The following is a 144,179-nucleotide window of genomic DNA, read 5'->3' on the forward strand; positions in this document are numbered from 1 at the left end:
GCACAGCCTCCTAACCTCCCTCCAGCACAAGGCCTGCATAACCACTCCACGTGTTCCTAACTGAGCATCCTTACACCTGATGGGAAGTGCTTGGAAATCTACCAAGCTCATAGCTGGTAAACACTGCAGGAGCAGGAGCTGCTGGAGTAGGCAGGCTCCAGCACAATGAAAACTTGAAGGGGGGGAGAGATGTAAATAGTGAGGCACATTCATCACACGCCAAACATTCCTATGCAAGCCCTACCCCCACAGGCACCCGCTCCATTGGTCTTCCCTCCACAGCTGCTCACGAACTGCTGTGCTCTGGTGGGTGGGACTCCCCACCAGTGGGATGCAGCACCTTGCACAGGACCAGGACTCCTCCCTCTATTCCTGCTTAAATTTTTACCTCCAAGGATAGCAAAGCCAAGTTATTAGGGGCACAGTAAGATAGTACTGGATGGGAGCAATGAGGTCAAGCTTCTCAGTGGGCATGTTTTTGCAGGGACAGAGATGTGGCTGCTTTCACCATGCTCATGACAGGCAACTGGACAAGGAGAACAGGAAAAGGGAGGGAAATGTAAAGCTTGGACGCAATTACTAATCCTCAATAGCAATGATACAGAAACAGGCAGTGTCTTGCCAAGATGAGGCACATCTGCAGAGGCGTTTGCAGCACACACACCTTCTTGGTGTGCCCCAAGTCTTGGGGCAATACCCCATTTTGCATGCTCCCCTGAAGGAGGGAAGCAAGGCCTCCTGCTTGCACCCACAGTGGAGCTCCATGTTCAGCTGAAGGAACTGGCCTCCAGAAATCCTGAACCAACCAGTTCTGCTAATCCTGTTTTTATACTCCTGACCAGTTTTAACCACTTAAACTTCAACTGAACCCCTCCTGTCTTTCTGCACAAATCACAAAACAGAGATTAAAACCCAGGAATGGAACAAGTTTTGCCAGGCTGGTGTAATCTGTAAGTAGTTTCAGTCAGGGTTACTGATCTTGTAGGAGAAGCCTGCTTTATCCTTAGTCTGAGTCCCACAACAAGACCCAGTTCACAAGTCTTGCTCAAACAGAGGTGATGGTTCTGATGGCAAAATTAAATGTCAAAGCCCTAGGGGCTTTTTAATATGGGAAATCAAATTTCAGAGCCTGCACTTAAATGGGACATTACTTCAACAAGTTACAGAGCAAAAGTCCTTGGTCCATTATTTGTGGTTTTACAAAAAGAGAGGTGCACAAGACTTGGGGAGAGGGGGTGGCTTTGTCAAGGTTCCCTGCCTAGTGGAATGCTAGGAAGAAATTAACAGTTTTCCTGAGTGCCAGCCCTCTGCACTGACATAGTTCCACAAAAGCAAAAGGGTCACTTGAGGACCCAGCAGCTAAAATACTGTGAATTTGCAATCAAGAATTGAAAGAAAAACAACCAGGTTGATCCCACTTGTGGGGACTTCATTGTTTTTCAAGCTCTTGTTCTTTGTTTCCATCTGAATCAGAATAAACTCACTTCTGCCCACGTCTGAAAGAAACAATGTGGCTGATTAAAACTCTTTCAAAGCCACATTACTGGCCAAACCCTTTACTCAGTGTGCTAGTTCAGTAAATAAAGGATAACTAAGAATAACTAAAGGTTAACACAGTGGTTAAGAGAACTCACTGCTGGCTGATACCAGCTAGAATCCTCTTAGGTAGGAACACATACTATATTCGTGTGGCATCTTTGGAGGTAGTAGAAATTGATCCTATAGCTGACCTTCTTTTCAATTGGTTTGAGGACTGCACTACTGAGATGTTGCTGGAAAGGGACTTGAATTGTGTTTTAACTTGGTCAGGATGACATAGAGCTGGTTTACTTTTCTTATGAACTCTCCCTTGTATTCCTGGTTTGGAGACTGGAGATAAATTAGGAGATTTTGTGCTTCCACACTGGGTTCTCTGTTCCTTAGAGCCCTGTTTACAAAAAGTACTTACCTGCATCTTGAAGCTTTCAGTAACTGAAATTTTGAATCCAGAAGGATCTCATTTAACTTAACCTCATCTTTTTACATAGTTTTACATTGTAACCTCTACATCTTCTGGTTGCTTTGTAAATTACTAATGAAATATAGAGCAGGATTTTCTGGGATTGCTCAAGCAAGGGAGTAAATCACCTCCCAGAGGAACCTATCACTGTCCACTGAACAGATAAAGAGCCCTAAAGATTTGCCTAGACTAGATATCTCACTTATCTGGAGTGGATGAGAGTAATCCTAAAGCTAAGGGAGAGATGCACATAAACTGAGGACTGATTCAGAGAGAAAATATTGATAAAGCATTAAAACATTAACAAAACTACAAGAGAACTATGTGTACCAGCTCCTGATGTTATTGCTAAAAGTTATAGCTGTAGCTGACTCTTACAGAGACAAGGTCATCTCCACTCCACCCTGCCTAACAAGCTCACTTGTGGAATACTTCACTGGTTCCTTTATTCCACACCTACACAAAGGGAGAGGTAAAGTGAGCAGGTTAAAAGCCAGAGCCACTGTGGTACATGGACAGCCAGCCCCTCCCTTCTTTAACACTGGTTTTCAAAATCTGGGCCCCGTGCTACTGAGACTCCTCCCAGCCAGACTGAGTCATCGTCAGCCAGCATTAAGGAAAGGATAAAATTAGCTTGGCTATTGGAAATGTTTGGTTAATAAATAAAACAGTAGGACACTTTTGCTTAACAGTGGATGCAACCATAGACAGAGGTATGTCCTGGCTGCTTGCCTGGATGTAAATAGTGCATGGCTAAAATTATTTGCTTTGTCCAAGCTCAAAAAAAATCCCTTCAGTAGAAACAAGAGAGCTTCCATGGAGCTGAGCATGCATCCAAGACTGTGAGTCCAGGAAGCATTAGCTGTGTGTGTCTTGGGGCGCCACTCCTTCCTGCAGCACCCTCCCTTCCCCAAGTCCCTGAGTGCCTTTTGGCTGACATCACGTCTCATGCTGGAAAAGCACTGGGATGTCAGCGGAGAGCCGCGCGTGTGGGGAAGCAGACAGAGAAGAAACAATTGACAGAAGATGTATTCAAAACCCTGTGTGCTGGACCTGCAGCACTGGTCTGGCTCGTTTAATGGCTGGCTGAGGAACCACAGTCTGCGGTGTCTGATGCAGGTCATCACTGCCTCGGGGAGGATCCAGGTCAGCTCTTCATCCTGTGTCTTTTCTTCCAGGGAATTCCCACTCATTCCTGGGATTTTCCTTCTGTGGTGAATAGGTCACAGTCCGTCTCTGCAGCTGCTAAATGCACCCATGACTGGAGTACTGAAGGCACAAAAATCCCAGCAGCCCAGGGAATGGAATGGAGCGCAGAAGCAGACAGTTGGAGAGATGGTGCAGTGGGAGGCGTCAGGGCAGAGGTTACAGGCTGGAATGACTTTGTGTGCAAAGAGAAGCAGCAGTAAATGTCCCTTACTGTCCATGGCAGGCAGCAGGGAAGGTGTGGCGAAGAGCAAAAGAACACAAGATGGCCTCATCGGGAAGCAGCCCCTGCTGACTCACTGGCTGAGTCACAGCCTTGCCCAGCTTCTATTCTTTTTCCAATCAAGGAAACAGCAACTTCCCACGAACTTCTTTTAAGGCTGGTTTGGATGCTGAGCATTCCTGCACCAAGTTTCCACTCTTGACAATCCCCTGTGCCCTTCTATATCTGTTTCCCAGCAGGAGGCACAATCCTTCAAAGCACACAGTGTCCTGAGGAAGGAAACAGTGCTGTGGTGCTGTGGCCACTCCAAAGCAGAAAGAGGATTTACAATTTACTGCTGATTGGCCATGCAAGCTGTGCCTCAGATAGCCAAAAACAGGCTCTCACAAGAAAAGGGGAGGCAAGGGGAAAATTCAAGCTGGGAGATTTCCATTCCAGCACTGAACCTCTGCCCTGCTGGGGAAAATGCTCACCTTCAGAGCACTGCTTTGAAAGAGGAGATTGCACATTGTCCTGCTGTATTTTAAGGGTGGGAAGAAGACAGCCTACAGTGGGAGAGATGAAAACTCAGGAATTACATTTGCTTCAACTAAATGCCTTTCTGGATTGAGAAAAAAAAATCAGTGAAAATGAGTAAGTAAGAGAAATGCTAGAGATGGAAGAAAGAGGAACCAAAACCCAAAGAATATACATTGAAATATTTCAAGAACAGAAAAATTACACAGGAAACAGGAAAAAAATCCCTACACTGGCAAGGCTAAAAGGGAGGTTTTAAAGTCCATTAGGAACATAAACAATCTTCATAACACTACAGGCCAAGGAGTAGATGAGAAAAACATTAACAAAGCTCCAAACAGGCAAGGTTTTTAGAAATGTTTTTGTTCTCTTTCAGGACACAATGTCTTTTGCAGTCTTGCCATGATCTCAGAGAAGGACCAGCACTTTGGTGAGACCTACATCCTAAAGCACTGGGATAAGCAAAGAATGTTGGTCTCCTGGTGTGATCCACAAGCAAATACAAAATGGCACTGAGAATGTGTATAGGTACCATAAAGGATTGGGACACTAAGAGGCTGTGCCAGTGACACCAGCAAAGGCTTTATTTTTAATACTGATGCCTGTAACACAACCAAAGACATTTATTTGTAGCCGCTCAAAGACTACAAAGAATGTTCTAATCCAGAAAATGTCAACTCTGAGAAGGATTAAAAAGTCACCATGGACACATATCTGGATTCAAGCCCCCAGTGCAGTGGTGTGGGTAAAAAGGCCAGCGTGATCCTCAGATAAACAACAACATAGAAAGCTGTGGTAGGAAAGTGATTATATCTCTCTAGTTCACATCAATGGAGCTGATGCTGAAACTGTTTTTATATTTTTGTTGTTGATAGATTGGATAGAGAGCAAGGAAAAGCCCTCAATCAATCAGTGTGTGGAAGAAAACTATCCCAAGATTAGAAGAGCCTGCTTACTTTATCCAAAGGCAGCAGAAAAACTAGATTACAAAGTATAAATACTTAGTGAGAGCACAGGCTTTTAAAATTACCACACAAAGGTACAAAAGGCACCTGTGGTTGGAAACAAAGACAACTGAAATTAAAAATAAGGTGCAGTTTTAAACTGTGAGGATAATTAATCACTGGAGGAAATGATCAAGGGAAGTGGTGACTTCTGCTTTTCATGTTTTCCATGCAGCACACAATACCTTTCTAAGGGTTGGCACAGCCAAATTGCTCAGCAAAGATTTGAGCAGCCATGGGAAGGGGGAAGATCTGGGGTTTGTTATTGTCTATTTGTTTACACTGTCTGATGGCATTTCAATGCGGAATCCAGGAACACAGGAATTCACACCTGCCACCTTTACCACTGAACTTGAGTGGTGTCCCCTTCTACATCCCTGCACTTTGGCAGATCTTTAATCCCTTCCCTTATGCTTGGCTGGTCAAAACCATACGGAGAATGTCCCTAAATGCCAAAGCCTGCCTGGTGGGGCAATAATTCTCCATGTGTGGGGTGAGTCCTGCTTGGGAAAGAGCTCTGTGATGTAACCCAGAGGGACTGAGAAGCTGATGGTGACACTGATGAGTGTGGACATGCTCTGAGAATAATTACTGGATGAAGGCTCTCTGAGCACTTGAGCTGGAGAATAAGCCAGCTATTATTGTTAGGCCCTGGAGACAATATGGTGCTAAACTTCTTACTCCTGAACTAAATCCAAACAAGTTCAAGATTGGGAAAAACTCTGTATGATTTGAGATCTTTAAACCCAAAAGTTGTGGACCTGTGAAGGTTAGTTGCTTCTGCAACAAAATTGAGTTTGTATTTTTAGGAGTCTGGGCTCAGGCACCTCCACTTCACCAATATCCTTCTTTAGTGTTCAAGTCTTCTAGGGAAAACAAGCCCTTGACCACAAAACACACCTTCACACTGGTACACACAATCTGGGGGAAGGGAAGCTCCCTGGGGAACAATTTTGGCCAAAGACACAAAGCCATCCCTTTATTATTTGAAGAATCTTCCAATGTGTTCAGAGCAGGGACTGTGCTAGTTTTTAACACACAACTGAATGCTCCCCTTTTCCTCTAACCCAAGATCAGGAGACGTCCCTTCATTTCTGGAGGTCTTTAATCAAGACTTGATACCTTCTGCCAGATGGATAGTACAACTGAACAGTAGGCACTGCCTTCAGGACACGTTACTGAGCAAAATATGACATTTTGCTGCACCTCGACAGTCAAATTAGCATAACAGTCAGTGCCTCTTGATTTAAAATCCACAGATTTGTAATCTAGGAGTAACACCCACCACCACAGAATGATGCACTCAGTTCAGGCTGCTGTGATCTGTAGCCCAACAACACCAATTTCCCCAAGCCAGACTTCTCTGCAAGGTTTGATCTTGAGTTTAAACTGCCTGTAGCGGAAAAAAATCATAAACCCATTTCACAGGGTGCTGATAGAACCTTGCAGATGAGAAAATGCAGTGCTGGATACTTGGTTACTGACAGGCATAGCTCTTAGGACCTGACACAGTAATTACCATCACTGTCTAGTCAACTTCAGAGTGAAGCTTAACTTGCTTAAAATATTTGGTTTCTTTCTAGACTAAAGGCCCAGTTCTTCCAAGTGCTTTCTCTGATGGCTCCTTGAGGCAAGGGTGCAATTGCAACCTTTTTTGCTGTAGCTCCCTGGACAGCAATATCTGTGGGACCTCTTGTGGGCTCTCTTCTAAACTGCATTTGGGTGTCGAGCACTTCGGAAAATGTTTCTGTGCTCATTTGTAGGTACATCAGAGAGCCTTTTCCTTCACATGCCTCAGTGTGGCTTCGCAGAAGCTTGACAATAAAATGCATCTAAAAGGAGCAATAAACACAAGGAAGGAGCTGCATTTTAAGAGGGGGAATTTAATTCCTTAGTGATCGTCGTTTGTGCTTTGGCTTCTTTGCACAGACAGCAATGATTATAGAATCACAGTTTGGGCTGGAAGGGACCTTAAAGAGCATCTAGTTCTAAGCCCCCTGTCATGAGCAGGGACATCTTCCACTAGATCGAGCTGCTCAGAGCCCCGGCCAGCCTGGCTCCGGACACTTCCAGGGATGGAGCATCCTCGGCTTCTCTGTGCTCCCTGTTCCAGCGCCTCAACACCGTCACGGTAAAAGATGTCTTCCTTACAGCCAATCTAAATCCATCGTGTAAACATCTACACCATGTAAAGGACTTCTTTGCAAGGAGGGCAGGGACAAGTCAGACTTGACTTGCTACCTCATAGTCAGACTTAGGCTGATGTTCCTAATACACCGCACCGAATAAAGAGAATGCCTAAGGTACTCCCTTTTCCTCCGCCTGCCATTGTTTCTATCCTCCCCTGTTATCTCTCCAAGGATCCCAACCCTCTCTCCTTCCCCGCTTTCCCGGAGCCTCAAAGCGCAGCCGCCATTGCTACCGAGGCAGCCGCCATTGCTACCGAGGCAGCCGCGCCCCAGCGCACTTCCGTCCCGGCACCATCATGGCGGACACGCTCGCGCCCGTCTCTATGGTCAGCGCTCCCGTGTCTATGGCCCGCCGCGGGGCATTGTGGGTGCCTGGCGGAGTTATGGTGGCGGTGTAGGGTTCGGCGGCGCGGGGTGGAGGAGGCTGTGCTGTGAGTGTCCGGGAGAGCGGCAGGGAGGCTGCGGGAGGGTTCTGAAGGTGGACAGGCGGCTCTGGTGCAGGGGGTGGCGGGGGGAGGCGGGCTCGGCGAGGGGCCGGGCTGTGGCTGGGCCTGACGCTGCGGTTTGGATCCCCCCAGTCAGGGCGCAGCCAAGGCCAAGGCAGTCCAGCTGCGGGCCGAGCTCGGCCGTTCCTCTTGGCCGATAACTCCTGCTAGTGCTAAAGAGGCTTCTTCAGGTATTTCTGAAATCTGGGAGGTTTAAGGTTGAGTCTGGGTCCTTGAAGGCCAAGCTGAATCCAGACTGACTTAGTTCTGTGAGGAGCAGCTGGGGTTGTTTAGTCTGGAGAAGAAGAGGCTCAGGGGAACCTTATCGCTGTCTACAAGCACTTGAAAGGAGGTTGGGGCCGGCTGGTTGGCCTCTTTTCCCAGCACAAGAGGAAGTGACCTGAAGTTGTGCCATTGAGGGTTTAGGTTGGGCATTAGGAGGAATTTCTACACCGAAGGGGTGATTGGACATTGGAATGAGCTGCCCAAGGATAGTGGAGCCATTATCCCTCGAGGTGTTTAAGGGAAGACTGGATTTTGGCACTTAGTGCCCTGGTCTAGTTGACAGGGTTTTATTTGGTCACAGGTTGGACTCAACAATGTCGGAGGTCTTTTCCAACCTGGTTAATTCTGTAACCTAAGAGAAGCAGGGATGCTTTCCAGATGCTTCCTGAAACTACTGCACCCATCTTTTTCTTCACCTGATTTCATGGATCCCTCTGTTACATATAATTAGCCCAGATAAGTTACAGGAACAAGTGACTTTCTTGGATCATGGGTCTGGCATAATGTGTGCCAAGAGATCTAAAATGTCTCACTGAGCTTCAGCTGACTGGTACAGCATCACTGAAAAGTGTCAGCCGTCCTTCATTAACGAGCCAAGGCTACTTACCATCTCACTTCTTTTTAAAGGTGTTTCCCTCTGTTAATTTGGTTTTTTGAGTAGTAGTTCAGTGGCAGTAACTGCTCTGCCTGATGGGATGTTACTTTGAGCCACACATTATATTATCATTTTGATGCCAAAGCTGGGTGTTTTGTGCTCTCATTCAAAGTGACAGACTGACAAAATAAACTTGGTTTGGGCTTGCAGGGTCTCCAGGTCCTGTCAGGCAGTGCTGAGCAGGTGTGTGCTCCCAGGGTGGCTGAGGCTGCTTGGAGCCTGTTTCACTCTTAGGCACAGAAGAATTGTTAGCAGAAATTTGGGCATCTGCCAATTTGGTTTTTAGGACATGCTGGGCTCCTGCAGTTTCTAGGGGAGAGCTGGTGACAACTTCTCAAAAAAGCTTTATCCAAGCTTTTTTCCTTGCACTTTGTTTAAGCTGCCCGGCGTCCATCGGTGGTTATTGATCAGCCAGTCCCAGGCACGCCGTGGTCTCTGTGAGCCAGCGTTTCTCCAGGTGGCACCAGCAATGGTCCGGGGAGCAATGAAGGGCTCATCCCAGCAGGCAGTCGTTTTTGACTGCAGTTTTCCAGGAGGGGAAAGAGTTTAGTTACAAGACTGTACTGCTTGCTTTCAGGATGGGAGATCAGTTCCTGGCTGGTGTTATTTACTTCATAAAAGCAGCTTCATATTTAACTTAGAGTCCCTGTATCATTTTCCAGGCACATTGGAAGACACTGTTGGGAAACCTGAACAGATTCTGTCAATAAAATGCTACTCCAATTTTGAGGATCATGAGCTGAGTGACAGCTGGTATACCAGTGTACCACTGGGTCACTGCTTCTACAGTTCCAGGAGCAAAGTAGCTCCCAGTGAGTGTCTTACACTGTGAAATGTAGTAACAACTTGTTTCATCCCTTGATTCTGTAGGAGTGAAGATGACGACAGCAGCCAGGCCGACGTTTGAACCTGCAAGAGGAGGAAGAGGAAAAGGTGAAGGAGACTTAAGCCAGCTATCCAAACAATATTCTAGCAGAGATCTTCCTTCTCATACTAAAATCAAATACAGGTTAGTGTCCTTTTTTTGAGTGTCAGGGCAAAGCTGGCTGGGAATGACAGTTTTGTTATGAGTGGTATGCTAAAATTTTCTCAATATGTATTGATGTGCTTGACACTGAGCAAGCTCCAGAGATTGTGCAGGAGTGCTGAACAAGTGGGCTAAAAGTGAAAGTCTCAAAAGCAGAGCTAGGAGTTCAAATGCATTGCAGGTGATTTGGGGAGGTTTAATTTTAGTGATAATTTGTTGCTTTTTATGTACATGAATTACCAGAAAATGAACATTGGAGATGAACTTCTTGGGCAGTGAAGTGGAAAGTAAGTTGAGCCACAGGGAGTACTGTCACTTGCAGAGCAGGTTGGGATGAGAGAAGTGAAGTTGAGCACATCTTAAAGCTGGAAAACCACATCATGTATTTTGCCCCACTGTGTAAGGGCATTGAGAGGAGGCAGGGGAGCCATGGAATAGCGCTCAGCTAGTGGGATGTGTTGGAAGAGCTGATGTTAAGCTGCAGGTGGTTTACTCAGGTCCTGGGAAAAGAAATTTCTTTAGCAAGTGAGAAAGATAATGTGATCTTAGGAGTATTTTCCTATGTTTGAAATGCACAATAAATTTTTCTCTTTTTGAAAGAGTAAATAAAATCTGAAGTTAATATGGTAGAATTTAAATTCAATGTGTCAATCTAAAAATGCTCATTTTATCTAACTGATGTTACTCTTGTCAGTGAAATCACTGTTAAGGTTTTACTTTTGCACTTTTCTGTGTAGGTATTTACCCTGCCACTTCTTCACTCCTGCCCCTTTGGTTTTCAAGAGTATGGATTCATAAGGGAGCTGAGTGTTTTGGAGAATACCAAAGCAAACAACACAAAAAAATGCTGCCAAATGTGTTAGGCTGTTAGGGGGAAAATTTCTGGTGGTTTGTTTCGTAAAAAATGTGGGGTTTGGAAGACCAGTTTGTTGCTTTGGAAGAAGTCTGTGGGGACAGGAACATACAATATATGTTTTAAATCCCTCCTTTTGTGTGAGAGGGAGAGATGGAGGAAGAATCAAGTGTCTTCTGTTTTTCCTCCCAAATACCTAATAAAAAGTTCTTTGTTAAATTGCCAGGACTGCATCACTGCAGGAAAAGTCCAGTGTTTCAATCCCACTCATGTTTGTTTGCATGGCACAGGGTTTGGGGAGATTTTGCAGCTCTAACAAAGATTCCAAATTCAGTTTTTTAATTAAAAATGCAAATTAAATGCTTCATCATAAAGACGGGCTGTACACACAATGTGTTTATAATGGCTCACGTCTGGGTTTCTTCCAGGCACTCTTACTTCCAGCACTGGGTTCACAGAGAGGTGCTTGTTTTTATTCACTTGTTCTTTAAAAGATACCCACAAAAATTTCAGCAGCCTCTAGGTGGAATTTCATCTGGCTCAGACATACGTAGTTCATTGCTTTTTGCCAGTGTGTTGTTACATAAAAGAGGGGTGACATGTATTTACAAGGTGTTTTGCCTGTTCTCCCAACCTTTTTATTATTGGTCATGGTCTGTGCTCATGGAGAAGAAAAGGTTCATGGAAAAGATGTTCTAGTCTTGGTCTTATCTGTAAGCCTTAGAGATTGGGTTTGCAGCAGCAACTTTGGGTGGTAAAACAATGAAAAGAAGTGACCATGATGTTTGTGCATGTCTACTCGGACACTGGGCTTGGACTGCTGGAGAATAGAATATTTCAACTTAGTGAAGTACAGACAGGTGTCACCCTCCTGTTTTATAGGAATTTAAGTAGGGTCTTTCATTTATTCAGGAGCCACCAGAAGGAGCAGGGGTGGGTGGCATGGCAGGTCTGTGTGTGCAGTGCATACGTACACAGGAGGGCTCTGCTGAGGAGAGAATAAACATATGTTTGCATGGAACCCAGTTCTTGTTCCCTGTCCTTACCTGTTCAGCCCAGGATTTACTGGCCTTCATGAAAAAAATCTCCCCAGCTGCAGAGTGTCAAACTTCAGGCTTTCTCCTGTTTGTTGTTTCAGACAGACCACTCAGGATGCTCCCGAAGAGGTGCGCAACCGTGATTTCAGACGGGAGCTGGAGGAGAGAGAACGAGTTGCTGCCAGAGAAAAGAACAGAGACAGACCAACCAGAGGTAACAACCAAGAAACAAAAATCTTAACTCCTTTATGAAACATTACTCTTGCATGAAATTTGGTGTTGTAAGAAGTTTGCAGTTGCAGACAGCATGTCATGAGAGTAGAATTTAAGGTATTGGCCTGATAGTTCAGAGCTGTTGACCTGCAAGGGAATGTCCACTGGCTTTCACGCTGGCTTCGTGCTAGCAGAAATCTAGGCCAGCTAGTAGAAAAGCATGGCCAGCTGATACAGTATAATTGTAATGAATTGGCACAAGTGTGTGCAGCTAATAAAGGGCTTTATTTTGTACTTGGATGAGCAAGACAGGAAGGAGAAAGAGTAATGACTCATCTTCTGCTGTTACAGCAGTGTAACAGTGTAACAATAAATCTGTTTGAAAGTATGCTATTCTTTTCAGATATGGTGAAGTAATAACAAAATCAAAGAGCCTTTGGAGAAATACTCATTTTTAGTATTTAAGTACAACTTCTTGTACTCCAGGTCTAGATGTGAAGCTATTGCATGGCTTTCAAATTCACAGAATAAAGTAGATGTAGTTTGACCAAACTAGCAAACAGTAATGCTTTGGGATCATCCGAAATGGGAACCCTCCGGTTGGATACATGTAATAAGACTATTTCTCCATCTCTGTTTTTTATGGGTTTTTTTCTGATTGAAATAATAATGACTTCAAAAAGCTTCTGGATGCCAAACTGTTAAGTTTGGGATGTTATTGCTGCTCTTGAGGCTTCCTAGGGGGAGGAATTAACATGGACATTAAGACTGAGAAGCGAGGGGAAAGTAAGCATAAGCTTTTTTCTGTAACTCTAATGCAAGACAAATTGTGAAGATTTTTGCTTTCTGACAGTAGATGCTGTTAAATGAAGAGACTTAGACACTTTTTGTTTTTACCCTTACACCACAGAACATACAACATCATCTTCTGTGTCTAAGAAGCCTCGGCTAGATCAGATTCCTGCGGCAAATCTTGATGCAGATGATCCTCTTACTGATGTATGTATCTTCTTTTCTGTCTTCTTTCCTTTTGTTACCCTGCCTTAAGGATTTGCTGTTAATGCTATATGTACTTCTACGTTGCCTAAAGATCTCAGATAGGTTCCAATGTGTTTTCCTTTTACAACTTCTGTACTGTGGTGAAAGTCCAGAGTTGTTCAGAGGATGCTGGTCCATGCTGTAATGGTATTCTTGGAAAGCACAGAAAATCTAGGAAACTGAAAATACCACTTACAGTATGGGGAATTACCACCGGCTTAGTAAGAATTCCCCAAGGGTAGAACTGTTGAGATACTTGCAGATGATTGTCTGCATGAGCCACTAATGCTTGCCTTTGACTATGCTTCTTATTGCTGATATCTAGAAGTTAAGTCAAAGGCTTGACAATAAGCTCTGGGTTTATTAATCCTGTGGTATTTGGTCCCAGCAGTACTGGACAGGTTAATCAGGCACACAGAATGACTTCTATCACAATGATTGGAGAGTGACTGGGGATACCCACTCTCTAGAGTCTGTCAGTTACATAGCATTTTTAATTGCAGTTATCCCAAAAGCATAAATGTATTTTTCTCTTGACTTTACTATAAAAGAGCAAAAACCCTGTTTGTATTGTATTTGGTGCTACCCAAGTACTTCAGAAATCAGTCAGCAGTACTTCAGAAATCAGCCATCCGATTGTAGCCGTAGTTGGGCAGCCCAGGGCCGTTTTTTATTAAATTGAATGAACAAGCTGATTCTTGCCTTCCATTTGTTACTATTAGGAAGATGATGAAGATGAGGACTTGGAAGACAGTGATGATGATGACACTGCAGCTCTTCTGGCTGAACTGGAAAAAATCAAGAAAGAACGAGCTGAAGAACAAGCTCGAAAGGTAAAATCTCACACATTAAAAAGCACCTGTTTTTTTGTGAACTGATGTCTATTAAATCTGGTGTGCCTTAAGTGCTTGGGATGAGTGAGAACTGGTAAGCAAAGTGCTTGAACTCTTGTGTTGAAACCTCCTCTCAGATAAGATGTATTTGTTCTTCTGTCTAATAATTGTTAAGAAATTTTTTCTATATTAGACATACTGAATGTTTTACTCACTGAAACATTTTTTTTCTATTTTCCTACACTTTGTATGGGCAGTGAGTCAAGATAATCTTGATTTCATGTGTAAATCCTCTGCACTCAGCTGTCATACCAAAGGATATAGTGGCGTTAGTGAGCTGCATGCAATCTGATGTAATTTAGTTTACTAACTAGCTTTTATGAAACAAGAAATACTATTTTTATTTATGAAATAAAGATGTGTGCTTTTTGGTGCTGTTTCTTATGGCTGCAGGTTTTATACAGTAGTTGTCCTTTTACAGCTTTGGTGCTGCAAGGAGCACCAATTTGAACTGTAAGAGCAGAACTATTTTCATGTGATTATACACAGGCAAATTCATTTGAAAGTTGTCTCTGCAAAACCAAATAACAATACAGCAGTCTTTTCAGAACTGGGAAACTCAATTCACATGTAGCTTTCATACCTCTCTGTCATCTCTCTCTTCAGACAGAAACACCATGTTCTGTCCTTGAAAGGGGAGGAAAGTCCCTGTAGTTACAGAGGTTTTCCTGTGAGTGGGATTAAATCCTGTGCTGGTGGTGCTATTACATCCTTGGTGTAAGAGGGATTGTTGGGATGGAGTGCATTATCAAAATTCCTAACTATTGATTGGACTTCTGGGTACTGGGAGTTTGGACTAGTTTCTGGGTGTGGTTTGTGTTGTCAAACTCACCAGGTTTTAGGTTTGTATTGAGTACTGGTTCTGGTGTTGAGTACTGGTTCTAACGCTGTATTGCAACAGAGTTTGGAGTCCAGGGTATTTCATCTGCACTGCTGAAACACTCTCCTCTGGTGGTGCAACAGAAGTAGTGGATATGTGCAACATTCTTTCATCTGCTTTTACTTAATGCTTTCTCTTTTTGAGTAGGGAATAAATAATTTTAGTGCTTTTGTGAAACTTTGGTTCCTTCACCTGCAGTAGTTTTGTATGTTTTTATTAGTATACTCTCCATTAGTGTAAAACAAAATAAAAACCCCAAACCATAAAAAAGTCTGTCAGAAAACCAAGCCACCTGTCACCTGTGTATAAACTTATCTGAAGTATTTTTTTAGAACATGCTAAATAAACACATTAGACACTGATCCAGAGGCTAATCAAAGGCTATTCTGACAACATAATGTTTTAGTGCCTCTGAACTACTTGTACAGAAAGGTTTTTCTGTAGCTTAACAAACACATTCCTAGTTTAGTGTTTTTCATGAATGCTTAGCTGGCAGTGAACAGGGCAGGGCTTCCAGCAGACGCTAGGAACAGCTAGGAGAGGATAATGTTTTAACTGCTGTTGGCAGTGTCGTAGTTGCGAGCCTGTTCTTGCCTAGCAATATAAAAATTTACCTTTAGAATCAACAAGGCCTGTAAAACCAGTGAGCTCTACAGTTTTGCACTTAAATAGTATGCAAGGCTGAAAGCTGTACCATGCTGCTTCACTGCAGAAATTGTGCTGTACAAGACTGTTGCTACTTGATTGCCCTTCTGGCCTGTGAGAGGTCTTCTGCATTAAAGGATGTCTGAAAGCATCTCCTGTGTCTTTGTCTAGGCATTTAGAGCACATCATGAAGCAATGAAATTGTCTTTTGTGGTAACAACGTGGTGAAAATTACTTAAAAACACTGTCAGCAATTCGACCATGTATTCCTATGTGAAATGTACTAAACTACAAATTAAGTGTAGCCATGTGCAGGAAGGATTTTGACTTTAGCTGTCCTTGCACGATGCTTAAAATGAAAGCTCAGGTCTGTGTGGATTTTCCACTTTACTTGATAGTTGTAAGTTATGCATCAAGATTCAACAGTATAACTTGTCACATTTCTGTGTAGAAAACTTGCATTAGGAAAATAATAGTTAGTAAATTGCAGCTCAGATAGCCAAGTGCTTGCTTTTATTAAGTGTGGAAAGTAGGAACATCATAATCTCTGTGAAGTTCTAATTTGTCACTAGAGGGTGCTAAAAGCCACAAAATATTTGGGATAGCACTTGTTTTATTTTGCTGTCTCTTACAGGTACAATATGTTATCCTCATGGATGTTCTCCTTACCCAGCAGCAGGGCTTGTAATGTCCAGTGCTGCATGCATACTGAATAAAATTGTGTTGTTTATTTACAACAGTGCCACTATTGCAAGCTCAGAGTCTAGGCCTACAGTTTTCATCCTTTCTCTGGTTAGTGGCAGGTAGGCTCTCTTTAAAATTGGCATCTTCAATAAATAGAGGGTGCTCTACAGGTGCCTGGAATTTTGTTTTCTTGTGTTTTTTGGGGGAGTAGGAAACTAAGTCTATTTCGATGGAAAAAGTAAAAGCCAGAGTGAGGCACAGCCTTGGAAATAGTCTTTAGGAGTAAGGGTCATATTTGGAAAGAAGTCTCCTGTTTATTTGCTTTAGTGTGCAATCTGTTCAGATTATGCCTTATTTTCCATGGCTTTGGAATAAGGTGTTACTGGCTAAGCATTTTAGAGTTCTTTTATATAAATTCCTTTTCCCTTCAGATGCATGGAATTTCATGTTACTATGTATTGCAAGCCATAATTTAGGCCTAATTTTGTAAGTAACCTTGTAAGTAACCTGGTTACTTGTAAGTAATCAGATGACTTCAGGATAGCATCTCATGTAAAGTCTTAACTGTGCAGTTGCTGTTAATCCAAATCCATGTACAGCTTTACCTGCTGAAATGCTGCTGTCCACAGCGTGGGTGAGCCAGTGGCCAGGCAAAGAGAAACTGTGAATACCTGTTCTCTCTTCACACTGATCATCATTCTCTAACCCCATTGTTCACAGACAGGTTACTGTGTCTCTTCTTGTCATCTTCTTGCAACATCCCAGGGTCTTAACAAGATTAAGTGGGTAAACTACTGTAATATATCCCAAATCTGTGCCATGTGTAGATTTTTCCCTGGTACTTTAGTTGTTTTGATTTATTAAAATACTAGTCCAATTACTTCTGAGACTTCATTTAGAGTAAACTGTATTTTTGTTAATAGTATTCACTCATCACTTCAGTGTCCATTATTTAAGCTGTCATTAAAGGAGAACAGCTTCTTTCCAAATGCATCTATGCTGAAACACAAGCAATTAAAAACAAAATATGAGAATCTGCTTTTTAGGGGGTGTCCTGTTCTCTGTTAACATCCCTTATGGGCAACACCAATTTCTATAAAAATCCTCTAAATCTAATTTTGAAAATATTAATATTAAGAGGTTCTAATAGTTTGTCAGCCCAATAAACAGTTCCTCACAAAGCTTGTTAACTTCTCAAAATGCTTAGTTCCCTAGGTTATGTAGAATCATTAAATAAATACTATGAATGTTTTAAAAAATTGTTGCAGCATGGGAGTCCTCCTGATGTTTCCTCTACAATTGTAATCTCAGATTGTTTCTAGTAGACACTAAGCTGACCAGGAAATTCTAGTTTTGAAAGTTCTTTCTGTGGAATTGTTCTAGGTCTGTACAAACACTAAATCAGTGTTTGTGTTAACCATCCACAGATAGGTTTCAGTAAACATTTCAGTATTCTAAATTAAGCTTTACAGTGCTCTTGTTTTTCAGTTTCAAGTGCTTCCTTAGAAAGTAAGTTGAAATAATTAAAAAGAAAGTTCAAACCAGTGAGCAGCTGAATGTATGTGTGCAGTTCTGGCAAACCTGTTTTAATATCCAGTCATTCTTTGCTTAACTGAGAGCGGAAAAAAATTTCAGTTTGTTTTCTTGACAGTTTTATTTCACCGAGTTTCTCTATAACTGAATATATTACTTTACCAGTGGTCAGAATAAGTCTTAGCTCTGGCCCCTGTTTTAGCCATGTCACAGGCTTTCAAATAAAACTTCAGAAAATGAGTCTTGATAGCTATTAACCTTTTCACTTAAATCTCAAGGGTCTGACTAAACTAGAAGATTAAATCAGTGATTAAGAAAATTTCAATAAAGAGGCAAAAGCACATGGCAGAGTATGTTTCTTCATTCAATGTTTGAGGCATGCCAGGAGCACTTAAACCTTGACAAGAACTAGTGATAGCATCCCTTTCCTTGTGGACAAAATCACAACAAAGCTGTGTGTGGACACTGCCATTGTGATTACTTGGTGCTCTTTGTTTTTGAAGTTTGAATTAATTATTTGAATCTCTGTGTTGCACAGAGTTAGTAACTTGCACTGGGTCGGATAACTGGGGTGTGTCTGTGCATTCTTGAATTTCATTCCCTGCTGCTAAAGGCAGTGCTACCATAGTTTGTCGTTCAAAAATTAACATTTAAATCAGGTTGTGCAATTTATATATTTTTAAACTTTTTTTCGGCCTTTGATGAAATGTGAGTATTTCAGGTTTTCTTTCAGCTGCTCAACATCTATAAAAACTGAGTAGGATAACTAACTTTAATACAATGGAGTCATTTGGGGAATTTCAGCACTTTCTGTAAAAGTAATCTTGCTCAGTGCTAAGGGTAGGAACTATGCTCAAAATAAACATGGTAACGATGTTTTTCTTTCCTTTGCAGTCAGATATGCCAAGGAAAGAATTTCCCAAGATTGCCTCTACCACTTATTTTATCTGCCACTTCCCAGTCCCCTGCAACTGTAGTTGACTTAAGTCAATGCAGGTTTTTTGCTAGCAATAATCAGCTGTAGGCAGAATGCAGATGAGCCTGAAAAGCCAAGTTGTTGGGGCCAATGTACAAGTTGTGTCTCGTAGCCTGCACGATGGTGCAGTGGAGGTGCAGTCAGCAGAGCCTGGATTGTGGTTGGTCTCCTGTGTCACAATTTAGTGTGAGCACTAATTTAGTGTGAGCGCTAAAAGCTGTCTTGGCTCCCTGTTGTATCCTGTAGGTCTCTGCCAAGATGTGAGCTCAGGTGCCTGTGGGACCATGTCCAGCTGTTGGTGTCTTAACCCAGAGCTAAATCCCTCTTCTAGTCTTACACTAGTGCTTGTAGTATAACACTTCTTAAAAGTGTTATTTCAGCTTTGATTTTTTTTTTTTCTGTCACCACATTTTGTCACTTAATGCTTTTCTTTGTTATCAAAAATCAAACTATATCAGGCTGATTGAGGCTGAAGGATATTATGTGTGTATGGCAAAGCAGATAAAAGGGTGATGTGTAACATGCCTTTTAGAAATCTTAGTATAGAAAATTAGAATGTACATCTGTGTGTAGGAAGTACATGGGAGTACTGTATGCCTATTTTTTATGATTCTTAATATTGGCTTTGTCTTTCTCTAGTGATTCCAAATATTTGCCATTCAAATGACTGAGTGCTTTTTGCTTCTCTTCATGCATGATGGAGAGTGCTGGAATCAGCATTGTAGGAATTGATGAGATTAAATCTGAAATGGGGAAAGGGAGGGAAGAGGAACTGCAGTTCCTCCTGAAGATGTGCTGGCTGACTCCAGTCAATTTTTGACCACTAAAAAAATCATGTGTCAAGTGCATTGTAGTTCTCTGTATGTCAGTGGTATGTGGATGCATTTTCATGCATTCTAAAAACCTAAACAAAAATAGTAATGTCTGATAAGGTAATGCATGATGTACAGGTTCAGTGACTTTGGATCACAGCTGAAGTTAATGTCTTAAAGGACGAGACTGTGCCATGCTCTACCTGCCACCTTCAGAAGAGTTCACCCAGCCTCCAGCTCTAAAATGAGAAACTGCTGCATCTGTTTGCATATAGAAGCTTGGAACAAGTTCTCTCCACAGAACCATTTTTCAATAGAGGAATATTAATTTCTTACAATGGTCTTGGTAGTGCTACCTTCTCTTGATTAGGAATTTTTGGTTTCTAGCCTTTTCATTTGCTCTCGCTGTTTTTCCCTAGCCTTTTGTGTTTTCAAAGCCTCACTTCTAATGGAGCATTGGAGATTAAAGTTAGTGGTGCAGAGCCCACCTAGTTTCGGACAACACAGAGAAAACTTCACATGCTTGCATCCAGTTGCAAATTTGCTAATGGTCATAAGCAGTATCTGATCACCTCCTGGGAGCTACCTGAAGATCTGTACTGGGTTTTTGCTTGTTCCAGTATCCAAGATTTTGCTTGGTTTCAAAGCAGTGCTTTGCATGCATGTGCTGTACAACAGTCTGATGGACTTCTGGTGGGAGCACATGGCAACAGACTGCAGTAAATGGGATTTCATGGCTCTTGGCTGTTCATGTTATGTGGGAGGAAGATGGCAAATCAAAGGTTGGCATTGTGTGCATAAGCAGCTGCATGCATTACTTGTCTCTGATCCACAGAGAAAAGTATAATTCGAGTTTATATTTGCAGTATGGGAGGAAATTGCTGTTCCATATCAAATCTTTTTGTTCTCCATGTTTCCATACTTACTGGGGTGATAATAACAGAAGTTGGACTGCAAATGTTAGATTTAGAGCTGTTTGAAAATTCAAAACCTCAGTTGATTTGTCTTAATAACTTCTAATTGTTGTGCTTTGTGTTAAAGCTCCAAGGATACAGTAGCAGAAAAGAGCAAGTTTTTCTGAGGCATATATTTTAATGAGGGCATTACAGGGCTTGTCCTGAAGCTGCACTTTGTTTTTGAGCAATGTGCCCTTCTGGGGAGCTTTTCCCATCCCACTGGCAATTAATTGCAGCTGGATCCATGTTTTATTTGTGAGAAGCAGTGTAATGGTAGGTGTTTTTTCATAACTAAAACTTCAGTAGATTTTGAAAAGTAAAATCTTTACCAGTGATCCTGCATCATCTGCTATTCGTGTGTACATTAAATCCGTGTTCTTTCTTAAGAAAGCAGAGGTATATTAAAAGAAAATTTCATAGAATCACAGGATGGTTTGGGTTGGAAGGGACCTTAAAGGTCATCTACTTCCAACCCCCTTGCTGTGGGCATGGACACCTTCTACTAGACCAGGTTGCTCAGAGCTCTGTCCAGCCTGGCCCTAAACACTTCCAGAGATAGGGGACCCATCCAAAATTTCACGTATCTGATCAATTTAATGGAAAAATATAGTACATTTTAGGTAATAATAAATAACTTAGTATTGATTAAATGTTTGATGCTAGGGACCTCTGGCTAGCATCAGCATCAGGTTTAGCATTTAAACCTTGGAAACTCCAGCAGCAAGGAACCTGCTTCCTCTCTTGAGATCCTGTAGAAGTTCTCAGCAATAATTTTCTGCAGTTTTTTGGGGTTTTTTTCCCCCAGCTTGGGGAAAAACCCTGACCTCATGATCTCTTTGTTTTTAGTTTATATAATTTTTAAAAGCCATGGTTTGATTCTCCTGCAATGCTAATGAAGCTTCAGTTCATTTTTTAAGCAGTGTCTTTACCCCATACTTCAGAGTAGGAAACCTACTTAGTCATCCTGATTTAAAGAATTACTTTCTTTCCCTGCTAGTTCTTTCATCAAAGAACACTCCCTGCAATATTTGTGGAAGCTTGTGGAAAAATATATAAAATTAATACTAAACATTAATTTTGAAGTCTGTAAACATTTAAGTCACTTTTATTAGATGTGCTAATAGAGCTTGAAAGTGTGGGCAATGAAATTACTTTGTGTTATTTGCAGTGCATTGCTTCGCTTAAGCTTGAGTTATATGCATTTGACAGTACAAGGACAAGAAAATTTGCCTGCTCCTTAATATTGAAACTCTTAAATAGTCTTATGACATCCTCTGTTCATTTCACTGTGGGGTTCTCAATATTCTTTTTAATTGGTCCCCAGGGAAGTTGTAGTTATAAAATCCAAACAGCTGCTGAAAGTAGAGAATTTTCAACATGCTGCATGGTTTCTTCTACCTAGTGAATATTATATGATGTACTGTCTTTTCTCATGAGGATAAAGGAAACCTTTTAATGTGTATACAGTTTTTAATATAATAAATATATATATCGTAAAGCTAGAATTCACCTGAATATTTGATGGCGCATCAGAGCTAAGTAGAGCTGATATGAGTGTTGCTAGTCTGACAGTTTATTAGCAAAGTTAAGCTCTGTAAAGTGTCTCTGCTTCTATCCTTATTCTCCTCATATGCAAGTGCCAAACACTCTGAAAAATCTGGGCTAAGAATTAAAGCTCCACCTGTGTGAGTGTTCAAAGCTGAATAATGTGTATCTCTCTACCAAAGCTAAATAAGGTGTATCTCTCTACCAAAGCTAGATAATGTGTATCTCTACCAACTAGAGGAGAAAAGTGGCCTAGAAAAATAATGTATCCATTTCTGGTTCTCAGGAACAAGAGCAAAAGGCTGAAGAAGAAAGAATTCGGATGGAGAACATCCTGAGTGGTAACCCACTGCTGAACCTCACTGGGCCAGCACAGCCTCAGGCAAACTTCAAAGTTAAAAGGAGGTACTGTGCAGTCTGTTCAGTGACACCCATCCCCTTGCTTACTCTCGCTGTTCAGAGTCAGAAAATGTTATCACTGTAGCTGGTTTCTGTTTCCTTCCTCTGATCTTGTCACAAGTGTATAGGAGATAGCTTGGGGTAGAAAAATAGATCATCTTTTCTGAAAGACTAAAATCTAATCCTAATGACTACTTCTTCTGTAAGAAGGTCAAACTCCATTTATGTGTTTTTGTATATTACACCTAATTTTCATATGAGCTTACTGAAATTAAAAACTTCTGTTTTCAGGTGGGATGACGATGTTGTCTTCAAGAACTGTGCCAAGGGGATAGATGAAACAAAAAAGGACAAAAGATTCGTCAATGATACTCTGCGATCAGAGTTTCACAAAAAGTTCATGGAAAAATATATCAAGTAGTGCAGTTTTTTGTGCGGTAGTGCAGAAGGACTTGGTAGGTTGTGGCCATTCCCTCCCTTTCCCTCAGAATTTAAGGCTGAACGTTTGGTCATGGATTCTCAAATGCTTTTCCGAGATCAGCAACAGCTTCATAATTAATAAGTGCTATGTATCTGGAGTTTTTATTCTTGCATATTGTTTTCCTTTACAGTTTTAATTAAACCAGTTTGTGTCTCATGAATGTTTTTTCTTCTTTGTGTGTGTTTACTTTTACTGTCCACCTGTAAATGGTAAAAGAGAGAAGCTGATTTGCAGTAAATACTGCTGATCGTCTATATTGCTTTCCAAAATGCCCCGTGTATTTGTAGTGATGATGGTTTGTAACTTACACAACTTAGATAAATGTCAGTATTAATCAAAAGTGAGGAAGAGGTAAGTATGGCAAGCAGTGTGACCTGAAAACAACTGTACTTTCTGTAGCAAACTGGACTTCCTCTTAGAAGGTAGCTAGAAATTAGTTAATCTTTGGTTTTAGTTTGTTTTTTTCAGTCTGTGTGTGTGCCCTTTAATGGTAATAATAGAATTGTCAGAAACTTGCAAGTGTTTTTATCAAACAAGTGATACCAAGATACCATAGTACACTTTGTTCACTCCTCTAATGTCCATGTTAACACTTAGGATGGTATAAAATATGAATGACTGCAAAAAAAGCTAAAATGTGTAGGCTTTATTTTTTTCTGTTCTCCTGTCATCTTAGTTGCATTTGAAATGTTGGCCAAGTGATGCACTGGCTAGGAACATAGCATTTTCAAAATGGAGTAGTTACCTCCCTGCCCAGGAGGTGACAGTGGCAGAACTCAGATGTATTTATGTAAAATTCTTGCCCTTTTCCTTGTGTATGTTGTGCTCAATTGAGTTTGTTCTCAGAGATGCTGTTTCTTAGTATGATTTTCAAGTTCTTAATTTGAAAACTTACCTGATTTTCTTAAGAGAGTAAATGTAGATCACATTGTTTCAGATTTTTGTTTGACTGATATCCTGTAAAAGCTTTCCTTAGCTTTAGCTGTATTTGCCACCCTTTCACTAAGCTATGCATAGCATACTAATGCCAGCAGCTCATACCCACCTTTACTTGGAAATGAGATTTTCAGCATGCTTGGGGTCATGTGAGCTACTGGAGGAATACATGTTTGTGTTATTTCTGCTGCCTGACTCATGATAGAAATGATTCTTGGGAAGCAGAAAAATGGGTGTAGTTTGTAAGTCTCTTAAAATAAAGCAACTAAAATCTTGGTATATAGGCAACATGTTTAGAAGGTGGGAAGAAAAAGAGTTAAGGGCTGTACTTGTCAGGGCCTGGCAGTGGAGAATCCAGCTGCTGCTTCAGGTCCAACCTAGCAGCACAGTTGTCATGGCAACAACAAAAAATACATTGGTCTCGCAGTATTGCGAGATCTAATTGCCGTGCCAAAGTGAGTGAGCGTAGAGTCTTACTGGATGGGGAAACAGACGGAATGCCAGTTCAGTGCCCATGGAAAACCACACCTGCAAAGTGGCCATCATTTGTGTTCCTGAAGTAATGTAATTTTTCTTGGAAAAAATAGAGAAGTCAGGTGGCTGGGGTTGAATGCGGTCTTCCACAGGCATGCAGGCAGCTGTTCTGCACACCTGCAGGAGCATCTCTTTCTTAAATTGAGGCATAATGCAAAGCTGTGCTGGGTCATTTCTCCCAGTAGCTCCCTCCCTCGCAGGTTCTGGAGAAAGATCTGTAGGGACTGTAGAGCTCCAGGCTGCAGCTTCATTTGAAGTTTTTTGTTGGCATTGTTTCTCAACTCCACCACAGAATTTGCAAGTCCTATCTCTGATGTTCTCCCTCAAAGCTTTTGTATTTTAGCCTCCTGGAGTGATAGCCGACCTGCAGTCTGAAGACTCAGCAATACATCAACACAATATGCTAATTAAGGAATCTCAAATCGTACCTTTTGGTGGTTTTGTATCATTAATTACTGAACTTCCTTTACTAGTACTGGAAAATCTGAAGTGCTCTGTGATTTTTTTTTGTCAGAAAAGTGCTTTCATTATTGATGCTGTATTGATGTTTAATTTTCTGCTGTGCTCTTTGCATGCATCTAGGAGAAATAAGGAGGTAGTTTGTTTTGTAAAACTGCAGTGTGGCTGTGAGTTCTTAAAAAAAATCAGATTGACATTCTACACCTCTGCTCTCAGCAGAGTTTTTTTTTCCAGGAACCCCTGTTCAGTATGACAAATAGCTTTCAACAAGGACAGTGGACCTGGCAAAGGCAACTTTTTCCAGGAGGTGAAGTAGAAGAAAGTTAATGTTCAGTATTTCAAGGGAGGCATTATTTTGCAGTTCCTGGCAATCAGGATTGTTCAATCCTGTGTTTTGTAAGCAACACCTGAACTTACTGTAACTGGTAGACAAAGCCTATCTGCTTTATAAACAGTTTCCCTATTGTTTATGGCTACCTTTGGAGTAGCACTGCAACTGAAAACTAGAATCTATTTTCCATGGGGGCTAACAGTTAAACTTCTAAGGTTTTTTTTACAAAGCCTTGTCTTTCAAAATTTTCTTGGAGTATGTTTTATAATTCTGAAGGGATTAATAGTATGTGGAATAAAGCCTAATGATAGTCCTGCAGCTGGAAATAATTGTGCTGTGTTTATACAGGGTTCTAAAACATCTATTTGTCTTCCTCGAGTAGATGGCTAAATATTACGGGCTTCCTACTGCAACCATCAGGATTGCCATCTGCATTTTTCAGGATTTGTCATTGTTTTAGGTAAGCATCCTGTGAATGCCTGGAAGGAGTTCTTTTTTTAAAAAACCCAACCAAACCTTTTTTTGTGAGTTCCAGTTTCTCTGTTCACTTGTATTTTGTTTGAAATAAAATCCTGGGGCAGGGGTGATCTGGTACTTGCTCTGTTTACCTTGGAGTGTCTCATGGGCAGCCCAGCTGGTGCTGCTGTGGTGACAGCCCAGTGTCTTTTTTCAGCCAGGCAGGTATCAATTCCCACTGAGGTGGGAATTTCTCTCTGCAACTACAAATACCTGAAAGTCTTACATGCTGGAGGAGAGATCTGAACACAAGGTCAAAGCATCAAATTCATGGGGGATGTTGCCCTCAAGTGTTTCACTTCAAAGAAATCTAGGATTCAATTCTTGAAGGGATGTGCTGATGCTCAGAAAGTGCTTCAGACTCAAGTGTTTATTCATATCTGCAGCCAGGGCTAGTTGGAGTGTGAAGCTTTTTTTGTTTTTTTAAGGAAAGTCAGAACCACATGTAGGCACTTCTCTGCTTTTCTTTCTTTCTCATGGCATAGTGCTCTGCGATACAGATTCAGGAGGAGGGAAAGGAAATACCCACAGAAATGTTTTCATCCATGGAATCCTCATTCCATCTCCTGTCACCTTCTAGAAGGGGGTTTAATTTGTTATTCAAAAACAAAACTCCCTGTCTAATTTTGTCATGCCTATTTGGAAAAAAATTTTGGGATGCTTCTTCCAAGGAAACAAAGTCTTCTTGTGAGTTTTGTTGTGAGTTCAGCTGTATCTTCCTTACCAAGGCAGATTGACACATCATATCTAGCAATAGAAGCAAGTACAGCCTTGCTACCACGCTGTATGTCCCAAGATACAGTGCAAGCAGAGCATAAATGGGCACATCTGGAAAATTCATGTTTCCCAAGAAAGGCCTCTCTGAGCTTCTTTTTGAATTGTGGATAAGCAGAAAGAAGAGTAATGTTTCCATACATGGCCCAGTCTGTCATTTGAAGTTAATTAAAAATAAAAAACTAAAACCACATTGAATTCTTATGTTGTTCAATCACAGATAGATATTATCATTGTGCTGCTTTCCTCCTTGGACTGAGGTCAGACAGGTTGGCTTTTCTGTATCTCAGACTTGACTTTGTTTTCTTGATATATCATGGGATGTAAGTAAGAATGACCATAATATTGTGTCTGGTGGGGAAGAAGGATTTAAAATTAAATAGGGACTATGCCTAGTTTTTGAATTGCTTTAGCTCAGAATATACCAAAGGGTTGTGTCGTAGGTTTTTCTTTCCCCTTTGTAGCAGCTGACCAGTAGCTCAGAACCAGAACCTTCATGTCACTGATTTTACCAAAACTTGTCATTTCAATTGGAGAACTTTCATTAAAAAACAAAACCAGACAAATCAAAAAACAAGCACAAAATTGCTTGGAATTCTAGTGTGCCTAGTGCAGCTCTAATGAGAAGGGTCATGTATATCTAAACAAATTATTTCTCCTAATCCAAATCCCAGTTTACCACCAAGCCTAAGAAATACATTCTGAAGTAGAGGGAAGAAGCACTGTACAGGAGGTGAAAGAATGGGACAGAGAAATCTGATTGCTCTCTGTCGAAATCAGTATCATCTGCATAGGAAAAGATTATTTCTACATTGCATACTAGAGTATCATTTGAAAGATCACAATGGGCATCTGTTATGATAAGTTTTATGGAAATGGAGGCCGTAAAGCAGGCTGTATTCTGAAGAGCTTAAATGCTCAGCACTCAGGGTGAAGGGCAGAATGAAAGCAGGGTTTTCAGTCCCACAAAAAGCTGTATTTGGATGCTGAGTATTGATCTCTTCTCCCCTTGGTATCTGCATTACTTACAAATCTGCCTCTCCAGCCAGTTCTTGTCTCAGAAATACTCCTGTTCAGAAATTGGGCAATTTCTGATTTTTCTGAGTTGTTTCTAGTGAATGGGATTTCAAGCAGTTGGGCTTTCTCCAGTGAAAAATGGTTATTTTTTTCTGCACTGGGAGAACAAGCTGTGAAGTTGAGTTGGATGAGGGTGAAGGATACATCTGCCAGTTAGTCTGCTTACTTTCAGGTGGGGTCCCTTGTGGCTGGTCTCTTTTTTTGGGGCTGCCCAGTTGAAGTTGGTGGCACATGGGTTTTTGGGCTTGGTGGTGAAACCAGGAGCAACAGAGGTTGTCAACACCAAACACAGAGTGGAAGAAGTTGGAGTCCTGCTGGGTTTCTTTCTTCTGGTGATGAGAACTGTCACTTGCACCTCTGAAAGGACTGTGTTCCCAATTACTCCTCCTAGCAATAGATGGACTCATCACATTTCTCACTGCAACGCTTGTTTTGAGTAGTGAAGCATTATGATTTATTTTAGAAGGTAAGACTTCATTGGAACTTCTTTGCAGTTTGAAACTTTGAGGGCTGGATTAATTTCATTTGGAGCATAGGTAAGGTGATGGTAACAACAATAAATCATGTTTTCTGAGAACTATAGAAATTATTCATAGATGTTTAAATTTCCAGCTGTTTTATGCCTACCTCATATTTTAATTTATGCTTGCTTTCCAAACTCCAGGTTTTAAAAATATGTATTCTCTCTTTCAGTGCATCCTCTTTTCAAGTGAAAGAAGAAATAATTTTAGAAAATTCTGGAGCCAAATAATTGAAAAATAAATAAAAAGCAAATAAAAGTCCTTCTTTATGTAATATCCCTTTCTACCATTTGTTCCAATAAAGAATAAAAGCCAGATGGTGTTATGTGGGCATTAGAGCAGGGAGTGTAACCAGGGCTCTGGAGTCTCTTTGCAGCCAAGATGGTGGCCTGGATTTTATTTCCCTTGATGGATTTGTGTTCCAGAACTTGTTATATTCATGGAGTTGGGCATGAAGCAAAGGGATGAAGCAATGATTTTAGCCCTGCTCTGAGATGTGAGGGAGGCAGGGTTTTGGCTCTGCTGCAGCTTTTGTGAATTTACGGGAGTGGCTCAGGCATGTAAACTCTTGCAGTCCCAACCCTGGATCTGAGGAGGGAACAGGGTGCTGGCATCCCAGCTCTGTTCCTGATGGAAGGGGGTGTAGTTTACCCTTGCAGTGCTGCACTACTTGGAGCAAGACAAGGACCCACCTTAGAGCCATAGGTGGTGACAAGAGAGATGCAGAAGCTCTGAGTTAATATTGCTCGAGGCAGGGGATAGAAGGAGGAGTGCTCAGCATTGCTCACTTGGGGAAGCTCGCACTTGCCAGGTCAGACTCCTGCAGGAGGATGGAGCGTGGGACATGCCTTTGGCTCCTGAGGTGTCTCTTTGCTCAGCCGTAGCTGCAGAGCATGAGAGCATGTCTGGATCCAGAGGGAGGATATCTCTGGCATGAAGATTTCATTAAAATTCCACATTTTCAAAGTCAATAGTTTTAATCAATTAGCAGTGAAATGTATCAGAAATATTTTTAATTTTACTCTTCTTTTTAATAGAAACCTACTAGCAATTGCTGATTGCAAATAGGAGCATGCATGGATAAAGTTTCTCCGTTCCTTACTCCTTAGCCTTGCTGGCTCCTCTTCAGCAGTTGTTGGTTTGGAGTGGGTTTGTTACTTAATTTCATCCCTTTTTTTCCCCCCAGTAATTACTCTTTGCCAAGAGTATCAAATCTGAGAACTGGAGTGAGTGTGTTGCAAGAAAATGGAGAGATGCCACAAAGTGCCTTGGTACAAGGGAATGTGAGGAGGGATTTCACAGAACACCTGGAGGGTGTTTGGACTGCACTCAGCTGGAGGGAAACACAGTGCAGAACTGGCAGATGCAGAAAAAAGATAATAAAATGGTGAAATTAAGTAAAGGGAATAGATCTCGAGATCTATAGGGAATAGATCGGCAGGAGTGTGATGGATAAGCAGGAAAGATGAGCAGAGTAACAAGGACAGAAAGGAGCTCTTCCCACTCCTGCAATGTGCTTTGGGCAAAGAGGTGATAACTCATTAAGTGGGACCAGGTGGACTCTTTGTGTGCTCTCCAGAGCTCAGCAGCTCTTGTTTCAGCTGCCCCCAAGAATGAGTTCCAGACTCAGCACAGATAGTTGCTCTTTTGACAGCCACTTCAGGTTTTCCAAAGGACTTGGTGTCTGCGGGAAAATGCTGAACAATGTCTGAGATTGTGGTCAGTTAGGAGCCATCTGAAAGGGAGCTGGAAGATTTTAAACTCTAATTTGTGACCTAGAATGCTCAAAAAACCAGTGCTATGGCTCTGGTTTTATCCCGGTGTTATACTGCTGCTGTGGTGGAGTTAGTCTTGGTCCTTGCTGTCCTTGCTGAGAGAAAGATCAAGATGTTTCTAAATACCTGGAAGTCTTTTTTTTTTTTTTTTTTTTTTTTTTTGTGAAATACAGTTAAAGCAAAGAGTTTTTTTAAATATCCTGGACATCTTAGAGTCAGCTATGTATTTTCCTGCCAAGTGCAGGGAGGCAGTGCATGAGCTGCCCCTGGCAGCTGCAGGAACAGCGAATAACTGAGTGTTGGAGAATACCAGCTCCAAATCTGAGGTGGCAAGCTGGGCATAGGAGGGATGCTGTGATGCTGAATGGCATCATTATGGACTAGCACAGAAGCTGCTCTTCCCAAGAAAAGAGATTTGTCAGGAAGCTGAAAACTCCCTGCAAGTTTTCTTGGCCAATGCAGCAGACACTGGGGACAGTGGAGTGGGAGCATGAAGGACGCAGTGGGACAAGCACTGGGTCTTCAGCAAAAGCAACTTCTGGAAAGGGGGGAGTGAGTCCAGGGCCTGGTCCTTTTGGGATTTTTTCATCCAACATTCAGTAGGCCAATATTTCTGCCCTCTAACATCCCACGCTGCCCAACAAACAATGCACAGTGATGTGTGTCCCTGCCAATTCTCCCTTTCTACGGTGCTCTGCTAAGGGAAAACTTTGATACATCCAGCAAAATAGTCCACATAAATTACTTCGGTGATGGATGCAGACTCCGTGGTACTTTCCTGATGGTCCCCCACAAGGGACACATGGAGCTGCTGGGGTGAGGAGGAGATGGCCAAAGGGATTCCCAGCTGCTGGCCAGTGCCCAGGCAGTCCTGGGCTGCAGCACCATTCCGTGCCTGTTCTGCCGGGATCAGGAGTGACTAGCCATGGGTCATGGTTTTTGCATATGATAATACCGCAGGGCTGCTGGGGCCTCTGGGACCCAGGGCATGCCCCACCAACAAATGCCTAGCACAGTGCAGCTCTGGAGCTGCTCCTGAAGGGGGCCTCGATGTGGCATTCCTCTCTCCAGGGAGCTGAGAGACAGCTCCTGCGTTCAGAAAAGTCTCTTCTACTTAGAACTTCAAGCATGTTTTTCACATGGGAGAAATCTTGCTGCTGGTGAAAGATCCAATGAGAAAGCTGACATGTGTGGGGTGAAGGCTGCCGAGTGCTGGGAAATATTTGCTCTAAAGGGGTGTCTGAAATTCCTCTCTAAAGCTGAAATGAACCTGGTCTGTGGTAGCTGTTTGGGGTCCAAACAGTTCAACTGGATGATGCACAGAGAACTTTCACACCCAGGGGCTATGTAATAAACTAGTTTTCAAATGCAGGCCCAGTTCCCTTGATCACTCAATCCCTTTTTCTTGTGCAAGCTCAAAGCCTTGTGCTGAGATTGAGCTTCTTTACCTGGAAAGGTCTGCATTTGAACAGGCCTGGCCACAGCCAGGAGTCACTGGGGGATAACAGAAATATTTCCCTTAGCATGAAAGTCTAGCTCACTCTAGAATCAAATTCTTTGTACTCAAACTTTCTTCTGCCACTAGAGGTGACCAGATTTCTTTTTCTCCTTCTTGTTCTCCTTCCTCTTCTCTTCTTAATTTTATTGTTCCCTGTAATGAACAAAATTTTTTATTGTGCTTATTCCTATTCCTGTTTATCTCATTTTCTTTTTCTGATTAGTATTCTTATTTTTTATTTATGGCCTTATAGGATGGTTTGGATTGCAATGGATTTTTGAAGGCCTTCTTGTCCAACCCCCATGCAATGACAGCAGACATCTTCAAGTAGATCAGATCCCTCCTAGTCTGGCTTAGTCTTATTCTGCTTGCTCTCTCTCTTCACCTACTACTGCTGCTACTATAATTACTGTAACTATAATACTGCTGGTATTAGCATCATCATCCCATGCTGGACTCACCCTACAGACCAAAACCCCCATCCCAGAGCCTTCCCAGTTTCAGCACCAGGTAAGAGCAGCAGGATGAGCCAGCAGAGGGAGTGGTTCCCACGCAGACACCTTGTGCCAGCTGGCTGTGCCCAGGAGCTGGCCCATGGCTGCTGGAGATTGGCACAGGAGTGGTGGATGGGGACAGGGATGTGCAGGCTGGTGCTGCAGTCCTGTTCGGGGTCGGGTGAGGCTTCAGAGCCCTGCAGGCAGAAGAGCCAGCACACACAGCCATCTGGGTAACACGATAAGGCACTCATGGCATCTGAAAAGAAAGGCTCAGCCATCTAAAAAAAGCCCTGGGGTGGGGATAAGGCATTATTTAACACCTTAACTGAAAGGGCTCTGACCTGTGCACCAGATTCAGGCTTGAGGAATGTGTACAATGGTTTCATTTTAAAAGCAGAGGTGCATAGAGCTGGCATGCAGATAATAATAATCGCCAGCAAATATCCTTATTTACTGCTTGAGTATGATTTGGGGCTACCACACACAGCCCCACTGTGCAAGGCACTGTACAAGCACCTCGATGAGGGTAGCTCATACCTCTTAAGCTGCTCACTCTTAAAACTGAACAGTAAAACTGGTGGCACATGAGAACCCAACAGCCTGGGCTTTCACTGCCTGCTTCTGGCAGGGTTGAGCTGGAAAAAGGTGCTGGAGGCAGCAGTGAGAGGCTGCAGGAGAGCAGGGTAGGATGTGCACTGAGACGATGAAAGCCAGAGCTACAAGAGGGATGCTACAAGAAAAAGCCAGAGAGGGAGTTTTTACAAGGACATGTAGTGATGGGACAAGGGGTAACAGTTTTAAAGAAGAAGAGTTTAGATTGGAGATAAGGAAGAAATTCTGCACTGTGAGGGTGGTGAGACAGTGGCACAGGCTGCCCAGAGAAGTTGCAGATGCCCTGTTCCTGGAAACCTTCAAGACCAGGTTGGATGGGGCTTTGAGCAACTTAGTCTCACAGAAGGTGTCACTGCCCAGGGCAGGGGTCTTGGAACTACATGTGGTCTTTAAGGCTCCTTCTATGAATTCAGATGGGATTGACACCAAGCAGCAATTTTTTTGCACACCAAATTGCACTGCAGTTTTAATAGCAAGCCTACCAGAAAGGTTCATCTTAAAAATGCTCCAAGCAAGAAGATCTCCACCTCCCCACACCTTACAACACTCTTCTCCCTCCTGGAGCTTCCTCCCAGCAGGATTTTTCCTACCTGGGCTGATCAAGGCCCAAACCAGGGACCAGCAGAGGGATGTCGGCTGCCATCACCGTCCCTTCTTCTCATTCTGAGCCCAGCTGTCCTGGAGGAAGCTTCACATGCCTGGAGGGTCACTGGCTGTCTACCCTGCTTCTGTAGGGGACTGAGGGTGCTCCCAGGGCACCCAGGCACCAGGGGAGCCATGAACAAGGAGTCAAAGAGTCCACCAAGCAGCTGGAGAGGCCACCACAATGGTCAGGGCAGGTAGTATGGCCTACTGCTATCGTCCAACTTTCAGCTTGCCAAAAGCTCCATTGCTGCCTCTTTACGTGGCACCAGGAAAAAAAAGTTCCCTTTCAGCACCAAACTTTGCTGCAGGTTTTCAGCCTTTCACAGGACGGGGGCCAACACAGACCTGGTTCTCATCTCTTAGTTGCTGCCCTGCTTTGTGTCAGACCACAGGGCACTGGCACAGGACTGAGTTCTGGACTGCAGCAGGGCCATGCAGGGTTACTCTGGAAAATATGCACACTGATATTTTGTTCATCTAAAGCTGAAGTGCTCAGTATGAAAGAAAATAGCTTGTGGTCTTCATACCTCGAGTCAATGAATTCCTGGGCCTTTTATAGCTCAGGAATGCTGGGCACTCGTGTTTGGTTTTACAAGGCTTCGAAGCCGCAGCTTAAGGTCTGGATGAACATTAATCACAGCGGCACAATGACAGCTGCTGGTGTTTTTACCCCTCTCTCAGGTGGACTGCACTGTGGACATTGTGCCCTGTATTCCCCACTTGCTGTGGTTTGCAAAGCGGGGGTCACTACCTTCAGGCTGACTTAGCTGACCCAGAGTGCTCGAGGAACACAGCGGGGTGCTCAAGACCAGCCCGGTTCGTTGGATTGCATCCAGACCCCAGACTGGGGATCCTGATGACAAGCAGGATCCTGGCAGCATCCTTCCTGCAAGAGTGAGATCTGAACTTTTCGTGTTTCACTGCAATGTACTTTAAGTCCAGACCCAGAGGGTATTTAAAGATGTCTGAAATCACAGCTTTTCCTCAAGAATGCACCTCACTGCTGTTTGTATGTTCGCCCCTCTCAAACTTTGGGAGAAGAAAAGCCCTGAAAATGATAACAAACCAGCACAGAAGAGATGACACAGCTGCACGGTGCACTGAATCCAAGTGACTCCTGAAAAGGTCTTGTTATTTTGGATGGGACTAGATTTTTGAATGCTTCTAAATGGCAGTCTTGCTAATATTTTTAGCTCTTCTGAGCTCTTTCTTTACATGATGCAGGTCTGTTACTTACTTTTGGAATAATGGACTTTAATGTTTAAACAAACTGACTCTGGAAGTTTGCTTCTTTGCATATTTATTCCTGACATTAATATGCAAAATATATTTCACCTGCAGACAATGTTACTGTGACATTTTGTTTTTTGGCCAGAGTGTCTGTGGTGAAGACCCAACCCAAAAGTGGAATAAGCCCCCTCCTTGTTACACCTGAACACAGCTGGCCATGAGGCGTTTCCCTTCCTAATATTGGTTTGGCCTCTGTTAGTTTCCTTTTCTTCCATGGCCTTGAAAAACAAGATGTATGCCAAATTTTACTGTCAAATCTTGACTTGAAGGAAGTAAAAAAGCCACAGTCTCCGCAATCACCAAACTTTTGTTCTTGGCACAAAAAATACTGCCAGCTGCCATATCTTGAAGATGGAGTGATCAAATGGGTCAGGCCGACCTGTGCTTGCATGAGGAACATGCAATGCTGGGATCTGGGTCAAGCAAACTTCTCCTCACTCTCCTGCAACCCCCTGGATCTTTGCTGACACACTCCTGCTCAGGACAGATTAGTTCTTTTTGTATGTGCAAGGATCTGGGGAGAGAAGGTTGGGACAGGCAGAGAATTCATAGGAGAGAGAGGCCCTTAGTGGCATTCATGCCTTTCATGCCTGCAGCTCCCTGGGACCTGATTCAGGAATTTTTTAACAGACACTTTCAAGAGCATGTGAGAGCCTGCTGAGCAAACCTTCCTAACTCAGAGCTAGGCTCTTGGCTCACTTTTGCTCCCTTCCCCCCATTTATTTCAGTTGCATAAACAAACATAGGAACAATATTTCCACCAAGCTGGAGCATTCCCCTTGCCAGCACTACGGCATGAAATGGGATCTGATCTTTATTCCTTACTGAGCACAGTATATAATTCAAGAACATCTAGATATAAAAGATATTTAGGTACCTCACTCACACTGATCCAACATCTGTCAAATAAAGAAGCCCCAGACCCACAAGAAAAAAAAAACAAAACAGTGGGAGTTCTATGCTTAGCAGGAATATAGGGCTAAAAAATATTCGTATCTTCACCAAAGTATCTCATTAAGTTTCCCCTCTCATTTCCTTCCAGTGAAGACAATCTCACTAAAATCATATCTCTTCTTGATCATCTCTAAAATCATGCTCTTCTTGCTTGGGCAAGTGCCCAGTTTGACCCTCTGCCTTGAGGAGGATTTCATCCCACATACACTTACTGGTGTCACCTGCTGTGGGGCCTTTCATTAACACCTGTGAAAAATGGAGAAGATGCAAACTTAAAAGTCCCTGAGGTATCCCCTCTTAGTCATAGCACATTGTTTGCAAAAGCCTAAAGATTTTTTTCAAGTCCTTTCTTCCAGAGGACTGAATGTATTCACACTGGAAAAGTGAGAAAATAAACATGTTTATACATTTATTATCTACAATAGTAAGGCACAAATTTAAACAGCAAAGAATAAGAAGTCTTTGGCTGACCAACAATATCAACATTTGCTGGGGGTGACACATAACATCCTTCATTTCCCCCCCTATGTACAAATAACCCTCCAGCTGTAAAACACTGTACACAAACGTCTCTATACAACCAACAACAATAAAAAATGACAGTATTTTACAACTAGTTACCACTGACATCACCTGGAATGGCTACAGCACAGTTTCCCAAAAACACAAAACAGTTCAAAGAGCTGGGAAAGCCAGCACAAACGGAGCAGGGCCGCTCTGCTCAGCGGGGCTGACATATGGCAGTAGTACTCCATCCAAGTCCCGCTAGTGCTTGGGCTGGAAGGAGACACACCACTCCTCCAGACCTTCCCTCCAGGAAAACTAACATCTCTTGAGTTCAGCACAATTGGTGAGAATTTGGTTTATTTGAGCTGTTGCCTACGAGAGTTACCCACACACTGTCTCTAACAATTTCTGATATGTGACCATGAATCTGGGGCAGCATCAAGTGTAAAGCCAGCTTTGGATAGCAGAAACTGGGGAGACTGTGATCTCCCCAAGGAGGAGTGCTGTGCTCTAGCTGACTTTGAGAAATCGAGCTGAACCACTACCAAACATAAGTGAGAGCTGATCCATGCTGATCCAGCACTGTTTCTCCTGGATGCCTCACTGTCTGCCTGCACACAACTTACTGAAGAGTTTCAGCAAAAGAAATATTACAGCTGGTAACAAAATGCTTAGCAACTTCCAAGCACCCGGGCATCCTTATTTCTTGGATAAAAAGTAATGCAATTAAAAATTCAGCAACATTTTACTTATATTCCCTTGATTTGTCTTTTTCCTGCCCCATTCCTACCACAGACGCTTGAGGAAGGGCAACAAAAGTGGGTCAGTGGTGATATCACACGCGGTCCCGGCTTTTATGCAAACAATTACAACATTTAAATTAACTTTAAAGAAAAAAAGTTATCTTACATGGCATATATTAAGCTGCATAACGTTTCTAAGGGTTTTACACCTTTGGTTTCACAATGCAAAGCTGCTAATACTTGAAACACACAGTTTGCTTCCTGCACAACCTACCTACCACTACTTTGTTTAACAAGTGCGAAACTCAGAAAGAGGGTGACAAGAACATACATCTAATTCTAGGTACACGCAAAAATAAGTGCATAGCTTTAACATAGCAATTTTGTTCTTTTTAAAAATAAAAGGTATCAGCCAGGCAGTAATGAGCACAAGGCTCTGGCCTGTGAAGGCTTTGAGTTCACAAGGACTTCAGTTTTTGGCAAAAGCAGAGTTTAAAATGCCTGGTGTTCTCAACAGTCAAGGGCTCTGATTTGTCACCTGTGGGAAGGGGTGACCTCGAGCCAGCCCTGAGTGCACGATTACTTCTAGCACCCATCACTTTTCCACTCTGGGCAGCTTCACATTAGATCCCATCGCTCCTTTTCCCAAAGCCAAGCTCTCCTTAAAGCGCACCACAAGGCTCAGGAACTGCAAAGCCAATACAGAAATGCCTGACAGAGGAAAATTTCCCCATCAGCATGTGCAGTGCACGAAGCCACAAGTAACATAGCGGGTGAGCTGGCTGCCTCTTACTGAATTCAGGGACAAAGCTGAAAATAAGAAATGTTCCACTCTGGGTAAAATAAGGTAAAGAAACCGCAGCTCAGCACAGAAAACACACGATGCTCACGTACTGCTCTGCAGTTAAACCCTTACCTGCCTGCTCCTGCACTCCTTAATGTCTTGCCCCACATCAGCTTGAACAGCAGGTTTGTATGCTCAAAGAAGCTAGGATTTGGCTGTAAGAATTGAAAGTAAGGAAAGATCTTGTTCTTACCACAAATACACTGATTCTTCAAATATGAACCAGTGCCCAGAAAGAGGTATCTTCTGATCTCACATACGAACCCAGCTTAACTCCTCTAAAAACAAACCCATGCAGCTCCCCTCTGAAGGAACTCTATAATGCACAGCCCTTTAGGGATCCTCCCCCAACTTTCCCTCCTGAAACTCTCCCGTGGTTACAACAGGGTTAGCTTCAGCAGGGTCCCCCCTCCCGCTTCTACATGCATCCACCAGGAGAATTCCAGCCAACAACTGCTCCTATCAAAAAAAGAAGTCTCAGCAAGCTCTGAGGTTGCAAGACATGACTATTTGTACTGTAAATTCAGCTCCAAGAGAAACACTTGTCCAGCCAGGAAAGAGGCACCTGACCTGCCTGCCCAGGAAAGCCACACCAATGCTACTTCAAACAAATACTTACAAGAACCTGCCGTGTACATCTACAGACCAATTATTCACAAAAATTAAGAAGTGAAATTTTTGAGACTGAAACCTTTGAGAAATGCATTGATACTGAGGAAGATGCAAGTTTTTCCTGGATTATTCAGAAACTTTCTCTGGCCTCCAAAGAGACAGGATTTCACTCCCTGTCCTGGTTGCAGAGGCAGGAAAACAGAGCAGCAGCGTGCAACCAGTCTGTAACTTCACTACTTTCTCTTTATGCCAGAAAACAGAGTTTCCTTTTTCCTCAACACTCCCCTTCTCATACCACTTTCCATTTTCAATGACCCTTTCTATTCAGAAAATATCAGAAGTTCATTTCATCACTCCTCTTCAGTGCTCTTGACTTCTCGCCTAGTGAAAAGTCTCAACGTATCAGACTCTAGCTTCAATTTTAGAATAAACTTTGTCTTTTTTCAAACTCTCAGAGTTAGTTTTCAAGGTTGGCACACCGAGGACCATCTTGGGCCTGGCTGTACACACACAAAACCCCAGAGATGCTGTCCTCTGCTCAGATGAGGACTTCCATCATGTCTGTATCTGGAAACTCAGGCTTGTGGAGCAGACTGCTCACTCTGCCTTTGCTGTCAGGAAGCTTCCCGTGGCTGGAGTTCTCTGCAATGGAAAGAAGGGAAAGTTAGTCTTCAGTCCAAGTTGTTCAAAGCAAATACCATCCCATTCCTTGAAGGTGGGGCATGTATTACCTGTACATCCTACATACTGAAAGCCATATTTGTTCAGGACACTAAGAATGTGTGATGCTGAATTCCCCGCACAATGACAGCAGGTGTGTCAGTGTGCACAGACCCCGAGATGGTATTTAAGAGATACATACAAAACAGCCTCTTTAGCTAAAACCACAGAACAGTCTGGGTTGGAAGGAATGCTAAAGACCATCTAGTTCTGTGATAGTCAGCCCTTTTAATGATACATAGCATGTTTTTAGAGGGAAAACTTGCTTTTGAGAGGAGATGAATGTGTCAGAGACAGGCTTTTTCAAAATAATGCGCATAAAATAAGTGTCTCCTTTGCTAGGGCTGCAAACCAGCAGTTTCCACCTTTCAAAAATAACTAAAATTGTACTTCTTCATCCCTCCTAAAAAAAAGATCTCCACTTTCTCCTTACTATTCCCCCCAGCTTTCCTTTAAATTTTTTCCTTTAAAAATTAGGGAGAAAATGGTGTTTTAACCAACCATGGTTTCAGTTGAAAAAAAAGAGAAGAGTTTGAGTATGTGAGCAGGTGTGGAGTGTTTTCAAGGTGTGAAATGCTACAATTTTATACATAGCAGCATAAATATCTAGCCTGCCACAAACGAATGGAGCTTCACAGAAGCTGCCAAGCACAAAGCTCTGCAAAGCCACTCTGGGCAGCCTTAGAAAGTTCTCTCTCTACAATTTTAGTTTCCCTGGAGAAACCTCCACCATACCTTACAAACTGTGCCAGCATCACATACCCACACCTTGCCCCCATGAATACTGATGTGTCTCTGGGGATTGCTGATAGCCCCGGGGGTGCTGACATTTTGCACTGATGTGGATCTGGCAGAGCTCACCCAGTTTCTCGCTGGCCACTCGCGTCCCCAGGGGCCGTGGGGCTGGGCTGTGTGATGGGGTGGTAGCCAGGCGTCCCCGGCCGGGGAAGGAGGCGGTGGCGGGCCAGAAGAGCTCAGCGCTTTTGTCCGTCTGCGTGCTGCTGTCTTTGCTGCCCGTCTTTGCGTGGGAGGCTGCCGGCACTGGGACGGGCATGCAAGACAAGGAGGGCAGAGGCGGAGGCAGAGAGGGGCCTGATGGGTGGTCATGGTGCTCCTTTCCCAAGAGCAGCCCTGCAAACACATAGAGGTCAGTCATATCCCGGCTCAAATGCATGTGCTGTCCCCTGTCCCACCCTGGAGCTACAAGATGCTGGGTATGGCTCCAGTCATTTAGCTTGGCTTAGCTTTTCCCCTTGATGCTGCTTTTGCTGGCATACATATGGTACCTTCCTACAAAACAGCTTTTTGAAAACAGCTCCTCCTCCCTGCCTCCCCTTCTGCACACCCATCCCAGTGGCACTTACTCCCGACACTGCCTTGCACACCTCCACCCTCCATTCTATGTGGTCCCAAACAACAGGCAGTCCTGTACTGATTTTCCCATTTATCTGCCACATCACATCATGCTGTGCTAGCCAAAGAGATGCTCACCCTCTTGATTAACTTTATTCAGGCTTTATTTCTAGCCCAAATTTGTTATTTACTACCACAAAGTTGCAAACATTATGAGCTTGTATGTGGGAGGTCTTCCCTCAACTATGGCTTTATATAATCAGTTCAGAATGATTTAATATGATCAAAAATGTAATTAAGATACAATGCGAGGTTAAAGCACAAGGACACATATTCTGTCCATGGAAATTGCTCTGGAAATGAGCTGTCAGGGCAATGTGTGCCAAGGCACTTTGGCTAAGCTCAAGCACAAGGATTAGCATGAAGTTATGGATGAACCAAATCTTAAGCAAAAGCAGAACTCACCTATGCTTCCCTTCCAGAGCTTTTCTTCCTTCCTCTCCTCAGCTATCTGGTTGCTGGTGAGCGAGGTCTGGCGCGAATGCGCGCCTGCAGCAGCAGCGATGGAGGGCACGGACCGCGCCGGTCGCAGGCTGGCGCTGTCAGCTTTGCCAGGGTCCTTCCGTGACCGCTGCTGAAGGACCTTGATCATGGCATCCTTCTCAATTATTTTGGCATGGAGATTCTTTATTCTGCCAAAATATGAATGCTCTGCTTACAGGAATGGAAAAAACATTTGTATGGGCAGGTCTCCACACCTGGAGGCAGCAGGGAGGTCCCCAGGCAGATGCCCTGCTGCTCTGTCCTCCCTGCTTTTGGATACTTGGGCAAGCTCCCGGCAGTTGCTCCAAGGATAACCATGCACTTCAAAACAGACAGCATTTCTAGCTATTAAGCCAAAACTTTTCTGCAAGGTTAACTGAACCCATCTATGCTATGGTTTTACTAACCCAGTAGGAACAGTGGGCAGTATCCTGACCAGGCTGCACATTGCTACCTTTACAATACAAACACAAGGGCAATTTTCACACTGGTAATACATTGGGGCCAAATGTGGAAACTATGCTTTGGCAGACTGAGTTAACCCCAGGATTCAGGTCTGTTGTCAGCTTGAGTAAAGACCTGCTGCAGTGAGTTCCTTTTGGTTTCTCTAAGAGATGGTCTGGGCTCTTCCTTCTCCCTCACTGCTGCAAAAACAATCAGCACATGGTGTTCAGAGCTGACCAAAGCTTGCTACTTCTCTCATACAGACCCTGAAGACTCTCAAATCACTAAAAAAAATGGGATTATCTGAACTCTTCTCCAGGAATAATTAACACCAAATCATACTGAACAACTGCAAAACTATGTTTTTCAAAAATTTGTACACTTTCACAGTCAAATGACTAGCCTGACTGTGCTGTACAATATATAACACAATGCAGGGCATTTTGTGAAGCAGTGAAAGCATTAGTTTTCATCATCACATGTTTAATGAGCAATTTAAACACAAGATGCTGATCTATATTTATGAAGGCAGTGGCAAAACTCCACTACTTCCTTGGAAGCAGGATTAGCTTGCATCTGTGAGTGAAAAACAAAACCCAAACCCAGTAAAAACAATCACTGGTATTTTCCGCAAGCAACAAATACACCTTTTTTATAAAAGTGTCTGCAAATTTGTGTCCTTGCATGCCAGACTACTTTTAATAGTAGAACAGCCTCTGCTTTGTAAAAACGTTGGGTTTGCCACAGAAGGCTTAACAGGAAGGTAGGGAGGAGGTTATGACAACAACTCTTTAATCCCTGTTTGAATGCTGAAGAGCAAAAATAAGTCAAAATGAAGCCAAGCCCATCCTTTCCAGTCATGTAGGAAGGAACAGAAGGGCATCCTGGTTTATCTGAGCCCAGCCCCAGCACCACAACAAGCAGGAATGGCAAGGCACATCCTTACGTGTACTCCATGTCCTGGCAGCGGCGATTGGCTTGCACGATCTCCTCCTCCTCCTGCCAGCCCCGCACCTCCAGCGCCATCTCGCCGTAGCTGCCATTGTGCGAGTGGCTCGGGGCCGAGGCGTCCCTGGCAAAGAGGTTCACCACGGTCAGACAGGCTCCTGAGACTGTGCGGGTGGCTTTTGCAAGTGAGACTGAAACTTGCAAAGAAAACCCCAAACCCATGTTCAAAGAGCAAGCCAGCGATGGCTGTCTGTCAAGCAGATGGCCACCTGGCATTGGGGCATCCTGTTGCAGACTACTCTTGGCTTGGCCTGGGTCATTAATGGTATTCATTTAAGTGGGTTAAAGGAACAGAGGGCATGCTGGAATCATGGGTGACCCACACAGGGATAACAGCCACCCAGAAGGAGAGGGTCAGACAGCAGAGGAACCCACTCACCAGATCCCAAGTCAACAAGACTACATCATGAACCAGTAACAAAGCTCTACACTTTGGAAGTTGAAAAAAAATCACAGTAATTGCTGCCTAGACTGGAGTGTGAAAGGAAAGTCCATCCTGAGTCACACATCTAAACACATTTCAAAGGGAAAACCCACTTTAGGATGTTTTCTGGGGATTTGGTTCCTAAGAAACTGGGTTGAGAAGTTAACTATCTCATCCTCCTGATCACTGGAAAGTGTCACTGCCTTTTGTGCTTTTGGCCACCACACTTTGATACAGACAAACTGGGGACAGATAGTCCAGACATGCGCAATGTGAAAGGGTTGACACTTGGACATGTCAGGAATGGCTGAGGGGAGGAAGCTAGTTCAGACCAGGGACAATACAACAGGGAATATCTGTCTTCCAATATTTACAAGGCTGTTTAAACATCAGTGGTGGTCAGTTGTTCATCCTGTATGCCTGAGAAGGACAAGAATCAATGCAGATAATTGGCAGTGAAGAAGTTTAGCTTAGCTATCAGGAAAAACATTTTAGTTTGAAGATTAATGAAGTGGTGAAAAGGGTTATTTAGGCAATAAAATTACCCTTACTACAGGTTTTTAAAACTAGGTTAAACAACCTTGTTGCAGGCCACGGGATGGGTGCAGCCATATACCATGTCCCTGCTCACTCCGCCAGGGTACTGGGAGGAGCTGCCTTACCTGTGCTGTGTAATTTGGCACCTTGAGACTGCCAGAGGACACTGCTTCAATCTGATGCCTAGATTTGATAAACTTCTGGGCCTGGTCAGAAGGATAAATCCTGTCTCAATCAACTATTCTGTTTCACTGGCGTGACACCTAGGAGAAGTGCATTAACCCTGGCAGTGTGACTGTGCAGGGCAAGGCAAGTAACACCCAGCCTTAACAGAACACCCATTCTGTACTGTTTTGCCATGCTTTCCATGGTGAACAGAGCTGCCTGCTTGCAGCAAGGCCATCTTACCTCTCCGTTGCAGCTGTGGCTGCAGCATTCATGGCAAAGTGCCGGATTGTACTCTCCTCCAGATACTTCTGCTCCCACTTGGTCATGTCAGCTTCCAAGGCCAGGATCCTCTCCTCCTTCTCCCGCACCAGCTCCATGAGGGCTGGGGCATTATGCTCCGGAAGGCTGCTTGCCTGGTAGCTGCCCTGCCTCTGCCAGTGGAAACAGTGACAGATATTCATGCCCTGCAGAGCATGGCATGCTGACCCTTTTTTCCTCAGTTTTCTGGCACATACAAAGACATCTCCATGTCTTTTGACAGAAGCAGGTGGAAATCCCAGGCTAAACCCCTTAGCTTGCAGAACAGGCACGTTGACCATATATGCAACCCTAGCACATGCTTCCCCAGACCATGCTGACAGAAGCAGGGATTTGGCTGCTACCCTGAATGTGCAGAGATTTCCTGGGATACCCCAAGCCAAGGGAAAAAGTAGGAAAAAAAAATTGGTAGGAAAAGAAGCAATGAAGCTTTAAAAGATATTCTTCTTGCTGGGACTTCATGCCCATGGCAGTGCTAAGTATGGACAGGCTTATTACCAGAGGGTTTATATATTAAAGCTGAAAAAATGCACCTTGTGACCCAGTTACATGTACCCTGTTTAAAGCAGCAGCTGGGAAAATATCCCAGCCAAGCATTTAAGCTTGTCCCTTCTGGCACATTAGTTCTCTTGTGCCCTCAGGGGATGATTTCCATGGTGCAACAGCTAACTTTCTAACTAGAGGGGCAGAAGATTCCCAGGCACCTGTGGCGTGGCTTCCATGGGATGCTGACGAGCAGCAATGGGTGAATAACTCTTTCCATCTATGCTGCAAGAAAAGTGCTTGTCCAGGCCAGATTTATTCCACCCAGTTACAGCATATAATTAAGTCACCTAAGCAGCATGGGTAGCTACCCTGAGCTCCTCTCACTGCTGATAGAGTGGAGGCAGAGGGAGATCCAGTCCTTGACTCAGCAGAAGGATGAGTGCACAATGTGCACGAAGCTCTGGGAGAACTCAGTAGAAATAAATTTATTTTTAAATAAACAATGCAAGAGATTTGTTATACTCCATGGTGAACAGTATTGTGCTGAAGAGGAAATCATGTCTCAGGAGCACTGGGGTCTCATTCATGCTGCATCTTGAAGTTCACTGGCAAAGCTGTACCATTGAAACTAGAGATACCAGGGAAGGGCTGCAGCCTTTGCCTCTGGTGCAGTAACAAGATGTTTGGAAGATGCTTTTTGGAAATGCAGTATGGAGCAGCCCTTGGAAACAATGGCTGTGACTCTTCTTCTGCAAAAAGTATTGTCAAACCTCTGTCAGGAACACAGTATTTTGGAAGTGTGGTCCTGATCTACAACTGGTATCTTGGGACATCACAGGAGCTGGTAATCTTCTGAGTCAAAACATCTGCCAGCCCTGCACACTGAGCATGCAGTGCTGACTGAAAGAGTTTGTTTATTGGTCCCAATTCGTGAGTCAGTGATAAGGAAGATTTGCCATTTTGGACTCAGCTACCAACAAGCCAGGGACAGAAGAGATTCTGGCTCACTGTCTCTGTGTGCTAGGTCCCTTCCGCTCACTCTGGTAAAAATGAGAAAAGAAAATCACCTTTTTTTCTCTGCAATGAGAAAATGTTTCAGTAGCTATAACTTTGATTACTCAAAGAAGACAGCTCTGAAGCAAAAAGCTGGGATATTTTGATGTAAAAAGATTCTCTGCAACATTGTGGCTCATAAACAAACAGTATAAATAAGAATAGTAAAAATACCCCAAAGTTCTCTCCCAAAGCTTATAGGCGAGACAAGAAGCTAAGAGTATCTTTCCTCTTAAAACTGGCTAGATGGAATGGGTGCAGGCATTTGAAAATTATGTCAACCCAACAGCAATTGCTAATTACGGTACCAAAAATTTTTTAAAAATAAACAATCTGTAAATTACAGAAAATTTTTTTGCCAAAATGAACAGACATAGCCTGAACTTGCAAGACAAGGATTTGAGCAACAGTCCATCTCTGTTACTTAATATATCAATTTGTCTCTGTACCCCAGCCTTAGTTCTAGATTTACATTCACTTGAATTTTAATTGGATTTTTCTCAGATGTTCTTTTCTCAAATGGCATTAGCATGTTATATTCTATGCAATTCCTTTGTTAAACTGGAAGGGAGCTGGCTAAGGGGGAACTGAGAATACTTGAACACCAAGCCTGTGGTGGACTGGGCAAGAAAGACTTAGAACACTTCTATGGAAGCAAGAAAGAGTAGAGATGAATGAGAAGGGTCTGCAGGGAGCAAGAGCAGAGTGATACTTTGGGCAGGGTGCTGGGGGACCTGCCCTGCCCTGGGGCTGCCAGAAGGAAGGGGATGCTCTCAGGTCTGGCCGCCTCATGACTCTGCAAACCCTGACACTGACCCTGACCGTGGAGCTATTTCCCAATGGCATCCTGCCAGGAGGATCAGCCCCTCTGCTTTCTGGCAGCACAAGCTCTGTGTAACAGCTGCTCTGGTGTCCACTAATGGCTTATAAATAAGGAAAGGTTATAGTAGCAGATGCGTGCGATGACAGATACGGGTGAGCGCCTCAAGAGTTCCAAGAGCATCATGCTTTGCTTATGTTGCTGCTTTTTCCCCAAGCTGTAGTTTGATACATTTAGCATATCTGCTCACTCTCCTCCAGGGTCAATAGCCATGTATTTGGCATTTGGTGCAGGCTGCAGCCTGGAAATTCTCCCTGCAACATCCTCTTTTTTTTTTTTTTTTTTCCTTTTCAAGGTGACTGGACTTTGTGACTTAGGGATGAAGGTGTTATAACACAGGAGTAACTGTGCATAAAATACAAGCATAGCAATACCCCTCTAAGGACATAAGGCTGCCAAAAAACAAGGGGACACATACAGAAATTCAAAGCTATACTCCTAGCCCATTCTGGACTGGAGTGATATATAAATAATTTATTGTCTGAAGATGATATCACTTGGCTCCAGATCTGTCATGGGTTGAAGATTCTGTGAACCACATACATCAAGCTTTGCATAGAACAAATATGGGCCTAGATCTTGCTCCTACCAGATCCCACATCATCCCACTTGGCGTTTTCAATGAAACGTCAGCTAGAATTTTTGGGGTGAATCTCACATGTACCACACCTTTCCTCTCCTCCTGTTGTGTGGAGCTGGTTTTTGCACAATTTGTCATTGCTAGAGAGAGAAACATGGAAGGCCATTTTCCCCTGCTGCCCTTGGGCAAGGAAGCCAGGACATCTCATCCCAGCAGCAGGCAGGACTCAACTGTATCCAGAGCCCCACAGCAGAACGGCCCCATCCTCTGCTGAAGATCAGGAATAAGAATCAGAGAGTGATTTGGGTTGCAAGGGACCTTCAAAGATCATCTAAATCCAACCCTCCTGTCATGGGCAAGGAAAACTTCATGAGTTCAAAGCCCCATCCAACATTATCGTGAACACTTCCAGTGATCAGTGACCCTATCCAAAGGAATGGTTTAGGAGGAAATCCCAACAACCCAAATCCAAAGACAAGGTGTCACCTGGCAGGGCTGCAAGTGACCATCTCTGTTCAAATCAACACCAAAGGCCCCGTGCTGGGGTCCTGCCCATATCACCCTGTCCTCACCTGCTGCATCCTCAGTGAGTCCAGCTCTCGCTCCAGGCGCGTGCGCAGCCGCCGCTCCATCTGCTCCCTCTTCTCACAGGCCGCCTGCAGCTGTGTCAGCGCCTGCTGCAGCTTTTCCACCTTCTCCACGTAGGCCTGCTTCCTGCGCAGCTGTGGGGCACAGGGGTCAGCAGTCTGGAGGGCACTGTACCCCACCCTGGGTCACTGGGACCCCGTGCACTTGCAGGCACACACTGAGCTTTAGCACGGCTTTGGTCATTTGCTTCCAAGAGTTTCTCTAGGGAAAGGATGGTGTCTCTTTGATGGGCAGGGAATGTGCACAGCAGGCATTGCTGGGGCACAGTTCAGCTACCCTTTTTGGAAGGAATGCTGCCCCAGATCTTCTACCCACTGGGGATCTGCTAATCATGAACCCTCCAGGCCCTTTCTAAGCAAGAGCTGTCATGTTGGTGGACCCTCTTTGGGCAAACACACAGGACAGACCCAGTTAAGAGGAATCCCCGTGGGTTTTATTGACTGCTGACACTTGGCATACTGCCTGCACCCAGAGAGGGCGGTTCTTTCTTCACTCCTGCATATTTGCTTAACACAGGTGGAACAAGTGGAGTGCCAGCAGCCAGAAGCACTCCCACCTACTCTATCATGCTCACAGGCTTGTCCATGGTGATCTGTAGATGGGATGGCCTGGCAGCTAAAGCCAGGCACTCTTTACATCTATAATACAATTACTGAAGGGCTAAACACGACACAAGGATTTTGCAATGCAGGGTTTTACAGCCAGAGATTGCTCAAGCAGTATACCCCAAAAGGGGTACGAATTCCTCTTCTGTCACCCTAAATCCATCCATGTCACAGGTGAAGTGAAATACAGGCTTGCTCACAACAAAAGCATAGCTTGGTCTAAACAAACCTCCCTAAGCCCTGGCACCAACAACTGGCAGAGTGACCTCCTTAGCCCTGCTGCAATCTAGGGGAATGCTTACAGCTCCCTGGGCTTTCCCTGAAAATTAATGAGATTATAAACCCCACTAGTCTCTGGCAGCAGCATGAAGACTGCATTCCTTAGGAGCTCACAACTTGGCAAGACCCACACAGCAGAGGCTTCTTGCTGAAAGTGCTGTTTTGGCAGAAGGAAGGTGTTTGTGTCACCTCCAGCCACACCAGCATGGATAGAGAGGGTTAGGGAGCTCCCCCAGGGTCTCTTTGGCAGCAGATCTCATCTGATCTCATCTGCTCTCCCAAATGTTGCAGGGTCCATCTGTATCACAGCAGCCACAACTTGGCTTTGAAGCAGCCCTCTAGGCCCGAGGGTTCACACTCACACACCTCTGCTCTTGTGGGAGAGGCGATGCTCACATGCTCACCACCGCCTTCAAAAACAATTTTGCAGGAGATACGCAACAAGACAGTTCTCATATTCACAAGTTTATAGGGAGGCTCTCAAGCCAATTCTGACTTTTCTAGTCTGCATGCAGATTCATAAACAAAAACCAAAAATCACCAATGCATTTAAAACACAAAGTATAAAATGTTGTAATTCAAATTAATTTGGGCTGCCAGTGAAGCATGGATCTTAAGGGAAGGATGGCTAAAATCAGAGACGTGATGCTAAGCTCCAACACCTCACAGACACACAGACTCCAAAAAACCCCGAAACTGGAGAAGCACCAATCCATCCTCCTGCTGCATGGTAGGAACAACTGTACATAAAACCTGGCACATATCTCTATAAGCTGTTTACAAAATCACCCAGGGGTAGGAATTACAAGACCTATCCCTGTAAACTACTTCACAGCTTATTTTCCTTTACTGCCAGAAAACTTTTACCCTAATGCCTAATCTGGCTTTCTCTTATGCAATTTAAGCAAATTACTTCTTGCTCTGTTTCCAAACTGTGATCTACTAGAGCAAGAAGCATTTAATTAAACAATTCACTTCTTCACTAGATCAGCAAACTTGCCTGAATGCTGCCCTTGTCCTGGGGATTAGGAAAATAAAGATGAAGAAGAGCTAAGGCTAAAAGGGGATCATCCAAGCAAATAAATCTGAGTAAAGATGAGTGGGTCTTGGAAAAATATATGGTCTAGAAATGTAACTCCAGTTTGAACAATTGAATTCTACAGATATGAGATTTGAATGAAAGACTGTAAGAGATGGAGAATCCACTATCACTCTAAGTAGATTGTTTCAGTGTTAATTAACACTGAAACTCTTTAATCTCTGGACTCTTTATTTTCAGCCTGATTTGCTCAGCTTCAGCCTCCAAACACTGCATCTCATAATTTCCTCTTATGTTAAATAGCAATGTTCATCTCTCTACAGCAATCCTTTCTTCATCCATCCCTGAATGGATGAAGGGAGAACAGTGGATATTGCCTACTTTGACTGTGACAGGGCTCACAATACTGTCTCTCACAACACCCTCATGGGTAAACTCAGGAACCATGGATGAGTGGACAGTGAGGAGGATTAAGAATTGGCTGAACAGCAGATCCCAGGTGGCACAGGGTCTGGTTGGAGGATTGTTACTGGTGGTGTCCCCCAAGGCTCAATATTGGGCTCAGCTTTATAAATCTATGAACCAATGACTTGAGTGAAGGTGCAGATGGTTCCTCAGTAAGATCCCTGCAGACACAAAGCTGGGAGGAGTTGCTGATACCCCAGAGGGCTGTGCAGCCCTCCATAAGGACCTCAACAGGCTGGAGAGATGGGCACAGAGGAACCTTCTGAAATTTAACAGGGAAAAATGCAGAGCCCTACACCTGGGGAGAAATAAGACCATACTCCAGTACAGGATGGGGGCTGACCTGCTGGAAACCAGCTCTGCAGAGAAGGAAGAAGCTCTGAGGGTTCTTTACTATGTGGGTGACCAAGCACTGGAACAGATTGACCAGAGAGGTTATGGAGCCTCCCTCACTGCAGATCATCAAGAACCATCTGGACACAATCCTGTGCCATGTGCTCTAGGATGACACTGCTTGAGCAGGGAGGTTGGAGCAGAAGACCCACTGTTGTCCCTTCCAGTCATAACCATTCAGTGATTCATGTGCACAGACAGAAGCTCAGACAACTTTTCACTGTAATTCTTCCCAAAAAAGAACAGCTTCTGGACCCCAAATAAATTGTACAGCTGCTTTCTGAGCCCTCTCCAATTATTCAGTTTTCTATTCAAAGCATGGAACAGACACATGATTCCAGCAGCAGTCTGCTAAATGACATGTGGTAATAATACCACCTACACATTTTGAATTAAATCCTTCTACTAGCAGGCACTCAGGATAATGCAGATTTATATAGAACACTATCTTATGTTAATTCAACTTAGTAGCTACTGCTTAATTCTCAAGGCTTGATTTAAAATGCTGTTAAATACATGCTGGTGGTAGAAGAAATGTGGGCAGATTTACAAAGCAGTGTATGAGCTAGAGCTCTGTTAACAATAATAACAGTCATTTTGATTTGACTGAATTTGTGTTTTCCTCAATATATTCTGAACTATAGTAAAAATCCCTGGCTTAAAATGAAGGTTTAACACTGCAGCTTATCTTCTCCATGTGTCTAATTAAGATCCAGAAACACTGGAGACTGTTGAAAAGGTGCTCTGGCTCAGCCATGAAACAGGACAAAAGGGAAAGTGAGTGCTGGATCTTGGGTGCGTGCTGGCAGCCCCAGATTAACTGCACTTCACCCAAGCTGCCTGGCACTGCCTTGAACAATTAAAACACAGCAGCTGGGCTAAAATCCATTTGAACTGCCCCTAGAATGAAAAAAGAAGTTAAAAGGTACCAGATCAACATGGGTTTGTCAGGCTGAGGACTCCGATATACTGTGGCAAATACCAAGGCATCACTTTCATATGTCACCTCTGAGACCTGCCATGCCCAAGGCAGGAGATTACCACCTCTGTAACACCTATAGTGCTCCAGGCAGGAATTTACCACCTCCGTTACTCCTGCCATGCCCTAAGCAGGTTAGGAGCTCCCTAGAGGGGAACATCTAACCTCTGCTTAGCTCCACCAGTCCACAATCTAGGATCCAGCAGAAGCACATTTCTGTTGCATGACTAGACTAAAACCTGAATACTGCCAAGCTCTTAGAGCCCTAAGGCTGCAAAGATATTTACTACAACACAGCAGGCACAAGGTAGGTTCTTGAACCACCTGCCTGGAGATCACTGTATAAATGCTTCTGCCTTCACTAGTCTCTACTCAGCAAGTCAATATTACCTGCCAGTACCACACTGACAGCCTGTGGACCAGACACAAGCTAAACACTATTTCTTCCCATCCCCTGCATGATGCCATGAGTGTAGAAGCAGGCATTGCCACCTAAACCATTCCTTTATTCAGCCCTTTGTAATGAAATGCAAATAGAAAACCTCAGGTTCCCTTTCAGCCAAAGAGTGTCAAGTGAATTATGTACAGATTAAAGATATGCTGGCTCCTGCAGCTACCCCAAAGGGACTGCCCTGAACACACCCAGATGGTGAGCAGGCTTTAGTCTAACTAATAAAGGAGCAGTTAAACTGAATGTGATCCTCTTCTTGCTGCTGAGTGCATCCATCCAAGGAAATGGAGTTCTTAAAATGTTTCCAAACAGAGAGTCAGAATGGGCCATTGGTCAGGTACAAACCAGCAATGTCTTCAGCACTCGCATACAGCACTTTAAATCTTCCAGACTCTTAAGTAACCATTGGTTAGCCTAACAGGGAGTCTACATTGTCATTTTACTGTCAATAAAAAACATTCAAAAATCACAGAGGTCAATTCTCCCTTCATCTTTCCAAGACAATGAATGACACTTAAGTTAATTGCAAGTATTTGGGAAAGGCTTTCTCTGCTCCCCACAAGACCCCTTGCATCCCTGCTGCCCTGGCCAGCCCTGGGGAAGGTACAGGTGGAAAATGAAGCTCTGAAGGGAAACAAAGCTGCCCAAGATCCTGCCAACAGTCTGTGCCAGAGCCTGAACCTCTACCCAGTCTGCTAGGGCAGAGGTTCATCAACAGCCTTTCTGTCACCAATGACCTGGCCACTTAGGTAGTAAAGGTCACGTTCCTTTTACATCCCATAAAACTTGCTTCCTCTGTTGGTCCCAAGAACAGAGATTTTAGGGATCTGAAAAGGCCTGTTTTGACAGTTTTACCCGATCTGCTAGCATGCATAGACTTTCAAATAGTTACTAGATCCACACCTCCTCATTTGAATGTCCTTAAGGAATACAATACATTGAGACTTTCTTCACCAGTAATGGAGAACTGATAATATCACTCTTAGATATAGGTAAAACTGAACATTATTTCCATTATGAATTTGTCTAGTTTCAGCTTCCAACTACTAGGTATTGCTCTGTCAGTTTAAAGAATGCCCTGTGCATGGGATTTCGCTTCCTATCTGAATACCTATTTTCATTATCAGGCTTATTGGGATTTTTGCATTTCTTGGGTCTCACAGCATCATAGGCTCTCTTTAGCTCTCAAATAAAACCTGCAGCTCTAAATCCTGGTCAGTCAGTCTGCTTCCAGCCAGATTGGCCAGACATTTTAAGACGTGAAGTCACCAAGTCCTGTACTGCTGTGTACATCTCAAAAGCTTCCTGGTATTCTTGGTGAGAAATGGGATGCACTAGCACCACGTGTCTCTATCACAGTCCCAGGCCAGCGAGTAGTCAGTTTTTTATTCAACTTTTCTGCTAAATCCGATCATTACCTCAGCCACCAGCTAGTAGAATTTAATTGTGTTTCTGGTTACATGTTGAAGGCTTTGCTCTAGACACATCTATGGTCTCCTTTGCTTGCTTGTTTGGCTCAGCATTGTGTAACTACACATTTTCTCTATAAAAGGGCAAGTGCAAGGGAAACAGGAAGACCTAGCTCACTGTGTGTAGAAGAGAATCAGGACTTGGATGGAGAAAGGTCTGACCATGAGCCATGTCCATCCTCAGAGCACAGAAATACTGTCCATGCCTCACCTCCTCTTCCAGCTTGATAACCTTGGCTTGTGCATTGTTTAGGGCCTGGTCAAGGATTTCAATGTGCCTCCGCTGGTCCTCATTGGCTGAACGCACAGCTGCCAGCTCCATCTCCAACTTTTCCTTCTCCTTCAAGTTCTCTTTGTCTGAAAGAAAGACAAGAGCCACTCCATGAGGACAGCTCACAGGCCCCAAGCCACACACCAGAGGAAAGCTGCCACCTCCCTAGAAAAACAAAAATTATGAAAAGCAGCAGCAAGTAAGGCCTTTACAACACAGTGCTGAGACACAGTGGGCAAGGAGCTTCTACTGCCAGGGCTCAGCCCCTCAGTGCCCAGCCTTACACCAGCAGCAGAGACCAGAGGCAGCTTGGGCTGCATCTGCACCAGCAGAGCTTGTTGTCCCCAGCACTGCCTCACAGCTTTCCATTCTGCTGAACTGCTAGCACATCCCACAGAAACATTTCAGTTTGCACCAACTACTCCTTTTTTACACAACACCCTACATTAAGAGCTCCTTACAGCTGCCAGTTTCAATTCTGCTGCCTTCTGTAATGGGCAAGAAACCTCAGCCCCATGGATGTGGGCTGTGCTGTGCCTTGTGCTTTTTATTTGCAAAGATGGAGATCATGACACACAAAATTTGAAGAAGCCAAATAGTAAACACAAATCTGTGCTGGACAGCCTGAAAATGGAAAGAGGGGAAAACAGTAACAAAGAATATGATAGGAGGCCTCTGTACAGGTGTCCTCTGACCATGCAGAGAGAAGAGAGGTTGTGGGAACCACTGCAGGCCTATGGGGGTCCTCCGTGACCTTCCAGAGCTGCAGGACTTAAGGATCCAGTGACCAGTGCTCCCCTTCTGTTAAGCATTACAAGTGAAACTAAAGCATGTAGATAACCTTTGTGTTGAAAAATCATCCCTTTTTTGGGTAAGATTTAAAACAACATACAAAAATAAACAACTGGCTAAATTCAGTCATCTCTGCTCACATCTTTGTCTTCAGCAACAAATTGCAGGCCCACCACTGACTTTGCTGGCAAGCTGCCTGGGGAAATGCTTGGCTCCATCTGCTTCTGCCCTGACAATGCTGAGAAGCTATTTCTGGGAACACGAGTGTCACAGGCCAATCACTGGATCCCTGATGTCAGAACACAAACAGTTAATGACTGGAGTGAGCAGGGGATCGAGGTTTCTTTCAGTGACATCTGAAATTTCAAAACCTGGCCTTTGTTCTGAATGACAACAAAAATAGATACTAGGAAAACCTCCAGGAAGGAAAACTTCCTCCAAAAATTTATTTGGCATCAATTAAATGTTGTTTTGATTTTTGATTTTTAAAACATAGCATTACATAATTTATTATTTTTTAGCTGAAGTGAAAAGCTGCTTCAAAAACACTGAAACATGGGAAACCTGCCCCAACCATCCAGCCCATGCCACCCAAATGTGGCCACTCAAGCTGGAAGCCCAACCATCCACCTTCCCCCAAGCATGGTCAGAAAACTTCTCACTGCCAAAGCCATTCCATTTTAGACCTGAATTACCCCCAGCAGGGCCACATTCTTCCTTAATGTCAGGTGGGATGAGAACAGGTTTGATTCACACACCATCACCAGGTGCCTGCAGCAAGGTGAGATGGACACAAGCTGAGCCATGTGTACAAGGCAAAAGTGGGCAACGCGAGCTCAAACCACCCACCTGTCTTCTCATTGGTCCTAAAAGGAGGAACTCAGCACCTCATAAAAACTGCTGGCAGCAAAACCATCATGCTGGTCACTGCAAAGCCCATAGGTAAAGCCCAGTGACTGCTGTGGACACCGCACCACTGACTGCCACCATGAGCCATCCTGGGATGATGATGGCCTTCCTCTTCCCTTGTTGGCAAGGGATTTTATACTAGACATGCAGACCTCTTCCTTCAGTGCAAAAATATTTACTTCAATCAGATTAGCCAGAAGGAACATTAGTATGTATTGCAGAAAAGTGTAAATCTGGGCAAATTATCAGGGAGCTAATGTCATTAGAGGGTGAGGAAGCTGGAAGATGAGTGCTATTTCAGCCCTCCTTCACCTCAAGATGGGACCACACATGCTCTGCTCTGGATTTGAAACCCATGTATCACATTATACATGGGAATAACACATATCAAAACAGAACTTGGGATCCTCATTTTCAACTTCCATTCATGGAACTTGATGTCCTCGGCCTACCCTGTTGCATTGTGCTTTCTATGCTGCCAAAAGAGGACAAATTATACACAAATACACACAGTAATCACTACTAGAAAGCTGGCAAGAAAAATTTCCTGAACAGCTCTCAACACTTCTCCATGTCAGCTTCATCCTGTAAAATCCTAGAGGTACATTTTGTAAGTTCTTTACTTGCATTAATTTTTAGTGATGAAGGACTTAGTTGAACATACCTTAAATTCTCTTCAAGTTCAAACAAAGTATCCTTAAAGTCTAAAAACACTGTTTTACTGCACTACCCTTGCATACACCTTTTTAACTACAGGACTCTAATTAATAACTATTTCTATGTTCCGCTGGGTCACTGCCATACCCCATTACAGAGCAGTTCCCAAAAGGCTTCACTGGTGCTCACAGTTGTAATCTCACAGCTTTCTACAGACTACCTCTGACTGTTGTACCTCCATACACTGAGGATATTACACTTGTAAGCAAGGAGGCTGCTTCAGTGCTTCTCAAACAGGCTTTCTGACTTTTCAGGCTGGACAGGTGCATCAAAAGCAGACAAGTATTGAATCTGCTTTGAAATGGAAACTTTAGACAAAAAGATACAGGCATGAGATGACACAGACTCAGTGTAACTCAGATGCCTTAGCACATATTACATCTGAGTATCAACTTATTTGACCAATTTAATGACCTTCTCAATACATCCCAAGCTGATTTTTGCCTTGCTCTGCTGTTGCAGAGTGGCAACATGGACATATTTTAAAGACAGTCCTTGCTACTATAAAATGACCACTGCTGGCAGAAGAAAATATATCAAATTACAGCAGCCAGAGACTAATTTGGTTGCAGGAGATTTCCTGCAAACAAGAGTGGCTCCCATAGCACATCCCTTGCAGCACTTCCAACAATTTCTCTTATGCAGGTTTTCATTTCCCAGTGGTGGCTCTTCACTCACAGCTGTTAATTCCACAGATGCCTCCTAGTGACCATGCCTTTCCTCAGTGAAACCTGAGGGACTTCTTTAGCCTCTCATCACTCCTGCAGCTCCTGACATGGCAAGTGTGTGGAGGAGCTCTGCCATCCACCGTCCCTGGTCACAGGTGTACACCATGGCAGCTGCAGCCAGTCACCCTTGGACCAGATGCACCAGGTTGAGGCACAAGAGTCACCTCTTCTGCTCACCTAGATCAAGCTGCGTCCCAGCCAACTCTGGTGGCCCAGCCTTCCCAAACAGCCATGGCTGTGACACAGGGGATCAAGAGTAGGATGGGCCCTCATGCTCCATCAGCCTCCCCACACTGACTGTCAGAAGGAATCTGAAATGAGGACAGGACCCTGTTGCCTGCTCCAAAGACCTTTCAGCAGCTGGTATCCCCCCCATAATAATAAGCAAAATAAATGAATCTGTATTTACATCAAGCAACCAAACAGGAGAAGGTTTTCCACAGCTTTACTAAATTCTCTACACATTAAATAGGGTCAGGTTGCCAGGCCCAGACATTTCCCTCCAGAGGAGTGGCAGAGCTACTGTCCCTCTGTCTATCTGTCCAAGCCTCACTGAGTCCTCTGCAGCTGTGGTTTGATGCTGACAAAGCTGGGCCAAAGGAGTCCTGGAGCAGCAATGCAGATTATTTCCTGATTATTTCCGGTCTGGAAATGGGAACATTTCTTTGCCTGGGATATTTGGGACAGAGATATATGCACAAGTTCATGGCACATGAACTGAACACTCCCACAAAGCATAAGGCTCTATCAACACACTGCTGGAACTGTCCGTGTATCCCCACTAACAGATGCAGAGCCATGTGGATGCGCACAGACCTCAGTCTGTCTCAGACACCTGAAAAAACAGTGCTCCCACGGTTCAGAAATCCCCAAAAAACACACAGAATTCTCACACTCCACCAAAACATATTTTTCCCAAGATATGAGGATAATAAGCTGCATTGTAAGCTTTCTCTCATCCCTATGCCCTTGAAACCAGCCTCAATCTTCCTTCCTCTTCCTTTCCACAACATCTCTCAGCCTCCTCCTAAGTGTCTCTTCTCTTGCCTGTATGGGCCCATATGCCTTCATCAGTTGCTGCTTCATGTCTTTCCTTAAAAAAACCCTTTTCCTTCACAAAACATCACATAATTATGTTTTAACTAATGTGGTGTGGGTATTTTCCAGCCCTGCCTAGCACTCAACACTTAGAGGCACGTGGCCTGGCTTTGTCTATTTAACTGCAAAGAATAAGATTTTTTTGTCACCTGCAGTCTCCATCTCAGAGCGCAAGACTGATCTGCACTGTTGCACTGCTTATGGAAAGCTCTACGAGGAACTGAAAAATGATCCTTGAACATCCTGCCTTGCCAGATTTCTTTTTCAGGGACTTTTTCCCAATACTGGAGTTTTACCATAAAAAAAATTGGTATGCAGTATTACCAGCCTCAAGAATCTTATCTTTCTTTCTTCAGTTCATCACCAGAGTGGCTTGAAAATGACATCTTTTAGGAAACTGTGGATGTTGGAGTCTTCTTACATAATTTGGGTCATGTTACCCAGCTGTCTTCCAAAAACATAGGGACTAGAAATCTGCTTTTGCTTTCCTAGTGAAAATTTAGATTTGCATTTACTAACCTGCATTTACTTAATAACCTGCTACTCTTAGGAATAAAACCAAAACATCACCTTCACAACAAACCTTTTTTTCTTCTTCTAAAATGAGTATTTCAATCTCACTGTATATAAAGTAGCTAAAACTCAGTTTCCTTCTTCTCTTCTCCTTCTCCTTCTTCTCTTCTCCTTCTTCTGCCTGTGCATCCCATTAAAAGACATGAGGAAGATACAAACTGTGCTTGCAAAACCCCCAGGTCAGCAGTGAGGTACAACCAAACCCCAGTTATGGTCTGCCCCAGTGGAAGACTCAGACACACACAAACATCAGGGTATAAATGCAGTCAGCAACAGAGGATTTCCAAGCAGAACCTTTTATGGACTCTGAGAGGGGTGTCTGTTAGGCAGACACCCTCATATCGGGGTCAGTACTGCGCATGTCCCAGCAGCCCAAAAAACATGACTGAAGAGGACCTGCTTTACATGTGCCCATTTTTCTATTCTTGGAAGCACTCTGCATTGCATTAGTAAAATTTAGCCCGCTGGCCTAGCCAGGAGACACTCCAAGCATCCAGACCTTCTTACGTGATAGGATCCGAAAAGCTATATTTGTTTGTAAGCTGTGAATTGATTGCAGCAATATGCTGAGTGCACAGCACAAAGTTTCACTGCTAAATATTTATCACTAGAGGCACAGAGCATGTTTATGCACTGGAAAAGAACTCACACCGAGTCCATCCTGGGGATTTAACTCCTCCTTGTAGCTAACAGCATACAGCAACACTGCCAGGCTGTCTCTACATGAAGAGAGAAGATCCCAGTCTCAATTTCTACTGAGCAGCTTATCCCATCTAACTCTTTCCAAGGATGACAAGATTTATACAGCAGTGCCATTTCTTTAAGAGATCATCCCATTGGATTTGCAGCAGTATCTATACACCTTTATGCCATTTGCTAATACAGCAAAGCTGAAGTGTCATGGAAAAGATCACTGGATTCTTTTCTGGTTTGTGCACACGTGTACCAAACAATCAGCTGTGCTGGCATCATCACTTCTGGTGGGAGCCAGGAGAAGGCTCTCCAGCATTTGGAGCAGCTGCTGGACATTGCAGGGCTGGTGGTGAGGCATGTTGAATAGTACCAAACTCTGCAATGCTAATGGAGGTGGATGGTACTGCAGTTGCAGCTCATCTTCCAAGGAAGCTCTTGATGCAATAAAACAGAAGGATGAGCTGTACACAGCAATGAGCTTCACTGGGATTTCAGCTCACAAGATACTGCACAGCTTCCAGGTGACCAAGCCCTTCTGGAAGCATGCTGAAGATGCTTAGGATATGAAAGAAGCCACATACTGCCACACAGCATCCAGCTGCTCAGGTTGGATGGTCACACACACATCAGTGCATGGCAAGGAAACCACCAGCACTATGGCCAGTCATTATGGGAGCCTACAGTGCATTGGGAATGGATGCTTCCATAGCAATAGAAGCTGTAAAATCTTTGTCACTTCAGTCCTTGGTAAAAAGCATGGTTGAGCTCTGCTCTTTCTGCTGTTAGTCAAACCATGGCACTGACAACTAGTCAGCAGAGCTCATTTTGACCTTTTCCCAGCCAAGAGAAGAATCTGGCTCCTCTAAAAAGCATGCATCTTTAGAGATTATCTCTGCAAGTAACACTTCACAATTTCAGATAAATATTTATCAAAAATAAGCTAAATTGTGTTACCATTAACTCCCACTGCTTGATTCTGCTGCTCAGAGAGAAAAAACCCTACCCTAAACAATCCAGTCTGCAGCTTAAACAAGACTGTGTGATGAATTAGCTGAGTAAAACCAAGCCACAAGCAGGATAACAATTCATAGCAAAGCATTCACCTCCACTCCACTATATGTGTGCATGTATATGTGCATATATATATATATATATGTCTGCATCTTCCAAACAGATGAGCACAGTACTCACTCTGAGTGGCATAAAGGCCCTCTGTTGCCTTATCCTCGTGCCCATCGAAGTCTCTGCTGGCCAGCTGCCTATTGGCTGTCTCCAGTCGTTCTGCAAAAAACAGGAAATACTTCAAGTATAAATATATGTATATAAAATTGTAGGCCAACCAAGAAAATAAGATGCATGCCAGCAGAGAAGTATAAATAGACTCTCTGAAGGAGGATATTGAAATGGAGGCTGACACATACATAAAAGATGAGGCCTTTGACCTCTTCCATGAAGTTGTGTTATTCAGATTCACAGAAACTGGGGGGAAAGTCTCTGCCATTCACAGCTGACATGCCCAGGCAATCATCTCTCACACTACTCAAAATGCACAAGGCATCTGCAATCTGAATTACCCAGCTGTGTAAGGAGATGGCTGCTTTTCTGCAGGGAAGAGCTGCCCCTGGTACAGCAAGACATCCTGGGGAATGGGAGCCCCCAGCCCAGTGACACCACTCCTTGGGGATGCCCTGGGAAAGAAGGCATTTTCTGCAGCCAAGGGAAAGGTCCCTGGAAAGGTCCTGCCTTCAGAAACTTCCCCCTTTCAAAAAGACAATGTGGCCCATTTACACCATTGCAAAAAACATAAGTCAGCTTGAAAAAGGCACCTCACTGCAGGAGCAGTGAGTACCAAAGTACCCCCCCATCAGGAACCTGGATGGGAAATAGTTACCCAAAGTATCCTTCAATTTTAATTTTTTTTTAAAAACAGATAACCCTTGATACTGGCTACTGGCCTGTGAAGGCACTGACCTCAGAGATTTATGAGTAACACAGTATTGTTCTACATTACAATTTGCTCTTCAGCTCTTTAGGAGTGGGCAGGTTTGAGACACCAGGATACTGTGACTGGTGGCCTGGCTGTTAAACCCATACTTTCAAGTGCTAAACACAAAGGCACCATCTGGAGCTGATTCTTACACTTTGCCAGAAGGTTTTTTTGCCACCAGGAGGGTGACAACAGTTTTGTCTAATGCCAATAAGCAGGGCCTTACTTCTCATGATGTGTATCTACATATTGTAGAAAGCCACTCCTCTAAAGCCTGCTGCTCTGGAGCTTGTAAGTGAAACACCATGTCAACCAAAGGGGGAAAAAACCACAAGCAACTGTAACGTACCACGGAGATCCCTGTTGAAGTCATGAAGTCTCCTAATTTCTCCTTCGAGTTTGTTTCTCATTGCTTTGTCCAGGGACTCCCTCTTAGTGGTGGTCTTGACCAAACCCTCATAAGCTTCTGAAATCCTCTGAATCTCAATTTCAAACTGAAAGAAGAGAGAGTTTCTGTTAAAGCCCTGCAGGAATATGTCCCGTTCCAGCATTTGCCCAGCACATTCCAGTAACACAAGGGGTCAGGGCAATGCTCATGTCAGGTGTCACACCAGCCACCAACTCTGCAATGAACGATCTCCCTGGCAGACAATGGCATGAAACCCCAGCAATGCTGGTGGCTCCTCCTGCAGTGGGGAATCCCTGTAAACACCCTGTGGCGCAGCTCACCATGTCACAACACCCCAGGACACCCCACTGGCAGCTCCCAAAAAAGTTTGAGGTGGGCTAGACTTGATGGAACTGCTTGGTTGCCTTTGGTCTATGACCAAGGTGACTGCTTTAATGCCACCCAAGAGAAGAAAAAACAAGAAATGGTGTACTTGTGTGGGCTGTATTCTCTCCTAGAAAGGGAGTAGCAGGCAACATTTATTGTTCAACAGGTCCCCGATCCAGAACTTATCTCTGAGCTCTGAATGCCACCAAAAGTATTTTAGGCTCAGCTCTGGCCTCCTGTCACTTTTAAAATACTGTGATCCATTCCCTTCCATCCTTGACTGAAGACTGCTTTATACAAGAGAAACTCTCTATAACACACAGAACCAATTGCTTTGGATTTTCAATCTCCTTAACTTCATCTCCTTGAAATCTGGCAAACTGCAGGCATGGTATGCAGAGGAATCCCTTAGTGGTGAACTTGTATCTTAAGACCTGAGCCCAAAAGACTGACAGAAGAATAGTCCTGGGTAGAGTTTTGCTGTTCAGCTCAATCCATCCAACTGTTTTAATAAGATAATGTCATGTTAAGTGATACAACTTTGGTAAAATTATTGCTGCAGAGATGATCAGTGCTGATGTGGGAATCTGTTCCCGCATGCCTGGCCCTTGTGTTTGTGGAGAAAGGCTTGATAACGTGAACAGGCTGCAAAACCAAAAGACATACATAGCCTCCCATGTACCTTTCTAAATCTGGTGCTTTTTGAGTCATGGGTGGGACAGATTCATGATTTTTGAAGCTAGGGTGCAAGCTCACCTCCACTTGCTGAAGAATTAGGTCCCTCTCAGTAAGCTTCAGGCATGATTTTCCAGCTGCAGCACTTGCAGAATGAAAGCTCCAGGGACACTAGAGCTGTCACCCCGCTGGCTGTGTAGGAACACACAGCGAGACTCCAGCAGCCTGGACATACACCTCCTACAATGCTGGAGCCACTCTGTCAAGACACAGCCCATGGGCAGGCAGCACCTCCAAACCACGCACCAAGGAAAGCCTGGCAGAGCCATGATGGGGAAACCTGATTACCTTCCCCATTTTCTGCTTCCAGCTTGTTCACAAGCACAAAAACTGAAACAAGTGGGGAGATTCAGACGAGCATGAGAAGGCATTTTTTTCCTCAGTGGGTGGTCAAACCCTGGAATAGGTTTCCTAGAGAGGTAGTTGATGCCCCCAGCCTTTCAGTGCTTTAGAGGCATATGAACAATGCCCTTAGCAAGATGCTTTAATTTGGTTCTCTCTGAATTGTTCAGGGAGTTGTTAAGCCACTATCTGCAGGAGAAGATGCTTTCTCCAGGCAGCTCCTACCATAGCAGAGCAGATTTGCTAGCACAAAAGTGGCTTTCCACAGCCTAACAGTCTGGCCCAATGCAGCTGGTTACCACAAGTGCTCTGCTTGGCCCTCTATATGCTGATATTTCCCAAAACACATCACCACACCGTCTGCAGCCCTAGAGGCAAAAAACTTACTGTACCAAGTGCTCCATCAGCACTGAACAAAATTAAAGGAGAGCAGAAGAACAGCCATAAATTGTGTTGGCGTTTCTCAACAGCTCTGGGATTTCCTTCTCCTTCTTCCATGGAGGAAAAAGAAAACAATTTAGCCTTTTCTCTGCCTAGTAGCTCCTGGAGCCAACCCACTCAAACAACCCACACATGTGGCACAGGGAAGAGCCAGCCCAGCCTGGCAATTAAACTTCAGCAAGATAACACTACTCAGAAAAGGGAAAATCATGCAAAAAGCTCAAAATTAAATGCACACAATTCCTCTTCCAACTCTTTTTAGGTAAGAAAACAAGGCAACTCATCAAACAGCACAGGGACTCAACACCACCTTGTACCTCTACAAAAAAGTCTGTTCACACACAACTGAGAATGTGACAACCCTCAGAACTGATCTGTTTGTACAAATGCCCAGGGAGTCCTACAAGTCAGGCTGACTTTCTCTGACTTCTTTTCCTGTGCTGTAACAACTAAAAGTGATGGGAAGGTGGTCCTACCTAGAATAAAACTGTTACCCACAAACAAGAAGTACTCCTTCCTGACCTTTCCACTTGCAACAAGAGGGAAGAGTTTTCACATCCAAAGTACGTAATTTAACTCAATCACATTTTCAGAGGCAATATTTGTGGGAACTGAGGAAGACCTGCCCTGACCTTGTGTTCAAACACAGCAAAAGCAGCATGGGAGGGATACCATGTGTTAGAGATTTGGTTTCCTGAAGAAAGAATGCACTTGAGTATGTGTTTCACTTTAATACTCCGCTTACATTCCCCCAAAGTCAATGGGACTCAAGTCCACACTTTACTGACTGAAGTGAGACTTCAGCCCATGCTTGAATACCTTTCTGTTGGTGTCTGATGCAATATACTTGCAGGGCATCCAAGATAAAGAGAGAACCATTTCCAATGGTGAAAGAAACCGGAATATTTATGGGGCATTACACTTAAATACCTTTTACTGAACAACGCAGCTTTTGTAAAATTAATAGCTGGAATATTTCTTTTTGCCCACAAAGGCCACAGGAAGTCAGTATTAAAGTTCTGGCAGATTTCTTCATGAATAGTTAACGTTGCTGTGGAATTTTTTTTAACTAAGTTTAGGAGATTCTGGGAATAAACTCAACTCATCTTGTTGCAGAGAAGGAGGCAGAAAGGACAGCAGCTACAAAAGACTTGGTCTTTTTTCTAATCTGTTTGAACACATTGTCACAAATTTCTCCCAAAGCTGAGGCTGGGACATGGTCTCTAAGAGCTGCTTCTTCTATGAAGGGTGTCTCCAAGAACACCCTGATCCACCCAGTATACAAAAAAAATTGAGCCGCTATATAGACTCCTAAATTCAGAGAGAAAAGACCTGCAGTCTAAGCTCATTTGTGTATAAGTGGTGGGAAAACTAAATGAAATAGTAGTACAGGGTCCTAAATAAATAATTTGGTCCGAGCCCTTGGGACCCAAAGCCAGCAGATCTGGGGAGCATCTCTGATTTGCCTTTAGTGAGCCTCAGTTTTAAGCAATTTCTACTTCATTTCATACAACTCTTCATCTTTTCACCCCAGGCAGTCTGCAAGACATCACCCTTCTCCGCTGAAAAAACCTGCATATTTATAGAAAAGAGCATGCAGGATCTCTTAGATAAAATGGGTTTCAAGCAAAATCTTTATCAAATGGTTCTTTCAGATAAGGGGACAGTGCTTTTAGAACCAACATGTTCAAATGGATGTCTAACATCAGTTCTTAGAAACTCGAGGAGCAGTAACTGAAAGCCCCCAAGACAATCCAGTTCATCCATTTCATAACAATGGACAACCCCAGTGGTGGCTGTTACACTTCTGAAGAGTGTGGAGCACCACACCAGCTTATTGTGGTGGACAAGACGGCTTAGGACAGATGAGAAAGTGCTCTTCATATGGCTCTCACCTGCATCTCTAACCTCTGTGCAGATGGTACAGGACCCTGCTGCACCAGGAACATATTGCCCATGGGAAACTTCCAGGGAAAGCTCCAGTGAGGCCAGCATGGAAGATGGAAGGGGAAAATATCCAGTTGAGAGATATGTGATGGACTGCCCTGTTTCATCCTAAAGGCAGTAGAGCCCACAAGGCAGAGGATTACCACTCTGTGAGACCACCATGGAAAGGCAGTAGTTAGAAGCGGCCAGTGGTGCATCCCCACTGCAGTGACACAACTCTGAAGAACAGCTGCCCAAAGGCAGAAACAGCAAGATGGTTATCCTGGCCAGGCTCCATCCCAATCTCTACACCTACCTTCTGCAGCTTGTCTGCCTTCTCGTAGTACCCCTCCAGCTCCTGCCGCAGCACGTGGTTCTCCTCGGAGAGCATCTCTACCATCTGCTGCGCCCGCTCCACGATGGCAAAGGCGTCCGGTGTCAGCTGCTGGCCTGGCAGCGTCGGGGTCTGGGCAGCCACAGGGGCCGGCAGCGGGGGCAAGGAGCCTGGGAGGAGGGGGCCAGCAGTGGCCTGCGAGGACATGGGGCTGTGCTGCTGGGCCGGCGGTGGCGGGAAGGGCGGCTGGCATTGTCGGCTGTGGGAAAGCACACATGGGGGAAGTATTAGAGCCGCATGCCCTCGAAATGCTTACGGGAGCTTTCACCTAATGACTGCATCGTTATTAATAGTGTTATAACTGGACAGTCACGACTCCTAAATGCCAACAATCGCAGCAGAGACTGGTAAATTGTCTCCTTGCCTGCTCTTGACAGTGACGTACATGTCTGGTATGAGCGCATAAAGGAAGCACTGACTCAAAACCAGCTTTTTTGCCTAGGTGTGCAGCTAATACTTCAGCAGCCACCAGCCTCTTCCTGCCTCCCCTTCCCACAAACACCATGGCTGAGAAGCATAAGCTGGCAGGCTTGAAGAAAACACAAGGGATGCATTACTCACCCTTTGAACACCATTCCCTGCCCAGAGCAAGACCAGTGGATCAGCTGAGCTGGGAGGCAAGAGGAAGTGATGTGAGCAAAGCAGCATCCCTGAGAGGCTTTAGCAAGTGGAAGTGCTGCTGCAGAACTGCTGGAAGCACAGCCCCATTCAATCACAGTGAGCCATTAAAGCCATCTTCCAGCAGGAGACCTCATTGTGTCACTGGCCGATTAAGGGCATCTATCACTCACCACTCATATCAGGGAAGAATAAGAAGTGAGCTGATAGTGGATCTGCTTGTGAGCTAGGCTTGCTGCTAGCAGGCAGCTCTTTAATACACCCGAATCATAATTTGCAGTGGCTGGAAGATAATCCAGGAGGATGTCTCAGCAGTGAGGGTAAGCCTGCAGCTGACAGCCAGGTGGGATCAGAGTCCCTCACCCAACCCATCTCCATCCCTCCACCCATTGCACAGTCAGCCCTTGAAGCCTCAGTCACAGGAAGCAGTCCCAGGCGAAATCTCACTGTGCACAGGCTGAGCCACTTCTCAGCCCTAATGCCAAAGTTCTGAAATTTCTACACTGATCTTTCTAAAGAGACTCAACCCAGACCACATGGTACCTCAGTGTCAGGGCCAGTTGGGCTGGAAAATAAGTTGGCTGCTAGACCCCACCTGAAGTCTGCAATCAAGCACCTTCTGGATTTATATTTTAACGTAACCACAAGCTATTAGGCTTGCTGTTGATACCATTACCTTTATTTCTGTACCCTACACACAGCACAAGACATTATGAACACACATATTTACCCCACTGGGCCTCAAAGAACCACGAACGCTTTTTCTTAGACGGACAATTTTGTGCTATATAAACACATAGTAATTATGGTTACTGTTGTCTTCAGCACCTACACAGCTTCTCAAAATAGGGTTTTCAAAAGCCTTCAGTGTTGGCCTAATTCTACTGACAATAACCCACCACTTCCTTCAACTACAGCAGAACAAAGCTGAAAAGTGAAGGCAATTTTAAAATCCTGCCCTAGAAAATGAACAGCACTGCTTTAACAAACTTGTCACTGCCAAGCCACACGACAGCAAAGAAAGCCAGCAATTCAGCCTTAATCTTCTGTCCAAACTAGAGTGAAAGCAAATCTGCAGGCCCCCAGACAGAGCACACACAGTCCCACATTCTCACCCCAGCTTTGCCCAATGCATCCACTCTGGCACAGAAAGGTACTGAAGTGGAAGAAACACTGAACACAAGTATACTGCTAACTTGGTCAGAAGTACAGACCAGTGTTCCTGGGAAGAAGATCCCAGCAGAGCTTCATTCAGCTAGCATTGAGGAAAGCTGTGCTGAGCTCAGTCTGGCCTTGAGATGGCTTTTACCTGCCTAGCATAGACGTGCTCTAAGGCTGTGTCACTCCTGTAAATTAAACATCCATGGGGGCAGCTCAAGAGCACAGGAGAGGGGCCATTCCCCCTGGGCAGCTGCCAGGACCAGAAGGGTTTGCTCTCAGTCCCAGGCATATTAGCTCTCTGGCAGAGGTGCAGGCTAATAACTAAGGAGCTAAATGCATACTGAAAGAGGATAAAACTTTCCAAAAGACAGGAAGCCAGGGAGGTGCTGTATGGCACTTCACAAAAAAAAACCACAAAACACTCAGGAACTACCAGAATCACAGAATGGATTGGTTTGGAAGTGATCTTTAAAAACCATCTAGTCCAACCACCCTGCCACGGGCTCAGACACCTTCCACTAGATGAGGCTTCTCAGGGCTCCAACCAGCCTGGCCTTGAACACTTCCCGTGATGGAGCATCCAGAACTTCTCTGGGCAACCTGTTGCAGTGCCTCACCATCCTCAGCATAAAAACTTTCCTCCTTATATCTAATCTAAATCTACCCTCTTCCAGTTCAAAGCTATCTCCTTTTATCCTATCTCTACAGGCCTTGGTAGAACGTCCTGCTCCAGCTTTCTTATAAGCCCCCTTTAAATGTTAGAAGGCTGCAGTAAGATCTCTCTGGAGCCTTCTCTTCTTTGGGCTGAAAAACCCCAACTCTCAGTCTGTCTTCACAGAAGAGGTGCTCCAGCCCTCTGATCATGGGCATAGTTCTCACACCATTCCCACAGTCCCCCTTTCCTTCTGGTGCTCCAGTGTGCAAACCTGGCAAGAGACCTGATGCCCATCGTGGGACTTGAATATTCTTTTGCTCAAAAATCTGAACAATAAATAACATCATGAGTGAGGGATGTCACTCACAGTGCAAAAGATGCTCCACAAGTGAATGTGAACTCAGACAAGCATGCAACACCTCCTCAATGCTGCTGACAGCCAGTCTGTGTTCACACATTTTACCACAGCAATTAATTCAGTTAAGTGTGAGCTTGTTTGTCTTTACCAAAAGAAAAGGCACCACTGGTTTTATGCAAGTAAAAGCCCGACTGTCTGGATGCAGTTACACCCCTACAAAGACACTTAGTAGAAAGCAGAAAATTTGGAAGATTTGCTGCAGGTACAGATTTTCTCACTTCTTTATGGGAATAGTGTAGAGCAATAGAATTAAATTGATCTCTGAATCTAAACCAGTGGAAATACAGCAATTTTTCTTTTTCATTATGAAGCACAGCAATCTTTGTCCATAGATACACCCTTTAGACCCTTCATGAACTTTCGACACTGTACTTTTGGGAAATCTTCGCCTTTCATCAATTTCATCTTTTCTTGTCACTTTAGCCTGTCTAGTTCTACACTACAGAGGAAGGAAAGACCACAGAGATCTCTATTTTCTTGGACTGCAAATGACTTTTTGAGCTACTAAAGATTTACACCCCATAGCAGCTGCCAGCCACCAGAGTCTCAGAAGCCATGGCCACAGGAGAGATTCTCCAGTGTTTTCCAGCTTGGAAACTGAACAGGTACAACAGACTTTATACCTCCTGAAGCACAGCTGTTCAACAAAATTAATGTTACTAACTTTCTTTTGACTTGTTTAATCTGTCCCAGTTTAATTCTGATTTAGCCAACTACAAAATCTCTGAGTACATACGCAATAAAATAAACACAGCAATTCACATTAACAAATCAGCATTTGCAAAAATAGGAATGCTATAACAGCAGCTTAGCTCCTATCCAAATTCTCACGTAAAGCTCCAAAGAAACGCAGCAATCAGGATTATCCTGAGGTCCTCTGGGCTTAGTAAAGAATGACAGTCTCACAATGCTTTTACTGTATTTTAAATGTTGATCTTGCTCTGCATTAGAGCAGGTTAAAATCTTTCAGCCAAACATTCTAGTCAACAATCATCCTTCTTAAAAGCATGCAACAGTGGAACATTATGAGTTTTGGCTATTTCTGCAACATTTCAGCTACATTTCTATTAAAAAACATATTTTTTGTTGGCATTATTGTAGAAGCAGGGCCCCCATAAGCTTCTGCAATATATTGTAAAGAAGGGAAAAGAGAAAAAAAATAAGGAAAACAGTTTTTTGTATAAAGAGCACCAGCAGGCTGTGAGGCTTAAGGGCTACTGTGCTGGGGTCACCAAGCACTCTCTTTTCACAGATACAGCTTGTGATGCGTGCATAATAGCTTATTACCTCTAGCTTGCAATACAATATCTTCAGCAAAATACTTGACAATGGACCTCACTTTCATAAGAAATTCCTCAATTTCTCAAGTTGGGGCTGCCCAAGCCCCCAAATTTAGGCATGGTCTTAATACTTCTCTTATACTGGACCACCTGGGAGCAAGAATTACCAAGATAGAGAAATTCGGGGAGAATTTGTAACTTTATGCAGAAATAAGAAACCCAGAAAGGAAAATTAATGACAAAGTCCACTTGCTGTTGATGACCAGGAAATCATAAATACAAAAGAGCTGTTGTTGGATAAAGCAGCACAGTATTAGTAAACGAAAATGCCTGTAAATGTTCTGGAAAGGAAATTCCACCTCAGCCTTGCTACAGGTACAGTGAAAGTCTTCTCTGTTCAGGGATAGAAAGGGGCCAGTGGAGGAAGGACTTTGTTTCCAACACACCATGGCATTTACATTCATAATTAAAATGCCCTCCTCTAACCTATTTAGCTCATCTTTCTCTGAATGCTCTGCCTTCCTTTGCCCCTAGGGCAGGCTGACCTATTTCATCTTTCAAAGACTCTCCCAAGGAACTTTATCTCACAACTTCATGCATCTTCTGTGGATGCTCTGGCTGAGTCAGCAATGAGAATAAGGCATTTCTGGGTTGCAGTTCTTTGAAGTTGCCTTAGGCTTTTACCTTACAATGAGAGTAAAAAAGTGTGTGAAATGTGCTTATTCCAGCCCATTGAGTGGGAGCCTTCAGTCAGGATACCAACCTCAGACCAGGTATCTACCTGAATTCATTATGATTTCTGCAGTCATGAAGCAGACTTCAAACACTATTCTGTCTCACTGGGAATAACATGGAAGAAACAGTATTATGACCATGCAGGACAAAAACAGGATCATGGCAAAGTCAGCAAGCCCAGTCTGATGGTCATGCTGCAAGGAAACAAAATTATAGATCCATCACTAAATGGTGATACAGAAAGAAATGGGAGAACATTTGCCAATTCTCCCATTTGCCAAAGCCCAGATATGGCCCTCATGGTATTCTCTGTCCTATGGAATCAGCAACAGTTGCAGCACCTTGTAAACAGAAGTGCTTGTTTCAAAAAACACTCTGCATACTTGGACTCAACATCTCTTGAATTCACTATTTTGTTGGTGACATTTGTTAGTTCCAGAAAGACTTAGCCCAACTTCTTTGGCACGATTACGTGAAGATTCTGCAGGGCAAAATTATAATCTAAAAAGACATATGCTGTATCAAACATACCCTTGATAGTTAAGAGAGGGACAGGATATTGTATTTCCTCACAGAGATCCACACTCAGAACAGATTCTCAGCATAAGGAAAAGGTGCTTTCCTGAACCTCTGCACTTCTAGAGGAACCAGCTGGGATAATAATAGAGAAGGCTAAGGAGAAATGACAGGGCATCACCCAAGCTGTGGAAACAGCTTCATTTCACTTTCATTTATTTTAATGTAAGGCATATTAGACCAGAAGGAAAGGATACAGAGCAAAGCTCTTTTGCAGGGCTGCCAGCATTCACGTCAGATAGAAGTGTAGCCTCCAACCCATGCTCATGTTTGGGCTGTCCTTGCAGAGAAAAGCCAGGACAAGTCAGTTTGGGTGTAACATCCTTCAGCTTGTCCACAGGACCAGCAAACCCGCCTGCCTGGGCTGTCTCAGGAAAGAAAAGGAGTTCCTTGTGCCCCAACAGCAGCCACAGACATGGCTGAATTTGTAACTATCAACAGGTTGTCTGAAAACAGCAGTAGTATGTGTGGGGGGAATAAATATACAAATACCGGACAAGCAGCAGAGTATTTCAGCAGTAAATTATAGACTTCTACATTCTGGCAGGGTGGAATTTTATGAGGCACATAAAAAATGGGATGTATTTAAAAACAGCCCAGATTTATTATTTTCACTGATTCTGCATGCTGACTTTCAAAACACATGGATTAAATCAGAATGAAAAGATGCCTGCATGATTGTCTTCCGCATGTATCACAAATTAATTCCCCTCAGTAAGAAGCAGAGTTTCCAGTTCAAGGCCTCATTTGCATTATATACGCTTTTATTAATAGTGCAGATAAAGAAATCATTCTGAATAAAAGACACCAGGATCTGACAAGAGCCACTGGGATCAGTGAAGAGGATTCACTGCACTGAGTGATCTGGATCACGGCTTAAGCACCACATGGAGGTACAATATCGACTTGAGCTGGTCCAAGTTCATCCATCCAGGAGTAAATACAGCAAACTAAAGTAAAAGGGTGGAAAATACTATCCTGGGCTGTGACAACCCTCACATACCTGAGTGGGTAACAAGCTGTATGGGGAGATCCCAGGGTGCCAACTGCAAGTGTTAATGAGCTATGTAAACAAGGAACACTGAGTCAAATCAGAGGTGTTACTACACCTGATTAGCCTCTGGTCCAGCTGGTACTAAACCAGTGTTTAGGTCAGCTTTCCACAGTGAAAAAAAGGGATTTTGACAATAGTGAAAAAAGTACAGGGCTCTGGGCTCCACCTGTTAAGTGTATTAAAGAACTGATAGCACAGGTCTCTTCACTGTAGTTGACAAAGATTTTGCAAAATCCCTGGTAACTAGAAAACATAGGCTGAAACTAAAATGGAGATCTTTGCCAGAGATGGCAATTAGCTAGTGGAACAAGGCTATAAAATCAGTGATGGATTCTCCAGATGGAGATTGTTATACTCCCCAGGACTGAATGTTTCACAAACTGGAATTAATTCATGGCATAGTGCAAAAAACTAAATTAGATTAGTTCCAAGCCCTTTTACCTAACAAGCTGTGACTTTCTGAACCTGCACCTAAGGAAAGTTAGCAAAGACACCATTCAAGAATGGCTGCACATCTAGGAAAGGAAACGTTTTCTAAAGATTATTATACTTGGCCAACTTAAAGCATTCAGAAGTTGTGAGTCAGGGCCCCAAGCATCAAGCAACTGGCTTAAAAATACTGACATTTTAAAAGGAAAAAATACTGGTTCATTTTTATTTGCCTTCTAGTTGTTTTGTCCTTTAAGCATCAAGGTTCAAGCTCTGCTCTGCAACTGTGATGTCCATAAAACAGAAGTCACTAAATCTAATTTATATAAATGCTGAGACTACCACAGCATATGACTCTAGGATTTCTTCCATACAACACCAATTAATTATCTTGAAATTTACAATAAATTTCAAGATTTCACCCCAGTGATTATAAAGGCAATGTTTCTTTTAAAACAAGTCATGTGCAAAACAAAAAAGTCAAACCAAAAAAGGAAATTAAGCAGCAGCTACAGTTATTCCATTATCCTTCAACAGCCTCTGGCCAGCACTGGTCCATTTCCAGCCACATTTCCCTTGCCAAAGAAGGATTGTGGGGAAGTAGGGGTTCAGTGACCCTTTAAGTATTTTCCACCCCTGGTATCTGTGAGTGCTTTTTCTGGATTGATGCACTCTGTGTTTCTCCTCTTTTCTGGAACACAGAAGACTCTTGCATGGTCCCTGTCCAGAGGATGCCAGGATGGATGGGCTGGGGGCCTGATATGACCAAGACAGAGGGAAGGAGATGCTGGGGCATATGAGATTCCCATCCGACCACGAGCAAAGTTCTGTTTCCATCAGCTTCTTTCCCAGACAGTCCTGATGAAATGAAAGCTGAAATTCCTTACCTCACTTGTTCTTCTAACAGAAAAACCAGCCTCTCCAAACCCTACCCCTACTGTTAATTAACCTTATGAAACCAGGCAGTCCCCTATCTCAACCTGTTCTGTCAAGGTCCTCCATCCCAGACAGCTGGCAGTGAGCGTCTCCAGAACTCAGGTAAGGGGAGAAGCAGTGAGCAAGTGCAGGGCTCACAGGAAGGTTTGTGCTTGGGAGCACCCCAGGAGAGTAACACAGCACTCCCCCCTGCACCCAGCTCCTCCAGAAGGGCTCAGACAGTGACTGCTGCCCAGCCAAATCCTCAAGTAAAGACAGGGCTGACATCCCTGAACAGATAACCTGCCTTTATCCTCTCCAAAGATTGAAATACTTGGCACAGAGACCACTTTATGAAATTGCATTTTAACCATTCCAGACATGGGCAAGCCCATCCTGTCAAGCAGCCCAAGATGCATACAAGGACGCACTGGAGCACAGCTATGAGATAGAGAAATGACAAGTAATGAATAAGCACACAGGGACTACAGTCACCTTCTAAATGCTTTTGTCAACCAAGTCTTCCTGGATGACAGGACCATACAAGACCTGGGACCAGTCACAAACTGGGAAAAGCACAGAATAAATTAAATGAGTTTATTTCCTGGTTTTTAGTGACAGCAGTTCATAATAATTGAGAAAAAGTCCAGGTAATGAAGATTTCAGTGTGCCAAAGGAAAGTGCAAGGTTGACATCCCTGTGTTAAAAATTATAGAGAAGCCTGAGACAAGGATGAAAACCATCACTTTGCTGAGACCCAGAGGCTCACTGTCTGATATCTGAATACAGCCAGATGTTCCCCCATCCACTGACAAGAAACCTCCCGAAAATCCAGGCAGCACATGAAGGGAGCCAAGAAGGACCTGAAAACGACCACTTGTACATCAGGATCCAGAACTGCCTTAAGTGAAGCACAAGAGACACCACACACCTTAGAGCAAACCCAGCTTTGGTGAAACAACCCCCAGCCATGCCAACCCCCCTGTAGCAGATATCCCCCCTGCAGTGTGATTTGGTGATTTGGTAAATAATGCTGCCTTGTCAGAAATGAGCAGTGACCACCATGACGAGCCAGTGGATTTCTCCCCACAGCTGCTGGGGTGATCCAGCCTTTGCTGAGGAATGGCATGGAAATCTGCACTGAATCAAGGGGGTTTGTCAGCATTAACCTTGCTGATCAGGCAACTGGGAAAAGCTCTGGAAGTGGCCCCAAAGAGTTTTCCATTTGACCCCACTGATGTTCCTAGTTAGCTGAAGCAGTGCATGCAGCACCCAGCTCCACTCACCTGCACAGACTCAGAACACTCTGTGGCTATTGAACCAGCATTTTCCAAAAGTGATAAAAATACCCAAACCAGCTCCTTTTCTGTGGGGATGAATCTTCTGGGCGCTGGTGATGTTTGTTAGCACCACAAAGAACTGCAGGATAGCATGACCCCAGTTGCCCTCACATCCACATAGGTCCTTCTTTGTATAAACAGGCATTTCTGCAGAGGTCTTAAAAATAACATCTTGCTCTAAAAAAATTGCATAAACTCTGCACAATGGCCATACATGCAGCTGCAGAAAGACTCAGCAGAGGCCTGCTGCTTGTCAGAGCCACCTTGCCCATCACTGAAACTATACTTTGAATTTCTACCTGTCTCAACACAAAACCCATCTTTTCTGCAAACATGGAAAAGCAGAGCATTCCCCCCTGCATTTCATGCCTTACAAATGGTGGACAGAAAGAGCCAGGTCAGTTGCGCCACCTTTTCTTTGTGCCTGTTTTGTGGCAAAATAACTGTGCAACTTAAGGTGACGCCAACAAAATCTTTGGGGATTCTGGAATCAGTAAAGACCCAATGAGGGTCTTTACTGATTGCAACTGGAAACTGCTTGCAACATGGAAACTACCCACATTCACACCAAACAACTTCAGACTTCCAAACCCAACAAAACAACTAAGTGTCTGAGAAGTCAAACAGACAGGGATGAGACAAACAAACACTTGCATTGAGGTCCAGCAAGGAAAAGAAGCCCTTAACACACCACCTCATCTCTGGAGGCAGGATCTGCACTACTCGTGGGGATCAGCTCACAGCCAGCAAACACTGGATTATTTTTAATGCGCTTGGAATAAACCTGTGCTCACAGGGAGGCCTGCCATGAGGGGCCCAGTACCGTGAAATCCCCATGTGAGCCCTGTGGGAAGATGTAAGCAGCACATAGTGGAATATAAGCTTTACAGAGTCCTCTGGGAGATGCAGGTGCCACCGCCAGCTGGGCCTGCCATCCTGGCCCCAGGATGTTATGTCCCCACTGCAGGGTGTGATGTCCCCACCCTGTCCCTGGAGCTACAGCTCACTCTGGCTGTGTCTATCGGAGGCCCAAGCCCCACAGACACCCAGGCAGGAGCAGGTGACCCTGCAGACCCACCCCCAGCAGCCATTACCTGCTGAGCCCGTACTCTGGGGGCGGCTGGTAGCGGACGAGGGCCAGCTCTGCCCGGGCGGGCTGGGGGGCGGCGTAGGCGGCCTTGAGGACATCTTGTGAAGATTGCTCGCCGTAGAAGAGCCCGTGCTCCTGCGCCTTGCTGCCTGGGGCTGCTGCCTTGCCTTTGTAGGGGTACTCGGGAGGCGGGCCCCGTGGGTCCGTGGCCTTGCTGGGTTGTGGGGCTGCCTTGAAACCCTTCCCACCACCTGGGGCTGGGGGGTGCTGCTTGGCCCCGTTCCTCTCCAGCGAGAGCTGCATGATCCTCTCGCTCAGCGAGCGGACGTGGCCCTGCTTCAGCTCCTTCAGTGCCTCATCCTTATGAGCCTGCCCGCTGTTGGCCCGGTTCACTGTAGGCCTCCCCTCCGTCCTGGACTTTTGGCCGGAGGAGCCATAAAATCCCGGTGTGGCGGCGTTGGCTGATGGTGCGGGCTGGCCACGGAAAAACTGAGACTGGGCTTTGGCCTCCTCATAGGTGGGGAGCTCCTCGGTGCTGTGCGGGGGCTGCGAGGCCCGAGGCTGCTTCTCCATGGCAGCACCGTCCCCCTGGTGCTCCTGCCCCTGTGGTTCCTGCCGCCCTGACGGCTGGACCATTGGCAGGTCTTCGGGAGCAAGGTTTTCTGCGGAAGAGAGAGTGCTGGCAGTGCTGTTGGAGGGGCCGGCGCTGCCCGTCGCCTGGTGCTGTATGGCCAGCAGGTTCATGTTCTCGCTGGGGCTGCCATACCTCAGCCGCTCCTGGATCAGGCGCTGCAGGACGGTGCCGGCTGCCACCTCCTCCGCCCCTCGCATCTCCGCCTCTGGCACACGGCGGAAGCTGGGCGGGCGCAGGGTGCAGAGGGTCTCCTCGGCTGGACAGGGAGAAAAAGGCGGCCATTAGCTCTGTTGTCCAGGAGCTCTAATTCCCCCTGCATTTCTTCCCTTCATACATCCCACAATGGTGACCCCGTGCCCAGGATGCACCCCATGGGCAGTGTCCTGCCAGGATTCTCCTGGCAGCACAGGGGTCATGGCTGGAAGCCAGCAAAGGAGGCAGAGCACTACTCCCTGCTCATCCCCCACTCCTATAACCTAATTCTGTTTGGCAGTGACCCTTAGGAACACATTCCAGTCCCCTCCCTAGCCTTCCCCTCCATAATAGTCCATGCGTCCAGTGCCCACAGCTCTGAACCTCCCTCTAAGTCAACAAGGGACATTCCATGTCACAGGGAAATTTGGTATTTTCTAACATGGTTAGGATAGGATAAGATAGGATAGGATAGGATAGGATAGGATAGGATAGGATAGGACAGGACAGGAGCCTACAATGGTTATCTCGTCCCACTGCTTGGCCAATTCAAAGCTAAGAAAAAGTTTAAGAATTTTATTAAGGGACTTGTCAGCATGCCTCTTTAAACACCGACAGGCTTGGGGCATTGAGCACCTCTCTAGGAAGCCTATTTCAGTGTTTGACCTCTCCCTGGAAATGGCTTGCACAATTTACAGAGGCAGCCTGCATGGCAACACCAACTGCTGTATTTTTGATGGCAAAAGGTGTAAGTGAACAGTGTGCCATGACAAAATAAAATGTGTCACAGAAAAACAGTGAAATGGAATTGAAAATGAAATGGTCCTAAAGGTCTGAGAATAATCTGTGTTCTGGCATCTTCCTCTAAAACTGCAATTTCCCTTCTGGCCGAAAACACTATTTCTAAGGGAGTCAATACTAACTGCTGCAATTTTACAAGGAAGGCATTAGGGTTATAGATGTAATGCCAGCATTAAAAAAATAAAAGGACAGATTAGCTACATAACCCTAACACAGGCTACTGAAGTTATTCAGAGTCAATGGCACCATGTTTGCACCTACATATGCAGTGGGGCTTGCCTGGAGCTAAGCATCAAGAAGCATTTGTACAAAGCTCTCACGCACATGGTGTGATTCTTGGGGTGTCCTGCACAAGGCCAAGAGTTGGATTTGATGATCCCAATGGGTCCTTTTCAATTCAGCATATTCTATGATTTAACTATGGCTGAGACCTCTGGAGTCCCTCCCTCCTGGAGCCTTCCTTCCATCCCAAAAGTGCTGTAAGATGTCTATCTGAACACTGAGCTCAGACGAATGTTCCTGAAAGACTCCAGTGCAGACAAAAACGAGAAGAGCCTTCCAATGTCCCCAGGCAAGAAGGAGGTGCTTTGTGCAGTTTGGCTTCTTGAGGTCACTCTTGGCAACTTTCTCTCTCCTGCTGTTCCAAATCTCAGAGGAGTTTGTCAAGGCTTACATTTGTTTTTTGGCATTTGAAAGCAGTTTAAAAGCAAACTTTCTCTTGAGGTCTGGTCATTTCCCTGAGGTTTCATCAGTTACTACACATGCTGTGGGATAACTTATATACAACCCAAATGCCAGAGGGAAGGAAAAGTCTTTGACTCTTAACAACGATAAGAGGTCATTTCCACTAACATTTCTGTGGCAAAGCCTTAAAGATGACTGTGGGGCTCAAAAGGGAGAGAAAATTCCCAGGCTGTTTCACTCTACACCTGCACTAGGAGATACACCTCTCCTGCTGTCCCTGTAACAATGTTATCTGCCTGCCAGCCTCACCCTGGGGTTGCACCCTGGCCACCAGCTCTCAGAGGATGTCAGCTCCTTGGGATGGTGTCTGAGGCAGGAAGATGCACAGACACACGGCGCATCTCCATCTACCTGTCTGCTCAACAGCCAAGTATCCAGCTGCTTTAAATGTCTCTGCAGTTACTCTTGCTGCTTTGCTCATGTTATCACAGCACACAGAAGCCTCATCACATTGGACATTTTCGCAGACAAGCAATAATGTCTCCCCAACACACCAGAAAGCTTACAGTCTAGGTTGTTAGACAACACCTGAGAAAAGCCTAAGGAAAGGGGATAAAGCAAACATCACACAGTCAAGGCAGTTCTTTACAATACATCAGGATTTTCACTTCCGTGCTAGTCATGTTATCATCCTTATATCTGGGAGGTGTACTTTAAACGGCCTATTATTGAAGTCCAGAAGGATTGACCACAGTGAGTTTTCCACAGTGCCTATGGTCTCGCTCCATCAGCAAAACAGCCACGGAAATTGGTCCAGCTGTGCAATGAAAAGCAACTATGTCCTGAAGGACAAGTGGAAATTATGCACCCTCCACAAATAGAGGTGACAAGTGATGGTGGGTCACAGCACACAAGTCAAAGGTAACTTTGTCTCTACGAAGAATGAGAAGCTGGCCTTCAGCTCTTTAAATATTACTTGCAAATTGTTTAAACTACTCAATTTATACTTTGGGAAAAACCTGGAAATAAATGCATTGGGTTCATACAGAAGTGTGGCCGTGCACTTACCAGCTTTTTCTTTGGCACTGATCACTTCAGCCGTTAGCGGGGACACTTCATGCCTGCCAGCAAACAACTGGTGATCCTGGTAGAGAAAGCCCGAGTCTTCCAGTACCTGGACTGGGCTGGTAGGCTTGTAACAAACAGATGTGGAGCCTGTAAAAAGAAGAAGGGAATGCCAGTAAAAAAACAGCATGAACGACAAAATGTGAAGCCATGACTTATGACAATAGTTAAAAAAAAATTCTTGAGCGTGGCTAGGTGCTGAGAAGCCCTTCTGAGGCCACTGAGCAAACCATCTCTTCAGTCTGCACTTCCCAAACAACACATTAGCTCTGAGGAACAAGAGGCAAAACACCAAGTCACCAGTGCTGTTTCATGTATTGACCCAGCCTGGCCTACAAGGTCCTCAGTCCAGGTACAAAGAAAGGTTTGTAAGAGCCAACAGTGAAAAGTCACAAGCTCACAAATCAAGGCATAGCCCCAGGACATGAAATCAACAGAGCCATGGTAAAACTGAACAAGGGAGTGGGTAAAAAGAAGGAAAGGTGAGGACACGGCTACACATTAAATAGGGCTATAGTCTGGGAAAGGTCTTACCACAAAATCTGCTCATGAGTAATAGTTTAGCAATACAGAAAATTGCTGAGACATAAAATACAACCAGTGGTATCAAGGGAGAGAGTTCATAAATCACTTTCTCCAGATGTTCTTACTACAGTAAGGAGCGGATGTAGCTGGAGGGCCATGGGAATCTGCGCGGCAGACCAAATGCACGGGAGCTGCATGCCCCAGCCCCAGCATCCCACAGACACTGATGGCTGGACTGCGTTGGTTTGGGCTAGGACAGAGTTAATTTTCTTCTCAGTAGCTACTGCCGGGCTATGTTTTGGATTTGTGCTGGAAACATTGTTGATAATACAGGGATGTTTTAGTCTCTGCCGAGCAACACTTACACAGCATTAAGGCCTTTTCTGCTTGCAACTTGGCAAACAACAAGGGTCATCCTAAATCTGTTCTCAGGGGTGCTTGTTTTAACAAACTGATACAAAACACATCACAGCAGTGTTAAGCCAGGAATGATATTGGTTTGATCCTATATTTCAAACCACAAATTACACTGGCATTCAAGACTATTCAAGAAAGATACAGACTGTACAGGGTCCAAAGGAGGGCTGCAAAGATCATCAATGGGTTATAGAACCTGTTCTGAGAGGAAAGGCTGAAGGAGTTAGGTCCTTTTTCCCCAGAGAAGAGAAGGCTGTGAGGGAGCTCTCAGTACAGTCTTTCAGCATTTAAAGGGAGGCTACAGAGAGGAAAGAGGCTCTCTTTTCACAAGGAGCTACAGTGAGAAGGGGCAGCAAGCACAAATTGCACTAAGAGATGTTTTATCTTGACATAAGGATGAAACTTTTCACAGTGAAAACAATCACTCACTGAACAACCTCCCCAGGGATGTGGCAGACTCCCCATCACTGGAGGTTTTCAGGATGCAATTAGACACTGTCCTAGATAATCTCATCTAAATTGTCTCCTTCCCTCAAAAGGTTAGATCAGATGATCTGCGAGGTCCCTTCCAACCTGGTCTGTTCTACGCTTTTGTGATTTTTACTTTCTCATTTTTCTGAGAACTTACTCATTTTGTAAAGAGAGGCTCCTTGATGTTCAAACCCTGGAAATGAGCATCTCCTGGCTGCAAGTACCCTGGCACAATAAGCACACAGCAGACTCACTCTCCATTCACCCCACTGGTTATCACAGGTTTTAGGCTAAGGGAATGGTCATCGACCTCTAACACCAGCAACTGCCAAGGACTTGCTTGAGACTCGCTTGAGCAGGAGACAGAGTGCTCAAAGTGGCACTGGTGATGCATCCAGCCATCCCTGTGGGACAGGAAGCCCACAAGCATAGGGATCCACAGCACCTCACTCTGCAGGAGAAACAGCCATCCACGAATGACCTGGATTTATTAATCCTGACTGCTTGGTTTGTGCTCAGCTAACTGCATGCTGCCTGCATATATTACACAGGTCATCGCTAACCCCATGCAACTGCATGGAGCAAGGCAACAGGGGGATGACAAGGGGGTAGGATCCTGCCTGTCCTTTCTACAGGCATGAAGATACTATTTTCTTCTGTGCCAAGAGGAGAGGAAATAGGCATTTCTGCAAAATGTTAATGAATTCATCACTTTACCATTCATATTATGCATGAATGTGTATGGCAGTTATCTATATTTAGAAAGCAAGAGGGAAAGATTGCTTGCTTGAGTAGATCTAAGCCATATATGTACGTGAAAACAAGCATAGGAGACTGGTCTGTAAATTGTGCTGATGCTGACACAGACCCAAGAAAAATCTCAAGTACTCTAATTTCCAAAATTATTGGCCTATTCTGGTAGAGAATAGGATTAAAGACACCCTTCGTTGCTCCTCCACACACAGTGTCCTGCCTTGGAATCTGGAATCCTGCATATTCAAACCCAAGCTTGTTTTATAAATTAAAAGTAGATTGGGGTGAAGCAAAGAAAACCTACACACCCAAAGAAGAAGACAAGCAGCTTCAAGCACTACAGGCAACCTGGGCAGCCAGCAGATACTGGCTTGGCCCCACCACTCACCAAGCAGAATTCAAAAGAAGTAAACTGTTAGTAAAACTGTACTCTCGCCTTCTGCATTTCGAGTCTGTAGGCACCCTTGGGTCACAGTTTCAAACTTTACAAGATGGAGAACAAAAACATGGCTTTTTCTTTAACAGGAGCAGAAATTCTCACCTAACTACTTGTCCCTGCTTGTTGTGGCAGAGCAATATTCTACTAAAATCAGGACTGGTAAATGCCAGCATCTGCTAAACTGTTCAGTTTCTGATCTCTGTTATATCACAATCAAAATCAAGTAGTCCCAGTCCAGGCAGTTACTACTGGACTGTGCTGTACCCATATTGATGTTTTATCATCATAAAATGATGTCATGATGTTTTATGATGTTAAAAATGATGTAACGATATTTTATGTTCATTCACAGTAGGTTTTAATAAAATGTCAGCTGTAACCCACACAGAAAACCAGTCTCTGTGCAACACAGAAAACAGTTGCCAATAGATCAGTGCTTGGCACACAGCCACAATCCAGATCATGGGCAATAAGGCACCATTTGAAAGCTTAGTGGAACCTCACAAGCCATTTGGAGCAAGGCACAAGCTTTATTTCTTTTTCCCCTTGCTGTCACTGGAGCCTTCCAAATCCCAGCTTTCCTCTGAAGGGAAAGACTTTATTACATCCAGCTCTGACATGGTGCAAGGCACCCAATCCAGTGGTTAGGGACTTGTTCCCTTCCCAGACCTCCTCATTCCTCTACAATGCTCACCAGAAGAGCAATTTTCATCCCTATAACGATTCCTAGTGCCAGAGCAGTGGTGCCCAGCAGCCAGGAGTTAAGAAGCCAGTTGAGGACAACCTAGAGTGAAGATCATCACCCTGCCAGGGGTGTGTCCCTGGGGAAAGGCTTTTTACCCATATCTAGCCCAAACAAGCCACAAACCACCAGCTGCTGCAGCTGCTGCCCCATGTTTTGTGACAGCCACTGCCAAGAAGAACTGACCTCATCATGCCTGTAGGTGCCTGCAGGCAGCTTCCAGCTGTACTGTGTCCTCTGCTCTCCATCTCCCAAAACCAGCCCAGCCCCCTCAGGCCCAGAATGCCAGGATGCAGCCCAGTCCACAGACATCATGCCTTCAATTGCCATGTATCTAGTGTCTCTTACATCCAGCTCTATAACGCATGAGCATATTTCTGGCCCAGTTCAGTCCTTGCTAAATTGGGTAGCCTGATCCAGGCCTTCATTTCTGCATCTCTACCAACTCTCCTACATCTAAGTGACTGCCTGACACCAATGCATTTGTTTTCCTTTACTTTTAGATAAGCATGCATTCCACTGTACAGAAGCAGACGTACAATCATGGAGGTTACTGCACAGCAGTGCAATTCATTTGAAGATTCAGAACTATTCAAATGAATCAGCTGCTAAGATTAACACTAGACAGTCAGCCAGGAGGACCCAGAGACAGTGGAGCAACACTCAAATATTTCCTGTTTCTGATGTGGCTTCAGTCTGGTTTTGAAAAGGATCTAAAGCAAACCACATAGGAAGCTCATTGCTGTGACATGAGAGGAAAACCATGTTTTTAAAGCAGTAACAGCATCCCCAAGAAACAAATTTACAAAAACAGTCAGAGAAGATGTACCAAACTGTACTATTACTCTCATCTTCAGTAAAAACACCAGAATTTGCCAGTTGTGAAAACACAGCTTGCTGCTATTTAGAGGCAACACCTCAAGGCAGAGACCAGGTAATGAGTTTCTGCATCACACCCACTGCCCACCCAGGTAACATAATGTGGCTGCCCGCAGCACAGCCCATGCTGCTGGCATGTATGACTGCTCCTCTACCACTCAAGAGCCACCCAGCCTAACAAAACCACAGAGCTGACCTTCAAAAATTCCTCTTTAAATCTGTACCCTACTGACCAAGTCGCTCAAAAGAGGCTGAGGTGTTTCAAATATGATCCTAAGCAATCATCTGAAATTAAAAAGTAAGTAAGGAGGCTTTACACTTTCCTATAAATCCTGCCACAGTATGCAAGGGAAGTCCAAAAATGACAGGAGAAAAACTACATCATTTCCAAGCCCACATCTGTCCTTCTGTATCACAGCCATGCCAAAAAGGAGGATAAATACCTTATTTGACATTTAAAGTATTTTCTCTGCCCTGCTGCAACATAAAAATTTCAGGTCAAAAAAGGAAGAGAATTATTTAAGGGAAATAACAAAAGGACAGTAAAGCACTCCACGATCCAAAGGGCTGCACAAAGACTGTGCCATGAATTCCCCAGGGTGGACCAATCAGTCCCTGCAGTGGGTCACAGGGACCCTCTGTCGAGGCTGGACACCCCTCCACGTGCATCCTGGCCTATGAACCCTACTTTCTCTCCCTAGCATTGGCCCAGTCTTGGGAGCAGAGATTGCCACACCCCAGCCACACTGCCTGCCACTCTCCCAAAGCTAGGAGGAAGACTTGAGTTTCCTTTGGCACAGAAAAAAATAACTCACATGTCTTGCTTCTTGGTTTAAGTATAAAAATTGGACTCCTAACAATGTCACAAAGGATGCTTTTGGTACCTCCAACAGTGCTGGGATTCTTTTGCAGCCACAGCTCCAATGAAGTGCAGGGGCTCAGGCAGGGCTCAGGCAGCCACTGGTGATTACTTTCCATCAGCTCCCCAGTCAATGCATAAGTTTTCTAGGTCACTTCTGGGGTGGCTGACTCATCCTCACACCCCATAATTCTGCTTGTGAACCTCGCATCCACTGCCAGGGCTCCTGAGCCCTGCGAGGACTCAACAAGCACCACTAGTATCATTTCCACAGGAGCAGAGCAATATCTTGCAGGACAAAAATCCAACATGCATAATGCACACCAGATGTGAGTGAGCAGCACCTCTCATTTCCCACATGAAAGTGAGAGAAGCTGCACCCTTGTACCTGGCAGGATTATCAGACTGAGCTACGCCTCCACAACTCACTGCTCTGGGGAAAGAGATCCTCATCCCAGTATCAGCTCCAGGATCCACTCTGTGCTGTCCCAATGCTCAAGAAGAGTTTCTGGAATCACCCATCCTTGGTACTGTCATTTCACTCTCCAGAAAGTGCATTGTCCAAGAAAGCACGAGCAAGACTAATGGGAATAGGCAACAGACTCAGCCAAACCCTGTCTCTCCCAAAGAGTTGTGCTAACACGTCCAAATTTAACTGCCTACAAGGATGAACACTCTCCATGAAACTTCAGCCTCACGTGCTTATTTTCATATATACTTCCCTTCAGCAAAAACCAAAGCAGGGGAGAATAAAACCTATGAGAGAAGCAAAGCAAATGTGCTTTGAAAGCAGCTCCCAAACCTGGCATGAGATCAGATGGATACAGGAAAGAGTGGAGCCAAGCCTGCCTCCCTGGGAGATCCCCTCGGATGCCCACACTTCTCTGCCTTCCCGATGGAAATCAGGTGTGCTGGCGTGTAGGGGCAAACAGTGCCCATCACCACTCTTTTATCTCAGATGGTAACAGGTTTTATAATGCTAGAATAACATGCTGGTTTTTCCCCCTGACCCAGGCACACCCCAGAAGAGAGGCAGGATACAGGCAGAGTATTCTCATCACACCTCCAGGTACCAAACATTACCTGAGCATTAACCTGATGGAGGAAAAGATGCATATTCCTTAGGAGGCTGTGTTAGGCTTTGCAAAAATATGTGCATTTTTAAGGTCTCTCTATATTATAAGCTACACATTTGCCTTCACAGCTATAACATTGCGTCTACAAATATAGCCAGCCCAAATTTATTCGAAGAATTGAATCAATAATTGAAACTCTTGCTTTGATCAAAGTGCCAGTGGCACAATGACAACTCATGTCAGCACGGCTGCTCTGAGATGAAAGGATAAGTATTATTCAGAACTGAAAGTAGGGGAAGAAATTCCTGGTAAAGAGTGAAATACAAAGGCTGACATGGAGCTCGCGAGTGAGACAACACTTCTGCTACAGCCGCACCACTTGTCAGCCCAGTAACTGTCTGCAGACATTTTCACAACGCTATAAATTCTGATTTCCAAGCAATAAAAAAACCTCCAAGATAAAAATTCATCACATAAATTCTTAGGGAAGGAAATCTTCCACTGGGGGAAAAAAGCAAAACCATCAATCAGCTACAACTTACAGAGAAGACACTTGTAGAGCAGGAGTTTAAGCCATGATAAATTTTGCTGTACTTACTGCCTTTAAAAATGATCATGTTACAGAAAAGCACTGGCATGGTCCGTGTCACTCCGATATTTAAGCCCTTCCATTAATTAACCAGAAGTGAAATAGGACCTAGGTCTGTGGATCATTCAGTCGTAGTTCCTTGTTACTTCAGGCAACTATGTTATAAAATTCCCTTCTTGAACTGAATAAACAGCATCCTGAAGAAGAGGAATTTTTTCACCCCATTTGGAGGAGGTTTTGGGATCTCTCTTCCTCAGACACACACAAATATTCCTCTTGGTTCCCACTCACAGTCACAGACATTGCTCTTTATCCATATTTTTCTTTTTTTTTTTTTTTTTGCCAGTGGTGTCCTTTAGGTTAAATAGCTTTCTCCCTGAGTCATTCCCACAAGCTTGCAGTGTACAAAGGAGCCTGGGATAAGGACAGAACAAAAATAGTACAAAGGCTGTACAGTACTCTCTAACTGAAAAGGCGGGCATTGAACTCTATCATATGGATTTCTAGAGTTTTTCCATTTTTTTAACACAAGCAACAAACCATCCTAGGGATCTACAGTTCTTCACTTGATCTGTGTGAAGAACTGCTAAGATAACCCTAGACTAAGCAGAGTCTTTGCACAATTCTTAAGTGTCATAATTTAAAGCAAAAAGACATTAAACCTTCTTCCTACCAGAATATATATTACAATTATGATCCTTCCATTATTAAAACATTACATCTAATTTATATTCAGCCACTTTTAAAATGCAGAAATTTAATAAAGGTGTTATATGTAGAAGTGCTAACAAGATAATTGCCTGTAGTTCTTGCTCCCAGATGGCTCAGCTCAGATTTAGAACAGGGAAAACCACAGCAACAGGCACCGGTGTGGAGCCATCATACCAAAGCCAGCCTCAAAATGGTGCTGGTCACAAGCAGGAGGACACATCCTAGAGAATGGGACATGTCACTAGCAGGGACTCTCTGTCCATCCCGGCTAGCCACCACAGGGAGGAATTTCACTAAAAGCATTTAAAATCATTAAATCATTCATTAAATTAACTTAAATTAAATTAACAATGTCATTATTTTCCAGCCTGAGACTTGGTCACTGGAGTTACTGTTGTCTAAAGCATATTTATATTTGTGTTAACCAACATGGTCAGAGCAGATAATCCCAAGTGCTGCTCAACTATTTAACCCCATGCTACGTGTCCTTGAGACATGCCATGCCCCTGTAGATCACCCCTCTCCTCGGCTGGTGCTGCCTTGACATGTGCTGGCTGCCTTTGCCTGGTTTGCACAAAAATGACGTGCTACAGCTTCAAGATGTGGAACAGACATGCATCAGGAAAACCACAGCCACACACTGTGGCTGGACACACATCTGACCTGGACAAGGCCACTGGAAGCCAGCAAATGCTGCAGGACTTCCTGCCACTACTGGGTACACCTTACTGCATGGTCAAACTCTGCTCTCGCATGCACCAATCCAAACCTGGAGCAGTTTCACTGGCTTCTACAGATCCACCTGCGATTTACACTCACAGTAGCATCTCACCTACTCAAAAAGTCACTAAAATGACCAAAAATGGACATATACATTTCCTAAATGCAGCATTTGGACAGAAAAGTTGCCCAAAGAATTTTTTAGAGGTAATGTTGTTCTTGCTACTATTATTTTCTGCTTCCATCAATTTCTACTTCTGCCCTGAGTGGAAGGCAGGCCGTTCCATTTAAAAATTCAGGACACAAATGGGGACCAGATTACATATATCCCAAAGCTGCCAAAAAGCAATTGCTATATGAAACCAAAAATCCTCCTGGGATTTTTCTCAAATCCACAAAATATTCCCGAGCACTAAACTTTCCACTGGGACTATTACATTAGCAGATAGTCTGTGTGTGAAAATCCAAGTATGCAGCTGTCCTCCTAATGGTTTCCAGGACAAGAAGGCTGCACAGGGCAAACACTCCTGCCTTAGCACCAAATAACATTTATACCAGACCTGGCCTTTAAAGCGAGTTACATGCCTATCAGTGAGGAAAAAAGGCACCGTGGACTCTTTCCTGAAGGAAAGCTGCAATAGTCAGCAGTAACATCTCCACATAATTCTGAAACACTCGTGTGCACAGAGTCTGGTTGTGCCTGACCCTCTCCAGGCTGCTGCTGGGATCCCTTCCAACCCCTTTAGGTGTGTCTTTGCTGGAGAAATGCAAAGCCTTTGGCTCTGTGCTGGCGTTTCCTCACAGAGGAGCTCTTGCAAGGAGCACCACAGCTGGATCCGTGCATCCATCCCTCCATCCAGGGACTGATGCAGCGGGCTTGGTCCAGGTGGGAGGCCAAGACTTGGAAACTGCCTTCAGGCCTGCCACCAATCCTGCAGATATCTGAATTAGGAGAGACCACACATGCCCCTTTGGATTGAAGCTGCCCTCCTCCAGCAGCTGAGTGCATTCCAAAAGAAGAGGGAAAGCAAAGTTTCCCCCGCCAAACGATGACAGAGAGAAAAGGGGAGCAATGGACATCAGGATAAATGAGAATGGACATGCAGGTGACTGGGGGGGTCCCAGTGGCCCCACACAGCCTGGGGAAACTGGGAAGTCTAGCCCCAGCAGCACTGTGGGGCACATACCTCCCCTATTTAACAACCTAAAACCAGCGTCCCCAAATCCATCCTCTCACCACTGCTCCAGTCGTGGCTGGGGATGAGGACGGCTGGGCAGGACACGGACCCTCCATGCAGGGCCATACCACACACCCAGCACAGCCTCAGAGAAGGTTTTACTATGGGGTCTTGTCAACCCAATAGTCCCTGCCCTCACCACTTGGACATTTCTGGATAAGGTATTTATAGAACCCTTGGAAAAGCTTTTCTGGCCATTAGAAATGATTACATATATGTACACAAATATACATATAAAAGTAAATATATACACTTGGTCTGTATTTTATTTATATACCATATACACAGCCATATATGTCTATATTTATGTAAATATATAAAATATATAAACAAACCTACATCTATTTAGATATATATTTAGTATCTATATATAACTATATACATGCACACCTGTTAGCAGGAGTGGCGCTGCCAGCTAGCTGTGCTCAGGAAAATTCATAGCACTCATGCTCACTGCCACCCTTCTCTCAGGAAGCCCTTAGGCTTATTTCTTATTTCTATACATAAAAAGACATAACCTGAACCCAGTGGATGCACAAGAAGGGCCTTGCAGACCCTCAGCCATCAGATCCTTGTCTCTGCCGGCAGCTGCCCACATCTCCCGGGATGCTCGCACAGCACCAGGAAAGAGGAAAAAAAAAAAACAAAACTCTTTCCATCGAAAGAGGAAAAAGCCCAAGCAGCGACCTTCCTGTACTTAGAGCTATGAATCACAAAACCTGGCAGAAGGATTCGGGTTAAATTCACGTNNNATGCTGATTTTTTTTTTTTTTTAAACCGCAGTTTATCTTTGTTCCCTGCATGGGTAGGAAGGTTAAATATAAAAAAGTTCCCTCTCACCATCCTCCTGCAACAACAACGTGAGAAAGCTCTCTCCCGGCGTGGGAGGCCCCTCCTGCGTGTCCCCTGCGGCCGGCGCTGCCGCCCCACGCACCCGCGGCACGGGACGGGACGGGGCCGGTGTCCCCGCTGGGTGCTCCGGGGCCGCTCCGAGTGACAGCCCGGCGCTGGGACCCGCGGGGACGCTGCGATCGCTGCTGCGGAAACCGCAGCGGCCGCTCCGAGTGCCGCTGGAAACATTCCCCGCGCTCCCGGCCGGCGCTTCGCTCTTCCCGGGAACGCCGGGGCGGCGGACCCGGGCGCGTTCCTCCCTCGGAATATACTGCGGACACCCCGCTCCGACCGGGGCTGTTTCGGGGCGCGCCCCGCGCTGCTCTGCCTTCCCGGAGCGGGGAAGATTCCCGGGGAGGACACCCGGAGCGGAGGAGCGGGAGCAGCGGCGCCGCCGGGCCGGCAGCTCGGGTCTAAGGGAGCGCCGGGCCGGCTTAGCACCGACCCGGCCCCGCTCCGCACCGCCTGCGGGGTCCGCGCAGCCCGGGGCAGCAGCGGGGTGCCCTGGGTGCGGGAGCCGGCGGAAGGCTTCCCAGGCCTTCCCGCATCCTCCCGGGAGAGCGCGGGGCACGGCAGCACTCACGGGCGGGCATGAGAAGCGACATCCCGCCGCGGCACCCCCGCACTCCCCGGCGCGCTCCCCGGCACACACGTGGACACGGGCACCCGCACCCCCCATGCACAGACAGACACACGTGTGCGCGAACATGTACGCACGGACACGCAGCCGTGCGGGGACACACAGACGCTGTCTCCCTTCCCCGCCATTACCTCCGGCTCCGCGCCCCGCCGTCCCCGGCAGCACCGCTGCCATCCGGCCGCTGCCCGCCCCTCTCGGCCCTCCTGTCGGGGAGTGGGGGGGGAGGCTCGTTCAGCAGAGCCTCGCAGCCCAGGTTGCAGGCTCGCAGCTTCATCTGCGAGCCTGCAACCTGGAGCCACTGAAGGGTACGCCCGGGGTGAGCCTGTGTGGCAGCACGGCTGCCCCGCCTCATGTCTGGGGATGCTCGGGATCTAAATCCCGACCTGGAGACTGCCACAGACTCCCTGGTGCCTTGCGGGACAGTTGGTGGGGGTTACGCCGAGTCCCAAGCCCGTGAATTAACCCTGGGCATCCTCCTCGTCTCCTTGAGCACGGGGGAGTCGATGGCTGTCGGGGATTGACCGGGGATATAATTTCGTTCCTAAACTCAGCGCCACATTCCTGAGCACAGCCCCTTGCCCTGCTGCCCACCTGCTCCATCACACGTCTTTGTGGTTTGCCACAGCAGCTCCACGGGATGAGCGTTCACTAGGGCTGGAGTGACCCACTCCTGCATCTCCCCAGACCATTCCAGCCCTGCTGCCAAGGGTTTGACCAAGGGGACATGGCAGAAGAGCTCCTCTAGTGTTTGCACAGCACTTCATTCCCATCCCTGCAGCCTTGATGTGGCACAGACTGGGTGCAGCAGTCCCAACACACTCTATTCCCAGCACTGCCCCATAGGGTAGGCATCTTTTGGGATGAGTGGCACTGCCAGGACACTGCTTGGATTGCCCCATCTCTGCTTCAACCTCTTTCAGTCCAGCAAGCTGCCCAATGATGCCAGGATTGTCTATTGTATTTGCACTTCTTTCTCCCAGCGACTGATGGTGGCTTCTTCCTCCTCAACACAGTGCCAAATGGATAAAGACAGGTAGGAAGAAATGCAGCAACAGGCTGAAGAAGAGAACACTCGCTGTCACCACAGCCCCATAAAGGGGCACAGCAAGACAGGAGCTGGCCCAGTGCCATGGCCACAGGACTGGATGGATACAGAGAGGACTCCCAGCAGCTCCAGGCACAAGGAGAGTGCTGTGGTTCACAGCAGCCTGAGGCATTGCTTCTTCGCATCACAAAACCCAGCTTTGCTCAGAGTTTGGGTTTTGCTCAAATGCAAGACAGAGGGAAGCTATAGGATATGGGAACAGGCAAAGAAGGAAAAAATATTCGGTGGTGAAATCAGTTTCCTCAGTCCCTGCATCTGAGCATCTCCCATGACAGATGTTACCCCAGAACGATGTTTGCCATGTGTGCTGGGCATCCTCAGAGGTGCCCTTCCCTCCATGCCTGCGTGCAAGGTCAGGTGCCAGTCGGGTGCTGCAATGTCTCTCTAAAGCATTGAAACTGAAACATCTTTTACCTGTCTCCATGAAGGCGCCTAATACAGGCTGGGGTTGTGCTCAAACAGGGGAGCAGTGAATTCCAAATATGCTGCTTTTTGAGGTGGGGGGCAAGGGGAACCATCACATCATTGACCACTTCAGGAGAAAAACTACAGGCTTAGGGTACCAGACTTGGATTAGAGATAGATGTTCCATTCCTTGTCATCTCTAGATGCCCTGAGTATGTGGGAGAAGATTAAGCCCAAATTCAGGTTTTTGAATGCCTAAATCCTCTGCAAAGTCATGGAGAGCCTTGACAATATAGTTAGACACCTTGGTCCCCAAGAGGAATTTGCCTTGGATTTTTCAGATTTTCCTACCTCCCACAGAGAGGTTAGCTTTGCTTATAAGCGCAGGTGAACCATGAACAAGCTCAGTTGTAAAATGAAGGTAAAATTTTGCCCTTGCTTGTTAAGTGCCTGTTCACTGTGGCAGATGAAGTGGGGTGAGGGCACTGCTGTTCAGTGAGTCCACTGAGTCCAGCTCGAAGTGCCAACTGAAGCACTACTTTTTGTCATGTTCCAACTGGATCATTTGGTTGGGCGAAATGGGACAACTATTTAGGTTATTCTGCTTCCCAGTCTGTGTAATGGGGGCCTGGGAGCAATCTGGCTGTACTTCCCTTGGCCAAGCAGATCCAGCCTGTTCAAGGGCTTATTTTTCTTTCTCATTCTGGCCTCAGGGTTTGTGCTCCCCTTTCACCTAGTGCTGCATAGTGATCAGTGGTGATTTTGGTGCTAGAAGAACAAATATATCAAGAAAAAAATTATCAGCCATCTTGTCTTTCAGTAGAATTGCAGAGACCTGGTGAACCATGCTGTTATGTTCCCAAGGAAAAGACTCCTTTTTTTTCTGCTGAAGTAAAAGTATGGTTCCAATTTTCGGTCATGTTATTAATTTTCTGGTGTGTATTTCCACATTATTTTCAAAATATCTTTTCCTGTTCAATTCTGTTTTGATTTGACAAACCAGTAAGTGGCCACAAAGGATGGCAGATTGGAGAGGGAGTTCTCTAACCCCTTGTGGTTTGATACATTTGATAATCTCTGGGGAGCTGTGTCTGCTCAGGAGGGCAAGGCAACGGCCACCCAAGCTTCTCTCCTTTACAGCTCAAATATTTTAATAAATTTCATATGTAATTTGTTTATTTATATATTTTATTAAAATTCATTGTTCGGTGAATTTGGGAATAGCTCCAGTATTTTAATATTTCTTTGTGTGTTTGTTTGTTTGTTGTTTGTTTAATGTCATTCTAAGAATTTGGGGCAGGAAAGAAGTTAATTTTTTACCCCTTTTGGTTCTAACCTGCTCAACCAGCACCAAGTGCCACCAGAACTCCAGTTATAAGATCAGGAGATATGATATGACAGTGATATCTCTTTTCAGGATATAATGGTGCCATCTCTTTTCATGCCTCCCTCCTGCTTCTCCCTGGTAGCCATGGACTCAGGAGACCTGCATTATCCATACATCTCGTGTCTCTTATACCCTGCTAGGGAAAACAAACACCTTTCGTGGATATCCCAAGAATTTTGGCGAGCTAATGGGAAGGGAGAAGCATTTCCAGGTGCCACCACAGCTCGGTCCTTAGCAGCCCCCTGCATCACTCAGCATCCCTGCACCATCCCAAGCATCTGCTGGCTGGGGAGCACTGAGCAGTTGCTACTGACAGACCTGGGGCTGGAGACCTGAGGCCCTGCAGCAGGGATGTAGCCATCCCAAACCACGAGTGCACACGAGTATTGATGCTCGTCACATTTGCAGCCATCCATGCGTGTAATCCCACAAATTCCAAATGCTGCAAGCAAACAAATAATTGTCCCACTCCGCCTGACACTGCGGCAACTCCAAATGCCTGCACACAATTCCACTTCTTGCTGTCTCTGCTGCTTTTAGCAGTGGCTCATGGGCAGACTGAGGGGTCCAGCCCCGTTAACACCACCTCTGGAGATGACACAAATAGCTGCCCTGCAAGAGCTGAATCAAGAAATATGAATACACTGCACAGAAACTTCCACCCAGGCAAATTTAGTAAATAAAAGCCACAAAGCCTTTGACATAAAAGATGTTCTTACCATATCTTAGGTGGAGAATACCCTCTCTCTTCTTGATAGCTACAGGCTTTATCTGCCCTGAAGAGACTTCTAGCTACTGGGCAGAGGCAGATCCTCTTGCAGCATTGGAGCGCCACTTTCTAAATCACATCTGCAGAAGGTTTTCAAGTAATCTTGTAGCCTGGCAGCCAGTAAACTCAGCTCCAGTAAACCTGAAGCCCCAAAGGAACCCATCCTGCTAAATAATTAGCCACTGTTAAGATTTCTACCACGACAACTGCGTACATTTATCAGATCGCCTCTGATATGCATTTCATAGGCAGCATTGTATTTGGAGGCAGAAGAAATATCTCTGCACATCTGTTTTTCCAGTTCTGCCAAAGAGCTTTCATTTTTCTCTAATAACTTGACCTCTTTGGTTTCTGGCAGAAGACAGCTAAGCAGAGCACTCCCTCCCTGGATTTGTTCCAGTATGGGATGAGGTCAAGACAAGAAAGAAAAAGCAGCTGGATGGTTATGAAGCAGTGGGAAGAAACAGGGCAGGGACCAGGGCTTTTTCTTTCCTTCCCTTTTATATCCAATGGGATTTCATTTCTGGGCGTGTTTATTCCCCAGGCAGACAGTATCACCAAAGCAGTATTTCCTGCAAGCCGCTGTTGTGGGGAACCTCCTCCAGCAGCTGACCATGCCCAGGGTGCACTTATAAATAGCACAGCCAGCTAATTCCTCCTCTGGTCGGCTGTCGGGAAATGTGAGGCACAGGTCCTAGGGGTTTCCACTGATATATTGCATCTCCTATACATATTCATCTCAATTTTGGCAGAGTGATGTTCATACCCCCCACTCCCACTTTATTTTTCCATTTCATCACATTCTCATTACTCTACCCAGGGCTTTCTGCGCTGGGGGCTTTCACCTCGCATTTTTTATTGTGTCTGCTTCCTTTTTTCTGATATTCAATTAAATCATCTTTAAGCAGCAAGCAGAAAAAATGCCAGTGGGGTGGGAAGGAGGTAGAAAAGAGAGGAAGGATGAGGAAATGGAAAATGGGGAGAAGACATGCCAAGCACGGGAGAGACAGAAAAGCAGTCTGCATATGTTCCTCTGTTGGGATAGTTTTTCTCTCCCTGATCTCACTTTCTCCATAGCCAGAAATTCCACCTCAGGATTTGCCAAGGCAAAAATGTAGCATTTCTCTGCTGGGCCACAAAGCAAGTGTGAAATGTTCTGTTTTAATCATTTACAGAACAAAAGGAACACAACAGTCACCATCTGATTCATATCTACTGAAATCCAGCAGCTAAAGCTGTGGGAGAGGAGATGAAGAAAGGAAAGGGTGGTTTGTTTTTTTTCTTTTTTCTTCTGGTTAGTCACTGTTGACCTAAGACAAGGAATACCACATTGGATTATTGCAAAGTTTGAGAGCTCCTAGTGTCCCCTCCAGTAGATGACTGCAAAGAAAATACATTACAAGATAGAACATTACAAGTGCTGTTTGCTCTAGTACATGATCCCATTTCCCTTCCTGAGCCAGAAGGTTTAGCTGCATCATCAAATTTGAGAGCCCTTCATAGACCTTTCTCCCATGATGTTTTCTAATCACTTTTTGAGCCCATTCATACTTTTGGCACCCTGGACATTCTGTGGCAGCAAGCTGCACAATAGAATTGTGTGCTGAGTGAAGACGTACTTCCTTTGGGCTGTTTTAAGCCTTTCCCTCTTTCACAGAATCTCAGACTGGTTGAGGTCAGAAGTGGCTCTGCAGGTCATCTGCTCTAACCACCCTGCTCAGGCAGGACCACCTAGAGCCTGTTTCCCAGGACCATGTCCAGATGGCTTTGGAATAACTCCAAGGATGGAAAGTCCACAACCTCCCTGAGAAATATGTGCCAGTGCTCGGTGACTGTCATGGAAAAAAACTGTTTCCTGATATTCAGAGGGAACCTCCTGTGTTTCTGTTTGTGCCCATTGCCCCTGGTCCTGGCACAGGGCACCACTGAAAAGAGTCTGATTACAACCTCCTTACAACATTCCTATAGGTATTTATACACATTGATGAGACCCAGCTCTCTCAGCCTTTGCCCACAGGACAAGTGCCACAGTCTCTTCATCACCCTTGTGCCTCTTTGCTGGACTACATCCACTATGCCCATGTCTCTCTTGCAATTATTTACTTCTATGCCATTCATGATTCTTGTACTGCTACTGTACCTTCCTTCAAGCATCTCTTTTCCACCTAATTTGGCTGTAGTTTACTCAGAGCCTGCTTTCATGGAAGCTGCTCTCTCCCTCAGTCACTTTTGCCTCCCTTGCCAGGTACTTCTTGGGTTACAATAAAATATGAAAAGATGGATGCATGTCTGGTCAAAACTTTTCTTAGAGATTAGTTACTTGTTGCATGATGTGATGCAAAAAAACCTCTCATGAATCTGGTCCCAAACAGCCACAAATGACACAAAATCCAAGGACAGCTTTTTATATTTGCAAGCTGGGACAAGCTGACAGAAAGCTGGACACAGGACTAGAGGTCAAGGAAGGCATGATGAGCAAGAAAAAAGGGATAGACTCCACTGATCCTCCTCTGGATGCCCCCTTCAGCCCCTGCAGAGTGGGCAAGAACCTCTCAGTCTGACCCTTAGAAGGCCTTTTTTCTGCTTATGCCTGCCTTTGGCTTAAATTATGGAAATCTAATGAGACACTGAGGAAACCCATCCAGGGCAGCAGAGCACTGGGGTGAGTTTCCTGGGAAGGCTGCTAGGATGAGTTGGTCCTGCACACAGGGTGATGTGTGAACAGGAGCCACTATCCCTGCCTCCAGGCAGAAGTGAGGTGTATCTGTCTTCCTGCAGTCCTGCTCAGACCTGCCTTTCTGTGATTTTTATCCTGATGATGCTTTATTGCAATACTGATGTTTTGTCTCAGCATGTTCTTATTGTAATACTCCTTTATCTGCTGCTCCTCTACTAATAACTCCTGCTGTTCAGGTGGCTGGTTTGACCAGGGCTTTGTATTTTTGACCTGGTATTCTTTGGTTACACAATCACTTCACAGCATAAATCCAAGGTGCTGCTGGGATGGCCTTGTCCTCTACCTCTCCAACCTGTGCTTGGTCTTATTGCCTGTCTTACCTGGCACTGCAAACCAGACAGCTGTGCCTGACTTAGGCCAGGGGACTGATCCAGCTGAAAACTTACCAGCTGGGAGGAAGGCAAGAGAAGAAATCATATTTCCATTACTTCTTCTGCTATCTCATATCCCTCGTCTGTCTAGTCTACCTTGGATGGAGTAATCATGTATTGTGCTATGTTTGGAAAGCAGAGTGGAATTGTAAGGTGATATAAGCACTGGTTTGGATAATCTTTTCCAGACTGAGGGATGTCTAAACACTTGGGCAGAGGAAAGTGGTGTCTGAGCAGTTCCTCCTAAAATCGACCACAACTTGTTATTTGGGAAAGGGAGCTTTTTCTTTGTCACTAAATAGTAAGATCTAGAGGGTTTGCCAAGGTTAGGAGAAGTGGGCACATGCCACTGAGGAAAGATTCTGTTCAAGGAATAAGAGAATGAAAATCAAGAGGATAAAAGGAGCTGGTCTAAGTTCTGTCACAGAAAATGCATTTTAAGGTTATTTGACACGTTTTAACCACAATCAGGTAATAAATGAGGCAGCCAAAGGAAGGCTCTTGGCTTTATTCCCACTCCCTGTTAAGACACTCCTCTGGGTGAATGCATGTCAGAGCAGTCTCTATCCTGACACCAAGCGGAGAGAACTCACACGGACTACTTTAAAATATGATCCCCACTGCCAGTGAGGACAACCACTCAATGTGCCACCCGTTCTAGAACCAGTGAGGCATACAGTTTTTAAGAATTTTTGTATTTCTAGGAATTTTTTTCAAGAACCTGTCTCCTAGCAGCAGAAATATACATTGGAGATAAAAAAGCCACTCTTGATAAAAGCCACTCTCTGGACTCCTGCAGTTTTACCTTCCTATCCCAAGTTTCCACGAGTGCCATACGTGGTGAGTACCCAATGGGTGCATGTGGATCATGTTTACTGGGGTCAAGATGGGTTTCAAGAGTGGCAGGGTAGTCACAGAATCAAAGAAAGGTTGAGTTTAACAGGGACATTTGGAGTTCATCTGGTCCAATCCCCTGCTCCAGCAGGGCCACCTACAGCCCACTTCCCAGGTCCATGTCTAGAGAGCTTTTGAGTATCTCCAAGTGTGGAGAATTTCTTGCCCTGAAAATGAAGAGGGGGGTGCCTTTTCCTTGTGAGGAAGGGCCAGTGCTTGGTCCTGCCAAGGTGATGTACATTGCAGTGTGCCGTGGCAGTCCCACCATGCTGCCAAAGAGCAAGGCAGGGTGCCCAGTCCTGAGACTGGCATATGTCCCAGCACATCTTCTTGCACAGCATGCATCTTTCCAGCATGCTCTTCTCAGGAGGGATGGGAGCTAGTCAGTTCTGGGCTCCTCAGTACGAGAGAGACGTGGAGCTCCTGGAGCAGATACAGCAGAGGGCTACAAAGAGGATTAAAGGACTGGAGCATCTCTCTTACAAGGATTGGCTGGGGGCCTGCTCAGTCTCGTGAAGAGATGACTGAGGTGACCTGAGGTCTGTGAGTGTCTGAAGGGAGGGTGTCAAGAGGATGGAGCTGGGCCCTTCTCAAGTGGAGCCGAGCAATAGGACAAGCTGCAACAGACAGAAACTGATGCACAGGAAGTTCCACCTGAATATGAGGAAAAGTTTATTTACTGTGTGGGTGACCAAGCACTGGAACAGACTGCCCAGAGAAATTGGGGGTTCTCCTTCATTGGAGATATTTTGGAACTATCTGGATGCAACTCTGTGCAAATGATGGCACTTGAGCAGGGAGGTTGGACCAGATGACCCCACTGTGGTCCCTTCCAGCCTTACCCATTTTGTGATTCTATGCTTTTTTCCTTTCCATGCACATCAGACCTCCAGTGCTGGGTGGCCAGAAGCCCTCCTTCAGAAGCTTCCCATCCTGCAGCTCAAGTCCTCATCTCACCTTATGCAGAACACCTCTAACTCATCCTCAATCCAAGAGAATCACACCTCTTTTGACCTTGGCCCTGGCATTAAGGGAGATCACTGCCAGATGAGGTTTCCCCATGGATTCAGCCTCTGAAGCCTTCAGCTTCCATTGCTCATTTGAGGTTGGTTTCTCTCCAAGTGTCTTACTCTTCTCTCTTGCTTTTATCTCTGCTTCTGCCTCCCAGGTGAAGAAAAATCCCTCATCATTTTGCAAGGTGCCAGAAAGTCACAGAAACTCCAGTACCAGCTGCTGGCTAAGCCTCAAACCCCCAGCCAAGAAACAACAGCATCCTATAGTGCTCTGCACCAGAGAGGTAACAGCTTTTCTCCTGGGGGAAAAAAATCCTGCATCAATTTAACACAGAAAGCTATCAAACACATCTAGTGTCAAGCTATTCCATCCTTCTGATGAATGGCATTCAAAAACAGCACAGAAGGGAGGCACTGGCGCTGATAAATTTAAAAGCATTTAGCAGCTGCCCTGTTGTTTAAGTCATCTCCTAATTACTCAACATTAAAAAAAAAAAAAAACAAAAAACAAAAAAAAAAACAAAAAAAAAAAAACCCAAAAAAAAAAAAAACCAACCAGGCAGAGGAAAATGTGCCATGTATGGACTTACCCAGCTGATCCAGAGCAAAGAGGGCTGGGGCACCTTCGGAGAGCTCATTGTCTGAGGGAAGAAGAACAAATGCTAGGGAAGTCAGCTGGAGAGGTAGATGAGGACAGATGGGGTGACAAGGCTGTTTCAATCACACAGCAGATAAGCCCCTGCTCAGCTTGCTTCCAGCTCACCCTGACAGCTTTCATGTGCATGTTGCGGATTTTCTTTTAATTCAGCTGTTACTGCAAAACCTCAGAACCAGTTCAAGACAGAGACTTGTCAGGATGAACCCTGAAGAGCAGAAGCTCCACTGCTCTATCTGTACCCTCCCTGGGATCCCTGGTAGTGCTCCCCTTTTTGTCCATACCACAGCTCTTCACTCTCTTTTTTCAATTTACCCGGTGCTCAGGGCATGGCCAGGAGCACCCTGCCTGCAGCAAAGCTTTCCTGTATGCCACAGTCTCCTCCAAAAACAGCAGCTGGAGAAGGTTTAACCAGCAGGAGCAAGAATTATTCAGAGGCTGACCAAACCTATGAGTTATCTGAAAGCAGCACTGCAGTAACTCAGTGCCTGTGACAGGTGAGACCACGGGCTCTGGAAATCCCTGAGCTGGTGGCATCTCTCACCAACAGCTTATAGGGGTTTATTTTGCATCCCATAAATAAGCCCACCCAAACTTGTCTGCTCCCATCTGCAGAGCACAACACACACAGATCACTCACTACCAGTAAGGTCCACAACCACACAAGAGCATGTGACCAAGTGTTGAATTCCATTTGTGCCATGTAGTTAATGGGGATTTTGCTATTTTCAAACATTTCTTGAAATGTCAAAAAGGCTGTTAAATTGAAAAACCCAAGGAAAATGAAAAAACCCAAAAATTAAATTGCAGAGGGTGGGGGGTTTTGTGTTTGTTTTTTTTTTTTTTTTTCCCTTTATGATTCATGGCATTTTTTTCAGTGAATGGGCTTGACTTAAAAATCTTTTGATCTGGAGTCTGTGAATCCCTGTATTCCTAGGGGCTCCAGGAGGACATTTGGGCAGGTCCATGATACCCTACAGAAATCCCCTGTGCCCTTTCTAAGAGATCTTGCCCTCTGTTATAAAATGCTCTTAGGCCCAATGGTTAGAAAAGGTTGTGAGCCACGAGTTTAGGATAGCAAAGGGCTGCATGCAAAACCAAAAGCCAATGTATATCCACATTCAGTTGTTCAACTGGTTTGGATTTCTATGAACTCCTGATGGCAGTGACTCTGCCATCCTCTGCTTTACAGACACAAGCACAGTGCAATCCTGAAGTCTACAGGCATTTAACCAATGCAGTTATAAACACTAACACAGACCATGCACAGAGCAAAGACTTTTAAGAAACAATAGAAGCAGAGATTGTTCTAATGGGGAAAAAGAGTGGACTGCAGCAAGCATTCCTGTGCTGTTCCCCTGGAGCCAGCCTGGGCTGGGTACCTGCAGAAGCAACAGATGTTCTACCATAAGGATGTTGCCCACTGGTGCTTTGCTCGGGATGTTGAACCCAGGGCTCAAAAGCATAAATCTACTTATGGGTTCAAAAGCATAAAGCTACTTATGTAATTCAGCTCTCACAGCAAAGGAGGTGATGCCACATCTTGGTTTGTCCCTCTCCCTTCCCCCAGCATCTGGGCTATCAGCGGGAAGCCAAGGGAAACAGATGGAGATAAGCGAGCACTTTACCAAAGCAAAGTGTTTCCGTTCCCAAGGTGCTGCCATCTGGAAGGCTGTGGGTTTATTTTGGTTTTAGTCTGGGGCACAGCACATCCCAGACAAAGAAGGAACTTTGCCCAGGGAGGAACAGCTTCTGCTGGCCCAGGGGACAGGGACCTCTGGTAAAAAAGATGACCTGGAGCTAAGCAAGTACCACTTGTGGCTGCTCCTGCCAAATGTTCAAATGGGGATTAAAAAGTATGTAAGAGCAGTTGACTGGAAATTAGGTAGACATGAATTGACAGAGGAAATAGGACTGCTGGCTACTCCTCATTGCATCTGCACCAAGCGCTTTCCTGAAACAGGAAATTTCTAGAGAGCAATGAACCCTAGCCTTAAGATGGGACATCTTGTGTCTGGCTAAAGTAAGCCAAAGCCTTGAACAGCTCTTGCACAGGGAGCTCCAGTTAGGGCAGCCCCCTTGTCATTGCCAGGACAGCATGTATCCCTGCAGCAAACCTAAATTGTCCCACAAAAATATGATTGTAGAGAATATTTTATCTCCATTTCTCTCCAGTTCTCTTGTCACTCCTTCCCAACCATGGTCATCTGCAGAGTCCTACTTGTAGAAAGTGAGGGTGGTTATATCTAGCACAAGTGGAACATTAACTGGCCAAAAGTTGGGTGTTGGGCCTTTTTTCTTTTTCATATATATATATATATATATATATATATATATATATATATATATATATACACATATATATATATACACATATATATATATGGGGTTTTTTTAAGTCCACTCCAAAGCAGGAAAACAAGCTGCAGACCAAGTGGCTGTGTCAGTGTGACAGTTTGGATCTGACCTTTCCCACCTTCATACCGAGTACTGCCTGGCTCTGGACATAGCCCAGCAAAACCCTTGGGACCACTGCAAGCACAGTGAATGGCAGCAGCACATTGGGAAGGCTCTCAGCACTTTCACTGGGTGGATTAAGAGCCAGCAATCATATCCTACCTCCTTTCACACTGGAAAAGGGGTGGATCCCACCATGAGACAACCAGTTTGTTTCATCCAGCTTCCAGTTTTCACCAGGGTCCATCTCTGATCCGCAGCATCAAAGATCTGCTTGCAATGCCTCCTGCTGCTCTCTCTGGGGAATAACCAAAAGATACTCTGAGCATCTGTCATGCTGCTAGACTATAGCCAGCTGCTGAGAAGCTCACCTCAGCAGAGGAAAAACTTTACAATATTTCAGGAAAAAAAGAAAATAATTTTTAAAAACTGAGGAAAAAGCCACATGGATCACAGGGAACTCTTGGACCAAGAAGCTGCTTGGACTCAACTCAGCTTATCACATCAACAAGCCTCCCACTGCATCAAAAGGCCACCAAGACTTGGACCTCTTAAATTTCTGACCTACACTTAGAAATTCCTAATCCACCATGATACTTGCAGGGATGGTGTTTTACTTCTGAGTGGGGTGATATTTCCTGATGATATCCATCAGGAGCGTGTGTCTTGGATTTACATGTCCAGCCATCTGGTCCTGGCAAGTGAGGGGAATGGCAGGGAGGCTTACAGGCCCTTGTTCCCACATCCCAGCTCCTCCATGGACAGGAGTTGCAGGCTGGAAGTTTCAGTCAGATATACATTCCAAGGCAATGCTACCACTGGGGCTCTCACGGCTGCCCCGGCCCCAGAGCAGTGGCTGTGAGCCACTGGGAAAGATGGGGATTATTGAGCAGTTAACACGGGAGCTCTCCACCCTAAAAAGTTCCTTTCTGCTGTAGCCACTAAATTATTTTCCTATCAGTCATTCAGTGCAACCCACAGGTTTGTTCCACCTGGGAACCTTCATGGAGACATTTTCCTTCCCTTGACTCCTTGGACCTGTGCATCTGGGCAATCCCAGATGCGAGCAAAGAGTCTGAGAACAACTTATGGGCAGCAGCCCTACAGAGGACTTGAGGTTTTCATGGATGAAAAGCTGGACATGAGCCAATGGTGTGTGCTCACAGCCCAGACAGCCAACCTCATCCTGGGCTGCATCCCGAGCAGCGCGGGCAGCAGGGCCAGAGAGGGGATTCTGCCCCTCTGCCCTGCTCTGGTGAGACCCCACCTGCAGTGCTGCATCAGCTCTGGGGTCCCAGCACAAAAAGGACACAGATCTGTTGGAGTGAGTCAAAAGGAGGGCCCTGAAGATGATCAGAGGACTGGAGCATCTCTCTGGTGAAGACAGGCTGAGAAAGCTGGGGTTGCCCAGCCTGGAGAAGAGAAGGCTCTAAGGAGACCATATAACACATTCCAGTACATAATGGTGGCTTATAAAAAGGTTTACATTAGATATTAGGAAGAAATTCTTTACTGTGAGGGTGGCGAGGCACTGGAACAGGTTGCTCATCTGGAAGTCCTCAAGACCAGACTGGATGGGGCTTTGAGCAACCTGGTCTAGTGGGTAGTGCCCACAGCAGGGGTGTTGGAATTAGATGATCTTTAAGGTTCCTTCAAAACCAAGCAATTCTGTGATCCTACAGTTCTATGATCCCTGGTGGGATAGCACATACAGGCATTTAATGCATCCCTAGGCCTTCAGGATTACACGGATTTGGAAGGGAATCATCATCTTTGCAACAACCTCTGATTTATTGAGGAAGCATACAACAGTATTGTGATGCAACCACAAGTTTTTGCCTCTGTTGGAAGATGCTGAAAAGGAGGTGACAAAGATTTTCCCTAGCACTGTCTGAAGCAAACCCAGACCCCAAATGGCAGCAAGAGAGCTGATTTCATAGTGAGATGAGTCCCATGAAATTCACCACACTGGCTGCTGGTCATCACTACTCAGCCTCTGATTTTCTTTGCCATTATTTGTAGGAATTTTTTGTAATTTAATGCTGTCACAACCCCAATTCAGGACATTCCTGGGAGGAATAGGCAGATAGCAATGGAGGGACACCATCACACCAGTACCATCCCCTTAAGAAATGAGGCCAAGAAAGAGATGGACGGGGCCCTGCCTCCACAGGGAAGAAAAGCATAGCTGAGCCATCCCACTGCACTTGTCAAGCACTGGTACCTCTCAGCTGCCATCTACTGATGGGGGCTGCAGGAAGGGGCAGCAGCCCCACGCTGGAGTCCTTGGCTCCCAGTGGCTCCCAGCATGGCACAGCCCAAGCCCCTGCCTCAGCCCACTGCCAGGTCTCACCAGCATGAACCTGGAGTGTGCTGGTGCTTCCTCGACTGGCCAGACCTGCAAGAAATCATTTCACATATTTTCTTGCTCAACACCTTAATTGAGTAGAATTAAATACTTGTCTGTAGATGTTTGGTGAACAATGAGCAGGACAGGTCACCGCACGCACGAGCAGAGCTGGGCTGGAGTTTTTTGATGTAGTAAATTCACCTGAATTGCAATTAAGAGGTGCTGAGACTTCAGGCAAATTTGGGTAGACTAAGTAGTTAGTTTAAGCTGAAAGAGAAGAAAAAGAGTCCTGAGAAGAGCAGCAAGGCTCCATCTTTTAAAACTGATTTTTTTTTTCTTGTTCTTTCAAGTGCTAGTTTTGGCTTGAAAGCGACCTAGTTTGCTTTTTCTTTTCTTTTTTTCTAATTTTTTTAAGTTATGAAAAGCAGTAAATAATCTCAAACCAGAATGTCTCATGCTACACTTATGAAAAGAAATCAAAGAAGAAAAGAAACATTATCCTTTAGGGAGTGATCCAAACCAAAAAGTATTTTCAATTTTTACCTTCAGCCACTGAAATGAAAAACCTATTATTTGTACAGCTACACCACTGAAAGGCATCTCTTCAATGTGTACTGCTGGCAATTTCTTCTTTCTACCTGCCAAGGGAGGGGTTTGTCTTCAAGTTCAATAAAAGTATAAGAGAGAAAGAACAAAAGAGCAATTTATCAACATAGCATAGGAGATAAAATGGCTTTTCCATATTTACTTGTTTCTCTGAAAGAAAGAACCTCAGCTCTTTGCTGGCTGCCCCACTCTGCTCAAAATCATATAGACATGAAATCCTACAGACATGAGTCCTTAGCCCTCATAACAAAGAAGATTAATTGCAGTTGTAAGACCTTCTGATTTCACTGACCTAATGTAAGGCCTAACCAACATTAGAGAAAGCAAAGGTCAAAATTTATTTGGGTCAATAACACCAGCAGTGACAAACTCTCAGAAGATCATAAACCTCAGTCTTTGCTGTAGCTTTGGGGCATCCATCTCCTCCCTTCACAGCAGAACCTGATGTCAGCAGAGGCTGCTGGTGTCAGGTGTTCAGTGCCAGCATCAGAGATCAGAGATGGGTTTGTGGTCCCTATCTCACCACAGAGTACGCATTGTGCCCACTGTCTGCTGTGGCTGCCCAACAGGATGGGATGGGAGGGAAAGGGATGGGTGGAAACACAGGACAAGGCCCACTAGCTGCATTTATATTCATGCAATAGACCCCTTGCTAAAATGCAGAGCTGGAGAATGAGACATCGCTACTCAGGCTGGTGCCTCACCAGGGCTGGAATGACAGCTCCAGCTGCTTGAAGGGCTCAGCCTTGCTGCAGTCAAAAACCAACACCCATTAACTCCATCTTTCAAGAAGACAAATCAAATGTGAAATCTCCCAAAGGGCCTGCACTCAGGTTCTGTGTGCAAACTTCACCTAGGGCAAGGGGTGCTCATTTTGCACGCCTATACCTTCCACCATTCCTCTGAGGAAAAGCAAGGTGAGAAAAGACCCACATTCCTCCTATATCCTGTTACAATATTAAAAAAATAATAGGGGCTAAATACATTAAAGACACCTTTCACTCTGCAGCTTTTACTCTACCTTAAAAACAGCAATGCAGATGACAAGCACTGTCCATTTTCCATCTAACCTGCAAATTTCTTCCAAACTGCAGGAAAAAATAGCATAATATTGGAATGACTATTTCACCAATGTTTTACAATCCCTCTCATCTGTCAGGAGTGGCTGCTGGAGCACAAGCCCCAGTTAAGCTCCTCTTCTGGAGCATTTCCAGTTCAAGACAATCTGCCACACAGCCTCTCAGAGCACTCAGCAGCTGCATGGGGATATTTTTTTTTTTAGTACCATAAACTGTAGAATTCACATGGCCAGAACAGCAGGAAAATAAAAGTTAATGACCTGAGATTAACTCAGACAGAAAAGAGATCAAAGCATCAAACCCTGAATGCTACAGCATGCAGGGGCTTGATCTGCTGGACAAGTATAGGCTGGAAGTGTTTACCCAAACACTGCCCTTAAAACTGGCTCCATCCACGTGGCTCAGGTGCTGCTCAGTGGAGACACAGACGCTGTGCAAAGGGTCTCACACTTCTCTGAACGATCATGGCTCCTTGCATATGCTTCAGCTTTAGAGCTCTAACTGCATCCACCTACTTAACTGGGAATAAAATTCAGTGGCTCTTCCAGAAGACACAGACTCAGCTACTTCTCTTCTCCATGAGCAACAGTTAAGGGCACAGTGTCATGAGATACTCAATTCAATCTGATCCAGCTAGATCACCACCAGGGCTGGTGACCACCTGAGGATGGTGATCACTTAGGGCTGGTGATACTCACACACCACCTTGCTGGTCTGAGCCCCCAGAACAGCACACTGGAGCCCTTCGCATTTAATGATTTCTTGATTGAGAACAACCTTTCCAACACCCTGTAGCACCTAAGAAGAGTTCATGTGTGATCCCTTCTGGACAGCATCTGTCCTGGGGGAGCCAGGCAGTGTGGGGTGCACACAACTGGTTCCTGGGATCAGAGCAAGGCACACCATCCCATTGCTTGGTGGCCAGGCCAGAGCTGGTGACTGCAGAGCATCCACCAGCTTGTAGCAGCCTGGTGTAAGAGTGAGCTTGAGTGGGGACTGTGGCCAGAGAAAGGCTACACAGCAGCCTTTGAGGTGGTCGCAAGTCATAGGAGGTCTGGTAGACGGGGCAGCAGGGAACACAGCAAGGAGAGCGGGGTTCCGTATCGGTGTGGAGAGGGAGGCTGGGACAAGGGAGAAAAATCTGTTTCTGTTCACTTTGCAAACCCTGCAGAGGTGGCTGGACACTGCTAGTGTGCTCTCCAGCAAGAGAGGGCATTGATCCTAACACATGCTTCCAGGCAACTTTTGGGGTTTGGGATCGATATTCACCACACCAAAGGGAGGATATGGGCAGCCAAGGCAGAAGTGAGGCTGAGACAAGAAGCAGGGACTGAAGAAAAGACCTTGGTCCAGCTGGAGATGAGGAAGAGAGCTTGGCCAAGCTGTGGGAGAGGTCTTAGGCAGCAGACTTGCAGCAATCACACATGGGATTAAATGCTGTGAGACAGAATCCTCTACCTGGGATGTTTCCCAGCACCCTGCAATATTACAGGGATAGCCTTCTTTTCATCAGGCATGTGCTGAGAGCTTCCCTCCCCATGCTCACCAAAGGGGCCTTATGGTGCCCACACAATAACCCAGAGCCTTCCCAATCCCAATGAGTCCACAGAAGTTAACGTATTCCCTGGCCCGCAGTTTTGCCCAGAGTAAAAAGTAACTTTTGACAACTTTTGTGTCAAAAATTCCATGTACTGGGAATTTGAGGGCAGTCTTGTCGCTCAGGCAAGCAGCAGCTGCTCTTGGGCTGGTATCACAGCTCTGCAAAGGCACTGCCTTCCTGCAGCTGTCCGTCTGCCCAAAGGCAATATGAGTGGGAATGGGAAGGTCTGACTGAGCCTCACAGAGCTGAACAGAGCAGGATCAGGACTTTGAGGGGGACATTACAAATCTGTTTAACCTGGAGCAGCGTGGGCACAGTGAGAGGCACAAGGTGATAAACTTCCCCTGCACCCCAGAGCTCTGCCTGACGGCTGCCTTTAATCACCCACAGCTGTTCTTTACTGCCTTGGATGTGCTCTCCTTTAATTAGCCCAAAAGGTGACTAATGAGCTATTTGTTAATGTCATCAATCAAAAAGCTCTTTTTGTAGCTGGTCTGAAAGATTTTTTTTTTTTAAAGCGTCGAGTTTCAGCCAACTGGCACAGAGCACGATCACAAGCTAATTACATGATCTCATGGCAGTTATCTCGAACTAATACATCATTAATCTGATCTCACGACAGCTAAAGGAGAAGCCCAGAGCCAAGAAGCACTTGAACGCTCCACAGTTCTCAAGACAGGAGCCCTTTTTATAAAAGCTGCAGGTTTACACACAGCAGGCACATGTCAGGGCAAGCTGCAAGTTGTATTGCTGCCCTCACCCTGACAAACAAAAACATTCACAAGCCAGGAAACACACAATCTCCTCCAAAGGGAACCTTCCCCGAAACACAGCCACCATCCCCCTGACTCAGCTCAGGGCTGCAAGGATGACCAGAGAGGGAAGAGGCTCAGGGTCAGGATCCCAGCATTGCTCAGGAGCCCTAAGGCATTTTTGATAAGCTTTTTGTAGGACAAAACCCTTTTGGAGGACATGTCCCAGTCTGGTCCCAAGGGACAGGTGGGGAGTTTCAGGTCACCTGCACTAATGGGGATGGGCACTAGAAGTGATTGTTGTGGCTAAAATATCCTGGAAGCTAATTGCCTGTGAAGATAACTGGCACTAGAAGCTCCTTTCTATCCTCTACATCCCTTTGGATGTAAAAGTAGGAGACAAACCAATAAATTAATTCCTATTTACATGTCATGACTTCATTTAACCGGCTCACCTCTAACTGGGGACCACCATGTATACAGACAACCAGACAAAATCTTGAAAACCTTTGAAAATAAAATCCTTAGTTTCAGCCAAAGTCTTACTCTCACTCTTGAGCAAGGGTATCCCCCAAAATGGTCTCAAAGGAGCTGCTCACAAACCTGTCCCAGCCATCTCACAGGTATGGCAGGACATCAGGATCCCCTTGGCAGTTCTCCAGAACCACTGCTCTGGTGGCACAGTGCAGGAAGTGCTGAGTACACATATCAATACAGATTTGGGGTGAGTTTAAGATTTGTAGGTCCTCCAAGTCACCATGTGGAATAAAATTTCTCTATCTTACTTCTCTGGTTTTCTTCCAAAGTCAGAAAATTTAATAGCAACTCCTTGAAGCAAAGCTTGTGTCTCTTTTTGTGTCTGTTGCAGAGCTGTCTGTATTAAACTAGCAGCACAAAATGCCACCACACCTCAGCTCTGCCAGTTATCTTCACAGGCAATTAGCTGCCGGGATATTTTAGCCATAACAATCACTTATCTACTTAAGAGACGATAGTTTCTCTGTGCTGTTTCCCTGACCTCTCAGAAAACACACGACTGTGTGTATATATATATATATATATTTTTTTTTTTTTTTTTTTTCAGTCACAGGAGAAAATGTTCCTGTTCCAGCCTCAGTTCAGACATCATCTTAAAAAAAATGGCAATGTAGAAATGGTAAATCTTACCTGAAAAAACACCTGTGATTTCTCTGGCGACAAAAAGCCTCTGTGCCTTGGTGCTGCAAGACCAAAGCTTTCCTGGGAAATGTTTGTCCTCTGTTGGGTAAGAGCTCCACAAAAACTATGTAGCCATTGCCTGGACTTGCTTTAGTTTGGGTAGGTAAGTCAGGGGAATTCAGCTGCTCTTGTCTGTTCAAAGAGCTTCAAAATGCTCTGCGCCACCTCTCGCATTATGGTTCCCACAAGTATGCCAGGTATGTGTCTGTCTTCCTGAGTCACTTAATGATCTATGGGAAAGTAACCTGTGGAAACCCAGCAGAGGGGAAAAAAACCCCAACTGGCTGTCTAAATCCCTTGACAGTCAGAAGCAGCCCTGCAAGATCTTCTCAAACACAGGCTTTGCTAATTCCCATGTCCAGAATGCCAAAGCTAGCAGAAATGTTGGGCTGTGTGCTTACCGCCTTCCTCAGCAGTCTGAGGCACCACACGTGGGAAGTGCCAAGGAGAAGGAGCAGCCCGGTCTCAAGAGCAACCACAGCACTGTAAGAGACAATCTGAAGCTCACTGGGTTGCACAGGTTATGGGATGGCCCCTAGCCAGGAGGAAATGTAGGGTGAAATAGTCCCTGATGACTGCTGCTAATGAAGGCTGAGTCATCAGTGACACGGAATGAAAAAATGGTGTGATGCAGCTGTGTCTGGGCTAGTTACATCTTGATAAGGAAGGTGGATGTCTTCCTGGGTTTTCCCTTGAGTCAGAAGCACCTGGGGAAAGTGATACCTGGAAAGGGCTATCTGCCATGATCAAGCGCCACCTCAGGCAGTCTCAGAAGAGGAATAAATAACATGAGAGAATGTTACCTTGTAACTTTCCAGAGAAGCCACTTGCACCAAGCAGATGGGAGGAGATAAGGGTGACAATGAAGAGCAAACGGTGAAGAGAAATACCCTATCTCCTTCTTGCGAAAAATATGGTCTTACCATGGTGAGAATGGCTCCAGCAGATGCTCACACTCTGCAATCTTTTTCTAGAGTGACCAGTTTTCCATGTGATTTCCAGCAAGGACATCCCAGAAGTGAAGCTCCAAATCCTACACCACATCCAAAAGCTCACTTGGACACAGGCAGCCCACACAACTGTGGCAGATGTGAACAGATCTTGGTTTCTGCTCCATCTCCTGAAAGATCATCACCATCCATCATGTCTCTTGGCAGCTTATGGTACTCAGGAGATTATATAAAATTTTGAGCTTGGTTGTTAAGTGCTTTCAGCTACCAGATTAGACAGAAAACCTCACACCTAGGAGGCAAAGAGCCCCCATTCCCAGGGCCAGGAGGGCTTCAAGCATCCCTGTGTACTGGATGACAAAGAGAAATATACTGTGCAGCATTCGAGCCAACTCTGAGGCTTGGATTTATTATCCCATTCCATTGGCCAGCATTGCCTAAGACATCTGTCAGTATCTGGCTGTGCTTGGCACCTTCATGCAGTGCGAGCAGGTTGGGATGCTGCCAGGCACAAGGTGGGTTTTTGCCTGTGTATCCAGGAAGCCAGCAGGTCCAGGAGCAGCAGATATCAGCCTGATGCCTTGTGAAGGCTGACCTAGAACAATATGCAATATGCAATAGTCTGAGAGACTAGATGCAACTAAAGAATAAAGTAGGTATTTATTAAGAGGCCTCAATGGATCCACCTTGGGCAGCACAACCCAAAATGGTCACAAAATGGACAATGGGTCACGGGGTCTCACACTTTTACAAGTTCTGGTTCATTAGCATATTGGAGCTAATTGTCCAATTATAGCTTTAGCTCATGGGACAAGAAGTCCCATTCTTCTTGTTTTCTCTGTTTAGTCCACTGTCATTTATGCTCTTGGGTCTGAGATCTGCATCAGCTGTCCTTGGGTCGCCAGCTAGAGAAGGAATTGTTTTGTCTACCTATCCTGTGAAGAGAGCTTACTATCCCATGATATGAAGCCTAGACTTACACACTACAGCACTACAGAATCTGAACAATGTAAAAGCTAAAACCTGAGGCATCAAGACAGGGAAAAAAGACCCTCAGATACCTTGCACTCCAATTCTTTCTCCAATGGCATAGCTCTGGCCACAAAGGAAAGAGCATTCAAGCTCTTACCAAGAGACGTTTTGGTGACTTGCCAGCATGGCATCAACTGGTGCTGGCTGTCTTGGCAACCAGTGTCTGGAGCAGTGAAAGATTCTGGCTGTGCCACCACCTATGCACAGGGGAGGAGCTGAGAGAGCCCTGGCTGTGCTGGTATGTCCCAAGGCTCTCCTCACACCCAGGCTCACTCACCACAGCTGTAGAGCAGCAGGAGCAGAGCCAGCAGTGTCAAAGCTCTCCCACCAAGCCCCTGTTGCGCTGATGCACCAGAATCCATCCTGGAGGATGGGGATGCCACCAGACTTCAACTCTGTGGTGGGAGAAACTTGGAGAAATCACAGGTTGGATAGAAGTCAACTAATGGTCATTTCTGTGATGGAGACTTTGGGTTAAGCTTCTTTTAAAAAAAATACTACAAGTAGGCTTGTAATTAGAGAGAGCTGATGCACCAGAATCCATCCTGGAGGATGGGGATGCCACCAGACTTCAACTCTGTGGTGGGAGAAACTTGGAGAAATCACAGGTTGGATAGAAGTCAACTAATGGTCATTTCTGTGATGGAGACTTTGGGTTAAGCTTCTTTTAAAAAAAATACTACAAGTAGGCTTGTAATTAGAGGGATACTAAGTCCTGATGGCTTTTCCAGGCCTGTTGACTCGGGGCACACTCTTACCTTCCTCCTGGCAGGTCCGTGCAGGGCTGTGGTCGCCCCACCATGGCACAGGCTCATCCACTCCTGCACAAACATCCTGGGAAGCCAAAACTGCCTTCAGGAGGGTGAGAAGCCAGTGCTGCGCAATTCACGGCACTCCGCCGCTCTTTTGCTGTGAGTCATGAGCTTCCCAGAAGATTTACAGCCAGAGGCACCGATCTGCCTTGAATCAAATGGAGTGGATGGTTTCAGCCCAAGCCAAGCTCCCAGGTGAGTCTGGGCGAGGCAGAGATGAGCAGTCATTGCACTGCAGTGCATTTGCTGCAGAAAAGTTTACGCACAAAGTGGGTTAACCCACTCTTCTTACCCTGTGCTGAGGACAAAGGATGGTGCTGGATATCACCAGCCCTGCTGCAGAAAAGTTTACACACAAAGTGGGTAAACCCACTCTTTCCTCTCTTCCTACCCTGTGCTGAGGACAAAGGATGGTGCTGGATATCACCAGCCTCCTGCCCTTTCTCCAGCCACATCACCTGAACTGTGCCCCTGGGTGCCCATGTAAAATTCCCATCCCTTGCTCCTTATCCTGCTCACCAGTTCTTCTGAACTGGTGGGAGAAGTCATCACAATGGGGCTTGTCTTCTGCTACACATCTGCATGGATGTAAACACTGCATTCCCCCAAAAGAGTGGAGCAAATAGAAACAGATGATCATACCAGTCAACAGGATGAGAGGGGTTGTCCCACTGTTGCTGGAAAATTGTCTGAAAACAGACATTCTTTCCTAGGAAAACCTTTCTGGGCTTCACCTTGCAGGGCAGCTCAGGCATGAGTGAGGCTGGGGGGGAGATTGTCCATATTGTGAGCACTCATGGGGCCCTGCACAGCCGCCTCTTGACAAGCAGTGGAGTTTCCTGGCTGAGGGCTGGCTTGTCCCAGTCCCCACACCTAGACCATACCATGCCTGTAACCCTGTCTTATTCACAGACTTGCTGGGTTGCCTTTTCCAGGGAGAGGAGGAAAGTGTGACTGATGGAAGGAGATAAGTCCCAGGCCAGGTGCAGGCTGTGGGGAGTTTCAGGTTACTTGTAGGGTAGGCAGAGATGAGCAGCAGTGTCTGGGTTATTCAGTGATGGGAGTCAGAGAGGAAGAGTTCTGTCTCATTGAGACCCTGACAGACAGCACAGCCATCATAATTTTCTCCCTGGTGAAGGATGGGGCAGGCCAATAAAACTTCTTTGCTCAAATATCCACATACATCCTTCAATGCAATTGAGGCTCAGGCAGGATCTCTACTGGCAGGAAGGAAACACTTATTGCTGTAATATTTTCCAGAGGACTAAGTTAGACATGAAATATTTACAGCTCCCTCTTCAGAGAAATCTGCTTTTGGGACAATCTTTCTGTGCTGAACAAAATTGGAACTCTGAATAGAAAAATACAGAGGGAATCCAACCAGCCTCTCACTGCATTACTTTCCTCAAGATCAGACAAGAGCAGAAAAGAGGTTGGTACAGTGGTGGTGATGTCGGTGACTATGGGAGGAATTGATGGCAAAATCAGGCCTCAGTGGCCTGTGTGAAGGATGCCTTGTCCATCCTTCCCTGTCTGACCTCTTATAGGGGTTATGGCACCCTTATGGCATCCTTATGGCATCCTAATCCTTCCTCATTCAGTTCAGAGCTGACCCAGCACCTTTGCTTCCTGTGCCTCACCAATGCCCAGATCTGATCTCCCCCAGCCCTGTATTTTTCTATCCAAGGGCAAGCCCACTCTCACTCCCATGTGAATGTGCAAGTCCTGCTGTGGTACTGAGGAGAAGAGAAACAAATCTCTTTTGTCTCCTTACACCCAGCAGTCTGGTGCCAGTTTATGAGGGTGTGACGATCTCTGCCTCTGGGCTCAGCCATAACACAGACACCTAATGTCTTCCGCTGGGATCACAGAAGTGCAGCCAACAGTTGCTTTCTGCTGATTTTCTCCTGGCTGCCTGCTCTTCCCTGTGAACAGCGTGGTGGGATGCTGTGGTCACTTCCTACTCCACTTTTTCTGCAGGTTCCTTCTCTGGTTGCAGGAGGATCTGGGTGCATCCAGGGCAGAGCCCCACCTGACACGGTGTTCCGTCTCCCCACTGGCACGGGGGAGCCAGGGCTGCTCCCCAGGCATGAGGATGGTGCAATTATAACCCCCACCACTAATTACACTGGGCAAGATTTTGGCCACCAGTCTTATCTAAGGCAGGGTGGTGGGTGAGTCCCTCTTACCACGTCCCTGCCTCATTCTCTTTGGTTCTCATGAGAAACTAGAGAGAACCTGATGCTCTGCATCAGAACAAACCCAAAAGCTGAAACTCCTAAATATCTCTGTAAAGAGAAACGCCATTTTTCAGCCAGGTCTACTTGCTACTTAAGAAAAAAACCTGATTCCACCTGAAAAACATCAGCATTACAGCTGACATTTGTTCCAGCTGAAATGTGAAGCACGTCATCTCCTCTCCTCTCCTTTCAGGTTACCATCTCAGTATTTGTTAGACTTTTATTTTGTATCAATAAGGGGGTTTCAATTTGTGCATGTTATTAAACTCTCAGCAAGGAACCAAAGTAACAATTATCCACCCCCTGGTTTGCTGATTCACTAGAGACTCTGACGAACGCAGACGCCGCGCAGCCCGCATGAGCTATTGGTGAGGAACGGCCATAAAATAGTGTCTGCTCAGGTCAATTATGGAAGAACAGCGTCTGACAGGACATGTCCAGCTGCATCCTGCAGACTGAGACACCTGGTGATTTAATCATCCCTTGAGGTGGTATTACTTTCATATGCACATTACTGAAAAATTCATCAGCAATCCAACATTGGTGGTAGCACTTCTCAAATGGAAACAACTCCAGGTGTGGGGCAAAGAGAAACATAATCCAGTCAATAATATTTCCCCTGACTTCAAGAAATGATGGAGCAGACCCCCCATTTGCAGCAACGTAAATGGATGGTGATAGCTCTTTTTTTGACTATATGGTACCAAATAACTGCCCTACAATTATTAATAGCCAAAAAGATACCTCCAGTAATACTGACATGCTTGTGATGGTGCAAATAAACTAAAAACCTTCTTGTGGCTTTACCACTCACTTCATTGTAACAGTCAGTCCTACCCACGTTGGCCATTATGATTCTTCAATCAGAAGTACCGTGGCCATGAACTCTTCTAGGGGTTGCTTAAGAGTCTATTGCTACCATGAATAAATAAACAATAAGCTTTCAATTCTATTAAACACATTAATTTTTGCCTGACTCCCTCTCCCCCAAAGAAAGCAACTGCGCTCAGGCCTTTTTCTGTTCTTATGCTAGAAGCATTCTTTGTAGGTCTGAGCAAACTGGGGGCACTGTCTTCTAGGGTATGGAGCAATTCCATGTCTCTTCCCAAAAATATGGTGTGACAGAGGCTGCACTTTCCCTTTTCTTTCCTTCCAGTAAGCCACTACATTTAGGCTTTTTCCAAAAAAATTATGGCAGTCTTTAATTGCCTCCATATCTCAGTCTTGTCTCTCCACAAAAACAGGCATGGTCCCTTGCAAACCCATCTTCTCCTCCCCTATGAGGACACTGAACCACATTGAATATAAGAATGGATTATCTGCAACACCAAGATTTAGGCTTTTCCTTCAGGATTTTTTCATGATGGATGAAACATTGCATATGTTCCATGGATGGGGCCCAAAGGAGACCAAATCTACCTCTTTTTCCCCCATGAGCAAGCCCATTCTTGGCTGTCTGTGTCTTGGGCTGTGCCAGTGGGTTTTCCACTGCTGTTTTATTTTTCCAGGCACTGGAGCTTGCCTACCAGTCTCTGCAGTTTTCCAGAGGGCTGTCATTTGTGTCTGAAGTGGCCAGGATGCGCAGAGACCTCAGGGATGCTCCCTACCTGTGGAAGTGCCTTGTCCTCTCAACACTTGCACTCATGAGGATCAGCAGCAGCTCCTGTGGCCCCTGTGCTCATCCCACTGCCTCCCAATTGCCAGAGGAATCAATATTTCCCTGGAAAATATCAACTAATCCTTTTTTTTTTTTTTTTTCCTTCTCCCTCATTTCAGGAATGTACCACTTTCAACAAAACTTCTGCCAGGAAAAGCTTCTTAGGTTGGAACTTTTAGCTCATGTGTGGAAAAACCACCTGGGAAGCAGCAGCAATCAGCAGTCCGGGCAGGACAATGGGGGGACCTCAGCTGGCCTGTTTCAATGCAGGTCTCTGACCTGAGCTTCCTCCATCCTTAACCCCTTGGTTACAATCTTGGGCTCTAAGTCTTCTTCCAACAAAACTAATAAATCAAAAAACATATAGATGAGATTTGATCCTCCTGTGAAGCTGGGGAGGGGTGGGGGCAGGGGGAAGCTATATAAAACTCAAAAAGTGTTTCTTCCCAGCTTTAGCTCAGACTGTTTTACTCCCAGGGTAAGTTCTCCACACATTTCCCGTGATGCTGCCAGTCCCAAGCCAAGATTGCAGCTCTGCAGCTCAGCTCTGGGAGACAAGAAGGGCTCCAGGGGGTATTTAACAGCCTGCAGCCAGACTGAAATGCAGAGGTGATGGATGTTCTGTGCTAACTTGGCTCAGCCCTTCCACCCATCCGTGTCCTGCCCAGGCAGCAAAACATCACATAAGGCTGGGACTGCTTTTCCCCACTAGCACCGAATGAGTCCATCCTCACAAACAACCATTCCCCACCAAAACCTCTGCATGGCAAAACTCCTGTTCCTCACATCTCATCCTACTCACCAGTCCTTCTGAACTGGTGGGGCAAAGGTCCTGTGCTAAACATCTGCCCAGCTGCAAGCACTGCACTCCTCTGAAAAAGCAGACAAATGGAGAGAGAGGTTTGCACCAGGCAATGGGATGAGAAATTCTGTGGCTGCCTAATTCTGTCTCAAAACAGACTCTTTTTCCTAACAAAGTCTCTCTGGGCTTCACTTTTCAGGGAGAAGCTGAGTGGGAGTTAGTCCTTATCCTGAACACTGGTGGGGTGCTGCACCACTGCCTCTTGGGGTCAGGAAAGGAAGAAGTGAGGTGGATGGGAAGTTGGTGGAGAGCTGCCACCTATCCAGCATTTTTGTGAAACAAGCCCTTTGTTTCCCTTGTTTTCCTTTAGCCAGCACCCAAAGTCAGACAGGTATCTCCATCACCACCCCACATTTTGTTTTGAACAGAACTTTATCTTCTTTACTTTGCCATTTTACTGACAAAACCAACAACAGAAAGTAACATTGATTTGGATACACACCCGAGTGTGTTTCCTTTCCTCTTCCAATTCGTCAGTTCAGCAGCCAAACCAAACACAGCCATCCCCCTGCCTGCTCTCTGGCCATCACTGCATCAATAAATAACAGTGCTCCATTTCCAGCTTACCTTGAGAGGTCTCTCCTTGCACTGCCAGCTATATCCAGCTCTCCTGTTGTGAGTGTTCCCAGCCCCAGTCTCCTTCCCCCCAGCTGTGTGGCTGAACCAGCTGCACAGAGAAGGCTTAGGGGTCTCTGTTACAAAACTGGGCATTGGGTGCCACTGCTTGGGACAGGATTCAAATCTACGTGGTGGTGGAGTTATTCCTGGTTTACATCAGTGTATGTGTGGGCACAGGACTCCTTGCACGGAGCTAACATGAGCCTTTGACATCACTGGTTAAATTTAGGGAATTAGCACAGTCCTAAAATGCTCTGGAGGGAAGCTACAGCCAGGCTGACAAGAGAGAGACAACACCTGCCACCCAAGCACAGGGCAGGCGATGGAGCCAGGAGTTTCTATGCCAGCCCCACTGCCATGCTGCATCATCCATTCAAAAATAACCCCCCATCGAGGTGCACTCAGCTCTGCTGCAACACAAAAGCAGACAGCCTCCTTAGGCTTGCCATGGACAAACGGACCTCTCCTGAAATCCCACAGCCCCATGGAGCTGCTGGTCCTTGCTCTGCTGGTCAGGGTGGAAGGTTGTGGAGTGACAGAGGGGCCCTCACATGGTGGGGATATGGCAGGGGAGGTAAAGCTGGGCAAGTCCCAGCCCATGGACTCCCCCAACACCTCATGCAGCTGGGAATCCCTGCCCCAGAGGATGCTGCAGCTCTCTCTAACTAGAGCAGTCACAAGAAAAGAGGACCTCCAAAGAAAAGGAATGGGAAAATTCATGAGAGAGGCAGCATCCCCCAAAAGATGAAGAGAAAACTCTAAACCCCAAGAGGAATCTCTGAATGCCAAGTCTGTCTGATGTGTGTAGAGCTGGGTGGAAGCTGTAGCTGTGTAATTGCAGCTCAGGTTGGTTTTGGCAACCTCAGTCCTGCCAGAAGATGGCTTCTGCAGTTTATGGTGTCTCCCACAGACACTCTACTTTTCTCTTGATTCTTTGCTGATTCTTGCAAAGGCCTCTCTAATCTCTGTGTGAAGCACATCCCAGAAAGCTATTACCGCAATAATAGCTTTGAATTTCCACATGCCTTCTGCGTGGAGATTGTGAGACACCCAATTCAACAAGACCAGGAGCAGCAGCTCTCTATTTCTGAGCGTACCATCTTGCACAAGCAACTGCCTTGCTTTGCTGCAGTCTTGTGGCACCTGAAAAATGGAGACTGGAGTATTTTGGGCGTGAGGAAAGAACGTTTGTTTTCCTGAAGGAGTAGCTCCGCAGCCACCAAATAGACGGTGAAACCACAGCCACAGGAAGCGCCTGATTCCAACGCAGACTGTGAGAAACAAGAGAACCCTTAACAGCTTTCTCAGTACTCGTCACTAGCCTGTGCTAATTGCAAAAGGCAGTGGAGCCAAGCAGGCTGATGGCACTCAAATCCAGCCTCTTGTTTTTGTCATTAATGCTGCCTAATATGCTAATATAATCTGTAGAGCTTACTGTTATTGTCATGAAACCTTTTTCAGATCTTAATCAGATTTATTGGATATGTGGGAGGGCTGCTGAGAGTATTTCCAAATTTCTCTGTCTCGAGGAAAATCAGCCCCATAGCTTCAGCCTGTAAAACTGTGCCATGCTTCAAGTCCAGGGTATTCCTTCCAAAGCAGAGCTCAAACAGGCCCTTATCAGCACTGTACAGTGGAATAATATGCCCACTGCATCAGGAATGATTCTCAAATAGTTGTAAAATTAAAATACTTTTCAGAGAAAAGTCCAAAAGTTTCGCTCTTGGGATACAAACACCTGACATCTTCAAGGATCAGGTACCATTACTTTCATTTTCTTTCCAACATTGCTCTTGTGCATCCAGACATTAATTTACAGGTTTCACAACCACTTTCATTGTGCATCATTAGGCCTTCAAAGGCTGTGACCACTGAGAACATCTGCTGCAATTTGACTCTCCAGCTAACAAGAAAGACACGGCGTTGTTCTCAGATCAGTCATCCCTCTGCCCTTTGTTGTTCCCACTTTGATTAATGTTTTCTCTTTGATGCTGCTCAGGGACACGTTACAAGCACCTTCATCTTCCCACCTCCCCCTGCAGCCCCTGGGTGTCACCAGCCATTTCCACCAGGGCAATTACCTCTGCCAAAGGGCACCTGATTCTACATCACAGCTTTCATGTCCAAACGTTTGAACATAATGAACTCGATGGTGATTAGTGTAGATCCAAGCACGCCTTGTGAAGAGCCATGGTGGTTATTAACATAAAAGGTGCTCAATATATTATATTATACTAGAACCAGATAATGCCAGAGCAGAGCTTCTGTGCCATCATAGCCCACAGCTGTCTGCCACAAGGAATCACATCAGGAGATTGTGCTGAACCACCTGAGGTAGATCTCACAGCTGGTTTCATCTTCTATATCCATTTTTACTCTCAGAAGGATGTTTTCATTTTCTGATGGTTAAGGACATTCTTCTCATTTCCAGTCTAAATTCATTCATGGACAGTTTATATCCATTTGTTCTAAAACCTATGCTCTATTATTCTAGTTTAAGTAATTTGGTCCCATTCCTTTTTCTAACCCAGGAATCTATTTTTGAAAGAGCAATTGCAACCAGTATATACAGCACTAAGCTGTTTTATACATTTTGCCTAGTATGTCCTAAGGCTCCAACATGTAAACATTCATCTGCTTGATTCTATTCTAGCATGTAGGTCTATCAAAATTAAAGAGACTACTTGGAAACCAATGAAACATAACTTTGCAAGAAAATTGGTTGTGTAATTAGCTGCATCTATGTGTATTCTGCATCTAAAACATATGTTCTTCTTTTCAAAAGTATCATAACATGTATTTTCTTTAAGAGAAATGAATGTCCTTTGATTTGACTTCTTTCATTTTGAAATTACAGAGCACTACAACAAATTAATACAATTACTAAGGTTTAAAAGATGTGACAAGCATATCTGAAGCTGAAGCGCTTTTACACTAATATTGTGTTAAGTAATACAAAAGCAAAACCAAAACCCTTCATCCAGAAAAACCCTTCATCCAGCAAGATGCCAAGACAGCAAAGAATGTGCATCTTTAATGACGACAATTCCTTCTTGCTCAGTGCGCAGCACTCTGTCATTTCTGATTGCTAAATATGGATTTTGTATGCAATTTAATAATGAAAAGCTAAGAAAACTGTGGCCAAGTCAACACCACATCACCCAGAGGAGTAGAATATGTGATGTTTTTACCTACACATGGGTTAGCCTGTAGCTAGCAAAAATGTATTTATTGAGTGATAGAGCCACAAAAACTTCCCATCCGCTTCACCTACACAGTACCTGGGCACAAAACTGAATTATTATTTTGCATTGTAATGAACTTTTGAAACAGAAATACCTATTTCAGATAAAACTTCTTTGCTGTTTTTACCAACATGAATTCCTAATTCTGACTGCGCAAGCACAGCCTCAGCCTGCAGTAACTGGCAATATGATGTTTCAGTGCAGAAAATTAGTTTCTCTTGTGCAACCATACCTAGCTCTTTCCTCTTCTAACCTGTGTGCTGGAGCATAAAGTGAGCTTCAGCAGCTCCTTCCATGTCAGTTCATTTGATTTCTCTCTGTATGTAGGGATAGACAGAAATCTTTCTCATTGTCTCATTCTCTCTTTCCCTGACCCAGGGTTAGACAGCTGGCTCATAGGCAAACACCTTGGCTCAGGTGTCAGCCCTGCGAAGCTGCATCCAATGTCCACTGCTGCATGAATTCCCTGATCAAACACTGTTTGAAGTCCCATCCTCAAGGACTACTCTGGGAGTCACACTCCTCATTTTATCCCAGATCAGAGAACTTATGGGATTTTATTTTTCTGGCACATGTGTAAGTCAGCTTAGGGCTCACTTCCCCTGCACTTCTGTCCAGTGCTTTCAGCAGTGCAGCTACTAAGCCAGTCCCAGACTCTCCCCCTGCTAGCAAACCCCTGCATTTCTAGCTCATTAAACAGGCTCCAAATCCCCAAAAATGCTTTTTTTCTTATTTTCAAGCAGTTTTTGTGAACAGTGACCTGCCTTATCAGAAGGCATGAGCATTTCCAAAGGATGATTCAGCCAACCAGCCCACCAGCTCTCCCAAAACAGATGACTATCCCACCAGAGGTGCCCATTCTCCTCCACTGATTAAAAAGAGAGCCTTAAGCAAGTACTTTAGACTGGAATATATTATTTCTGAATGTCCTAAAGCAGGGACCAAAATGGTTTTTTCCCCCTCAAAAAAGGATTTACAACAGCAGACTACTTTCAAAATTTTCTAACCAGGAAAGGGTACACAGATGGGGTTAGGTTTAACTGTTTTAAGCTCTAAAATTCATCCCAGGACAATGGAGGAGCTTACTTTCAGGATGAAATTAATGACACAAAATTCATTACTTGGGATGATTTGATTCACCCTCAAAAGCTGCATCCCTCTCTCATCTCACTGACACCAGCAGATGGACAGTCGAGAGAGCCAGAGCTGGGAGAAGGCTGCCACCACCTGCAGTCCCTGTGCCCCAAGAGAGCGTGAGCTGGGGCACCTTGGTCAGCTTTGGTTTGTGTTTCTCGTGTTTAAAGGCTGTGATCTTTTAAAGTCTTATAAAGTCTTAAAGTTCAGGTGGATTTCCATCCCAGTGCCCAGTGACATGTTCGCAGATCTGAATTAGGCATGCACACATCCCTCCTGTGCCTGTTAGGTGAGGCGTGCTGATGAGCTAGGAAGATTTTCTCAGGAAGAGATGGTGTTCTGCAAACTGTGTTTTCTTCTGGCATTTTTAGATGCTCTGTGGTTTCCCTTTGGGCATTTTCTCATCTGTTTTTGCTGCTGGCATGTTCAGGCAGACTGAAGTGTCAGTGAGCATGACAGAGGGATGCTGCATACAGAGCTGCATCTGCACAAAGCAACAGCCAGCTCTACAGAGAAAGGCTTCTCTACAGACTGGTGTGATAGAAAAATGTTTCTTTGCCTGCTGTTAAACAAAAATATCACAGTGAGTCATCCACAAAACTCTAGGGAAACAAGAAGGACATTGTGACTATTCTCTGGGCTGCAATTAGCAGATGATTTTAATAAACCTGAAGTCACCGAAGCATAGAATCACAGAATATTTTGGATTTAAAGCATCTTTAAAGACCATCTAGTTACAAGCCACCACACCATGGGTAGGGACACTTTCCACTAGACCAGACTTCTCAGGGCCTCATCCAACCTGGCCTTGAACAATTCCAGGGCTGGGCCATCCTCAGTTTCTCTGGGCAACCTGTGCCAGTGCCTCACCAAACACAGCATAAAAAATTTCTTCTTTACATTCAATCTAAACCTGCTCTCAGTCAGTTTAAAGTCATGCCCCTCTGCCCCATCAGCATCTGCCCACATAAAAAGTGATCTCATGGTGATGGATCAGGTGGAAAACACAATTTCCATAGCATGCATCTCTGTATCTGTCTATCACACACACACACACACATACATGCATTTTGTTATCTTTCTTCATCCTCAGATTCTTGTTTTTGCACTATGCCAGTGGCTTCAGTTCAAAGACAATTCACACTTTCTCTGCTTCAAAATTATTTTTGCTTTACAGCTCTGTGACTGCAGGGACCGTACCAGTTTTCCCTGACACTTTACTGTGGAGCTTCATAGAGGGTTGCTTCAAACACAGGAGCTGCAGTGTTGTAGCTCATGTGCAAAAGATGACCTCCTCTGGAGGAACAGCGTGGGTGAATGCCCTGCTTTGACCTCAGCCTTCTGTATCTGCAGCCAGGACCTGGAGACAGATGCCCTTGGCCACTTGAACCAAAACAGGTCAGATTGGCAAAGTTTTACTATTTGACCCGCAAATTCTGTGACAGCCACTCTTGTCAGTGGTGTGCACATCTAGGGAGTGCAACTGTCATTAAACCAGTGTAATGCTGCATGTTTAAGCAGATACATCTTTCAATTTAGCACTGGACATTTGGCATGACATAGCTGGGTCCATGCTCACTTTAACAGAGTCAAAACCAGACCTGCAAAAACCAAACTGTCGTAAAATTTAGAGTAAATATCATGGGCATTGTTATCCTATGTTTTATTCTGTACTTATATCACAGTAGTTACACCATTAATTTCAGTTGTGCTTCTAAGCCTGAGGAGGGAGGGAGGAGGGCTCACACATGCTTTGTATCTTGTCTGGTTGAAGCTACAATTGCTAAAGCAAAATTGGTTTCTGTTTTGATTTCCTAGAACACATAAAAACACAGCAGGCAGCTGATATTGGCATGATCCAGTCACCAGTGGTGTCCCTCAGGGGTCTGTGCTGGGGCCCTTCCAACCTAGTGATTATGTGATTCTGTGATGAGTTTGAGAGACAAATTATCTGGGAATGGTGCTGAATGTGAAGAGCAATTTTGTACTACTATGATATTCATCACTTTCTGTAAGATCTGAGATGGAAACCTGAAGAAATCAGCCTGAATTCCTCTATTTTGCTGCTTGATAGAGGAAAAATTCCTACTGACTAGAAATGGGCATGAAGAAATTATATTTTTATTACGTGTCTGCACACTTGCTGCTTTTGGAAATAAAAAGCATTTTACCTTAAGCGCTCATATGTGCAGAAAGCCAACACACCATGTTCTAATACAAAATGAAATATGACCTTTTAAGAACCCTTAAACTTCTGAAGAGTAAATGCTAAATCTATATATAATTCAAAGTATATCAGCTAAATTAGATGCTGGATTCAAACCTGTCCTGAATAAAACTGTTCTCACATTCTTTTTCTGGCTTTTTTTATTCCCTATGGTCAACTAAAAAACTTCTGAAATTTTTCTGTTATTAGCCAGTTTAGTGCATGGGGAAACCTGCTGTCAGAAGCAGAGTGGCCCATGCCCATGAGCAGCTCCAACAGCCAAAGTGCTCAAGGGCTTGATCCAGGCAGGAGTGGGGCTCCGCAGAAGTCAGATCCTTCTAGACCCAGCTCTTGTCCTGGGACTGCCAGGACAAAGTCTGGATCAGGTCATGGATACAATGCAAGGTGAGATATTTCAAGGTGATGTTCATTTCCTGGTCCTCACCACCTCTGCTAGTTAGCAGTTTGCTGAAAAGTGAAGCTATTTCAATAAAAATGTAAAGTATTGGATACTGCTGCATGAAGTTACCACAGTTTTCCTTGACTCACAAATTACTCTGCTGCAATGTTATCAGGGAATAAAAACATTGAGTCAAAACCACTTTTATGATGTTAAAACTCCCACTCCTATTTTGAAATGAATTTACTTATTTGAAAAGAATTTTAAAAGGAAGTACACAAGTGTGTGTACTGCCTTGGCAGGAAGTGCAATATACTTGTACGTGTTAAATAGCACCACTGATTCAAAGAAAGTCTGATCCAACTGGGTATGGCAAGATAGCAAGGACTTAATTAAATTTGGATTTTGGAGATCTTTTACTGATGTATCAGTAAGGACAGGTACCCATTGGCCTTGACAGTTCTCAGTAAACTCACGCAATCCCTTCCCCTTCACTCTTTGAAAATAATTTCCAGAAATTTTTCTTACTGTTTAAGAGCATATCAGCTGTTCATGAGCCAGTATTTAAACTCACAGTCATATATGGCTCAGGTATCCTGTAACCACCTTGTGGAAAGTAATTGGGAAAAGACCTTGGACCAGCATGTGGACAAAACACAGGGAGACTGACAAATACAAGGAGCAGCAGAGGTGGGAAAAAGTGGATGCCAGTATTGCCAATCCACATGTAAATGAAATTACCAATTTGTTACCTTCCTAATATTTGAAATATAGGCAGGAAATGCACAAAGTACTGCCATTTGAAATGTGTGACATGATCTTTTCATCCCCTTGGATTCATCACCTGGACATCAATGCTGATAGTACAGAAAATCCAGACCACAGTAGGAGCATTCTTCAGCACCACATTTGTATGGCCAAAGGCTGAGCTTTAGATGGGGAAACAGTTTGGACAGACACTCAGTTGTGTCCATCAAGGCTGGATGGGAAATATGTAAACTTCTTGCAGAAATTGCTTAGTCTGAGTTTGTCTTTGCAAACCATGTGTTTTGGGAGCCAAAACTGCACAGCAGGCCTGAGCACAGCTCTCCTTCAAGTCACTGGTGGGGGCACAGCAAGAGCAGAAACAACATTTGGGTTTCACAGACCGAGACCAGAGCAAGACCTGGAGCACTTCCTCCATTTCCAGCCCCTGTGCCAGTGGGTTTTATGTGTTCATCTGTTCTTACACCCAAGGCATTGACACCAAAGTTCATTTTCCAAAACATCTGTGCCAGGGCCTGTTTCCTTACCTTGGTATCCAGATTAACAGTGGAATGAGTTCAGCAAAAGCTTCAACATAATATACTTTTGTAATCCAATGTTCATATGTATCAAAAATATTCATATGGTGCAATGAAACTTTATTTCTTAGGAACTGTTTGAAATTTCATGTAAGCAGATTGTAAATAAATTCTGTAAATGGAAAAGTGACCTTGAAAAGAAAGCCAGAAGCCAAATGTATGTGCCTGCAGAGTAAGATGTGGTCTATTTATGCCCCACATCTCAGGGCACTAGTGGGGGGTTTGCCCCTGGACACCAGAATTTGTATTTAAATGTCATCATTCCTGATACTCTGCTACCCTGGGCACACAAAGTCGTCAGCTGTCCTAATTTAGAGAACATATTATTCCTCATTTTAAATGTAAACCCAGATGCTTTCCACTCGCTAATGAGAGGGGAAATGAGAGATGTGGAACAAGACTTTACTAGCAGCCTTAAGATTCCCATGAGATTTCAGAAAACCATTTTTACAGTATGATGTTATTCACTTCACTGGGCAGAGAAGCCTGTCAGGCAGCTCCAGGCTTGGCTCCCCGTGGCTGCTCTGTTTCCCTGTTTGTGGACACGGGGTGCTCACAGGCCAACCAGACCCTCTGAAAAAAGTATTTGAGAAAGTAAATGATCATTTCTTATCTGCACCAGTGCTTCTTCTTTTTATTTTTTCCCCTGTACACAGTGCTGCTGTGGAATTGCTCTCCCCATCACTGGTGGCCATAGACCACCCAAGGTCACATTCTGCATGTTCAGCCAGAGGCTCAATTTCACATTGCAAACTGTATTTTTTGGACATTATATATATATATATAGCTGGTGGAAGGAAAGCTGGTTTTTACTATTTTTGGACTAAACATGCCTAAAAGCTCCTTAAAACTCGGCTGAGGAGCCTTCATGACACCTTCAGGATTCCTCTTTCCACCAGCAATTTTGGATGCTCTCTGAGGCTGCTGCTCCTCCATTCCTGAGCCCTTCCTCAGCCGACCTGGGCTAACCCATGGGTGGTCAGTCTGACTGACACTGCCTGTGTCTGCCCACGGAACAGCCCTGCCTTCCTCACCCACTGCCCCGCCGGGCTCGAAGCAGGGCTGGCAGCAAAGCACCACCCTGTTGTGGCTCCTGCTGCAACGTCCTGATGAGGAGCTGTGCAGAGATGTCTGCTGAATTTCCTGCTCTCCTGCCTGCTGACATGGAGCAGTGGGATGCCTGCAGTGATGCCTGCAGTGCCACTGGGGTGGTGCCTGGTGGGATGTCAGCTCTGATGCACATTGAGGCACCATGCTGGGATGCCTGCTGGGATGCCTTCTACATTTAGCCATCTTTCAAGACAAATGAGACCAAACATCTAAATATTTGTAATTTTTTTCCTTCACCACAGTGCACAGAGCGTGTGCTCTGTGTAGATAAGCAAAAGCATTTAAATTTTTGTGTTTACAGGCTCTGTCTTGTCTAGAAGGAAAGGTCCCAAATGTGCCAGGCTCCACAGCCATGCTCCCAGCCAGGACTCTCCAAGGCCCTTAGTCTGCCCTGAGCCCTGGCAGAGAAAGAGAAGCTACTAGCTTTGATTCCTCCCTGCAGCTACCAGAGATGTCCTTCACAGCCAGCAGCCCTTCACAGGGACACTACGAGCAGGTTCAGAGCACAGGCACATTCCGCAGTTTTTCTGCAGTTGCAGACTTTCTGGGAAGACTTGGCAGTGCCTGGCAATGCCCTTTCCCCACGCCCGCTGCCAGCCTGGACAGAGCAGCCTGTCCCACGCCCCAGGTGATTCACCAGGAGCCTCATGGAGAAAGCCATGTCTTGCTCAGCTCCCCCAAGGCTCCCTTGGACACGTGAAGGGTCACAGTGTCACACACGGAGTGCCTCTGTCTCTGCTGCTGCTGGCTCCACATTCACCTCTGCGGCAATCCTCCAGTTTATTTTCTAGGAAAGTCTTTCTGCTCCAGGATACCTCATTTTCTCAATATTTCTGAATATTTCTCATTTTTTGAATATTATGAAATACCCAAATGCACACTTCTTCCATGTATGATTTCACAATATATTACCTGTTACAATACCTATTTAATGCAGTTTCTTGGCCATTAAGGTTATTATTACACTTCACTCTTAAAATTGTACTGGCAGCAATGCAGAAATGCTGTGAGAAACTGTGGAATCAGATTTATGTGTACCAGTTAAAGAGAAATTCTGCAGTTGTATTTTTCTCTTCCAGGAGGAACATGTATTAGGAATTACCTTTAAAACATAAGATTACATGTGTAAAATTGTTCTATATGCAATTTAATCTATTTTAAATGAGCTGTGATATCCTAAAGCAATAAAAAAAAACTTAATATGCATTGCTATTCACCCTTTGCAATGCAACTAATGACTGTCAGCAAGTTCATACTAGAATTTTAATTTATATCTGCAGTTTTAAAAATATGACAATTTCTGTAAAATAATAGAGGGAAGGCAAGTTTTATTAGATGAAGAAATGCTAAAAATAGCCATATACAGCTTCATTCAGTTCAGGTTCGTGGTCTGATTTTGAATTTAATATTTTCTCAGAAGGAGTGATGGCAGATACCCTCTGAGCCATGTATTCCCCCTTAGCTTGGCTCTGTACTCTGGACCATATGCAGATGCCAAACATTTCCTCAGTGAGGTGTAAATGTGTCCTTGGCATTGAGGGTGCATGCAAGGAACCGAGGCATGCCTCTGTCCCAGACCACAGCCGTGACAATTTGGGTCTTGAAGCAACAGAGAAATCAAAGGCCACATATCCAGGCACTTATATGTACATGTTTTCTAATGGTAAGTGAATTCAAGCTCAGGTTTATCTCACATGCACTTGAAGCAGCCAAGTCCCAGGATCCTGCCCCGGCCTAAGATCCCTGCTGTGCTGATCATCACTGAAGATGGGCTCAGTGCTTGTAAGGTCTGGTTTCCTTCCAGGAGCTTCCTGGCCTTCTTCACTGTCTAGCAGTGTACCCTACAGCAACCACACATCTTCACTGTTAATGCAGAAATTTGCTGGGCATGGAAAAGGAAAGACATATGGTGATATAGAACTAGGCAGTGTCTCTCTACAACTGATTTCCTTAGAGAAGTAAGAAATATTAAGATTTTAAAAATATATGTTTATGTGGTTTTTTGGGAAAAAAACCCTCAAACTCTCACAGAGCAGGTAAGTGTTGAACCTGCTCAGGCTCCTAGGGTGTGAAAAAAAACCCAAGAAATCTCATGTATCCTGTGGTGATGTTTAGCAGCAGGGGAACTTCAACACCTATGGTTGATTTTACTATCAGGATAAAGAACAGAATGGATGTGTAAGGTATGTGAGTTTATCCACTGTTACACATGCTATTTTAGGCATTCTCATCATTGAAGATGATGGCATGCTCTCAGTTTATTAGAAGTCCTGGGTGGCCTGGGATGTCTGATTCCCGGTTAGGGCTGTATTTCTGCATGCCACCACCACTTCTAGATGAGTCATTTCACGTGATTCTGCTTATCCATCTGTGCTTCTCAATATCCATTCACACCTCAGCTGGCAGCACTCTGACTACTGAGTGTATTCACAGAATCACAGAACCACAGGACGCTCTGAGTTAAAAGGGACCCACAAGGGTCATCAAGTCCCACTCTGAAGTGAATGGGCCATACAGGGGTTTAACCCACGACCCTGGCATTATTAGCACCATGCTTTGACCAAAGTAACAAAGATTTACAACCACTCAATCACTGTCAAAGGTATTAGCGCAAGAAGTTTAATATCAATTTGTGAAAGTGGAATGAAGTTCAGTGGCAAGATTCCTTGTGCTACTTACTGTATAGGTGAAGCACACGAAGAACAATCAGTTTAGAATCAATCTAGAATGATTTACACAGGAACACGTTCTAATAGTTGATGCAGGGCATGATCTGGCAGTAAATTCTTCACCAATGTAAAATTCATTCCAAAGGGGGTAGGCAGTAATAGCTAGATTGTAAGAATTAGTGGATTGCAAGAGGACCGTCACCCTGGGCAGATTAAAACATAAATACACTTTTCTAAATAAAAAAACTCTTGAAAAATCATGCCTAGGGCTGCAAAGACCAATGTTACCATGAGGAATTATGCTCAGTGTATTGCTGGTCCTCAACATATGCTCTTATAATCAAACCATTACTTCATCCTTTTTTCTCATAAAAATGCTGGACAGTCAATGATTTAACATTTAAATGTATTTAAACATCTTGATGAAAACTGCTCTAGAGTGGAGTACATCTCGAGTGCTGGCTAAACATGCTGGGGACAAAAGAAGTGTATTTTCTACTGTGAGCTTACACAAATTTTGCATTATTTGAAATAAAGGTTAAGCCTCTGACTGTCCATTAGTTGCAACACCATAACGCTCGTATGTGGCTTTCATCAAAAGTGCTTCACATTTTGTGAATTACAGAGAGATGAGTAATGAAATGCTGAATTTTAGCGAATCATTGTCTGTATCTGACAGTTGCAAAAAGTGCAGTATGACTATCCATATGACCAAGACACTGGAACTAAGTGTAATTTAAGCTGCTTCTTGATGATGGAAGTATTTTACAACAAGACTAAGTATTTTACTGAATATCTGTCCAAGTAATGAAATAGATCATTGGAAACAAAGCTGTGGTTTTGTGCCAGGCTCTTGAATGCAGCTCTGTCTGCCTCCCCTGGGCTGTCCTAGACCAGGGAATGAGGCCAGCACTGCTGCTCAGGTTCACCCATTCAGCTACCACAGCTTGCATCAGGAGGGGCAAGGGACTCACCTGAATGCACTCTCCTTTGAGGTGGATCATATCTGTCAAATAAATGTATTTGATTTAAATACAGCAGAGGACTGATCATAATCCATGGCAAGTTTTTTTCCAAAAATCGGAACTCTTATTAAAAAGATTTATTAGGGATTATTGTTGACTTCTCTCCTGAACCCGTCTAAATTTAACTTCAGCCATTGGATTTTACTGTGACTTTATCTGATACACTGCAAACTCCACAGAGCAATTTGTTCCTCAAATAAACAGTTACAGGGATCAAAGCTGACTCTCAATCCTCACTTCATTAAGCTAAGTAGATGAGCTCATTAAGACTCTCACAACAAAGGCACTTTTCCCAATACTTCATTAAATCTGTGACTCACCCCTAAACTGTCCCAGTGTTAGATGACACCACAACACTGCCAAATGAGAAGGTACATTAGCTCATCTACTGGATATTTTCCTGACATATAAATGTCTGCCCACATCTCCCTTGGTAGCACTGGGCTTTTCCATAATATGAGAGAAAAATCAGGGTAAAAGGGATCTTGGGAGATCAACTCCGAGATCTGCCTCAGGGGCTCAGTACATCACTTGGGTCTTGACAGCCTCCAAGGAGGGAGGCTGCAGAGCCTTTCTGGTTGGTGGGATGGGTGTGCTCCAGAGAAAGAATTTCTCTTTATGCGCATTCAAACTTCACATATTTTAGCTTTTGCCATTGTCTCTCATCCTCTGGCCTTTCACCACCATGCAAAGCCTGAATTAAGCTTCTCTATGCCCTCCCTGCTGGCTCTGGAGGCGCCCTTGGCTCCATCCCACCTTTGGGCAGGACCAAAGCCCCATGCTGTATAATCAGGCTGACCAGATGAGTCACTACCTCCTGCTATTTTGCAAGAATTCAGCTGTGGCTGGAGGTAATTTTGGCATCTGCGTGTTATGCTCCCTCTTCTTTTACCAGTTTCCTGAAGTCTGGGTCAGCTGCAAGTGTTATGGTAAGGCTGCAAGTCATAAGGTTGTTATGGTCAGCTGCAAGTGTTATGGTTATTTTGCCATCTTCCAGTTCAGTGATGATCTGACCTGTCTGAGGCAGTCCAAGGAGAAATTAAACCTCAGACTTCCCTAATAAGGAAGGCAGACACAGCAATAATAGCAGCAGTGTTAGCAAAGCCTTACCTCACGATGCTGGAATTAGGGTGGGTCACAAAGCCCATTACCCAGCCTTCTGCACTTGTAGGGTCTTTACCAGCATCCATCACTAGGAGTGATGTGAACTGTGAAATAACATATTTAAATGTGGAGCAACTTGGCAATAAAGTGATTTTGATGAGCTGCTAATGCATTACTGCATTTTCTACATTACAATTTTTATAATGCCTCATGCCATTTCCTGCACCTCGTACAATCCCTGACTGCTGATAGAGGCTCTGAAGGAAATAATTTGGTTTATGTCTGTAACTGAGGTGGGAATCCTGCCAGTGCTGGAGTTGGCCCCTGACATCTCATGCACAGAAGTAAACCAAATGGGCAGATTTCAATAATGAGGCCAATACTCATAGTGAGGGGTCACTCCAAATCAAAGTGTGTGACCCAATTATACTGGTGGTTGGACTTCTACAGTGCTGACAAACCTTTTTGAAATAATTAATATGGGCGAGAAAAACAGTAAAGAAAGACAGTTTTCCTGCTGATGTGTCAACAACATAGGGGCAAACTTTTCCTGTTACTAATACACTGATAAAAAGTACAATATTGTCTAAATAATTGTCTAATTGTATAACTAAACCACCTACTTACTTTTGAAGATCAAGAAACATTTTAATGTGGGCCTAATCCACCCTCAAATGACCAATTAGAAAAGGAGATGGAATTAACTTATGATCTATTATTGGTGAACAGAAAGAGCTAATTAGTTTTACAGTATTCTCTCGTGTCAGCTACTTCACATAATCTGGCTGAAAGACCCCACACACACAGATGCCTTTGTGTTTATTATTTATTATAATTAAATCTTGATGTAAATTTCACAGAGCCCATTGAGACCTGAGTCCCCTCCTCAGGAGACTTGGAGGAGGTGATGCAGAGCTCTGCTTCCACACACCTCCCTATGGCAAGGTTTTTCCACTGTTTTAAACACATACAGTTCTTCTCATGAAGTGGGAAGAATTTATCAATTCTGACTGATCTGGTTACCCCAGAAATTTCTTTTTCATGCAAGATGACAGCTGGAAAATAAGATCCATGTAGCAGAGCTGAAGACATCTGCCCAAATGGACTGTGCTGAACAAACTGGTGTCAGCTCCAGACCGAATCCTGTCAGGATCAAACAAGCTGAAAGCACTGGAGGGGAGACCTCCGTGGTGGCAGTGCTTCCAGAACAGGGAGAAAATGCAGCATGCTCACTCTTACCCTTTTCTGGGGAAAATAAAAGAAATGTACTTCATTAGGGGTGCAGCAGGACAGAGTGTCCCTGTAGCTGCTGACCCTGCACCTACCGCGCTTCCATCCCGCTCCCTCCTCAGCCTCTTCGCATCTGTCCTAAGAAACACAGAAATGACTGTCCTGTGCACAAATATGCCTTATACAGCTTTCAGTCAGCTATCTAAAACCAATCACAGCCCAGCCACGGGAGCAGACCTCCAGAGCAGGTTGCAGGGAGCACGTAGCTCCTCTCCCTTGCAGTCATGCTGTTACCAGTATCCAAAATAACTGCTCTAAGTTTTCTGATCTCTGCACTGTCAACACTCTCTTCCTCCTCTGACTCTCCTCCCTACGGGCGAGAAGTCAGCCTGCATTTTCTTCAAGTGCAAAACAAACTGGTGCCTGAGTAAACAAAAGGCAGTAGCCCCAGCTGTGCCTCAAATTTGAGTGTTTCTGCCTTGCCCCCTCTGCCACCCCATGCTCTGGCACTTCTCACCTGAATAAAGCCATGTGCAGTGAGCATATCCAGCTGTGCCCTGACCTTGCAAATACCAGGCTGCTTCTCATCTTCCAAGATGAGGACCAGTCACCAGTGTGATACCAAATCAGTGTGATACCAGTGTGATCTACCAAATATAATTCTCAGAAAACCTGTTTTGTGCCTGGGTTCTTTTGTTCGGGTTTTTTTTTGTTTTGTTGGGTTTTTTTGGGTTTTTTTTTTTTTTTTTTTAAAATTTGGATTTTTGGGGTAACTAGTTCAATTGCTTCCAAAATGATCTATAAAGGATGCTGCAATAATACCTGCACACTGTAGCCTGCTCAACAGCAGCTTCTTCAGGTGGCAGCAGACACTTTGGCCACTGTGTCCCTGGAAAATGACTGTCTGCAGACACACGTGCCTTGTTCAAACATGTATGTGCCAAAGTGAGTTCAGAGGAGAGAATATCTCTGCTATAATTACAGGCTGGAAGAGCTGGGGTTGTTCGCTCTGGAGAAAAGAAGGCTCTGATGAGACATTACAGCATCTTCCAGTACCATGAAGGTGCTTACAGAAAAGCTGGACAGAGACTTTTGCAAGGCTGTGAAGTGATAGGACAAGGCAGAATGGCTTTAAACTGACAGAGTGTGGGTCTGGATCAGACAATAGAAAGAATGTCTTTACCATGAGGGCAGTGAGGCACTGGCACAGGCTGCCCAGAGAAGTTGTGGATGCCCCATTCCTGGAAGTCTTCAAGGCTGGATGGGGATATGAGCAACCTGGTCCAGTGGAAGGTGTCCCTCCCCATCGCAGGGGGTTGCAACTGGATGATCTTTAACCAATCCATTCCACTTGGCAATTCTGTGGTCCAAAGCAGTTACCCAAGTAATGCTGGCTCTAGCAGGAGCTTAACCTGTGAAACGTGCTGGGTAATGAGCACCAGCAAAGCAGAGACATGCCAGCACAGCCCCTCATTTGCCTCCCCACACTTCCACAATCAGCACAGAGTCTCTTCACAACCCCCTCCAGCAGCAGACAGGAGCTGTCATTCCTGAGAGCTCCTGCACCTTGATAAAGGGGCAATCCAGTGTCATTCCCTACACAGCAGCAGCTCAAGCAGCTCCTGCAGGGCCAAGGAACTTCTATTCATGGAAGCATACACCTCAGACACAAACTGTGTACCGCTGAATAACAACCCCTACATTAAATCAAGGACCATCTTTCTTTTTCTTTATCACTGATACAAGGACATAGCTGTTCTTTCTCCAGTAGCAGGCTTTTCTCCCCATGTTTGGAAAGCCCAGGTGTGTTATTATAAAGAACACTTGATGGGCAGCTCCAGACTGTGGAGACACAGAAATAGACTATTGATGGTGAAAGTTTGGTTTGTGAATTTACTCCCTGCTCTTCTAAGATTTGTCATCTGTCATTTGAGAGCTTGTTCACTCAAACAAAATTGGCACACAATCTGCAACACCAGACAGTCCTCTGTTTCTGCAGAAACATTTTATTTGATATAAAAGACAGGGACTTAAGGGCACTCGAACATAATTGAGAAACAGCTGTGAAACGAGCAAGCTTTCCTTTTCAAAGAATCTGGTTGTATTTCACACAATTACTTGAGAAAAGCAACCCAGTGCTGGCTGATTAGATGGGGTGGCAGCTGCCACCATGATGTGACCCCTGCGAGGACCCTCTTCGCACATCGCCTGTTCTATCAGCTGGTCCCTTCGGGGCGCAGATGGAGCGGCAGGAGGCAGCTGAGAATCGCAGTGCTCTAACCCCACCTAGGGGACTGAGCCTCGGCTCAGCTCCTGCACAGGCAGCTGGCAGCCCAGGGCTAGCTGAGAACGGCACTGTTTTGAATAAAAAAGCACAGCTCCAACCCCAAAGCCCCACTTTCCCTGCCTATTCCATATGACTCATTTGTCACACAGCTCTTAAACCCTATTATACCTGCACTACGTCACACTCTTTGTTTTCAGTTTTCATTTCGTTTTACCACATGTTGTGCTACTCTAGTTTTTATTTTCCCTGCTCGTTGCCCCCAATAAGTACTGATTATATATAAACCTAAGTATGTGCTTTACAAAATCAAATACTCTATGAGGGATTAGACTGGTTAAACATGATTGAAACAAACATTATTTTTTAAAAGCCTGTAAACCCATGAATTTGCTACAATAAGAAAAAGCCAAATCAAATGAGACTTTGAAAATGAAACATTCAGCTTCTGTTCACATCAAGATTAGCAGTGAGGAGCACAGTGCATCTCCCTCCTCTTTCTGTTCATCCCAGACTTTACTGAGTGCTTTTGCAGGCAAAGTTTTATATGGATGGGCACTGTGGGTCCCATTTTTTTCTGAAAAAGGTAGAATTACAGAATGGTTTGTGCTGGAAGGGACACTCAGGCCCAGAAAGTGTAACATTTAAGGTGCTCACAAAGCAAGTAAGTAATTTTTTTTTTTTTTCGCTTGCCATACACAAATGCAAAATTGCATGCCTATTTATCTACCTCAGCAGGGTTAAAAGCTTCTAGGTTTTGTGACAGCACCACCGGGAGCTCCTGCTTTCCTATTAAATCCTTTCAGGCTGTAAAGCCAAGCAAGTAGCAGGCACTCTGAAGGTAGTTTAGAGTCTATCATTATGTAGTGTTGATACAATTGCAGCCTCCTTGGCAAACCTTACACTATAGAGGCTTGTGTCTGCTTTCCCTTCAGTTCCATTACAGAAGTCAGTTTTAAATGAAAAAAATTGTTTTAAGATGTTGGTAGAAACATCTTAGCTCTTGTTGGTTCACAATAACAGTGTCTTCCCTGTGAAACACAAGAAAATTTAAGAAGCCTGAGGTGAGAATAAAATAATTCTTTTTCCACTATCAATTTGCACTACCTTATGGAAATTATGATGACAGTAAAAATAAGGGAAAATGCCAAAAAATTAACTGTAAACCCACAATTAAATATGTAAATGGACGCTGAGTTAACATTCAGGGTTCTTCTGAAGGACTATGGAAACAAGACTCAGAATCAAGGCGAACTGCACTGAAAGCAAACCCAAAGAGCCCTGCAAATCTCTGTCACAGAAGGCAGACACCTGTAAAACACTTATTTTCTACTGAGAATACAGCAGAGAAGTGGGGCTGAGCTGAAGAGCTCAGCACAGAGCCCAGATTCCCACTGAGAGGCAGTGTAACAAGCACACCCCGCGATGGATCTCTCGTAGTTTCTAACACAATGGCTTTGCAGCAGCAGAGCAGCATCCTCTGAGTAAAAATACCGCTTCGCATTGCAGCATCATCCTCAAATCTCTCACTTAGCAGTGGATTACATCCACCGGTGGCCCTCAGGAAGCACACCCGTAATCCCTTCTGTAGGGATCAGGAGAGGCACAGAGGGGCCGCCCCATCCCAACAGCTCCCGCTGGGAAGGCAGCAGCAGAACGCAGCCTACCCTGCTCCCTTACATTATCCCATTGCACCCCACTGTGATTGGCAGCGGTATCTCCCTGCAAAGACCTAACCCAAAATGTCCTGCAGGTGACTGCTGATGGGCCCTGCGTTTTCCCTCTGCGCCATAGCAGTGTGAAAAAAGCCAACCAATAGTCTTTCTAAAGATTACCGTATCATTTGAGCAGATTTAAAACCCATTACCAGAGACAAACAAAAGGATGTCCGTAGCGAGCAGAACACTGCAAGCATCTGTTTTTAAGGAGCAAAGAGGCTGCTAGTGGGCTAACGTATCAGGTGCCTGCTGAACTTGGGATGTGCTTGGTGCTTGCCAGGGAAAGGTGGGTAACACACAGGGGATCAGTCTTCTTGATGCTGTGTGTCTGAGGAACCGTGGTGTTTCATTCTGACAGCCAAGATGACAAGCAGCTGTAAATGTAAATTTAAAAAAATATATATTTATATTTGTATTTAATATCTGTATTTAAAAAATACAAATAATGTTGGCTCAGAAAAAAAAATACAAAGTTTTCTCTGCTAGTTTTTAGACAGGATTTTGTCCTCGCTAGTCTTACTAAAAACCTTGAACCAGAAAAATTGCACATGCTCCATACAACTGTCTTGTCAGGAAGGAGTTGAAGCGTGGAAAGAAAATTGGGTTGTCAAAAACCAGACACTTCAAAATACTCTCTTGGCAGAGAGAAACTCCTACACATGTTCTGAGCACCCTCTCAGAGGTAATGACTACCTATAACCAGAGATGAGAACTTTGCACAAGAGTGCTTTTGTGTTTTCAAGAGCTGATTGAGTCACTTATGAGTCACTGACAGCAAAAGCACCAAAGTTACCTCCTTCCAGTGCTCAGCCACTATCCAAACCCCATCCCACAAATGCTGGGAAGGGTAATAAAAAAAGTCTTTATTTTACCTGGTTTATGACCTCTGCCTTCTGACACTGTCTTCCCAGTATTTATTGCTCAAACCTGAACCTTACAATGAGCCTTCCTCCCCCTCTCTCTGCCATTGGGAAACTCCTCCCTCCTGCAACATGGAAAAAGTGCATGGGGAAAATGGAAATATGGAGAAAAACCTAAAAACTATTTCTTTTAATGTGTCCAGTGGGATTGATGACATTTAGATACAGCTAGCATTGATGTCTTCTGTTTCTCCTGGGTTTGCAAAATGAATAGCAAGTCTGAAGGTTTGTTAAAATTGTTTTTTATTTGCCCAGCAGAGTACTCAGCAACAGAATGAAAAATTAATTTTACTAAGCTTGTCCCAATCAGTTTAATGACTAGTATGGCATTAAAATACAGTAATACTTTTTTCAAAAATGCAAAAGACAGATTACTTTGCAAAACACTGCAAAGTTTTATGGCATAATAAACAGTAATAAATTATTTTATAAACAAAGGTAAATTATTTTACAAAACAAAAAGCAAAAGTTCAAAAACATTGAAATTAATTTATTTATGGTACTCTTTGCCTAAAGCTCATAAATACCAATATCTTTGGTCCAAAAATACTAGACTTCAGGAATCTGGTTAGATATTTAATAACAACATTATTATCTCTGCTGTGACAATACAGGAAATAAGGCTTAGAATGAGAGAGAGAAAAAAAGGAGAGAAGAGGAGAAGCTAGTTCCCTGCCCTAATGAGCTTCTAATGTTTATCATTCATTTGCTTAGGCAAAGCAGGGCAGCTGGTTTCACGTTCACATTCTGGAGCCAGGTTTGATGCTCCCCTGTGGCCAGACCAGGTGGAAGTTCCTTTCTCAGGCTGCAGGACCCGAGCAGTGGCTGGTTCAGCACGTCTGCAGACACTGGTAATCCATCTGTGAAACCACAAACAATGACTGGCCACATCTGTGCCATACCATGGCCACAGCACCACCCCAGCGGCTGCTCCTCGTGGTCCTGGAGATACTTCTGGAGATACTTGTGGGGGTTACTTCATCGCTAATGATCTTTTTATAACCTCCAGATCAGATTTTATTATATAAATTCAATTAATTTTGTGTTTAGCTTTGGCATAAGCAATCTGATGTCTGGTTTACAAACAGATTTTTCTATCCAAGCTGTGAAACTAAATTAAGGAAGAGTAGTGTAACAAAAATTGTTACAAAAGACATCTGCATCTGAGATGGTCATTTAAGACTCTTTTTATAGTCATTGGGCAGCAACAGTCCATGATTCATCTCATCCTAAATATAACTGGCTAGAGAGGCATGGATAAACGATGCTAAAAGATGAAAAATAACCATTCTTCATATACATTTTTGTGCAGCACAGAAAAAACACAGTGCTCATTGTATATTCAGTATAATAATGTTTTTAAAGAGTTACAAGAAAAACAAATCTTCCCCAAATTAATTTTTTTCTGGTTAGAGGAATGTAGAGTGGGCATTTTCATAATGTCAGTGTAAAAAGATAGAATTAATTAGGACTGCCATTTCTATGTATTTATACCATCCTAATTTGTATTGTTCTTGCTTTATTTATCTGGATCTGGCTTCTGCTTAGCGGGAGAAGTGGGGGAGCAGAGCTGGCTCTGCTGTCACCTTCTGCCACACGTGAGCAATGGATTCCAGCTCCCACCCAGACTCCCACACTCCAGCTAGAGATATGGGACACTAAAGAAGCAGTGAGCAAGGAAACCATCAAACCCCAGCTTTAGCTTGCTCTTCACTGAAAGCTTTAATGCTCCAAAAGCGAGGCAGTGTAAAAGCAGAATCATGACAGAGGCGTGACAAAGCAGAAGTTCAACACACAATGCCTCAGACAAACCAACAAGCCCAAAAAGGAGAAATCAATAACAAGAAGAAAGAGGTTAAAAACTCCCCTCCTGCCTGTCCTCAGCTGCATGCAGACATTAAGAACTACTTGCAGGATGTCAAGCTGTTGCTCTCTACCTCCTGCACTTACAAAACCCGATGAACCCAATGCCCCTATCCAGTCCCACCCACTCCTTGTACCCAGGGGAACACATGCTTCTTTATGAGAGGCAATTTCAGCACCCTGCTACCTGCAACCTGGTGACTCTCCCTCCACAGGGTTCTATAGATACATCTGTAGGCACACAGGGCACCAGGCTGGATCACAGGAACTTGTAGCATCATTGTGCTGCAGGAAACCCCAGATGCCATAGTCTGTACTGATGGCATGCAGATTAGGAGATGGACTTTGAGCTCTTTCCTGCTGAATCTGAAATACCTGAAATCAGAGATCTCTGAGCCATCTTGGAATAGTTACGGCAGAGAACGTGCTCCTGGAGCAGCTCTGGCAGGTTCTAGTGGAGTGAATTTTGCAATCTAACATTGCAATCCAGCTCCTCACCTCTCAAAACCAAAATTTTGACTCAAATCTTGTAACACCCAGAGCCTGCTGTCATGCTTATCTCAGTTGCTGGGCTTTAAAGAAAACTGAACAAGCTGAGCTAATAAATGAAAGGCTGCTGTTATGATGATTTCTTTTTTCCCATTTTAGGTTTCAGGAAGTATATTTTCTTGTTTGATACATGCAATCCTTATGTTGTTAATAGAGGTCAAAGAGAGACCAGAGTCCTAGAGGAATCCTTCACTCTTTTTATAAGTCTTAATGCACACAGGTAGCAGAGGGCTTCAAAGCACAAGAAGTATAAAGTACAAAGCTTGTCCTGGTTTCAGCTGGGATAGAATTAATTTTCTTCCTAGTAGCTGGTACAGTGCTGTGTTCTGGATTTAGGATGAGAATAATGTTGAGAATAATGCTGATAACACACTGATGTTATCAGCAACAACTCAGTTGTTGCTGAGTCGTGCTTACTCTGTGTCAAGGGCTTTCCAGCTGCTCACTCTGCCCTGCCAGTGGCAGGAGGCCGGGGGGTGTACAAGAAGATGGGAGGGGATACAGCCAGGACAGCTGACCCCAACTGGCCAGAGGGAGATTCCATACAATATGGCATCATGCTGAATAAGAAAATTGGGGAAGTTGGCCAGGACAGACCAATCTCTGCTCAGGGACTGGCTGGGCAGCACTCAGTGAGTGATGAGCAACTGCAGTAAGCATCACTTCTTTTGCATATTCTTTATTATTATTATTTTCCCTTCCTTTTCCATCCTTTTAAACTCCCTTTATCTCAATCCACTAGTTTTACCTTTTTTCCAAATAGCTGGGAGGTGTTTAGCTGCCTGCCCAGTTAAATCACTGCACAGCTACACTGCTAGAAAACTGATAAGCAAGTGAAGTGCATTTACCAATGGACAGCAGAGAGAAGCTGTATCTTTTGAGTTCTAACAGAGGCCATTCTTTTTGCAAGAGCATGCACACTCCAGCTGTCCTCTCTGGTAACAATGAGAAGAAAAACAAAGGAAATTGATATTTTTGAATATTTCTCCAGGCACACACCTTCTATTTAAACACTCATGCAGTTAACTGCACGTACTGTTGTCTCCATTTAACACTTTAATTATACCAAAATGTTGGTTACTAGATGAAAATGTGACAAAGAAAAGGTCCCAGGTTATAAACCTTTTGATCTCATTTTCTTTGCCTATATTCTAAGGAAAACAGGTTGCCAGTAAACAGTGATCTGATGATTTGCTTCCTGTCTGACCAAGAAAGGGCAGTGGAACAAAGGACTCAGTGTTCAGGTGAGCCCTGGCCTCAGGTGAGAGCCACCTGGCAATGCCTCTGCAAGGACTGAGACAGCCCAACTCTTTTCTGGAAAGGAACCAGAAGCAAAAGTGACAATTATATCCATGTACCCGACTGATGGGAATCAGCTGCCACTTGTAATATAAGTACAGAACAAAACAGAAGCACTGTGATAGCCTGACCTGTTCCTGGAGAAGGAGGAGTTCTCTGTGTACCTGGGCACTTTTCCAACCAGGCCTTTTTCTATGTAGGCTTTGTCTCAGTTACGTGTGCTTATCTTACTTTAGGACTGGACCACAGCAACAGAAGGCTAGAAAATTGCTCTCAGGCTGTGGTATGAAAATCTGCTCAACTGTGATGCAGGGTGGCCTCCAAACTTTTCCCAAGGTGACCCCATGGGTTTGAATTTCACTTCTAGAATTGAATTAGAGCTGTGTCTTTCACCCTAGGACACGCTCCAAGTCTCAGATAAAATCCTAGACAGTAATTTTTACTCAAACACCTGGAATGGTCTTTGGGACCTGGTGGGGTACCAAAGAACCCGTGATTCTTTTTGCTTAATGCAGTTTTATTTAAAATTGGCAGCAGCTTTTGAACTAGAAGCCCACCTTCACTATAACGGGACATTGCCTGCACTGAGCTCCATTAGCTGGCATATGTTTACTCTTCAGGGCACTTTTATCTCCAAAGCTGGGCTGAGGATCAAGGAAAGTTGTTCTTTACTTCGTAGGTCATGTTTCTTCTGTTCAGTTTAGCCCATTGTTTTGAGGTTCTGCTCTGGATACCATGCATGTAAGAGCAAACTAATTTTCTATTAGCCTTTGAAGAGAATAGGGAACACCACCTTCAAAGATAAGGAAAATCACCTCATTTTACCCAAAACATGTAGCAGCCTGGCCAAGGATGGATGTTGGTGCCTGCCACCGTCGCTGTTGCTGTTTGCCCATTGCTCTGATGCAGCACCTGCTCTTCCCCACGGCCTCTGAGATTGTATGCACTTTGCTGCGTGCAGACACAAACACATCCCCACTGCCTGTGGTGTCCCCAGCGGGGCAAATGAAACACAGTATATGATGGGCAGAGCATCGGGTTGTTGAAAATCATGGTGTGTCCCCTGAAAATCAAAACACAACAAGACCATCTGACACCTCTCCTCTATATTAAAGAGGTGTATACAAGTGGTGAAGAATAGAAACATCTCTTTTGCTCTGGGCTGTAGGCTTCTCTGGAACTTTGAAATGCAACCCATGAGGTCACGCTCACTGCAAACAAAGGCATACAAAGGGTCTGTTGCTTCCTGCAGACTCCATTCTGTTTGTGCTGTAGTGTGTGAGATTGCAAAGACAAAGAGATGGAAAATACCGGGGGTTTATAAAAATATTACTACACCAATGCCATGCAAACAGTGCACATGGAAAGAACAGTTTGACCTTATTTCACTTTCTTCTGCTTTCAGAATAAACATCACATCAGCATGGCCACTCTGACTGGTGTTGGAGCAGTCTTTTTGTTGTGTCTCCTGTGGTATTTCTGTAAGCAAATACAGCACTAACACGCAGGGTGATACACCAAGAAAGCCACTGGAGAGATTTCCCTTGTGCTTTGGTGGGACGTGGGTGAACATTTTTAACAGAACCAGGTCAAACTTTCAGGGGAGTGCTGACACAAAGGAGACATTCCCAGCTCCATCATGTTTACAGTGTTCCTCTCAAAGACCATATGCGGAGGATGGGGACGGGAATAGGGTGGGAATGGGGATGGGAGCCGATGTTGCTCTGCCTTCTCAGAGCCAAAGTGACAACTCCTCCTAGAGCCTCGGCTTAGCAAAGATGAAAGAGACTTACCCCATAGAGGTCAGAGATCCAGGCTGCTTTAATACAGCAGTCTTCTCATCTTATTGACTGCCATGCACTCCTTTAGTCTCTAGCATCAGCTCCTTCATACCACCATGGTAGCTTTTTTGTTTATAGATCTCAATGCACTTTATTAAGGGAGGAAAATACCTCACAATCCCCCTAGGAAATAAGGATGATATTAGGTTCATTTACAAACAGAGAGGTTCTTTGCTTACTGTAACCAAAGTGAAGGCAAACTAAGAACAAGGAATGGTTTGGACAGGTCCTGTCTTACTCCACTGAGGTGTTCCTAGGGCAAAGAATCAGGCTGTACCAAACATGCCAGCATCCCACCACCATCCCTGGGCTCAGATAAGAACAGATCATGAGCTACATCTACCTATTTTGAGCAGTTTTGTGTGAAGAACAGCTGTAAGCACACGCATGGACCTAAGATATTAGGCTGAGTGGAGACTCTCACCTTCACAGCTCACCAGTGGGTCACCTACTGAAGGAGGAGGTAAATGCTGGGGAATGCATCATCCTAGAAACCAGCACTGCTATCTCCAGGAAAGTCAGGCTAAAATGACTTCCAATGAATTAGGAATATTCAAAGCTTCAGAAAAGGATAAAATCTACTTGTGCCTCCTGGACTACCTCTTACAGAAGACACAGAATCATAAAATATATAGAATATTGTTCTAAGAGCAAAGATTAGGAAAGATTCTGATCACAGGACTTAGGACCCCTCAGATACCTCTCTCTTGTTTTATATCAGACTTTGTAGAGGCTGAAACAAAGATAAAATTTTGTGGCATTTCACTGATGCCAGACCTGCCTTTAGCTTAATTATAATGCTGAGTTTTCATCATATAAACCAAGTAACCTGGGATGTAAGTGAAATTACTTTCTTTTAAAACAATGGAGAAGTACCTGTAAAATCAGATGATTGGCAACCCTCTGGTAAGACCAGACAGGTGCTATGTGATAAAAACAAATGGATACTTTCTCTTTGATGCAGAAGCAGCATTTCAGGAGGCTCTATATAGAAGACTTTAATGTGCTGTAGACATCATGAGAAACAAGAGGCACTATGTGGTCACACCCTTCAGTGAGAACAAAGCCAGCATTCCCTTGCGGTGGCATCTTTTTATTCTTTTACACACCTGTCAGTCACCCGTCCACATT

The 144,179-nt window shown here is 44.8% G+C and overlaps 2 protein-coding genes across 2 annotated transcripts; one reads left to right on the forward strand and one right to left on the reverse strand.

Annotated features, from left to right (window-relative positions):
• The first annotated feature begins 7,429 nt into the window (after positions 1-7,429).
• On the forward strand, positions 7,430-22,690 carry CWC15 (CWC15 spliceosome associated protein homolog). Its single transcript, XM_041487401.1, has 7 exons — positions 7,430-7,568; positions 9,433-9,571; positions 11,581-11,693; positions 12,603-12,691; positions 13,453-13,563; positions 21,941-22,059; positions 22,345-22,690. The coding sequence occupies exons 2-7, from the start codon at positions 9,441-9,443 to the stop codon at positions 22,472-22,474; spliced, it is 693 nt and encodes a 230-aa protein (XP_041343335.1). The 5' UTR covers positions 7,430-7,568; positions 9,433-9,440; the 3' UTR covers positions 22,475-22,690.
• Positions 22,691-35,337: 12,647 nt separating this feature from the next.
• On the reverse strand, positions 35,338-89,721 carry AMOTL1 (angiomotin like 1). Its single transcript, XM_041487287.1, has 13 exons — positions 89,671-89,721; positions 78,533-78,679; positions 75,158-76,043; positions 64,805-65,081; positions 60,619-60,763; positions 59,474-59,563; positions 52,713-52,858; positions 46,746-46,895; positions 43,097-43,287; positions 41,666-41,791; positions 40,198-40,424; positions 39,241-39,510; positions 35,338-38,301 (listed from the first exon to the last, which is right to left on the reverse strand). Exons 1-13 carry the CDS (start codon positions 89,711-89,713, stop codon positions 38,198-38,200), a joined length of 2,802 nt encoding a protein of 933 aa, XP_041343221.1. The 5' UTR covers positions 89,714-89,721; the 3' UTR covers positions 35,338-38,197.
• Positions 89,722-144,179: the final 54,458 nt, after the last annotated feature.

The sequence above is a fragment of the Pyrgilauda ruficollis genome, unplaced genomic scaffold (assembly GCF_017590135.1).
Source record: "Pyrgilauda ruficollis isolate IOZ18807 unplaced genomic scaffold, ASM1759013v1 scaffold8, whole genome shotgun sequence".
NCBI lineage: Eukaryota > Metazoa > Chordata > Aves > Passeriformes > Passeridae > Pyrgilauda > Pyrgilauda ruficollis.

What these genes read in the sequence shown, in the direction of transcription:
- CWC15 (XM_041487401.1), top strand. Translation starts at nt 9,441, where the DNA reads ATGACGACAGCAGCCAGGCCGACGTTTGAACCTGCAAGAGGAGGAAGA. An exon ending in CAGATGATCCTCTTACTGAT is followed by an intron (nt 12,692 to 13,452) that starts GTATGTATCTTC and finishes TGTTACTATTAG; the next exon opens with GAAGATGATGAAGATGAGGA. An exon ending in CTGAAGAACAAGCTCGAAAG is followed by an intron (nt 13,564 to 21,940) that starts GTAAAATCTCAC and finishes TCTGGTTCTCAG; the next exon opens with GAACAAGAGCAAAAGGCTGA.
- AMOTL1 (XM_041487287.1), bottom strand. Translation starts at nt 89,713, where the DNA reads ATGGCAGCGGTGCTGCCGGGGACGGCGGGGCGCGGAGCCGGAG. An exon ending in CAGTGCCAAAGAAAAAGCTG is followed by an intron (nt 76,044 to 78,532) that starts GTAAGTGCACGG and finishes CTCCCTGTCCAG; the next exon opens with CCGAGGAGACCCTCTGCACC. An exon ending in GCCACAGCTGCAACGGAGAG is followed by an intron (nt 41,792 to 43,096) that starts GTAAGATGGCCT and finishes CCTCTTTGCCAG; the next exon opens with GGACGCCTCGGCCCCGAGCC.